This window comes from Semicossyphus pulcher, unplaced genomic scaffold, assembly GCF_022749685.1.
Source record: "Semicossyphus pulcher isolate SPU_LCO1_2020_fin unplaced genomic scaffold, fSemPul1.0.p SCAF_10, whole genome shotgun sequence".
Classification (NCBI taxonomy): Eukaryota; Metazoa; Chordata; class Actinopteri; order Labriformes; family Labridae; genus Semicossyphus; species Semicossyphus pulcher.
The window spans coordinates 22,581,442-22,715,170 of record NW_027211604.1 but is presented as its reverse complement, the minus strand read 5'-3'; the positions used below and the strand labels follow the sequence as shown (position 1 = coordinate 22,715,170).

The window sequence follows — 133,729 nt, the reverse complement described above, 5'->3', positions numbered from 1 at the left end:
TTAAAGTATGTGGATAAAAATGCAGACATGAGTGCGAGTTAAGCTCCTGCTCAGCAGCTCATTACAATCAAAGCACCTTTGGGACTTGTGACTTTGTGTAGGTAATGTGTGGAAGAGGGAGAGAGAGGGATTGAAGTTTTGACGCATGGAAAATGAAAGGGGTAAAATAGTGGATGGCACAGTGGGTACCTCTTGAGGAGATTAGCGGCCTGAGCCTGTTATAATGAAAAACTGTGCGCTATAAAGACTGCGGGAAGGAAATAAAAAGTAGGACAGGCCTTTTCAGTTCTCTTACTATTCCTACTAAGAAACTAACTGTGTACTGTTTTCTGAGTCGTGTTGAGAAATGATGTTTGCCTTCATAATAAAAGCTGCTAAATATGATGATTTTAATTGTGACCATTCTGCAGTTTGTAGATCCTAATGTGTAACAATGAAACTTGTTCTCAGGGAAATTAATATCTTTAGTCGAATAAACCTGTTTTACCACAATTTATTGACTTATTCTTCATGTTTCTAACTTCAAATTGAGTGTTTCTTAAATAGTGTCGAGTTGACATCCACATGGTTTTCTGCATGTATCTGCTCTTCGTCAGCTAGCATAGTTTTCACATGTCATGCATGCTGGTCACTAATTAACGTCAAAGCGTGGGCACCACCAGCGGCTTATTTGCCAACATGTTACGTCGTTTAATTCCTGAATTGCGAGGGTTCATTTCCTCCTCGGTTTGCATGTGCCGTATTGGCTAAAACTCTGTGTTTAATCGGATGTCACTTCAATAATTTTAAATCTGATTAAGGTTGTAAAGTATTTCAGCAGTTTAAATCAATGAAATTGGCTAACAATGAAGGAATCTGCCGGCAAGGAAGAAAACAAATGAATGAATCTCATTATGTTTTATACATTATCGGATCCCAGAATAGTCATTAAATCAATGTTAAACTGGACTGAAATACTGGTGATTCACCGCGAAACTATTTAAAGCTATTATTTACAAAAAATTTACATTATTACAAAAAACAGCGATCATCTTCTATTTAAAAAATAGGTGGTTTATGATTGCAGATACATACTGTATATTACAGAGATTACAAGTAGCTTATACTGATGCTATGAGGATTCTGCTTAAGCGACCAAGATAGTGTAGTGCGAGTGAAATGTTTGTGACTGCTCGAGTCCATACTTTTCAAGCTGTTTCACAAAATCTTAAGTATACATTTATTTGCTGGCTTGATGCCTCAGAGATTGTTATCATCTTGGTGTTGTAAAACATCAGATGCAGTACTACGCGCTACCACTCCCAGCTCTGCAGACACTGGTACAGATGCCTCCTGATAAGATGTTCATTTTTGTATAGATTTTGTATTTTGAACCATGAACTTAGTTTTTTATAATAATAAATTTGGTTGTTTGCCTGGAAATATTAAATACGCAAGAAAAATATCTCTGACAAAAAGAGTAAAAAGTTAAAAAAACATGCTGTGATGACTCTCCTCTCTTGCTGCCCTTGACATACTTGATATAGCTAATCCACAACATCTCAGAGGTTAATACTGTACCTTTCACCTAACAGCATTAGTTATTATGTGCAATTAACAAAACCATATCTTTTCAGGTGGAAACTGTGCATCAGCAAATTTTATGACTGTGATTTTACCTCCTTATAAAGTGGATTAATACTGGAAGTGTTTCTTTTTTAGATTGAGAAAATACTCCCTAAGACTATTAAACTATTTCTAAACTCCTTTGGATTAGTGAGAAAATGCAGCCCTAAAAAGGCCTTTTTAATGAGCTCATGAAAGGTGGACTTACTAGAGCTACACAACCTTAAACATCTACAGCAGTAATATTCAACATAGAAATTAATGCATAAGAGATAAGAAGCCAAAAACATCATATATAAAACATTGATATGGACCATTTCACTGCAAGAGAACTTTAACTTGTGACATTTCAAGTCCCTCTTGTGGATAGTACTTACATACTTTTACTTCAGTGTGACTTGACGGTTGGATAACTCTTGTAGAGAAGAAACAGCAGGATGGAGAACTTTGTTGTTCTCCACACTTCACAGCAACCACACTTCCTGGTTGTGAACGCACATGTGACTAAACTAACCAATCAGAGGCTACGATGACTGAAGTCTGTGGTCAAGGTGAGGAAAACCACAGAGGTAGATTCATCACATTATTGTCACAGTTTTAAAGATATTGATGACATTTTTTCAACATGTAAATATATATAAAACAACTAAGTATAGAGGCTTTATATCTTTATAGCGATATTAAAGCGTGTTTACATTTCTCGCTAAGATGTATTTATGACCAGAACAGAAACTTGTTTATTCTCAAAACTAAGCAGGAAAAGAGGGCGAAGGTCAAGTTAAACAAGCATTTAAGAGGCTTTAAATGCAAACACACTGCATACATTGTTCACGACTGTACATTGCAGCTACTGTATGAGCAGTGTAGGAATGTCACTCCAGTACTGTACTTTGAAATCGTAATAGAACCTGTGACATTTGGACTGACCACTAGAGGGCATCAGAGAGCTGCTATGATTTTATAAACAATTAATGCTACAATATAAATGTTTTTTTTCCTTCCAAACTGTCCTAGTTCTGCCAGCCGACTCTCTTTCATATGCTCACTGATCTTTGAAAAATGTTCAGCGAAAAACTCCGAACTCTTGATGTTCACACTTTTCCCCAAACGCCCTGCAGTGAAACAAAACCGAACCTGATAACAGTCACCTTCTGCTTCATGTTGCAGTGACGGACCTTTAATATGGCAGCAGTGTGTCCCTAACAGGGAGGCAGGCTTTAAGAAACGGCTCCACTATTTTCTGTCAGTGAGGCAGATTCCTTCATCCCATTTGGATTTATGGAGGCGAGCTAACTGGGCTTCATCTGCATAACAATGAAAAGAAAGCTGTTGAGAGGGATTGGCACAGCGAGTTTGAAGCAGCTGAGGAGGAAAATGAAAAAAAAAAGAAAGGAAGGAAGATGGAGATGAGAAGGCTGAGTGAAAAGTACAGAAATTCAAGTTAATCTGATGGAGCCAAGTGCTGGACCGATAACAGTCACACTTTATCCCCCATGTGATGAAGATATTGAAAACATACAGTGAGGGAAGAACTACTGAAATCTTGTACGTATCTAAAAGTAGCAACACTAATGTGTAGGAATACAGTTAGTTAGTAAAGGTCATATGTTAAAATTACGTAAAAGTACAACAATATAAGCATCAAAATATATTTAAACTAGCAAAAGCATTTCAGAGTAATGTATAAGTAAGCAATATCACACGAGAGGGAGTGCTGTTCTGCTGAATATCTGTGCTGTGAATCAGTCAAAAGCACAAGGTCACAGGCCGTGTGCCGAAGATACTCACAGCCGAGGTGATATTCAGTACAACAGCACGGCCTCAAGTGTGATATATCACTTTTATTGAACAATTCTACAAGCGGAATATGGTAGTAAACAATGATAGGAAACAGACAATTGTTATTTGTTTATTTAATCATTAATTCAGCTCCGCCTACACAACCGTATTTTAGCTGTGCTGATATTCAGTATAACAGCACAACTCCAAGTGTGATATCGCTTTTATTCAACACTTCTACAAGCGGCATAAAGTAGTAAACAGTATTAAGCAACAAAAGATAACTTTTTATTTAATTATTAATTTAGCTTTGCCTACACAACTTTATGACAACTGTGCTGATATTCAGTACAACAGCACGGCCTTGAGTGCGATATTGCTTTTATACAACAGTTCTACAAACAGAATATAGTTATAAAAGGTAATTTGCAGCTCCAGATAATTATTCTGTAGTTTTATTCAGCTCTGCCTGCACAACTAGTTCCACAATTTGACTCGACCTGGACGTTTAGCTACTTTGTGTGTCTACATGTTTCAACAGACCAGTTATTTTGTATTGTGAACATTTATCTGTATGTTTCCATTATTATACAACCAGTACAATAAGACTGAGTTGCTTTGGTGGCCTGTGTGATTAATAGATCGAGACAAAGGCCGTTTGCTGTAACATTTATTAACAGTATTCAGAACACCAGTTAAAAGTCACAGTGCTGTTATACTTTATATCAGCACTCATGGAATACCTCTTGTCCAATCAAATTATGTGGTTAACTAACATGCATATCATCATTGCAGGATAATTCACAGAACGTTCAAAGTATTACCTAAAAAATGTATCGAACTACTTCACATTAACTTTTGAAAAACAGAAGGACACTTTCAGTCAGAGTGGTAAATGTATTTTATTGATAACTCCTGGATCCACATGAAGCGAATGGAAATCTCTTCACATGTAAACACGTTGTTTAAGGTCACTTGAATGTTTCTGAGAGATGGCAGGACACACACTGTAGCGAGAAGAGATGATATCCCTCTGAAAGTCTTCTTCAATAATATGTCAACATGATCAATTTAGTTTGCTTAAAGCTGAGCATGCAGAAGAACTTTCCCAGCAGCCTTCGTTTACCCACCAACAATGATGAATACGGTCCAAGGGAATACATCAATGGCAGAATATTTTTCAAGAAATTTCCATCACCTCCTCGATATCAATCACGTCTAACACATCAGAGGCCTCACAGATAAACAGGGTTTATTCTCTGAAATATGTATGAGCTCTTTCCAGATGATTTTGGATTAAAGTAGACACTCTTGAATTAAGAAACTGCTCCCAACCCATTGATTACGAGACCATTAAAAGGACACACCAAGATTTTGGGGCATATATTTGGCAATAATTAGATTAGATGCAAGAAAGCAAACAATAAGTCTTTCACACCTTCCAACCTTTAAATCAATAGACACTGATGGAGTAAAGCAGAAAATAGTAGAACACATTGAGAATTTTCACTTAGGATTCTTTAAAGGCCTGCTTGCTGCAGGGTAACACAGCTAACCACTGAGCACCTGTGCGGTCTTTTAATTAACTTTTGAATGATTAATTAATTAGTGTAATGATCTACTGCTAATTGAAGACCTTATTTACTGGAGTGTAATTACTGCAGTGCCTTCATTTTTAGATGCTCTTTTTGCCTGCACACAAGCAGACACCAATAAAACTGAAAGGAGGTCCTGCCTGTTCAAAGTGAGTTCATGATTCTTCTTGTGTACATTTTTCATTTAGATTTGACTGCATATAATTACGGCTTAGTTTGCAAATGTGAACCTTATGTACAGTATGCTAACTTTAATATAATGTACATTATGCTAACATAAAAGTACAATTTGTCAACCCTTTGATACATTGCTTTGGATTTTATCTGTAATGTACATGTAATTTATGGTATGCTAATGTAAACTCAGTATGCAGTATGCTTAAGTAAACCTAATCTCTATTTACGTGGATTTAGGGACGTGGATTTCCGGGATGGCCAATGTTCTGGTTTCTGTTTGTACTACGCTCGTAGTCCGAGTAATATTGACCAATCACGCATCAGCAGGCTGCGGAGTATGCAGGAAAAAACTGTCCGTGTAGAGAGCAAAAGCAGGCGGAACGTAATGCGCAGTAATGACATCCCGGCTCCCATCAGCGTGATCTGACGATAATTTAGCTTCTTATTAATCTCTATAAACAGACATCTGCATGCTAACAGCTAACACTCTGTTCTAGATTCAACCTGAGATAGATTCTTTTGACACAGCTTCATTTTTACTTTTAATAATCTGCATCATGATATTGAAATTTCGGCAAACCTAAGACCCGTTAATTAAAGTCAGTCACAAGAACAACGGGTTCTTTTTCTGTAAACAATGCAGCTCGTGGAAAAGGAAGTCGTTTATCGCTACATGCATGTTCACCGTTGTGCCCAGAGGCTATATCGTCGTCACACTATAGCCAACGGGATCCGAGATTTAAGTAAACCTAAAGTACAGTATGCTAACGTAAACTTAATGTATTCTTACTTACATGTCTACTTATGTAAACAATGTACAGTATGATTATGTTAAAGAAATTTACATTTTGCAAAAGTACATCTAATTTTCATTAAGCTGATGTAAACTTAATTATGTATGCTAACGTAAACAATGTACAGTACAGTACAGTACGTTAATATATAGCTTATGTACATTATTATGTTAATGTTCTTTGAATTTACAGCTAGCGTGTTTGCAAATAGCTGCGTCTATATAAAGTCAGCAGATAAAGAGCAATATTAGCATTTATTCCACACATTTAAATTCAGTATTCACTCTCACTTTAGCTTTAGTTCAGTCTGCACCCACTCCTGAAAAGTTATTTATTAGTTTGTAGATGTTTAAATTTGTTAAACAGCTAGTCACAAACTGCCAACCACTGGGTTAAAAAAAGCATTTTAGCTGAGACAACCGCTGCCGTCTGAAACAAGATTGAGAGAAGTGACTGAGTAAATGTTTTGTAAAAGTAAAAAATAAAAAAAGTGCTGTGTGTAAAACAAACGAGCAAAACAAAAGCTAGACATTTCTGTGGCCCTATTAATTAGATGGGTTTTTTGGAGTTTTTTTTTACAATTAAATGTTAATAAAAAGCAAACTAACAGTGGGTGCCACTTCTTGTCCACCATACTTGCACCTCGCTTGAAACAGGGAAAACACAAGCAAGCAAAGGAAAGGACCATTATTTCAAAATTGTATTTAAGTAAAGTAAGCTAGCAGCTAGCAGATATTTTGACAGGCAATAATCCTGAAGAAGAAATGGTCAAAGTTTGCAATCGTCATTTCTGGTCAGGGCACAAAGGGATGATTTACCCACTACACAAGTGAGTACATAGTGTTCTCAGCGTACTAACGGACATATCTGTAATGAGTCACACTGTGATAGCCTACAGCCATGCTAGCTGCTCTCACTACAATGCAACTATAAGCTAAATGCTAATACATGTAAATGTTTAGCAAGTACAATATTTCTCTTGTTTACCATCTTAATTTTGCATGCATAACTTTTGAGAATAACATAAATTACAACTTAGAAGTCTACTTGGAAATTAATTAGCTAAGCAGGTATTCATAGTCATAAAACTCTAGAAATCCATCCAATTGCTAATTAATGGAGCTTTAAAGGCTAAGACATCCCATGTGACGTTAAAAATAGACACGAGATTCAAGTTAGCAAAGCAGCTGTTTCTGTGTTGATGGCTATTCTCGAGTGTAACCGTGCTAAATCCCAGCTGTATAACTGTGATGAAAGGAGTTTATCTTTAGTGGAAGCTTTCTTCTGACAGAAAATGATGCACGGCGCGTTTTACGCTGTTGTTCTTGAAATGATGTCTCCACTGAACAGTTTCATCAGTAAATCAGATGTTCAGACAGAGTCTCAGTAGACCAGCTGGTCAGCTGCCAGGGAAAATATTCATCACATTTATGGTTTAGCAGCTTCTCAAACCACACAGAGAGGAGCTGAAAGTGGCCTAATGTACTCGATATAAATATTTCAGGGTGATTTTTCCTGAGAAGCTTCATAAAGAGCGGTTTCAAAATGCCCTGTAGGAAAGGCCCAGGGCTGCGTGTAATTCACTTTGTCACATTATGTTCTTAAATTATCAATCAAACATAATTTTCCCCTGAAATTTCATGACTTATTGAGCCCATATCTGTAATATATTCTTCTGAATTAAGCATTTTAATAGGTTTTTGCCCACTTTAGAAGACAGATTAGACTACCATGCTAAGAGTCACCTCTCTGTCAGTTAATGGACAGACTTGTGACTGGTCATGGTTTTCTCTCCCAGCTGGACCAGTGATATATTCCACTGACCTTCCAGTCACACCCCTGTCGTCATTAAGATTAGTGCTTTAATTCTTCTGCCTGTTAAACACTTATTGCTTCAGTAAATCTGTGCTAATGCAACGTCAAGTCCCTAGAGTTACGTTTATAGTTTGTGAGCAGGTTTACTAGCAACAGATTTCTTCCTATCCGTACCTCTACCCCAAAGACAGTTAAATAGCTTTTTGTTCAATAAAGAGCTAATTTCTCCTCTGATTTAAACCGGCATTACCTTTTCACTTTGGACCGTTTTTTGCGAACACAAGCTTTGGACACTATTTTGAAACATTTATCATGTATAATGTCAATGTGGTGAAAATGCTAGGAACTTGTTTATTTACAAATCCTGTTTTTAGCAACATTTATTATGATTATAGCTTTTTTCATGGCCACCAAATAAATGTCCAATATTCATTCTTTGTGCTCTGTTTTTGGTCTCCATGAGTTAGTTTATCTGAGCTTTTGCTGGAAAAGGTCGTCCAAGCCTGACCTGAAAGAGTTGATGTCTGTAAAAGCAAACAAAGACCTTAAAGAGGGGGTATGATGCTGGTTCACATTTTCAGATATATATGTAATTGTACAATGTTGGATGTCCAGACTAAACGTGGGTGAAGGTTCAAATCTGAAGGTAAAAAGCATGTTGGAGTGATCCCCATGCTTCTCAGCTCAGTCTGCAAGCTGCTGTGAACGCCAGGTTTCACACAGTTTTTTTTTTCCACACGCTGCACTTTGTGACATTTCAACAGGCTTCGGAGAGCTGGCCAATCAGAAGAAAGCGGGCTTTTAGGGGCGGGGTTTCTTAAAGGGACGGAGCTGACTGAGTTGCTCCATGCAGAGGCTGTATGAGGGCCTGCACAGAGCACCAGTGTGAGAAAAATGAGTTTTACTGTTTAACTGTAAGTTATGCTAAGCTACTCCACAGGTATCACAGAGTGAAATATGAAGCTTGAAATGAGCATATTACCCCCCCTTTAAACAAGATTCTTATTTTTGATATAAACTGCTGCCTATGAAGTTTGACATTTAAACCAGTAAAGATGATGATTAGGGTTCCAAAAAAATGAGCCACAAGCTGTTGTCATGTTTTATACACATGACTTTGCTCATGTTTTAGCTTAGCACATGTGTTTGTTTTGCTAACGTCCTTGCCTGGCATGCTGCAGTGGATAAAACACATGTCAGCATTGACCCTAGTTGACTCTAAGCTACGGTTCTCTACAGATTTTTTCCATCTTTGGTACTTCCTGTGATGCTCCTTTCAGTAGTGTAAGCTTTTAAGTCTCTTAATATCTTAAAATATGTTATTTATTACAGTTTCTTCACTAAAATACCCAAGGGAAATGTAATATTTGGATTTATCTGAAGCAAAGAGTTGAAGTTAAGATATCCGATGGGTTATATATAGATGTAGAAGTTCCTCTAACATGGCTTCATTTGTGCATTTTATAAAAACTGTGAAAGTATAAAATATGAAAGCTTGTTGCCGAACGGCAATGAGCTGAACAAGTAATCAAGACACCTGTGAGGTTTTTGTTGGAACTGATATGAGCTTATAACAGCCTCAATAATAAAGGTACGGTCCACAATCAGTACTTCTCTTTAACAGAAATAGGGTATGTTTTTGTGTTGATGGTCTCTTGGGCCCTCAAATTTTGTAACCACTTCACAGTTTTAAAGCTGAATTTACTTTGTTTACTTTATTTTCTTCATCTTTCCGGATGTCTATTCTGGTGCCTCTGTTCAGCTCTCAGGTATATTTCTCTTCTCCTGTGTATTTCTAACCTACTTAACTTATTGTGAAGCACTTTTCAGTGTTAGTTTGGATGTTGACAGTTTGTATCCACACTGAAGTTGCTGTTTTGTTACCCTGATCATTTGATTCTTACAGACTGAACGTCTCTGTGACAGAAACTACTTGACTGTGTCTCAAAGCTTCATTGTGGCCGTTTGGTTTAAAGAGACTGGAAAATATAAAAGCTGTGTTTTTGGATCATTTAGCCGAGTGATTCTGGCTCGGAAAGTATCCGTCACAGCAGATTATGGTCACCCAGCAAGCAGCCCTCTCTGGAGATTTTATGATACACGAACAGGCTCGAGTGACGAAATGTCTTCAAAATCACAGCGTTGATGTTTTCGGTTCGAGACGTTTGCAACATTTTTCTCGTTCTAAACATCTGGATACAAGCAACATTTTCACAGACACACAGAGCTCTTTGTGTGTTTCCTTTTTGCCATGTTGTGCTTTAGCATGAATTAATGATAGGAGCTGTGTGCATAACAAGCGTTTAAATCACAAACTGTGACTTATTGTGGAAGCTGGCAGGCTCTTTCTCATGCAAATCATTTACACTGCAAAAAGTGAAACCTAAGTGAGATGAAAATCTAAAATGAAGGCAATAAATGTTTTCAGTCGCACAAATTAGTCTTCATAGCAGGCAGTTTTCATGTTAGAAGATTCGGCTTATTTCTTCACTGACATGATTTTATTTCTGGTTCTGGGTTATTTAACTTGAAACTACAATTGCCAGAATTATAAAGCTGTTTGATCAACACAGAAGTACAAAACTGCAAGGTCAAAGTCTGAATGTCTTATTTCAAACATCTAATCCTTTTCATCTCTATAAATGTTAAAGTCAGATCATGCACAAATGGAATCCACAGTTTAATTCTTAACTCATGTGCACTTCATTGAAGTCCTGAAGATGGTATTTTGTTTGGCTGGTTAATATGTTGGAGATTTATTTCTTACGCTAAGGGTGCCAATCTCTTTTATACCACAAGTAAATTTATCTTAGTGAAGCAGAACTGATTTAAAGATATATTTCTTGAATGTGTAACTTTATATTTTGAGAATGGCCCAAGAATTTGCTCAATTTCAGCACATTTTTTCAGATTCTTAAAGATCCCTCCAGTGAAAATCAAGTGTTTAACCTTGTAAACATCTCCATGTGGTGTTGTTCATGTGCTACAAGACATATCAGGGACAACATCAGCAGTCATCTCCATGGCTGGGCCTGTCTGCTTTTAAACTGCAGTGTACCAAGGACAGGCTGAACAACACGTTTTCAGATTGGCAGGTTTGAGACGTCACAAACCTAAGAAGCCAATCCCGTTAATGGACGGGGTGTTGCTATGGATATCATTATGTGTAACCTATGGCAACCACTTCAGCGATGCGTGAGCAAGCAGTAACCGCCATCATCATTTTTGCAAACTCACTACTCACAACTAACGTTAACGTTACTACTACTAATTACTAGCTAGCTAAGTTGCCACTAAATGATGGCAGAGACGTGTTTTGTTTTCGCGACGGAGGGGGTGGTTGGGAGTTTGCATAGAGGGCGGGGTCTGTGTAGATTCAGGTTTTTTTTATGAGGGAGAAGGTGGAGTTTTACAAGGTAATTAAACGTATTTTGCAGAAAAACATATCAGACACAATTTATTATTTCAAGCAGAGCATTTTATGTCTTAAAACATGACTGGAGCTGCTCTTTAAATCTTTGCATTGTACAAAAAACAAAGTAAATGTACTTGTGTTTAGTCTAGAAGCACTAGTTGGAAGATGTTTTAGGTTCTTTGATCCTCGTTATTTTTTTACAAATCCTGGCAGTTTAGATTTTCTTGTTTGTTGGAAGATAATTTGGCTTCTTCTAAGTAATATTTCCCCCATTTGATTGCTTTTTCCCTGCTGCTGACTTTTGCCGTGTAAGAGGATTTTAACAATTTATAACAGTTGATATGAAACTACCGCAGATTAGTTGACAGTTAAGACAGTTAAACAGAGAAAACCCGCCACTCATAACATGACCAAAAGGAAGAGTAAGTCAGTGATGCGTTCAAAGGCAGGGGCGTGTTAAAGCTTGTTCTAATGTAGCAGTTGGCTGGTTTGTTTTTCCCCTCCGTGTGTAATCAGGTCAGAGATCAGAATTACGAACAAGTTGACATTTTCTCCCTTCAACTGTGTGTTTTTAGTCCGAGGGGGTTTGACAGCCACGTGCGTCCAGTCACACATACTGTACTGCAGCTGCTGAGCTGATGCAGCTCTGCTCAGAGACACAGGGATGGAAATGACTTGACTTGGATATTATTAGCTCATCTTCACTCAGTGCGGCGCTGATCGGCTTTGACATCGCTCAGAATCATCTGGTTTGAGCGCCCGCAGCCGCAGCTCCTTCATCCCTGATGCTGCGATGCAAATCATCACAAACGCTTGATGCAGTTTGGCTCAGAGAGTGGACGCAGTTTATTTAAATTTAAACTCCAAAGCATCATTCATTCATCTGTTTCATGACTCTGTTTTTTTCCTCCAAAGGCTGCTGGGATAAATCCTTGAATAGAAACGGACACACAATATAAAAGACGAGACAAAAAGAACCACAGTCGCACAAACAAGCACTTTACATTTTGAGAATATTTCAACACATAACCACATAAGCTTCCAATCTTACATGAATCATCTGGCCTGAATAAAATCCCACAGAATTTGTAGAGGGTGCATTCTTCAGACAACACTGTTACAAAAAAATCACTCTCATGACTCGAGCAAAAACTCGTACAACCTTCAGTCGGTCAAACATCACTGAAACAGAAGAATATGGAGGTGATCTGGTGTCACATTATGGTTCGAGTCTCTCTCTGGCATGCACCTGCAAAAGGGGGCGGCAACACCAGATCCATGAGTCTGGATTCACCATCACCCTCTATCCATCTGTGCTTTAGGTTAGGAAGCGACGCTGCATTCTGTTTCTTTACGACCCTGAGTGGACACTGAACTGTATGTTTGGTTGAAGCCAGTGCCCAGTTACACCCTTCATGTTAATGTTTCCTTTACATCAGATTTGTTACAGTAATAGTTTGACATTTTGGGAAATATCTCTTGAGCTTTCTTTCTGAGAGTCAGGTCAGAAAACTGAGACCACTCTCGTGTCTGTGCTCTAAATATGAAGCTAAGGGCAGGAGGCGTTTAGATTAGCTTAGCATAAAGACTGGAAACAGGAGGAAACAGCTAGCCTGAAGAAAAAGCCTGAGAATTTCCTGTTTGCGTCACCAGCTGTTCCCGCCCTTAACCTTGTGTCACCAAACGCGGCTCCTGTCCCCTCGCAACAGATACCTGGCGGGCTAACTAGCTATCATAATTTAACCTCGTGAAACTTAACCTATTTGCGTTTAAAGATAATTTGTTTAAAGGCCCCTTTCGTTATCTTTAACATTTGTATCGCTAGCTATTCGATTGAGTTGAAACCACATTTAAAGTGTATTGCTCGGCCGTTTAAAGAGTCTGCCATCTCGTTTGAATTTGGCGCACAATGAATCTCAGGGCCGGGATGGATGTGCTTGATGGATCCTTTGTGGGCCGGAAAAAGGAGGACGCATTTGAAGGAGCCTTCAAAATGGGACAGCCTTCGAAGCACCGCTGTGATGCAATCGGCCTTCAAATACGTCCTCCGAATACGTCCTCCGAAGGATGCAGCCGCTGAATTGGGACACAGCTCGGGAAGTCACTACACACGGCCGAGAAATAGTCCTGCATGTAAGCTCCTGTTATAACCACAGTGCGTTTTTTTGTACTGATCAAACAAACATGCAATACATCATGTTAGATATTGTGCTTTAGAGGCGCTGGAAGGTGAATTTGACGTTTGGACAGATGTTGGCTAGCTTTGTCCCTCTGCTTCCAGTTGTTGTGCTAAGTAAAGCTAAGCTAACCGTCTCCTGGTTCCAGCTCCACACTTACCTTACAGACACAAGAGCGCTATCAACCTACTCAACTAAATCTTGTGAAGAAAGCCATAAGTGAATTTCCCTAAATGTTTCACAACTATTACTTGGGAAGAAATATCTCACAGATATGTGAAGCAAGTCAAAATATGGAGTGACTTCTCTGATCGTAATAACAAATCAAACTGTTTTCTGATGTGTGCATATTTAAAAGGCATGGTGTCCTTTTATTTAAAAACAGATTGTTAGTAAAACTCTGTGGGAAAAGGCAATAAAATAAAAGCAATTATACAAAAAGATATCCAGCCTGGAGAGAAAAATATCCTTGGCACAGAATGAATTTAGTTCATGAATAAAAACAAGCTTCATTGTTAAGGATTTAACAATTTCTGTGTACCAGAGCATGTTGGCCAAAATTCCATAAAAAGACACAGACTAACCCTTTAAAGGAACCCTCAAGGCCTCAGAACGCATGAACTAATCTTACTGTTTTAGAATTTCCTGCTTTCTTTACAATGTAAATCTTTACATCTTCATGTAACTGGGCACTGGCCTGCAAAAGGCATTTTCATGTATACTTTGTCAAGCTGTAGTAAGCATGCACTTATGAGTTATCAATGAGCAAAATGTTTGTTCAAGAGCAGAACCAAAGAAATCAACAATCCACACAGTTCCCCTTTGAATGCTGAGGGTGGATAATGAGAAAAAAGGAGTGAAATGAGAAGGGAAACCTCCTAAACCGCATTTTATTCGACTGTGGGCTTGCAGAGCGCCGGCATTCTCATAGAGATTAAATTCCCCTCACTCTGCATCTCGGTTCTGGGGTTGGTGGGAAATAAAAACACTGGCTGCTTTGAAAGGAGAAGCAGCTCTTCATTTAGCACGGTAAACAAGAAGCTTTGAAGTCAGCCATTTAAAATAGGATTTACATGAATAAATAAATCGTTTGAGCTTCAATACTGTTCATGAAATCGCACAAGAAGGCAGACGGCTCGGGGGATAATCGTCTGTGAAGCCGACACACGTGACACTGCAAGTAATATTGAGACGTTATAAGTCTGGGAATCCACAATCAATACCATCAGCTCTGTTTGGTTTGTTTAGACTTTGCTCTGAAGCATTTATAAACTTAGTATGAATGTTTGATATGATGAGATGAAAAAACCAATGAGAGTTCATATTAAACACTTTATTGATGCCTTCTTTCATTTCATCTGCATGGCTCTTGGCATCTCACAAAGCTTCTCTCTGATGTACGAATGGACAATGACATCTGTTTTTTTGCAGCTGAAGATGTGCTTCACCAACCTGTGCTTCACATACCTCCATTTAAACACAATAAAAATAAAATAAAACTTGCATGTCCTCCTTCGGGATGGAGTTCAATTGCATTTTATCCAACGCAAAAACAGCATTAAATCCACTGAACAAATCAAGTAATTAAAGGCCAAAATAAGTAAAAGTCACAGATGTTTAGTCACCTTTTGTTGGCTGAGATGGCCAAAACACAAGTTTTTAATGGCAGCTTGTAGCTACAGTCTGAAAATGAGACGAGCAGCAGTTTTGACGCTACAGAATGCAGCTGATCAAATCTGCAACCAGCGTTGGCAACAGAAGCTGCAAATGTATAGATGAGTGGAAGAAGACAAGCTGCAATTACTGCAGTGGCACCTCACTTGTTGGATTTTGTTTATCAAGATTCTTTACTAAGAAATCTGTCGAGGATATCCTGCAGAAGCTTTTACATGTTGACAATATCATCTAGGGCTGGGCGATATGGCCAAAATCCTCTATCACGATATATCTCGATTACGATATGTATCACGATATATCATGTCTTCTGGTAATTTAACAAATGATTAGTACATATAAAATAACCACATGGTAAAGCCTATTTTTGGATGATCCTGTGTGAATTAAATACTTGACAAATAAAAAGTACTGAGTTTCCGTTTTCCCTTGGGCTGAGCCTGGGTCCTTTTCTGCACGTTAATAAACAGAGCCTCCCTCTGTGGTTCGCTGCAGGTTCACTGAAATATCATTGAATTAGCACCTCTATGACAGCTTAGAAAAAGGCCTGTACATTACAGGCAACATAAAGCAAATCTTATGGCTGAGCTGGTGTATTGGATTACATGAGATTTGTACCTAATGAAGTGGCCGGTGGGTGTATATTGTCATATTGCCCAGCCCTATTGTCATCAAATGCCGTTTGAATAAAGTTAAAATCTTAACGATGCTTTCCCTGGTTTCACTACACATCTCATCTGCTGTCACAACCTTCTTCTCCATAAAATCTATTTCACTCTCTCAAATGTCCTCATGATTGCAGCCTATAAAGGACGGACCATGAAACAATACACTGCCTACACAGGACTTACAGTGAGTCACAAACAGCCTCTCATATCTCTTGTTGCTCCGTGCTACACATCCAGACAGGAATTCCACTTTAACAGCATCAAGTGTTTCTGATTTCTAAATTTAGTGATGCATTTCATCTGATTAAAAAGCAATAAAATCATGGTGTTTTAGATTAAGATTTGCCTTTAGTACTTCTCCACAAATCACTTCCACAAGCAGCGAAAGTCAAAAGCGGTGCATTAATGTTTTATTTATAGCTCGCATATTAACACAGAGTACCTTTATCTGATAGAGGCGGCGACTGTCGTCCTGGATTAACCTGAACACCTCAGCCTCCATGGTCAGTGTCACCACAGTAATGGCAGTGGCAGTAAATCAGCCAAGATTTCGTTTACATTTTCGTCATTATTAATGAAAAAGAAAGAGGTGAGATAAAGGTGTGTTTAGAGATTTGTTAGCTTCAAAGCTATCTGAGCCCACCCCTGGTCCTCCCCATCTCTCTTTACCTGCTGCCTTATCTCATACTTCTCTGCTCTGCTTACATTTGTGTGTCATGGATGGAGAACAGAAACGGACGTCTGCAGCGCTGCCTGTCTCTGGATCAGTCTTTGCTTACATGATTGTGACAGCCACTGTATGGTTCCACGTCTTGGAAGCCCTCTCACACCGGCTTTTCATCTTCCTCCCCCTCCTCCTCCTCCAGCTTATCGGTACGGCGGCTCCGGCTGCTGAGGGTTCGGCCTGTAAAGCTGCTGCACTCTCACCGGCCGCCCGTTAGCCGGCCAGCCGCCTGGTAACTGTCCGATGACCCTGAGGCCGACAGGCTGGCCGTGTCCTGGGAGCTGGGTGCTCGGGCTGAGGATGTGGGTCTGTCCATGTTGTGGTTCGGGTGGGGGGGTACTACTCTGAAAGCCTGGAGCTGAGGCAGGCGGAGAAACGGGGTAATGCGGTAGAAGGATGGCTGGCGTGAGGCCGTAGCGTACCTGGAACACCCTAAGTGGTCCCTGCGCTACAAATCCGTTGTGCCGCTGAGGCTCCTGCGGTTGCTCCGAGTCCTTCCTCACCTCAGGGACTTTGCTCTCTTCCGCCCTTTTGCTTTTGCACGGCTGCCTCTTGGCCTGAGCGACCTCCTGCATCTTCTCCGCTTGAGCCCGGCGGATGTGATACGTCTTCCTGGAGCTTTGGAAGGAGTCCAGAAAATCATCCAGGCTTACGTTTCCCTCCATGAACTTCTCCAGCAGCTCCTGTGAAGCAGGGCAGACAAATAAACCGGCATCAACAGGCAGGACGACACACAAAGGGAGGTCCCACGGCGGGGAGTCCTGCAAACAAACTCCTCTAAGTATAAAGAGGATTTAATAAGCTGGGGGATGTTTACCCATGAACTTTGGCATAGTTTGTGGGCTGCAATATCTCACTGTAACTACATTTTACACAGCTAACAATGGGCCATGTGCTGCAACTGTTACATTTGGCAACGCTTGAAAGGCCTTAGATCTGTGTCTGTATGTGTTCCCAGGACGTGAGAGCCGAGTGTGAGCCTCGTCTGGTTTAGGACAAAACTTACATTGATGAAGTAATCTCTACATGAACCACAGCGGTTGTTGAAAAGATGATACAGATATTTTTGAGCTTTACAGGCCTGAGACTTAAAAAGGAGGGCTTTAGTCAAGTTTTGGTCATTTAATCGCATTCTCCTTGTTCTCACAGGGAAACATTGGGACGTTTGTAGCCAAAATATATGCTTAATGTGTGTTTACGTGCACTTAAGTCGCCACGATACTGTTGGCTTTCTGCAATAATCTGATTTCTTTGATGCAATGTTTCCATAATCAGGGTAAACGATTAGGGAAACACGGTTAACACGGCTACATTTCTGCTGCTGGAACATGATTTCATGGTCATGTAGATGCATAAAAAGGTTTCTAACGAGGGAGAAAAGCACAACAAAATATGACTAAACTATATTTCACCTTTAAAAACAAGACTTCATTAAGTACCTTGACAAACAAAGCAAGAGAGGACACTCAGAGGGCAATACAACAACAAAAACCCAAACAACACAGCCAGACAAAACAAGATAATATCAAGGTACATTCAATTTAAATCTAAAGCAAGAACACAAAAGACGTAAGAATCAAGCAGAGAGAAAATAGGACAGGGAGAGAATCGCTGTTAGATTTGTGTGGTGGCATCAAAAGAAAGATGCTAAGTTAGACACTGAATGTTAATTCTCCCTCTGTGCTCGTGACTGGTCACCCCTGTCATCTTATTGGTGGGATTCTGGTTTATTACGTCTCCTCCCACTAAGTCTTCCCCCACTGTGGCTCGAGAGCTTCTCCATCTGGCGTGGACGGTGTTAAATAACCCCAGGTCGCAGTGAATTAAATTGGCCTAACTGCCAATATACAACAGCTGTTACATGTAAAGCTCATTTAATTTTTATCTGGAGTGTGCAAACAGAAAGTGTTATATTCATACATTGCAACACAGCACAGAAAAATATTTCCTTTGCTCAGTCTTTAGTCAAATTCAGGATCCAAGAAGATGCTCTTCTTCGTATTTGTCGCTGCCTGATTTTGTCAATTTCACTATTACTATATTTACTTTTGAGGATGAGAATAAATGGCTGATTAAACTGGATGCAAAAGATTACCCAATTATCAGACAGGAAACGCAGAAATTAAATGCCAAATATTTTGATAACACCTTAATCGTTCCATAATTAATCACATTTTGAGCTAAATGTCAAATATTATCTAGTTTGAGCTTCTTTAATGTGAGTTATTGCTGATTTTGTTTGTCGCCAAATATGTTTGGGTTTTTGGAAGGAGACAAAATCTCAATGTCAGCTTTTGCATTTTTCTCAACGTACAAATATTTTAGAAGCAAAACAATCATTCTAGAAAATAATCTATAGATGAGTTGATGATAAAAACTATTTAAAGTGCTAATCTCAAAGGTCTCAGTTTCGTTCTCTTTGGCAGCACCTATGGCGATAAACAGAAATTGGGGGAGCACACTTCCCAGATATCCAGACAGTGTTGCATGTGTGACGTCCACGGTTGGCTCCGGTTGTAACTCTTGATTTTCCTCGCTGACGGTCGCTTTCCTTTTTAGACTGTTTGCTTCATCTGAGCGTCGAGTTTGTTTGTTTTTCTTTGGATTTTCACTTCTTGTTGAAGTTGTATCTGTAGTCGTCCATCTTTTCTTTGTTTGTTCAGCCATAGTAGATTACTGTTTACTCGCAACACTTGCAGAGACTGGAAAAGCAGCCGCTTAGCTCCGCCTACCCTCTCTGGCAGACCAACCACTGCTGGGTGATGGAAATCGCGTCACTAACTGGGTGCCGCTTTTTCCGCGGAATTCACACCAGACACTCAGTCTGTAATTCTGCAAATGCAAAGGCTTTCATCAGTGGGCCATCGGCTCAATCACCATTGTGTTACCTCATTCGGCGATAGATAGAGACTTAACAGACATTTACTTCAATGAAAATCTTCGGGATTATTACTTTTTTTCCATCCATTTATGTACATCCAAAATGTACCCACTATTACTTGTTTTGTATTTCACCTTCTCATTTTTTACCTAAAAAATGTACTGAAAGTAACTTGATCTTTGACACATATTAGAAACAAAAAATACTGGTTTCCTTTAATCAGGTTAAGAAAAACAGAGAAGCCTTTGAATGGAGAAAGATCTCTGCTGGGGAATCCTTCATCATAAAGCCATTTATGCAAATTTTAAAGGGTTTCTTGTTCTTGTTTGCACGATTAAGACCACCACAGGGGAATACACCACTTTGGCAGCAGTGCAATTCCTAACAACATCAGCTCAGACCATTTGGCTGCAGTCCGACAGCTTTAACATATAATGAGCAGATCCTTTGAGGAGCTGTGAACTCAAGTAAAAACCTCAAACCAGTCCGCTGTGTGTGCACTCGCTTCAGCACAAAACAAGCTTAGTTTGGAGGCTGAGGGGTCGTTCAAACCAGAGCAAACCCTCCTGGGAGTGTTTTTTACAAGCACTCAGGACAAAAGCAAGTTGACGTTTTGTTTCCTGTGACATCAGACTTCTATTTTCATGTTGGTACCTGACGAGGAATTTTCAAAATAGGGAAGGGTGTATGACTTTAGGCGACAGAGGAAGAGGCTGCTGGCCGGAGTCTTCAAAGGCCGACACACAAAAGGAAAGACACACTCTTCCACATTTTATGGTCTGTGCCACGGCTGTGAATACATCTACATTCAATGTTTTTGAAACTGCTCTATTTGATGTGGAACTATCACAAAAATCAAGAGAGCGTTTTATTACTGAGGCAGTGACCCTCTGAGGGTTTAATCTCAAACCAGTGAGATCAGAGGAGATAGTCACAGAACAGGAGGCATAAAAGAGATAAGGTTCATATTGATTCAGGTCTGCTAAAGCACAGTACACCTACACTCACAGGAGTGCAATTTTAAAGACTATTTCATCAGTAAATTCAAAATATGTGGCAGCATGAATTAGTAAGTATGTCAATCTTTAATATGCTGTCATTGGAAACTAGGTTACTTTCATTTCTACCTTGTATTTAAAGAAAAATAACAGTCGTGTTCCTTCTGATGAATTCGACTCATTAACAAATGTACTGAGGTGTTTCTCAGTATTGCTTCAGGGAGGCTGTTCAGCATGTGCCTGCTGTTGCTTAATCAATCAGCGGACAGCCAGTTTAATGACTGAGTCATGGGGGTATTGATCGGAGCCGGTGTGAGGTGGGGGAGGTGCGCTGGGAGGATCAATGCGAGCCTGAAGCAGCAGTGTGGGTTTCATGTGTGAATAAGACTCATTTACCATCTTACTGAGACAGAAATAAGATCCGGGATTTTATAAGAACTGAGTGTTAATGCATCATGTTAACTGAAGAGATTGTTACTATTATTTTATCTAATAACAGATAATGTTTTATCCTAATATATCAGGTTTTTTGGGGAGGTTTTGGATGAAGGACAAACATTTTAATTTGCCATCTTTTGGTATTTTTCACTCTTATATTTATTGATATAGTTTGTTTTGATGAGTAAATAAAAATGCTATTAATTTTGGTTTTAGACTTTTTGAGAAGAAGCATATTTATGTGGTTATCGCTGAGATATCAACAAAACGAAATACAAATATCTTACTACAATTCTTCTTCTCTAAAGCTTTTTTCACTGTTTACCTGCAATCTATTCTTACTAATGCAGGAGTAATATATACGTTTATATATATTTACACAGTTAAAATCTGGAATATGCCAAATGACACATGATACATGAGCTTTCATGTGATTTGTTTTTTAAAGTCCAACTGGAGCCACATAAATCATCAATTTGGAGCCCATGCACTCCATATGTAGGAGTGATTTTCAAGATTAATTGTGAATATGTTTTAATTTTATTGATTTAATATTAATTCAACATTTATCTGATGAAAGAAAAGTTCTGTGGAGAAACATCAGAAATTCTTCTTAGGTGGCCAAGCCTAAAGACCTTACAGAAGTTTGATTGACAGCTGAGCCGGCAGGGTCATGTGACAGGGTGTAAACAACTGCTGGATGAACTGATGGAGAGACAAGCATTTAGCATCAGAACTGACCAGTGTTGGCACCTGCTGGGAGTTTTAAAGCCTTATTATTTATAATCCTGAGGATATTTTTCATGGCCAGTTTTTGGCATTTAGTCTGTAATAGACCTTAAACGCCTCTCCACTCACGAGTGAAGATCAAATATGAAAGGATAACACTCTTCACATGAGCTATTGTCCGTTAACATGGAAGTTCGTCTTTCACCACATGCTACAGCAATTATCACAACATAATGCAGCATGAAAGAACATCTGCAATTTAACTTTCTATGTGGTGGTTAACACTGTCTGTGGGAGAGTCTGCCATGCTCCAATGTACGTGCAAAAGGGATTCACAGGAAATGATGCATGCACACACTGGAGGAAATTTGGAAAACTAAAGCGGGCTCATGACTTAATCCAGAGGAGCTGAAACAGGCGGGTCCAGGGTGATTTGAATGAGAAGAAACTTGTTTGTCTCTGTACAAGTTAAAAAGGATAGGAAAGACATTTATAAAGTGGTACTTTGATCATGCAGTGAAAACAAATGCACGACCTGGTTTTCTATTTCAGCTGTAATTTGAAATGTTGCCGCTCAAAGTGATTTCCTTTAACAAGGGTCTCTGTGACTTGTATTAATATAGTAATGTTTGTTGTGTTACTACCATAACTACAGGTCTCAACTGAAGGTAATGACTTAAAGCCTCTGTAGATTTGAAATAGTAAAAATGCATGTGTAATAAATTAAGTTAGGAGTCACATAAATAAACTGTTAGAAAACCTAGTAAGAAAAGCAGCTTATTTAGTTGTTCAGACCCATGGTTCTCAAGTGGTGGGTCGGGACCCAAAGGTGGGTTGCAGAGCTGTTTTTAGTAGGTTGCAGATGTGTGCTTGGAAAAAAAAGTTGTGGCTAAAAGTTTATGCTGCGCTTTTATTTTGAAGGACATGGGTTTCCTATGAAGTGTGTGCAGTAGTAGTTTAGTTTATCAACACTTCATGTATCCACTGATTGGATAATCCCAGCTACAGTTACATTCTTGAAACTTAATGAGCTCTACAGCAGTTGCATTTATGTTGCACTTTTTTGTTTATTTCTGTGGGAAAAAGCCTGCTAATTAAATGAATTGTAGAGGGAATGTTTTCCTCGCACTGCTACCTGCTGGTCAGGAAGCGGTCTCAGGTCCAAACTGCACCATTTTTTATTAAATAAATTTGAGTGGTTGAGAAATCCGGGTCGCAATTTGTCATTAAGGAGGTGGTGATGGGTCCTGAGGCTAGACCAGTTGAGAACCACTGGTTTTAGATAATTTCTCAGGACTGTGTGGGCGGCGCCGCACTCGTATTCGATCGATATTTAAGCTTAACAATGACCAATTTTAAAGTCAATATCAGAAAGGCTCACAGAAACTTAAATGACAATATCTTAAACCAATCGAAACTTGCTTGTTCAACAAGCCGAGGAGCAACACAAAACATGTCCATGCTTAAAGACAGGAGGGAGGCATCAGGTAGAAAGTTTTGGGTCAACGTCTCTGTCTGTTTTTGTTATATACTTGTTTCTTTTACTTCTTCTTACAAATGGTGCAGGGTAATTTATCTTGTTGGGTATCTTTCAACATGCAGCATTACTAAGCGCGACGATGACACCCTGTTTGAAAACACAGCCTGAAAAATCCACCTATAATCCACCGTGAGCTGACAGAGCAGGCAGAGACAAGACAGTATTAAGATTGTTGTTATCTCAGTCCAATAATCTCTTTAGCGCACGCAGAATAAGGTCCACTGAACCGCTATTCATCATTATTTAGACAGACTCATGAAATATGGGTTGTGTGTGCTGCCTGAGTCGTGTGCACACGCTTGTCGTGTCAGTACATGCATGTCAAAGAGTCAGTGTGTAGTTTAGTAAAGGGAGTGAGCACGTGCAGGTAAACATGAGAATATATACACACAGCTTTTGTACTGCAGGAATGCTGCAGTCCTCTTTCACAGAGTATTTGTCAGACAGCATTGAATGCTTCAAGGCCGGCAGATAATTAATTTAGTATTGGTGTAGTCATGTTTTTATTCTGCTCTCCTCTCGAGTGAAAAACAGAAAACTGTTCAACGTGAGGTTTATGGATTATCCTGAGTAACAAGGGTTGTGTTTCGCCAGAAAGTACATTGTTTTGAGCTCTTCAAAGGTCATTTTTAAAGACCGCGAGAGCAACAAACAAAACACAATTTGCCTCTTCTGCATGGTGGTAGGGGCAGACATCACAGGCCTCTACAAATAAAAGCAGACCTAAAGTATCTGCATGACAGATAGCACTGTGAGTAAATGGGAGAATATGTCGCTTGGCTTTTGAAGTAAATCAAACATTTGCCATTTCCTTTAATCATGAACCAGCATAAATCTGGTTTATATTCAATGTGAAATTGAATCGATTAATACTGAATTTCAAAACAACGAATTTCAATCACTGCAACCTCATTGCCCCAAGTTGTTTTATATATGGCCAAGAATAAGATACAACAGGCTACTTGTTTTCAGATTGAATGAGCTCTATAAACATTTATGCACGAGACATTCAAACCACTAATTAAAGTTAGCAAGTATTACGTCTTTCTGCTGCTCAAGAAGACCAACAAAGTAAAGAGATCTGTCAACAATAAACCTTCTAGTGGAAGCTTATTATGTCCTTCTTATGTTGTAGCCAGCTAGCAGTTAAGAGCAGACAAAAAGCAGTAGCTATAGCTTAATAAATATTAAATACCAGTCATTAAAATCCATTAAATTCATGTTTAATCATCTTAATTAAGATATCAAGACATTTAGGACTGGGTGTGCAGATTGTCCTATCAGTCTGTGAAATCATAACAATAGCTAACTTTACTTCTGCTGACATTAAGCTAACCAAGGCTAGCATAACACTAGCTAACACAACACTATAGCTCTGCATCCGTAAGGAAAGATGTCGAGCTGTAAGCAGAACCAATTTGCATGATACCTGTTTAATTCAGCTTTAATGGTCAGATATGACTTAAATATAATCTTGTATGTGTGTTTAAGATATTTATCATTATGTCACAGCAATGTAGCTAACATTGCTATATGTGAGCTACAGTAAGTGTTTTTTCTACATCCAGATAAACGATCCTGTTCTGCAAAGTCTGCCTAAAGCAAAATACTGAACTAATTGACACACATTTTTCATCCATATGATTTTATAAGTTCCTTTATTTTGTGTTATGGAGAAATTAAATTAGTTGTTGTAAGCATAGCTCTTCTATTATTGTTGTGTATTATATTATTCTAAATATTTGTCTGATGTTATTAGCCGCAGTGCATTCCTGGATTTTTAAAAATCTGGTTCAACCATGTAGAGCACTTTGTAGCTGTTTCAAAACGTGCTGCAAAAATAATTGTATAATTACTATTATTTTAATCCAAAATGTCTATCGTTTGAATATGAATTTATAACACTCACTGGGTGTACAGTAGAGTTTATTTTCACCTTAATGAGATGAAGCAGCGCCTACAAGGATGAGATTTGGTTTGTTGATTTATGCAGCGACACAGGAGCCCTTAGTCACCCACAATATGCTAATATCCTTCTCAAACGCGCCCACGGTTTCACTTTGTATCTTCCCACAGTTTTTTTTGTTAGTCAGAAAAATTAACTTTTTTTTCATTTAAACAAAAACATAGACTCCTCTTCAATATTTAGTTATGCAGGGTCACTTATCTAACTAAGACTGTTTCATCCCCAAGAGGAATCAGTTGGAAAGTAAGGAGAAATGTGTTCCTTAAAACTGTAAAATCCGACTGCAGGATGGGCGGAAAACAAATACAGTATATAAAGAGATTTTTGCAGAGCCATTTCACCATGGTGGAAGTGGGTTTAGTTGCTCTCAGATTTTGGCAGATTGCTCACTGTATGTATATTTCTCGTGCCTTTGGAGATCAGATTGCACAGAAGTGGGTGGGCTGTCAGATACACTGCAGCCTGCTTTTCAAGAATCACCCACAAATATGCTGTCAAAGTGATGCAAGACTGTGAGCAAGAACAAGCAGAAAGAGTTCAATTTCATGAGCATTTTGTTCCTTTTTTCTCTCTTTTACCTCTGAATGCTCCTCAGCACGTGCCACCTCTTCTTGCAGGAGATTCTGCGCTGTCTGCAGGCTGTGCTTCTGGCCGTGAGCTTCTGCAAAGACAAAGAAACATCACTGATGCATGCAGACATTTGGAAAAAAAGGGAAGAAAGCTGTAACCAAGAAACCACAGATTACGGAATTATTTTCCAAATCACAAAAAGCCTTCGGGGTATGTGCTGACGAGGAGATGGTGGTGGACGGTTGTTGGCTAGTAAAAAGGGGAAACAGGGGCAGTAAATATTCAGCTTTGAGCTATTTTGAGAAGCGGGTCTTAGTTTGGTTTGACCACGAAACTGAGATCGTTTTCTGTTTCTCATTTTCACCAACCACTCATATTACTTTCTCAGATGCACCACTCAGATTTAATGCAGCTAATAAATCTATAAAACTTCAACAAATACATGTTTTTATTATTTTTTCTCTTTAACGTCGTGCCTCATCAATAATGCCTGGGTACTCACAGTGTTCATGTGTGCACACAGATACCATATTTGAATTATTTATGTTAATGTCAATACTATAAAAAATGTAGGGAGCCTTAACAAAAAGATTGAGGCAGCTGTCTTCAAAACCGTATCAAATATGATCTGCCACAGATAAATCAAACATGATCATATCAGCATTACATCAGGAGGAGGAAGCGGTGACATGACGACCCAGTATTATTTTGTCATGTGACACATTCGGTCAGCAAAGTGTGAGGAGACATTGATAGAAACTGAATGCTCCTTATTTGTCTTGAAAGGTTATACCAGTTTATTACGACCTGGGTCTCTCTTTCAATCAGTTATGATATATTTTTTTAAATAAGTAAGATTTATACATGCATTGTACTATGGCTTTAAGGTGGCTTTTTTTATTTATTTTGCTTATTAAAACTTAAAGTCATAATCTTGAGGATCTCAGTTCCGTTCTCTTTGGCAGCACCTATGAAGATAAACGGTAATTGTCGGCGCACACTTCCCACATATCCAGACATGTGTGACGTCCATGGTTGGCTCCCTTTGTTACGTTAGTAACTCTTGATTTTCCTCGCTGACGGTCGCTTTCCTTTTTAGACTGTTTGCCTTCATCTGAGCGTCAATTTGTTTCTTTTTCTTTGGATTTTCACTTATTTTTGAAGTTGTATCTGTAGTTATCGATCTTTTCTCTGTTTGTTCAGCCATAGTAGATTACTGTTTACTCGCAACACTTGCAGAGACCAGAATAGCAGCCCCTTTATGTTGCATTAGCTCCGCCTACCCTCTCTGGCAGACCAACCACTGCTGGCTGATGGAAAACGCGTCACTAACTAGGCGCCGCTTGTGATTTTTTCCAAGAAAGTTGCCATAGACACCCAGTCCATAATAATGCAAATGCAAAGGCTTTCATCAGTGGGTCATAGGCTCAATCACCATTATGTTATCTATTCAGTGATAGATAGTGACTTAACAAACATTTATTTACATGAAAATCTTCCAGATTATTACTGTCTCATTGGCATCAAGTCGAAAAAATTTTAGGTAAATGTTGAAATTACCAAGGTAATTTTGAGATTTGGGATGGCCACAACAAATATAGTCAAACAGGGCAAGAAGCACAGACAGTCATAATCAGACATGTAACACGTCAACAGTTAACGTGTTAAAAATGTGTCCGCCAGTATCAACTACAATAATGCCACGTTGATGCAATGTGGGGTGTAAGTGATGGCAAAAATTCCCATGTTCATGATGCTGAAGTCTTCAGACAACTCAAGCTGGTGGAATATTTGCAGAGTTTGTCCCACAAGGGGAAAAAAACTCTCTGAATTGCCTTGAACAACAAACACAACAAATGTTACTCATTTAAGGATATTTCCTGAGGACATGACTTCAATTAAATAAGAACAACTTTTTTGCTGACAATGGAAATTTTAAAAAGATCAAAGACTTGTGATTGTGGCACTGACCCCAAACTGTATTTGTTCATGTTGTTTTCCATCCTTTATCTTCCCTCACTTCCTGTCATCTCTCCACAGCTAATAAAACTAATAAAGCAGAGATTTTCAAATTGTGTTCGAGGGGTCAATGGGGGATCATAAAGGGAGAAAGAAAGGTAAAGGCGAGAGATGCACGTGTTCAAGGAAGTTAGTTATAATAACTGGTCCTGTTGATTTGACGACATATCAACATTCAAGGTTCCCTAAATTGCTGCAATTTTAAAATCTAAAATCTCACTCCTTCTTGGAGCCATAACCCAGTGGAATCTGAAAAAACTGACATGATAAAGATATTTTTAGATTCAGTGTTGGATCTATAAATCCTCTTAGCAAGTCACAGACAAAGAGATACTTCTTAAAAGCTCTGAGAATCAAAATCAACACATGTTTTAGGTTCTCTTCAGTATCCTAATCCAGAGATAGACATCTGTACAAATGAGTATACTGCAAACAGGAACTGCTAATAGCCAATTCTGCATACTTTTATAGTGCCAGTTTGCCCCAATGCAGACGAAAACAAGACAAAAACACAGCTAAAATTGTAGCCCAACACTAAAGACAAATGATGACCTACAGACACAAGCAGAAACACAGCCTGCCTTATAAATATGTATAAATGCAGGATTCTCACGCACATACACGCAGCATGTGTTCCCCTCCTGGGGTTCATGGTTGGTCATCATTATGTACAGGCCTGACCCAGCTGACTGAAAAGTGTGTCTTGTCCCTCCGAGAGACGCTGTGACAACCACGCTAACCCCCCCGAGTCGGACCGGGTTGAGCAGAGACTGGGGGGCAAATAAAGGTCACAGTAATGACTCTAATAACTCTGAGCCCTGAGGGAGATCTCAACCCCCCATCAGGACGCATAGACAGGAAAAGGACAACGTGTGCAGACAGTTGCATTTACAGGGACAATGTTCCTTTTAAATGTTTGGCAGTCAAATAATTCAGCCGGATCTTTACAGGCGATAAACTCCCTTTAAAAAGAAGAAGGTTTCTGAGCAGGAAACATTCAACAGACCTCTTCTTTGACACTAATCTGTGTGATGCCGTCAGCTCAGTATTAATAATTCATCCCTAAACGTTACATTTGAGTGTTTTGGCCATATTCGACTCTTCTGTAGTAAAAAGCATGCATGCATTAAGTGATGGCCTTGTTTATGACCCCTAACTGCAGATGTTGAGGGGATGGGGGTGTAATAGGAGGTGACAGCCAGGCAAACAAACACTCCTATAGCAGCTGTGTGTGACCTACATTTGGGGAGGTGCAGGGCAACTGGGGATGGGGGAGTGGACCTGGAGGCCATAGCCTCATAGTGCAGCTTAGTGAAAGTCAATGGTGTCGGTGATGAGGTAACTCAATGTGTCTGGGAGCAGACATGACACGATGAGGAGGATAGTCACGCTCCTGCTACTGTAAAATGAAAACACCGCTCGAACACTGTGTATGCTGCACGAGACATTTTCCTGTTTCTCCAACAAGCCCTCAACAAAGCTGCTCTTGGATGCATGCTTCAAACCAGCAATAATGTAAACATGATTAAAATGCTGAGACTGCAATGATTTGTAGATTAATAGATGGATAAACAGAAAAATAATCATCATGGAATCCTGTGGACATTCATGTTGTCAGGCAACATCTGTGTATTGATGATAAAGCACTGTAACTGTTACAGCTGGATTAAATTACTTTGGCTGACTGCAGACACTCATGATTGTGAAGTGAACAGCAAAGACATATTTTCATTCCTGTCTGTCTCGAACACGTCATCAAGGAATGCTGCTAATCACTTGTGTAAAAACTAAGTTAATGTCTCCTGCACTTCTGCTAGAAGGTCATAGTGTGTCCAAAGTGTGTCCACCCAAGCACCAGATTTGGTTTTTCATAGGCAAGCCAAGAAAACAAACACTTTCCAAGAACTTGAATGTTGCTGTCCTCAAAACAATCCCCACTTCCTGCATTGATGATGTATTTTCCTGTTATTTTCCTGACTGCTGGAGTTGCCCCCACTGGACTTCTTTTTAGAAACCGTATCTCGCATATTAACCTGGCAGCTACAATGAGAAGGATTGTCTAATATCAGCAACTCTATTATAATTTTGAGTCATTATTGTTATCAAAATGCTAATACTTCTTCAACATTATAATTTGCTGCTTTTTTGGATTTATGTTAATACAAGTTAAATATCTTAAGCAATTTAATAACATCCCCTTTGATCCTTCTGAATAGTCCTCTTTCACTCTTTTTTGTAAAAGAAATGTATAAATTAATAAAGAAAATAATTGTTAGCTGGGCTTTTAAATATGGAGTTGAGGGACCACTTATTTTTTTTGTTATATTATTTCATCATTTATATGGACGAGACAACTCACTGAGGGATTTCTCCACTGGGGACTGTGATATCTGCAGCTAATTTCATGCAAAAATGGAGCTACCTTGCCAAGCAGCAGAGTGCTCTGTGGGGACATCTCTGACTGGATGGAGACTTTCAGTTAAAAGGAAAATTTCACGCGATCGCAAAAACTATTCTGAATGATCCTCTGAGAACAGACAGATGAACAGAGGGATGGACAGATGGACAAACTGACATCGCATCCCTTTGGCTCAAGCTGTTAAAGGGTCAGTTCACAAAGCTTAGGATAAACATATTTTTCCATTTACCCCGAGTGGCATCTATCCAGGCGGATACTTTTACTCTTGGTTTTTATTTGTCTCGTATATATATATTTATTTGTTTTGAGATATCTGCCTCTGACATTTCTGTGTGCAAACAGTTTAAAAGGAACAAGTCTGTAAAGAATCTGCTGACAGAGTGCTTTGAGGATTACCAGCAATTATAATGACTAGACTGCTACTGAGAGTACGACAAATTAAATCCCATTTATCTCCGTTGCACTGGGGGGAGGTGACAAATAAATAAATAAGTTGGGTGTGAACAACAGTGTATTTTAATGTGACATTACTAAATAAAAACTACCTATACTGAATATTTGTTATGTAAAATTGCTGTAAAAGGTTTAGCATACTGACTAGTCCTGGAAAAGATTGGTTAATTTATGTACATTTATTAAATTAATCAATGAGATGATCAACTAAAAAATAGCTGCTACTTTTTGTTTTCAGTGAGTTTTATTGTAAATTTTAGTTGTTGAAAGCAATACGTGGTTCTTTTCCTTTCTTTCTCATCAGATGTGCACTGTGTCACAATCCAGACTAGACACACCAAATCAAGCATGTTTTAACAATCATGCTGTTGGGCTGCAACAGTTCTGGCAGCATTAAAATCTGAAGAGCTTGTTCCCAAAACAAAATAAACGATCGTCAGGCACCACTTCTCCTTCAAACCTTGACTGTCAAAACGTCCGCTCATGTTTAAGAGTCAGCACTAAAATCCTCTGCAGTGATCTGAATCTAAACCTACATGTTCGTGTACACTGATGTGACAGTTACTGTCACTGTGCGGGCTGAGAAGCAGCCTCTTGGCAAACAGCTGATGTCAACATGTTAATGGACCTGGCTGAGGCTACCGGAGAGCTGCCGTAAACACTGAGATAGAGGACACGAGTAATCCAGAGGGGCTGCGGGAGCTCTTCTACTCCTTCAAATCACTCGTGTTTCAGCTGATATTTGGTCCAACCATGATGCTGTTTTCTAAAAAATACTATCAACATTAAGGGTTAGTTTTATGTGACAATGCTGAGGTTAACTCTAGGACTTTGTATCCTTAAATTCAAGACGCACACCCACCTTAGGTAAGGATTCATCAGTAGAGCAGATGTGTGAAAGCAAACAGGGATTAAACTTCTTTCTCTAACTCAGTTTTATTTCATTTTTCATTTTCACCACAACAACTTCTGTCACTTTTCACGTGTCAAAGTGAGTAAAACACCATGAAGGCCATGAATGCCTTCCAGGAGAGACTGTGAAAGGGTGCGCTGTTATCAAAATTTGTCTGATTCATCACGCTGAGACAACTACACGAGACATGGGGTCACATTTTACTCACGCAAACGCGACGACAGGCATAGGTGTTGGGTCACGTGGGCTCAGTGGACGTCCCCGTGAGCAACTGCTATTTTGGTTAATGTAGGTGAAAGGGGATATAGAGCAGAGGGTGTCAGGGAAAGAGGCTACAATATTGAGGCACTGGTCCCGGAGCCACCAAGTCCAGATGGATCAAATGTAAATTGCAAATATAAAAACAAACCAAAAAGAGGCAATTTAACAAAATGTATACAGCCTGTCTTAACTAGTAGTCTTTAATAAATTAATATTAGCAAATTAAATATATTTTTATATTTCGATTAAAGTGTCAAGTTCTTAATAAACATACAGTGTACTGTACAGTCACTTTTTTATTTGACTGTAGCCACAGCAGGCCACCTTAAATGGGCCCTGGAAAGCCTCCACCAGACTACATAAAATGCGCCATCTGGTAGAGGCCAGGGAGCTCGCTTAACTACGCTTCCTCAATCTAGGACGTCCGCCTTCAATGTAATGTCTCATTCAAAAGTGTCAGGTTTGAAATGTAGACTGCAGATCTGAAGAATGTTTAGACGATCCACTGGTATATTCGCATTCCTATTTCGGATTCTGTACCGCTTTGAGCCATCGCCTGCAGCGAAAACAGTAGTTTTTCACTCCAGCATCTCTCGCTGGGCCGTTTCTTTCAGAGGGAGGGGCGCAATGCACGCTGGGTGTTGTAGGAATGTAGAATGGCCGAAACCACGAGTTTGTACAACTTTCTCACATCACTGGTCTCATTGCCCTGAAGCAGCTGTGCAAATCACAGCAGGGTGTGACAACAACAGCTCAACAAATGAAGAATTGTCTTTTAAGATTTTTTTGGCCTTTGGCTTTATATACAGGACAGCTGAAGATAGACAGGAAATGTTGGGAGCAGAGAGCGGGGGATGACATGCACCAAATGATCAGCAGACCGGGAGTCGAACCTGCGATCAGTGCGACGAGGACTGTAGCCTCTGTACATGGGGCGCCTGCTCTGCCAACTGAGCTAAACAGCGCCCCAAATGAAGAATTGTCTTCTGGAGGAAATCATTTTGATATCTGGAAGGTGGAGATTCATCAGAGGGGTGGAAAGGCAGATGGTTTCTGTTTTAAAAATTTAGTAGCATGACAAAATAAAGAAACAAATACAATAGTTTGTTATGCTTGTTTATCTAATCCTATGCTTTATCAGCCATGCTATTTCATGCAGTAAATAGAGACACAACCCAATGTGCTGTACTCTGAATCTACCAAGCCCAGCAGGGGGAAAACAATCAGCATCACAATATTCAACCAAGGGCTACAACACTAACAAAATATCTGAAGCTAGCCAGCTTTCTTACATTTACAAATACTTCATCAAATAAATATTCTTAGCTTAGCTTGAACCTCTCCTCTCTTTGTGTGACCAAATTAGCAACAGTAGCTTGTGTAATAATCGCCACACAGCCACAGCTCTATGAATTTTACATTCCCTATGTTAACAAAGATCCTATCTGGCATGAAGAGAGTGTTTAACATTTGCCGCACATGTAATATTAGGCACACTGAGAGTCAGGATGCCATTGTTCCTATTTCTTCCTGCTGATGCCTCACATCTTTCTGCCTGTCCCGATGTTTGTCTTCTTAAAGGCTCCGTTTTTCGGTTCACTAGCCTACAAAAACTTTGTTCTGTGTTCTTCACCCTTTGGTAGTGCGTCCCACCACACAGCAGCTTAAGGCTTTCTCTGTTGTGCGCTAGCAGATGGAAGTGACAAGGCAGCACCTTCACACAAAACAGAGTCAACAATGGAGAGTGAAGGAATTGTTTTCCCCCTCCGGCTGTGGGTGGAACTTAATTGTGCTGTGTCTCTATGGTTACATCATCTCATAACTGATGTGATACAACAGTATTTGCACTGTAATGCTTTTCAAGAATTAAACACAGCCTAGATGAGCTCCAGAAGTCTTGCCATCTCACGCATAAACAGCATGACACTGAGTTATAACAGAGCAGTGTGATGTGTGGAGAGGTATGCGTGTTTATTTTAAAGCAGCTTGGTGTTATTTACACGTGATTTAATGAAGATAAACAAGGTGGACAGCGTGTGCGATGGAACTAAGCTCTGATGCAACACTTCAGAGGCTGCAGATTTATTTTAACATGTGTGTCGTGATGCCTTTGGATGGCTGCAGAGATTTAATGAAGCGGAAGATAAACTTTCATAATGTATAAAGCAGCTGTGGAGATACTACAAGAATCATAACAGTTTACACATCAGTGCACCGGCGTTCCTCCTTCATCCACGTTAACATTATTTCTTTATGCTGTTTTTCACATATCTCTTCTTGGAAGTTGGATGTAATTTACATTTTATGCTTCACTACATTATTGCTGCACATTCAGTCATATAGTGTTTTCCATACAGCGTGGAAATCGATCAAAGAAAGTGAAGCTTCAAATGGTACCCATTTATCAAAGAGACAATTTTTAAATGAGGGAGACGCTTCTGCAAGTTTGTGTAGAAATGTATAAAGGTCTTCTAAAATGCATATAAGGAAGTGTGGTGATTTACCGCACATGTCAAATGAATAGAAGAGTCAGTGGAAATAACAGCACATCGTGGCTTTTCTTCCAGCATCCTCTCTCGCCTTAAAGCTCAACAGATTTCCACGTTACACGCCTGACATGTCGGTATCTTTGTCTCTGGTCAGAGCCTGCAAGATATCAATGCATCCGATTGATGGGGCGCCAGCTGGAAACAACACAAACATGGAGACGCAATGGGTCGAGGATAATGAAATGAATACAATTCTTTCACCACAACAAGCTGCTAACTCTGCTGCGATGAATGGCCATGAGAAATCAAGTGAAGAAATGCAGTTCAACATGCCGGGCAAGCGATCTGCAGCTGATTATACACAAATAGGTCATGGTATTACAGATGGGGCCTTGAAGGGCATGGATGTATCCCAGGCTTGAAAATTAGCCAACCAATCAGGAGTGAATAACGACCCCGCAGCTCTCCAGCCTAATGTTTGTCCTCTTTCACACAACGCAGCAAGGCAACCTGAGAGGAGTCCTTTTATATCCAACACAAGTGTGATAACAGCTTCACAGCTTCTGCACACTGAGATAACACTTTGCTATTTAAAGTTTGTTCAGGAATCCCTGCTGAATTATGCCACGCTCAGCTGGGAGGAATAATATTTGCTATCAAAATGTTAGAAAAAAGCCACATTTTCTATCAATTGTTCCTCGTAAGTGCTCACCACTGTGATGTCTCCTGTCAATCATCTTTTTACATTATGTTGTTGGAGTTTTTGAGTGTTGATGATCTTTTCTCAGCCTGTTCAGTCACGGTCAACGCAGCTCACAGGATTAATGTTGGCTTTAAGGCAGCTGTGTTATGCCAGAGTCTGTGTTTCTACAACTGGAAGAGCTCATCTGTCAGCTTTACATTAAATCTATTTGAAGAATTTTTCCTGCTTTCCTCCCATTTTGAATAGCCAAGTTCCTGTGCACTTTTATCCATGCCTCTACTAATGTAATGTTGCTTATGGGGAGGCTGGGTAGGAGTTTCAAACTATGTGCAGGTGCCCTGACAACCAGCAGGAATGGCATTAGTGCAGCAGCACAGGCTTAATGATTGTCGCAATATTTAAATTGTGATCTGAAAGAGCAGAATGTTCCAGTTGCAAGTGCCAGGATTTTAATTACATTTGACGTGATTAGTAGAGTCCTAACAAGCGGTAGCAAGTGACAGTTAAAGCTAAGAACTCAGGATTTCATTATAATTTGTTGTGCTTGGTAAAGAAACCTACAGACAGAGTAGACTAACTCAGTACTTTCTAGCCTTACAAATTTGGCCCAGCAGGTTCACTCAGCTGTAGCTAATCGACATGTTTTATGTGAGATGTGAGCCTAGATGCCAAGCTTTGTCTGTTGCCTGGTTAATTAGTTGTCAGTGTGCTGGTGCTTAACGAATTACACTCAGCCAAAGATGGTTTTGTTGAAGATGAAGCACTAGTCTGAAAGATTTTAGATGTTTGATTAAGTAAGGAGTGGGCTGTGTCATTCTTAGACAGAATTAGTGTTTTAACTATGTAAGCAAGCTATGTGATACCCCCCTCTGTCTTGCAGAGGGGTAAGCTAGCAGGTATATTGTCCTGTTTTCAAACCTAAATGCTGCACCCTGGGCTTACCTCTGCCCAAACTGATTGTGATTAGATTAAAGAAATGCTAAACAACCCAGAGTGCTTTTTCCTCTTAGTGTTGATGTGTTTAGCCGGGCCTTTTACAAACTTTATTTTACAAACTAAGAGCAAACTATGATATTACAAAGATATGAAGAAATTACACATAATCCAGACTGTTACCACTCAGCTGTAGCTGCTGAATGCAGGAAGGACAAATAGAAAAAAAACTGTGTAAATGTGCTAATATAATAATACCACTGGTCCATCATCAGAGCACGATATATTTATTATAACATATATCCGTATCAAGCGGATCCATGGAGCAAATAAAAAATAGGCTATAAAACCACAATCCACAAGTCCAACATGTACAAGGCTTCATTGTTTTTAACAGTCTCTGTTGTACATGTATATGTCAGTAAAGCACGATGAATATGTTTTTATACAATCATCTGCTCCAGAGCAGATAAGGTGATCAGCATAAGTTACTGTGGTGATCTTCCCTGGTAAGAAGAACCTTTGTAGTACTGAAAACTCGGAGTTGACCCTGAAGTTACCTTGATAACAGTAAATCCTGCTTCGTAGTACACCCCGCTGCTCTGCTACAGAGCAGTGATGAGTTAGGTTTAGCTATCAGACTACCATAAGTGAGACTGCTACTGACTAATATGACTGTACTGCTGTTGTAATATCTTAATAGATATGACCTAAATGGATAATTAATGCATAATGTCTCACCAACAAGCAACTGCAGTATTTTCATCTGATTCAGATGAAAGAGAAAAACCAGATAAAGATGTTGGTTGGTTCTATGTTGCCCCCAAATACACGCCTGCAGTTTGATTTTAATTGCGTCTTCTACTATGAATTACAGTCACTACATTGCTCTAAAAAATGCCAGTTAGATATTTCCCTCACATCTTCCATCCCTAACAGTAACAACAGGGAGAAACCTCTCTGCCTCTGCAAAAAAAAAAAGTAGGTTTTAAGGCACAAGTAAGCTGAGAATGCCTCAACTGAGAATGTAGCCTACAGGGTTTCTGAGGTAGACCTGATCTTTACCCCAGTGCTTTGTCTGACACCTTAACCTACAAACTGCTACAAACCGTGAGTAACACCTTCAGCATCTTAACACTCTGAGTCCCTGAAAAATGTATCAGACGCTGAGCTTACTCACAGATTCAAAACGCGAATGTGACCTGACAGCAAAATACACCTCATAAATGTCTAAACCTACAACACGATTCGTATCAGACGCTGAGAAACACGAGGAAACATTCAGATCTTTTACATCCTCAAAACCCACAAGAGGCTAGTTTACTTTCAGTCAAAGAGTACAATTCTTTTATTCAACTGTGAATGTGGAAACTCCCAAACAGAAAGCATAAAAAAGGTTACGAGACACCATATGCACTTTGTTCTCCACCAACAGTCAGCTGTGTTCCCAGAGGAAGTGAATATAAAAACCTCGTCTCAGAGTTCACATTCGCTCAGATCTGCTACAGTAACAACAAACAAGCCCATAATCCCATTTTGATGACCACACCCAGCATCACAAATGCAAGAGTATGAAAAGAAGACTTAACATGTAGAGTCCTGCAGCAGGCTGACCTCGACTTCTCCCAAACTCGTGGGTGTGTGGAGAATTTACTGTGTGGTTGATGGGAAGAGGATCAACTCGATATTTTTTAATATATTTGTTGTTACAAAAATGTAATTTCTGCATTTCACGCTCTTTAGATGTAAAACATGGATTGGCACATGGATTACAGGACATGAAAGGAGAATTATAATACACAAAAGGTGCAGTCTAGCCGTTGTCAGTAGACTGCAACATTCACACAGCTGTAAGCTTTCAGTGGCATCAAATGATCCGCCACAGTCGACATACAAAGGTTTGACTAAACTGATGCCAGGAGTCAAATATCAGGCAGCTCACATAGATGATAAATGCTGGTGCCGAAACAAAGCTGTCAGAATCAAGCTTTATTTCACGTTTTCAGCAACGGTAACCGATTGATATCTCATTAAACTGACGTGAGATTCAACATCTTATTTCTTCAACAATGGGGTTCTGTCTGTGGTTCTTTGTCGCAGTGGGAAAGAGCTTTATTACAGTGATTAATATCATCCGCTCGCATTGTTTAACAACTCCCGGGAGGCAGTCTACCTTGATAACAGCAAGCAGATTTGCATCTAAATTCTGAGTAACTTAGTAAACAGTGGGTCCTTGATTTCAAACAGAGGCAGATAAAAGCCTCTCATTTTCTGGCTGGATGAAACAGCAACCCTCACAAACAAATCCTTTTAATGGTAGATAACCAGCTAATGTAGCTAACGTTAGCAGGAGTATTTTCAACCAATTTATTGAGCCAGAGTTTTGATTATTTCCAGCCAAGTTATTTTCAAACGAGTCAAAATAGTGTATAACATGACAGAGTGTATGTTGTCTGAAGGTTCTCCAGGGTTCTCCAGGTTCTCCAGGTTATGGTAATTCTAAGCTTAATCCAAAGGGCAATTGGACTTGGTTGCCTCTTGTGGGTTTTAAGGATGTAATAGATCTGAATGTTTCCTCGTGTTTCTCAGCGTCTGATACAAACATCGTGTCAAAGGTTTAGACATTTATGAGGTGTATTTTGCTGTCAGGTCACATTCACTTTTTGAATCTGTGAGTAAGCTCAGCGTCTGATACATTTTTCAGGGATTCAGAGTGTTAAGATGCTGAAGGTGTTAGTCAGTTTGTAGCGGTTAGGTTAAGGTGTCCAGTTGCCTTCTGGATTAAGCGTAGAATCAGCATGTATGTTCAGTTGCTAGTGAAGGTCGCAAGCTTTTGACATGCTAACGTTTACAGCTAATGCTGGAGCAGACAAGAGGAGAAATAAAACTAGCAGATCTAAACTACTGTGTATGACTTACAGCAGCTTCATACAAACCACTTGAACAAGCAGAGAAATGCAAAGTTAGGCTACTGGTTTTGGTTGTTTAGCTATGACTGGACAATTCCTTTCTAGGGTAGGCTTAAGTGATTGCTCAATTTACCTCAACCTGCCTCAGCTCAGCCACTTCTGCCTCAGTAGTGATTTCAGTAAAGTGCCCCAGGATGCTTTTCAACACCCACTGGGGAAGCAAAAGTGCCCTCATGGTGATATAAATACAGCAAACTCGAAACTTGTTACGTGAACGCTGAAATATCTGTAATTTAAAACAGCTTACTGTATGTTCTTTCTAAAGTGTGCAAATGTAAAAAGCAAAATGCAGGAAGAAGCTCTTCCTCTTTGAGACATGGTAAATGACACGATATCTGACTGTGTGCTGATGTTTTAAATAGCAACATAGATGTGCTGAAAATATCTCAAAGTGACCTGATGCTGTCAACATTTTGCCTCTTATCCATTTAAATTAAAAAAACTCTCAAGATGTAATAAACACATATAAAATATTGCTTATCAGTTTCTGTCTCAGGATGAATTTTCCTTCACACTATCCTGTCTCTTGGATCTTGACAGAACCTGAAGTAGGTTTTGTCACCAACATAAGCAAGTGTTTGGCAAGTTAACTTTGTACAAGCCTGAAAATGCCTCAACTGTCCTCTCTGGTTGAACGTTTCAGTACTGTTGCTCATGTAGCCGCACCCAGCATCACTGTTATGAGTGCTCAGAAGTATGCTTTGTACCACTTGTAACTACACCCAACAACAATGATGTCAAGTGGTGCTGGATTAAACGTTTATATCACTGCCGCAGGGTGAGAAATTAAACCACTGGAGGTCAGCAAAAAACTGATTTTCAGGACTTGTTTAGTTCTCTAAAAATAAAGTTGTCTGCACAAAGTTTACCCTCAGCATGCTTCCCTGTTTACCCTACAATATCCTCCCTTGCAACTAAAACAATTGAGTGGAGTGACTTGGTGAGAATCTCGCTCCTCACTCACAGAGCAGCTCCTTCCCTTCGCTCCACCGCTGACATGAAATCGTTTAGTATTGCCCACTGCTCGAATCAAGGAAAAAAAAACATGATTTCTAAATGTGTTAAACATGAGTTTTAAAAGAATCATGTAAAGTGTTGTTGAGTTTGCAGCTGCCAACTTTAGATAGAAACTTGTGTGTGCATGCTGGGTCAAACATACTTCAAACTGATGTAGCGTGTAGTATAAGAGTCAAATTAAATGAGGATGGAGCTGCAACAAAAGGCAATGCTAAAAAAAAAAATCAGTCCTGCGCTTCATCATGAGTCCTTCCGCTCGCTCTGCCGACTCGCTTTGGCCCCCTTCCACTCACATGCTCTGTTTGCAAAACAATATCTCATTGTCCACAGCAACAGAAGCAGTATTTCAGCATTTTTAAGGTTACATTTCTGCAATTAAAAGCCTTGGTTAAGGTTAGAGAAAGAAAATGGTCTTGGTTCTGAGTCTGAGAGCATGCAAACCACCAAAAACCTTCTATTGCTTAACCACACTAAGGCTAAGGCATAAGTGCAACAGAGCGTTTGATGTAGTTTCCCTCATGATCCTGCAGAGGGGAAAACTGACAGCCTTAAAAACACCTGGGACTCATTGTGTGAGCGTGGTCACTAAATATAATCCTGGCATGAATTACCCGGATGTGGGATTTGGCAAAACAAAAGAATAGCATGAACTGCATAGACAGGTGGGCTTTAAAAGAAAAGGGTCACCTGTGTGTGAAGGTGTGTTTGAAAGGGTTCATCTTTTATCTCAAACTCGTAAAAGTCAGTGCCAGTGATTTGAAACTGGGAGCAGAAGGAAGCACTGGGAAACAAACAGATGCCAATAATAGTTGTGAGAAAGTTGAATTTACAAAACACTCAAGGTTTCTGGTCCACCTGGGGACCACGACCACAACACACTCTGCCAGCTTTCTCTGGTCCAGAGAGCAGCAGGATGTATTAAACAATACAGCTGTCCGCCTCGATCCACGCCACAGTTTGTCTCTGCTATGATCACTCTGCTAAAGAAAAACCCTCCTCATTCATCTCTCTCACCCCGTTCCCTTGTTGCAGCAAATGAGAGTCAGATGTTTTGCAGAGGAAGGACGGACCCCCACCCATCCTGCTTCGCTGGGGAGGTGGGATCGCATCTGTGTAATGCGCACACATTGAGAGGAAGTTTAACATTCCTCCCAACTTCCATCACTGGCCGGCAGCTGAGGTTGTAGCACAAATCTGGCATTGCAGTTTCATTAGGGTGAACCGAGCACTTGGCCTGCTCACTAAAAGCCTCCACACAGGAGTTATAAATAAGCAGCGGTTGACATTACCTCTGGAAATTAATGCAGCGGGATTTATTTTATCACCTGCTCTTGGCATGGCTCTGACACAGGAGGAATTTCTAAAGCCTGCCCATGAGGCTTAAAATTTAGGGGCTTGAGGCTTAAAAAGACATCCTCTGGTGCTGCCCCGTCATAAGCATGACTTGCCTAAACAAAGACAAGGCCCCTTTCACCCCCGAAAATTCCTTGACAACTGCTGCAAGCTTCCTGCTGGCATTTGATATGCTCCATTTCGTTCCCATGACCAAACTGCAGTCATGCCGAGGCTTTCGCTGAGCGGTTGAAGGCTCGTCTCGCTGACACTCTGACGCCTTTTTCTCTACTCTGATGTGAAACTTCCCTCACTCTCAGAAGCCGCGAGACAGTCACAGCGAGTCAAAAGAGATTCATTCTGCTTTCTATGTCTCAAAGCGAGCGGTAAACGCTGCAGATCTTGCTGCAATTACAAGGTGAGACAAAGAGGAGCCACCGTGGGATATCACGTATAATTAGTTCTAACCTTAAGTGGTTAGGAAGCAACCTTTTGTTCTGCGATTGCTTCTTTTGGTTTGTTTTGCTTAAATCTACATAAATCTTCATGACGGCTCTGTGGATGTTTTAGTGAATGAAGCCTACAACAAACTTTAGCTGTTTAAGGTCATATACAAAGCTGTCCATCAGAAAAATGGCAGCAGTGTCGACCTTTTCAGGGCCTCACTTCCACTTAGCAAGTCCATATTTACCATCTAGTCCTGGAATCTGAACCCGCGACCTTGTCATCACAACCACACTCCTCCTGACTTATGACTCGACGGTGATTGTCCCCTGGCGTCCAATGTGAAATAAGAAACAGCCCCCCCCTTCCTCCACCCTGTCCGTCAGACTCATTGTCTCTCAATGTAGGGGTAGACTCACCAAGCTGACTCTGTTTTTCCCAGCATGTGGTTGCCAGGTTGGAGAGTTCCCGGTATTTCTCTGCCAGTTGGAGTTTGCCGTTACAGAGACGGGGTCGTCGGGCGAGGCTCTCCTCGGCTAGGCTCCGGTTGGAGGTCAGCAGCATCTCCCTCTCCACCTGAAGGTCCTGAAACTGAACATAAGTTCAAAGTAAACACATGTTGTATAGTTGTTGACTGCTGTGATTCTGAGGCACTTGTTTATGGTACTTGGACTTGGCCAAGGATTAGTTTACTTTACTTTACTATACGTATCACATACACTTGTTAGGAAAGAGCAAACTCAAACCAAACACAAGAGTGAAATCTCGAAGGACAATGAGATGGATGACATGCATGCCAACAAGGAACGTTTTTCTATCTCTCAACAGGCTCAATATAAACGCCTTTGGTGCTAACATATATTAATAATAACGTTATGCCTTTAGCGGACCCGGCGCCACATCTCTTCTCCTGAAACCTTTATAGTCCTTTCAGAATGTCCAAATCAGTCTGGTGATGCCAGAAGACGAGGAAAAGCTCAGCGCTACCTCCTCCACACACGCTTGCTTCTCCTCAGGGAGATTCCTGCTCGAGCACTGCAGGCCAAAAACTCCACCTCAAGACCAACCCCAAACTCTCCATCATGCGCACTCACTCTCTCTAATACACGCAGAAACACAAGCACTAACACACTCACGGAAAAAAAAAGCTAGATTTATTTTAATCCTTAAACATAACTACCTGTGCCACCGACATTCATGACCACAGATATTAACACAACTGACATAAATGTCCAGTGTCCTTTACGCACGCAATAGCCTTGAAATTTTCAACCATATGTGTTGATAATTGTAAAATACAGACTTTCCTTATCCCATGCAAATGCTCCGCACGAAACACAGTGAGGGGGCCATTTCTAAATCACATGAGGTCCCCAGGTAAGACTAGTCCTGTGCGAATAAGGCTTCAGTCTATCATGTGTGTGGTACACCTGGTTGTATGCTGTTGCCTTAACAGAATGGACACAGGACATTAAACATTCCCACAATATACATCAACATAAGGAGGAGACTTTTATTTTGAAGGGTTTACGTGGACTCTTTCTTCATAATTTTTCGTACTTTCTAATGTATTGTTTATATAATTAAAAGGAATCAAATATCATTTATGTAGAATTTGATTACTTTTCCACTGAAGGTAATGTTCGCTGCTTTAAGAGGACACAATGGGCTTGTATTATTGTTCAAACTGGATGCTTTCCTATTTTGGCATTTTTCTCACTGTGAACTTGTGAACTTGAGTATTTTTCTCTGTACTAGAGTTTGCAGAAAATTAATATTCATCTATTTTGAAATTGAGGTCATCCTTCAAAAAACATCTCCAAACCGTCTGTGGTCCCTGACTTTTAATGTGACTATTTATTTAGTATCATTGTAAGGGGTATCATTGTATTGTATTGTATTGTATCATTGTATGTGGGTTTCAAGTGTTGATCGGACAAAGAAAGACATTAAAAAAACGTCAACTTTAGTCATATAATATATGTGACATGAAGCTACTTTGACAAGTGTCTTACGATGTCTCCTTTAAAGTTTTGGAGCTAAAGTTTCCTTTACTTTCATGCAATCTCTTAATTAGAAGACAGTTTATCAAACGTGTGGTAAGGCTGCTGTGTAGCTGTCAACACTACAGTGTACTTTAGGGACCATGTTGATTTTCATGACTTTCTGTTCATGCAAGACAGACCCTGTGAATGCTCTGTTGTCTTCACTTGTAGAAAAGTTGTGTTGGTGCCTCGCAAATAAACTGTTGAAATAAAGTCCCAGTGGTTCTTGTGTTGGACAGCTACATAAGTCTATGTTGCCCTGAATGAACCCAGAGTTTGGAGGGGATATCTGGGCTCAGCTGAGAGAGCTTTCAGTGTATTTGAAAGCCACAGGGAGCGGCATGATACAATCGCTTTATCTTCTACTGCTAATGGAGGCTGCACAAGACACTGAATCACCTGAAGGTGAGGTGTCCTGCTCAGGGGCACCTCGACAGCACCTGCTGATGGAGGGAAGGGGCTCTATCAGTCACCTGTCTCCATCAAATCCAGATCTAGGAACAGCACTGGTGTCCTATCAGTCACGGGCCTGCTTCTAAAACAACCATCACCATCCATAAGTCAAACTACACTTTGACTTCTACAGAGCCCAAACAGACAAACAGCGTGGAATAAAAGCTGTGATAAGGGCACAAGTCTCAGGCACAATATTTCAAACCCACATGGCCACCTTGTCAGACAATATACAAGTGTTTTGCTTTTGGTATCATTACAGAGTGACCGGTGATAAGACAATGTAATGGCTATTGAAAAATGATACCCTTTCAATTTTCAATGAAAAATATTTATTGTTGCAGGAATGGTGGGACGGTGGAAAAACCGAAGGACAAAGTATTTTGGGCGAAGAAAACGGAGCTCCCTTGATGGAGGTGGCAAAGAAGGCCAAAACAGAGAGTTATAAAAACCAAAAGTGAACCTTGGATGGGAATTCACTCGATGATGAGCGCTCTAGATCCAAGTTCACACTCGGTTGCCATTTTTTAGGTTAGTAAGTAACAATTTTACAACTTAACTTTATATTTCTTGGGTTCAAATTGGTATTGTGGTGTCTTGCTTTGGTAGTTGCTAGGCTTTGTGGAAAACTGAAAGTGGTGTTGTGTAAGTGTATTTGGACCAGCAGCGCCAATATTAATACTAATTTGAAAGGCTTGGACATACAAGATGAAAATGTGTCTTTTTCCAATTTAAAGTAGTCTGTAAGAGATACACTTTCATTTTCAAAGGAGACACCAATCATTATAAACACTCAACTGCTTCATACGATTTAATGACTTAAAAAGTAGGTTATTCTTTGAAACAGAATTATTTATGTCTGAAAAACAGCAATCATTTTTTTTAAAAGTCAAAGCCTTTTGGGACAAAAAGCAGCTGTTTTCAAGTTTAAGTAGGATGCCTTTAAAAAAATGGATTTGACAGTGAGTGTTCAAAGCCAGAAAAAATCCAACGCAAACAATCCTTGAGTCTTTTAGATGGATTACTGGTCTTTAATAATCACTCTGTTTATGCATAATTCAACTCAATGGCTACCAATTCCTATTGACAATGTGTGCCTTCACAACTTTTGTCCTATATCATGAATTGATTTCAATGGCTTGGCTGGCTTTCTTTTGCCTTCACTCAGGCTTGTATTGTTGTTTCCAACATTATAACATGCTGCTGTGATCACTCACCTGCTGAGCTGAATGTGCGTGAAATGTTTTTTAATTAAGTGCTATTTGAAGGTACATGTACTTAACCAGTTTATAGCAATTAAATACCAGCTAATTCTTTTATCGCTGTAGTAAACCAAATTGCAGCTTGGTAGTTACAGTGAAACTGTCACTCACAGGAGGCAGATGGACAGGCGCTCCATCTGAGAAATTCTAGTACAGAGCCAAGAGTCGTCAAACTGGGCAATGGTTGGCCTCAAATAGCTGGAAGCGGTGGTTTATAAGGTCTATTCAGACACTGTGCCTTGGGAAGGCGGTTAATTTAATCGAGTTGTGTGTGCCTCCAGATGATGTTATGAACCAGTTTTCCATCATAGTTTTAATGGCCAATATTTGCAGGTCTTGCCTTACTAACAGTAAGAAACACAAATACTACTGAGGTCAAATTCGTAAGAGAAACACTATCCAAAATTTTGCTTTGCTTTGGTCTGAACACACCATAAGAAAGTATGTATGGTAAAAGGTCATAATTCTGCATGTTTATGGTTTCAGCGAGGATGTTTAATGCAGTTGTCATGCTGCGGGGGGTTGAGAGACTGTGGTGGGGTTTGTGTAGAGGGGGAAGGGTGGGAAATCACTGTCACAGACCAAAGGAAAACCATGAATTATTAAAATAAAAGCCACTCCCTTTAAGTCCTGCCGAACAAGACTATCACAGCACTGTTGTAAGGAAACGGTCGGTGTCTGAGACACTGACACAATGCCACTTTGTGAGATTCACACTGCAAAAAATCTGAATGCTCTCTGACTCTTATATCCGTCCCTACTTTCCTGTGACTCTGCCCAGCCGGATACTTTTCTTGCTCGATTGCTTTCTTTCAACAGACACTCACTTCAAGCCTGAAGGCCGAATCATTCAGTCCGGTGTTGTACGCCGCATCTGTCTCACATTTTACGGGTCATCAAAAGGATGTAAGAGTCCCGAGTTCAGAGGAATGTTCAGAATGTGCCTTGTAGTAAAAAGAAGGTTTGTGTGAGTGCAGAAAGAGATACCACAGAACTGCTATTCATTGTGAAAAAATGTCCTGCGAGAATAAAGATAACACAGCTCCATTCAGACTTAACAGCCCAATCATACGCCCCGCTTTCTTTAAACAGGAATCATAGTGGACAATCCATTTCCTGCTTAGATTAGTCCGCCCCGTTTATCAAACAATTGCTGCAGACTTCAGGGAGGGAGTGTTTTTTGTGATTTGATATATGGACTGTAAAACTGCCCTGACAGTGTTTACCCTCCCAGACAAATGACACTCGGGGAGCACTTAAGAGTCAGAAATTCTGCTCTGTATAAAACAAGGAGCAGCACTGTTGTTTTCTGTGGTTCAACATGTCTGACCACTTGAAATGCAGTAAATAGGTGTTGCTCTTTTATCTTAAATGAGGCCCAAGCTTAATTAGGCTTTTGCAGTCCAAAGCCACCAATTTAAGATTCAGTCTGTGATGAAATTGATGGGGTGCAAAGTCTCTTTTCTGAGCAATACAATTCTTCATGTAACACCAGGCCTGTATGCAACTGAGAGAAAACAAGAGATATGAACTGCGAGTGTCCTTTGGAAAGCGAGCTTCATAACTCTTTTTGGACCATTTGAAGTAAGTGTACGCTGAAATGACTGAAATATTTTCTAAAAATAATGGATCATGTGTAATATAAAAGCTGTGTCTCTTAGGGCCCATAATTCCTTTTAGCTTGACAGAGCTTTATAGCTTGATTCCATATGTTGTTGATTTCCAAACCTGTTCCAGATTTGGTTCATTATGGCCGCTTTCCCACTGGTCAAAAAACCTGCTAACATGCGGCTTTTTTGCTTAATGGGAAAGGTTCCAATCGGCATGCAGACCCGGGTCAAATGACTCTGCAGTAGACCGGGGTAATTATCGCCTCGGCTCCGATCGGCATTGACGGGAACACAAAACCCGGTTTGACGCGCTAATCTCCTACCCCTTTCCGGCGTGATGCTATGCTCCGTCAGTAACTACTGCGACTCCTTGTCATCTCAGCTACAAATTCCACCCGTCTTCGTCATAGCAGCGCTCGAACATCGTTCCAAATTCGTCTGCGCCGAGTTTGATACGTAGACTGAATGAGGAATAGATACTATAAAGACCAAAAGCAGGACACTTCACTGGCAATGGGAACCGAGACAATTGGCATCTATACGCAGGTCTTCCCGGGTCTGAAAAACCTGCGTCTGCGCGCTAAGTTCGGTGGGAAAAGGGTATAGCTCATAAAACATTTTTACATTTGACCTCCGTAAAAGTCCTGAGACTCAAGTCAAGACATTGTTCAAACAAAACCTTTCACACATGTAGCACAAAGTGTTCTCAACTACCGGAAATATTCACTTTGGTTTAGATGAAAGGTGGCACCTGGGTACAGCAAGACACATCCGTCTGATGTTTTTGCGCTGATATCACTACAACATGTACATGGACATATCTGAAATTTCAATGAAAGAGTGAAAAGCAAAATAGAGGCGTGCAGTATAGACGTAAAACGTAAACGTCATCAACTTGCCCACTCGCTCGTTGTGGATGCTCTGAACAATACCATTCTGTGTGCACACATTGGCTCACTCAGACAATATACAGATTCAGGCATCAGTGTTCACCCATGCAGACCCTCTGGGTAATGTCTGGACATGTTGAGGAGTGCAGTGCTTGTGTGAAAAGGGGCTACAGTGAGGTTTCAGGATGCAGTACGCAGCTGTTTACAGCATAGAAACAAAATTTGGCCCCAGCAATTTTCTTCTGGATCAGCCTGATAGCACCATCAGGAATTACAGCGCACATACACATAGTTAACTCCAACATGTGCTGTGACAGCAATTCAACTCTATAACCTGATCGCAACAACACAGTAACTGAGACAAACATTCAACTGCATCTCAACAGCATTCAGGATCTACAGTAACCTAAAGAACACTGGCCAAGAGCACCACAACAAACTATTACAAGTAAATTCACCTGCATCTCATCAACACAGGACTTACCGCACAGGTAAATAAATAAATAAACCAATATGATAGCTCCACGCTGCATTAACACTACTACATGCATCACCTATTGGGAGGTCCTTGGCAGCGGCTTCCTCTTGACTTAGCCTGATGCTGTTTATCAATCCAGAGTCAAATTACCCTTTCATCCTCCTTTTCATTTGATGCCAGCAGATTGATGTTTCACTATTTTAGCTAGCAGGGTTTGGCGTGGCATGATAATGGTTCTGCAGCTGCAGAGCATCTAAGGCTACAAAGGTCTCCTATTTTTCCGTCACTGTAGATTTGAGCTCGGTGTAAGGTTTGTTCTTAATGAGAAGATGAAAAAAGTGCACCAATGATTATGCTTATGAATCTGTATGAATTAACCACAGTGGTTTACATAACATCCATCATTAACATGAGATTAATGAAGCGTAGTGCTCCCAGAGCTCATATGGAGATGAGAGATGGGAAACCAGTCGGCCATGATGAAAATACAGTACATGTTTTTATATATACACCATCAAGAGAAAATCAGACTACTTTATAGGATTAATGTCCTCTGGAAACACATGGTCTGTATTATTAGTTAATGACAGATAAATGCTAAAAAACACCCCCAAGCTGTCTGGATTGTGGATTTGCGTAATCTGCTCTGCTCCCAGAGGGGGAATTGTATGACCTCTTGGTGAGATTCAACCACTTTAGCTCCATCATCCCATTTTGTTCAGAGAGCCAGGTTTCAAATGTCACATCCTTTCGCCCACAACAGGTCAAAATAAGTATGATGTATTCTTTGTTTCTAAGCAAAATTACAAAACATTCCGCTTTTTTTTGGCACATTAATAAAATCAAGGAGGAAGAGTGTAGCAGAAAGCTGCAATATGATCCAGCCCTGGGGTTCTCAAAGTGGGGGTCCAATAACAAAAACAGTTGAATTTTTTGAATATTAAACTCCTTGGGTGTTAGCACAATCACAATGAGAACATGACTATCCCACCCTGGTTATGTTTCACTGCACACACTGTTGTTATCACTCCACCCGTGGCTGTGAGGGCAATGCAATTCTATAGCCTGCTGAATCCTGACTGAGAGTCTTTTCTGTTTGAACACCCCCCAAGGCAAACCTCATCAAAATGGGGCCCATGAAAAAGTTTGGGAAGTACTGGACCACCTTGTTTCTGTGCGTGTGCGTGTGAGAGAGTTATAGAGAGTGTGATGTGGTATTGCTTTACGTCAGAAAGGTCACACTGTAGCCCCGAAACGTGCCTGTGTGTCTTGAAGAATGAGGCACGTGGAATTCCCTTTAAAAATCCAAACTTATTATTTTGCCATGTTTACACGCCAAGCTACAATCATGACAGAATGCTCATAATGATATGTCTGATCGTTATAGACGACTGCTAAATTCGGCATAAATACACTACATTTAGGCGCAACTTACTGCAGTGAAAGTACACTTTTATACCGAATGAACTCTGCTCTCCAAGGGGGACAGGACTGAGGATGACCAGCTGTAAAAGTTGTATTTTAATTCAAATAAGTGTTGCTATATATGCTAAAATAACGCCGAATTAATGAGAATGTAATGATAACTGTAATCTTTCCAACAGTAGTCTTCTACATCTGTGTAGGACCTCTGACGGATGAAGAAATACTACATTTCAAGGTTTTAAAAAGGAGGTTCGGCGTGAGGACTGAAGCCACATAACGGCGCGTTTGGGGTCTCAACACCTCAAGATGATGTTTCTGCGCGATAGGAACGCTTCTGAGATAAAATAATTACTTGAACAGTATATTTCTTTGTGTTTTGTCTTGGCTTCAGCAACTAATTATTCAACGCAGATATTAGGAGACCGGGGTTTACGGACACACATTGGAAATCCGACCACTCGCCACGCAGACAATCGATGAGCCATGTAAAGCGGATTTGCGTTACACATTAAATGTGAATGACAATAAAACCCCAAAACGTTAATTTTCAGATACGAAAAAAAATACAGCGGGAAAACGACGAAACCACATCGTTAAAGACAACAGAAGAGGTTTAACAAAGCGTTAATATGGCGAAAATTCCTTACGGCACTTTGGTTTCCTTGGGGAAACAGAGGATACCTACCTTCTCATTGAGCCGAATGATTTGGTCCATTTTGTCGTCGTTTTGTAAAAGCTCGCTCAGCTCACTGGCGCTTAAAGCCCTGTAACCGTCCGGACAAGTGTTCGGCTCCATCATGTTGGACATTTTATTCCTTCAAATTGCGGCTGAAGACGGTTTGGAGACATACAAAGTCCGCACAGCGGTTACATCTCGCTCACATCGGAATGCGATGCGATCAGCTCCGCATGCAGCGTCAACGCACACACACCAACCGTCAACCGTAACACTTCCTGCCAACACCTTCAAAATAAAACAAACTTCCCTTCTCTGTTCGAAACAGTATTTGATAAGGTGGAAAGTTACCATGTACATGTACGCAAATACTGCACTTGATCACTATTTTAAGATCATTAAGTGACGTAAGGGAATACCAAGTAGCACCAAGTAGCTGGTCATGAAACAAACTGAAATTTATTCTGATTAGTCTATATGAGCTACAAAAGTAAACCAGACCATCAGCGACAAGATTGATTATTTCTATATAGTTATTTTAAATGCCTGAAACTGCTGACTGGGTTGGGTGTCAGATGAAGCGATTAACTGCATGGTGCCTTTGTTTACATTTTCCAGGGCAAAATTTAAAGGGAGTGATACATGTGACTGTTAAAGAAAGCAGGATACGATGTTTTGTCAAAAACCACCACTTAAGCATGTAGAGGACAAAATCCTCAAAGAGATAAGTACTGCTTTGTCCACAGGGGGCACCAAAATCAACACAAAGTGAAAGTTCCTCACAGGATCTTTAACATAAAGACATTAAAATTAATTAATAAAATTATAAAAAGAGGGTCTGTGAGGCATTCAGTTACTAATATGTTGGCCAAGTTGTAGCATAAACTTCGTCAAATCTTCAAAGGCTCATTACCCCATATCAGATTTGTCACAACAGGAAACAAGTATTTTTTTAATGATAGAAAAAGATCTATACCCCAATATTATTTTTCTGACAGTACTTTTGGTCTGTTTCAAGCACCTTCAACAATTAAGTACTCACAAGCCAATCATTAATAAGTAATGGTCACGACCAGCTGTGGAGGAAGTATTCAGATCCTTTACTTGAGAAAAATAGCATACCAAGACCACAATATAAAAAAGCTCTATTACAAATAAAGTTGTTGCATCAATAATGTTACTTAAATAAATGTAAATAAATAGAAATGTGAAAATTTGTCAAAACTTAATTGCCTGGGTTTTGTTTTTGTTTTTACTTTGAATTATATTAATTTTTTTTCAGTTGTTTTATTCAGTTTTAATTTTACTTGCAACATTATTAAAAATGAGAGCATGCCAAGCTGCCGGATAAATGCCATGGAGTAAAAAGCACAATACAACTCTCTTAAAGGTGCACTGACATGGTTTAACTTCATGTGTTTTGGCAGTTTTGAGCCCAAATTTCTGAAAGACTTTCACCTACTTCTTATGCCTTTTTTGGCCTTCATTGAAGAGTACCATGAGTTCACTAAACCCAAAACAGCTTTTTGGCAGTCCAAGAATCCAAACCCACTTTTATCCATTAAACCTGTCAGGACAAAGTTAGGCTGTGACTGATTACTGACAAGATATTATTATGTGGTTTGTGTGTGGGATTATTAGATGTATGTAGGTCAGCAAACTATCGGGCTCAGGGCATTTTTCATAAACAAAGTGCAAAGGATTTTTTTGGAGTTTTTTTGCACAGTCTGCAGTCTAATATCTGGACTCAGCATGGTTGGCCTGAGGCATAAACAAGACTAAGCTGACTGAAAGGCTGCTCAGGGCCCTGCTGCCACCAGGGGGACACCAAGACAACCAGTGTGGAAAAAAGATGTAGGTTACTAAGGCAAATTTAATCTTGGGGGATCACATTCTGCTCAGGGCCTCCGGAAATGTTATGGAAACACAGATTTATTTTAAGAAGGAAAATGGGGGGCTAACTGAGCAGTTTACTCAAGAACTGTACTCAAGTATTATTTGAGAGATACAAATATTGTACTTTGTACTATTTATTTGTAATTTAAGATGATTTTTTATCAATTTTTCTGAGAGTAAAATGCTCATTACTACCCATGCATCATTATTAACAATCAAATAATGTCATTTTTACAATCAATGAGTCACAACAGCCATTCATTCAGCCATGTCAGTTTGACACTGTAGTATTGGTACTTTTACTTTTTGCAGTCAGGAAACGAGCTCAGGTTTGGTTTCTTACTGTACAGTCTGCAGCAGGAGACTCGCATCACCACTTCTGCAGACTGTTGCTGCAGTTTGTTGCCAAAGTGTGGTAAGATACATAAACTCCGGTTTCACTGGACAAGGCGCTTGCTCTATTTTGTGGATTGGGAAAAATGTGTCGGTTAGAGCAGACCCAGTGGACTTTAACACAAAGGCTACATTCAGACTGCAGGCAAACGTTGGCAAAATCTGATATTTTTACTCACATTGGCAGTGGCAGATATGGTTAGAAGTAAACTTTGACATACTTAAATTTAGGAGGAAGCCATTCACATTACAATCTTTCCCCTTCTGACTCATGTATGACAAAAGGTCACAATTAAAAATGGGTCTCTTTGTCATGCGTGGCTGGACAGACTGGGGAGGAGGGCTGGCTCTGTAGTGGGCACAGAGCTGGACTCACTGGTGACCGTGGCGGAGAGAAGGACCCTGGATAAACTATTATCCATCCTGGACAACGCCCACCACCCTCTGCACAGCACCAGACAGACTCAGGAACTCTGTCGTCCCCCTGGACATAAGACTGTACATCTCTCTTGATGATGGCAAGTGGGAAGCAATCAACACACAGACTAAAAAGTGAATTTACACCAGGACTTAAAGCATTATGACTCACATTTTAATGGTTATAAATCCTTATGCACATTTTCACTGTACTGTGTTTGCACTAATGCTACACATCATGTTTATATTTGCACTACCTCCATACGGCCTCTTCTCAATGTTCCAGTGTATAGTTGTAATTTTAATAGCCTTTATTTTAATTTTATTTTGTCTGTAATTTTATTATTTTCCTACGGGCTTAAGGGGTGTGTCTGACAGATGTGTGATGTCATATGTCTTGTAAGCTACTGAATGCCTAAATTCCCCAGATTGTGATTTTATTTTGTGTATGTGTACAGCCAAACTAAAAAAATCTACATATGGCTCAGCGGTTAAATCAGCAACCATGTACAGAGGTATGGATAGGTCATGGATAATTTCTGTGTGACTAGGACTAGCTTCATACTCTGAGATTCATCTGAGGGCAGGCCCAAATCTGACAGTGCAGTTTCCTCTCTTATGATCTGTGCAATAACCAGAGATACCCATACCCCCTTTGCATAATTTAAAAGCTTTAATATCTTACAGCACAAGCAATTCTGATAAGTAAACTCACAGGGCCTAAAGGATCTTGAGTACTGCTACAAAATTCTAAATCATTTTAACCAACTTAAGAGAACAAGAGGCTAAAGAAACAGGACAAGCCTCAGGGGGAAATTACATCCAATAAGAGAGCATACATTATTCATTGTTAACTAAAGATTATATTAAAATGTTGTTTTGAGCACTGACATATTGCCCTGGCTTTATGTTTTTTAAAAGAAAGAAATAAGCTATTTTTCTTAAAAATACCACTTTTGTTGACAATGGCTCGGTCCAAGCATGCACAATGAGAGGACCCTGTAACTACCAGTTACACATGTGCTTTTCCTGCTATGACAAACCAAAATGTCGGCTTTTTAAAAGTGGTACAGAGTCAATCAGAAACCCACATGAGGAGATAACACCATTCTCCAAACATGAGTCGGGCTGAATGTCATCAGATACAAAGCAGACCACAGGAGGCGGTTTGGTTGAAGGAGAAGCTCTCGGGGGCGTTCATTATGCAAAATCAAGGCTAATTCTATGCTAATGCAATCTATATGCTAACTCAAAGTACATCTTTGTAAAAACAAATGTAGATAATCAGTCTGTAAGCTGACATTTTAAATTGCACAATGTGTTCTTTCCTCACTGGATTTATCTTACAGGATATGTAAATAGAGATTATTACCAAACTTCCACCACCAGGTAGAAAAAGAACAATTTCTTTACAGTTTTTTTTGCAAGCGGTGACAGACATTTCACAAAACCATGTTCAAATCTTAGCTGTACTACTCTCTGTTGAATGTGCAGGCAGGTAACGAGAGTTTGGGTGTTGGAAGCGCTCTGGTTTCAGTTGCAGTCCGAGTCATATCGTCCAACCGCATTTAAACTACAATAGGCTTTATGCAGGAAACTAGTCTGTGTGGAGAGCAACTGAGGCAGAACACATCAGCCGTATTGCCATCCAGGAACCCATCTGTGTTTATCTGATGACAATTTAACTTTTTTAAAATCTCTATAAATAGATAAAAGTGCAGCTAACAAACCGCTCACAGAGATTGTATCTCAGCTCCAACTACATTCTTTCTTCTCAAGTTGCTCGTCAGCTGGATGTCCCTTATCGCTAACTGCCAGTGTTGTGACCAAGTAATCTTTGCTCAAATCCCAAGTAAGTCTCAAGGTATTAGTGGTCTGTCTAGTAATTATATTATTGGCCAATTTATATAACCTGTTCAAAAAGTATGACAATGAATTGTATCTGTATTATCTTGGCACAGACACAGCCATGATGATGGTCTGCTCTGAGACCTTATTGAGTAGTAACGAGTACGACTGATGAGGCTTTGATGTTGCGTGTTGCCATAGCGAGGAGGAACTTGACAACATTGAATTGTATCATTTTATATTTAACAGCGAACATTTAAACTTATGAACACATGCAACCCATCCGAGTCATCCTGCCTCAAGTCCAAGTCGAGTCTCAAGTCATCTATTTTTTGTCAAGTCAAGTCGCAAGTCATGAAAACAGTGACTCGAGTCGACTCGAGTCCAAGTCTCCAAGTCTCAAGTACACATCTCTGCTAACCGCTAGCTACAATGGAAGTAAAATAAAATTCACAAACAGTTAAGAAAGTCCAAAATGTTTTTAAGAATCATCTCCCTCCTGTTCCCTCGCAGTCTTATCCCACATCGTCGTAGTCCTCTTCATCCTGGGTTTCCGCACCTCCGATGTCATCGTAGTCCTCTGTGGAGCTGTCGTCTGCAGCTGGATCTGGATCCTGGTATGTTTGAGGAGGAGGAGGGACCATTTCCTCCTCCAACTTCAGATAATCAGACGGTTCGTCCAGGCTCTGCTCATAATCATGCGTGCTCTGCTCGTAGTCTGCCGTGCTCTGCTCGTAGTTTGGTGTGCTCTCCTCGCAGTCGGGTACCTCAGCCAGATTTTCATAACTTTGGGCGTCTGGCATGCTCTGCACATAGTCTGGCTTGCTCTGCTCGTAGTCTGCCGTGCTCTGCTCGTAGTCTACCGTGCTCTGCTCGTATTCGGGTACCTCAGCCAGATTTTCATAACTTTGGGCGTCTTGCATGCTCTGCACATAGCCTGGCTTGCTCTGCTCGTAGTCTGGTGTGCACTGCACATAGTCCGGTATGCTCTGCACGTAGTCCGGCGTGCTCTGCTCACAGTCTGCCGTGCACTCCTCATAGTCTGCCACGCTCTGCTCGGGGTCGGGTACCTCAGCCAGATTTTCATAGCTTTGGGTGTCTGAAAACATGTCATATTCAATATTCGATTTATATCACATTATAGATTTGCACGGACGTATAAATTAAATAGATAGTGTTTTGGTGGTAGATTTGATCAATAGTAGATGGTGTGACAGCAGTTTGTTTTATTGTGTGAATACTTGTTGAGCATGAGAACGTATGTACGCTATTGTATTTGATTTCATGAGAAAATGCTTTATGTTTATACGTGTGTTACCTAAAATGCTAGCTATTCTCCTAGGACCCCAAAGGACTGTAGTCTATTTAAGCTATTTAATTTTTATAGTGTCTGTAGATATTAGGCCTGTCTCTCATCTCTGCAGCAGTCGTTAGCTTTGATTAGCTTAGCACAAAGACAGAAGAGTGTGGTAAAACAGCTAACCTGGCTATGTCCAAGGAGGTTCAAGGTTTAGAGGAATATGAGATCGCTAATGTTAAAAGGCTAATGGTGTATATTGTGATAGTTTAAAAATGTAGCTATTTTACAGAATCTGTCTCTTACTTTTGAAGAGTAACTGAATAAAGGGTTTTTATTTTGTTGGTGTGGTTTTAGCCGATGAGTGAGTGCCCAGCTACAAATGTTTTGTTCTAAGAACGTTCTGCGAATGTTATGTGTGATGTTCTGGTAATGTTTTGAGCAGGAAGATTTTATCTGGTTCCCAGAATGTTCCTTTTAATAGCAGGAGAACGTTCTCTGAAAACATTTTCAGAACGTTGCAGTGAGAATGTTCAAATCACATTTCAGGAATATTTTATAAATCGCTTTCTGATAGTTCAGGCCGGACTAACATCCTGAAAAGATCCTCAGAATGCTGCAGTAAGCGTGTTCTACCTTTCTTTTTATGTAAATTGAGCAAATGTTTTATAAAAAGCCATTCTGGCACCCCAGGCCTCAATAACATCCTGAAAATATCTTCAGAATGTTGCAGTTAAAACGTTTTGTTTAAGTTTTGACAACAAGAACTTTATTTGAAATCATAAACATCCTTCAGACGTTCTTTGAATATTAGATTAAAATGCTTTCTTTCAAATGTAATTAGAACTTGTAGGTAATGTTAAGCCCAGTTCAGATCAATGATTCGCAACGCAACAAAACAGATTAGAATGTCGCAGAGAAAATTGCAGCGGTGTGAACTGGTTAGTTACAGAGTGTATGAAGCCGTTGCCTGGAGTTGCAAAAGATTTGACTTGTCAAATCTCCGAATGCAGTTTAAGAACAGAATGATGTAGCTATTTCACTTCAACCAATCAGGAAACAGCATAAATTGGCGTAAGCACTCAGTCTCTGGCGCTGCAGTAGCCTAAGACGGCTCCAGATCCTCTCTTTCCAGACGTCTATTAATCAGTGTCACAACTAACATTGCGAGCATGTCACTGTCATCCATTTCTTTTTATAGAACAGAAATCCAGCTAGTTAATACATGTAACCTAGGCCTAATATTAACGTTATAGTATTAACACAGAAGTAGTGGGGTATGTCGTTGCTATGGAGACGGTCAGCTGTGTCTGTGTGCTTTGCGTTGCGTTGATGGGAAAGTCCCAGTTATATAACGTTTACAATCACATGTCAAGGGATTCTTTTGGCAGTTGCATCGAGTCTCATTGCAAATCATTGATCTGAACTGGGCTTTAGCCAATGTTATGGGAACGTTCCCTGCTAGCTGGGGAACAATAGCTATATACGACATCTTTTTATTTTGAAAAGTTTTAAGATGGCAGGAAAGCAGGTCTACTCTTCTTTTTTAAAACTGCTGCGACAGCTTTTGGTATTTGGAGTTGCTTCAGTTACATGGACACATCACTGTGCCAGAAAAAAAGTGTATTTATTTTGGTCTGATTTGTAAAAATACTGGCACGTTTCACGTTTGGCTTAACTATGTATGTAGTGTTTGGTAATATATGGAGGAATTTTGGTGTAGAAACCACAGCTTGGATAAGAATATGTGGTTCTGTCCTGGATCTGAGTCCAGGTTTTTGGGTTTTACAGAGAAAAACAGGCACATAGGGTGGTTTTCGCTGCCCTTCATATTGCCTAATTTTGCTGTCATTAGTGGTCACGTTTTTCTTTTTTACAAACTCATGTGAGCCACAGATATAATCCTCTTGCTAAGGCCTTTAGATTTTGGCTTATTGTCAAATGGCAGATAGATTTAGGTTTTGTATGCAGTTCTCCACTTTGGTGAATGTGAGAGGACGATATGTGGTGTACGAGTAGTACGAGTAGTAATGCGTCATATAATCCAGTCAGAGATCCTCAAAGTCTTACCTGCTGTGAGAAACTGTGTCCGAGGAGGTAAAGGTGGGATGTCAGCTTTTAACGTCCTTTCTTGGTATTTGTTGCTGCTGTGAGGTGAAGAAGACAAATGAAAATCTTTTTTAAAGGGACAGTCCACAATTTGAGAAAAAGGCTTATTAGCTATCTTGCCCAGAGTTAGATGAGAAGATTGATACCACACACATATGTGTCTGTCAAATATAAAGCTACAACCATTTGCTGGTAAGCTTAGCTTAGCATAAAGCCTTGAAACAATGGGAAACAGCTAGCTTGGCTCTGTCCAAAAGTAACAATACTCCCCTTTTTCCACGTCAAGAGCTCCCTTCTCAAAGAGCAGCTCCAGTCATGTTTTAAGTCATATAAAATGCTCTGCTTGAAATAATAAATTGTGTCTGATATGTTTTTTCTGCAAAATACATTTAATCCCGCCCACTATGCGAATTTCCAACCACTCCCTCCGTCGTGACAACGTAACACGTCTCTGCCAACTTGTTGAAACTTAACATTAACAACAACATAACATTAACTTTAACATGTTACAACTTTTTCATCTTTGAGTGTTTACTCAATATGTTTTATGGGAGGGTTATGTCTCTGAATTTTTCTTGTGAGGACCCCTAACTTAAAAAAAAAAATATATATATATATATGTATTATTTATTCTCGCTTGCTTGTTCGCATTGCTTTCATTTAAAAATGAAAAGGAGAAATCTTGTCTTATCTTGGTGGGTCTTGAGCCTTTATGTGATTAACAACGTGACCTATAGAAGTCTACAACAGGTGCTGATGAGCATCTATAAAGCTTATTTATCAACATGTGATTCCTTAATTGTTTCATCTGCACAAAAAAAAATTAAAAGGACAAAAATGTGTTTTTTAGTGGTGAAAACAGGGTTTTATTTGCCACTTTAATCACTGACAAAGTCAGGCAAATAGTCCCTGTATAGCCACTACATGATGTTTTCACACTTATATTTTCAAAGGATTAAAGGAACAAGTGATATATCATGGTAATTTGCTTTTGCTTTTTTAGGACAGAAACAAGTTTTCACATGTTTATAGCATGCTAAGCTAAGCTAAGCTAAGCTAACTGTTTTCTGTAGCTTCATTTTTAACGGACAGACGTGAGTTTGGTATCAATCTTTTCATCATCTCAGGAAGAAACTAATAAGACCGCCTCCTTAAATATGGTAGGATCAAATTAGAGAAAAATCCAGAATAAGTTGATAAATTACTTGATGTTGAAGTCAGGTCTTTTCTGAAGATGTGGCATTGACATTCTGTGTTTGCCTGTAGGAAAACAACACAAAGAAGTTAAATTTAAGCTACAGGAAAAAGAAAACTCAGCGTGGTTGAATTCATTATCAGCTCAGCAGGAGAATGATGCAAGATCATGTTGTTACAAATGAGGATGAAAATAAATACAGAAGGATTTATTTATGACCACATAATAATAAAGCAGTAAGTAGGACATAATGCAGAGTGAATCAGAGAAAAATAACACATTTACACATTGGCTGCCTCCATGTACAAAATACAATATTGATGTTTTTATATGTACGATCTAAATATTTTACCTCTATGTATCATTATGAATTGTGTTCCCTCTATTTGCTCTGTATTTATCAATACACTTAACCATCACTGAGCCCCTCTCCGTGCTGCTGCAGCCCAGTTTACCCACAGGGATCATTAAAGTTTCATCTAAGCCAATCAAATCCAGAGGGTGCCTCTAATAATAGCAAATCATACAATTATAATTATACTTTGCAATGAAAGAATCACAGTAATACTTGCAACACTTGTCACACTGACTGTCTGTTTGGTTTCTCTTCCTGTTTAAGATGTGAGGTAACAGTGGAGTTTCTTGGTTTTCTGGGTTAAAAACAAAGAACCAGGAATTGAAAATGAAAGTTATATGTACTGCTCACTTCATTTTATTGAACACAGAGAGCACACACCCAAGTATAACTTTGCGGTACTTTGAAAAGAGTATTTCCATTTTAGGCAACTTTTGATTTAGGTATGTAGGTTTTTAAATAGATCGATTTTTAAACATGATATATTTTTTTTATAAGACCCTGGCTAGCTGTTTCCCCTTGTTTCCAGTCTTTATGCTATAAGGTTACTGTTATCTGTCCTCATATTTAACAGATGTGAGATTTTATTTTTCCCCAAATAAATAAATAAATTTCCTACTTTTCATACAGCGCAATAAATTCTAACTTGTACTAATCCTGAGAAAATCAATGTATTGTTTATCAAATGTAAGCAAAATATTGTTACAACAGTTAGTTCCGACCAAGTAATCTGATTGGACAAGAGGCATTCCGTGAGTGCTGATACAGAGAACAACATCACTGGGACTTTTCACTCTGTGTATCACTCCGCCTCAGCCAGGTGTTCTGAATACTGTTAATGAACATCACAGCAGACCGTGTATGTCTACAGTGATCAAGCTGGTACCGCTGAAACACACAGCAGACTCTTGTTTCACTGGTTGATGATAAATTAAAACATACAGATAAATGTACATGATAAAAAACTGATCTGTGGTAACGTGTAGACACAGAGTGCAGGAGACTGTTTGGACAAAAGTCCATTTTCAGTTAAGTTGGTGGAGCAAAAAAGAATGTTTACTACTATTTGCCGCTTGTTTAAGTGTTGTATAAAAGCAATATCAAGTTTAAGTCCTTAAGTATACTCAAGCTCCAGTTTCATTTTGATTTTAGTCACGTCTGAAAATGTGTGACTGTACAGTCGTTTTTTCCTTGGAACTCCTTTTGACCAAAGACGCAGTTTCAATGAAGAACTGTTCACACCCAAGTCTGTGACTTTCTCACAGTGCTGGGGTCAGATCATGTGACAAATTTTGTTTATACACAGAAGACAAAATCAAAAATGTTCCTCTAAAGGCATTATAATCTGTAAAGCTTGCAATATTTTGTATCTTGTAATAGAAAATAAAATAGAAGAAGAGGAAGTAACCCCAGGATAGAGGAGGGATTTCTAAAGATTAAAGAAGGAACATCTGGCTGTCTGATCAAGACAGGAGAGAACGAAGTCAGTAAGTGCCAATAAACTGCTTCAAGTGCGATCGGACACAGGTGCCAACAGGGCGTAAAGAAGTACTTTTTTTTTTAAAGCACCATCATCAAGAACATCAACAAGGTCAATATCATCATCGCCATGAATATCCTAATCAACACCAACAACATTCTCAATATCATCATCGTCAATACCATTAATATCATTAAGTGCAGAGGTGTTCATGAAAGAGCTGGGTGGAAAGGGACTGCGGAGTTAGGTAGCTCGTTCCACCACCTGGGGACTACTGAGGAGAAGAGTCTAGCTAGCGAGTTAGGGCCTTGTTGTGATCGGAGCACCAGGCGCCTTTCATCGGCAGAGCCATTCATTCTGCCATTTTGAATTTGTCCAAATCAGCTTTTTTCTCTATCAAGCCAGAAAAAAATAACTCTTTCAACATTTTAATAAACAATACTGTATTGTTAAAGTGATAATCTCAAGTTCTCATTTTCGTTCTATTTGGTAGTATCTTAAGGCAATAAAAAGCGATTGCGGGCGCATACGTCCCACATAACCGGACATCCACAGTTGGCTCTGGTCTTAACTCTTGATTTTCCTGGCTGACGGTCACTTTCCTTGTTAGACTGTTTGCCTTCATCTGAGCGTCAAATTTGTTTCTTATTCACTTTTGAAGTTGTATCTTTAGTCATTGATCTTTTCTATATTTGTTTAGCCATAGTAGATAACTGTTTACTCACAACACTTTTGTACAACACGTTTTCTGATTGGCAGGTTTGAGACATCACAAACCTAAAGAGCCAATCACGTTAATGGATGGGATGCATATCATCATGTGCAACCTGTTGCAACCACTTTGGAAGACGTGAAGATAAGATCTCTGAGTGACAATGACAAATTTGATGACATTTGGGGGCCCTGTATCAACATCTCTTTCTGCGTGTCGGACTGTCCGTCACATATCGTGACAGCCGTTTATCCGAATGACGTCACACTCTGGAGCTGTATAGCAGATGACCCAAGAGAGTGCAGCGTCGAGTGTGAAGTTGATCGCATGAGCGGTTCTCAATAACACTGCCAGCAACACATCCAGAGGTTAGGCAGTCCCAGAAACAGCAACACCCACAATCACCCACATTTTATCAGAGGTGATGGTTGGATATCTCAAAACCAAGGTTATATCCATTCATCCATAGTTTCAAAATTTTCTTCAGTTTTTATTTTTATTTAGTTTTGACTTTTTGTTTTCAATTTCACTTTAGTTTGCAATGCTAGTTTGTTTGTTTAGTTTAGTTTCTATTTTTTTTATTTTTTAAATGCTTAGTTTTAGTTGAGTTTTTATTAGTTTTGTGTTAGTTTTAGTTTTTTTGTAATATGGAATACTTGTCAGGGGCGAGACCCAAAAGGGCCAGAAAAAGTACTGTGAAATAAGAACTCAAAACATCATAAATCATTGCTAATATTTATAATAACTTTTTCCCTCTTCAGCCTGCCATGACTGTCACTGTAAATCTTAACTACACAAGAATTCTGTGCAGATCACGGGCATATATATAAAATTAATTGATAAAGATGAGGACATTTTCGCTATAATTTTATTTCATTTTAGTTTTGTAAACTCACAATACAGTTTCAGTTAGTTATCATTTTTTTTGTAAAGACTTATTTTTATTTTTATTTCAGTTAACAAAAATGTTTTTGACAATTTAGGTTTCGTTATTTCGTTAGTTTTCATTAACTATAATAACCTTGCTCAAAACTAAATAAACCAATACTATTTATTTTATCAACTGAGTTCTGTACTTTTGCCGTTTTTTGTAATTTACTTCAACTATTAGGTTTAATAAACCTCAGGCTCATCTTATCTAATAATCTGGTAATACTGGCCCTAGTGAGGCTGAACTGGTAGGTAATTATGAGCAACATAACAACAACATTGGCAAAAGAACAGGTAAAGAGGGACACATTTTTTGGTAATTTTATGCAAATAAAACCACTTCCAGTAACTCTCATAAGCAGAGATTCAACCTACCTGTTCTGGATATGCAATTGTTGATGAAACAGAAGATGATGGTGATCACCACACTCACAAAAATCATCCCAAATATCACCCACAACCACATGAAGTCACGCCAAAGATCCATGGGCACCCTGTTTGATGTGACAGAAGATTAAACAGGAGAAAAAAAGGCATTAAAGCTGTCATGAACGCTTCACGGACAACATGAGAGACAACAAGGGCTGCTGCTTTTCAGTATACAGCACTGTGGACGGAAAGAGGACCATTCACCACTTCCCTTTTTTATGCGTTGACTAAGTGTTAAGGTTATTTTGGGATTAACATTAGCATTCTGAGAATCAAGCAAGCTTCGTCTTGACAACCACAAGGGACTTTTGTCTTGTGAGGAAGTCTAACTCCTTCGCTGGTATCAATCATAAAAATATTGACACGTTTGTGCCTGTACTTGACATGAACATAAAAGAGGGCAGTTTCAAATTAATAGTTTTTTTTATGTTCTTGTATGTCAATAAACAGAATGATATAAATGCTCTTCTTTCTGTTTATCTGCATGACCCATGCATCCTGCCTTTGCAACAACTTCCTGCCAACTTCTAGCAAAAGTCAACAAAAAATGGCGAGTCGAACAAACACTGCTGATTCAGAATAAGGACTTAGATGAACATGAAAGTGTTTAATACTGTTTAATTGAGTATCAAGTGACTTTTACCGTTAAAATGATGCCCCAAAATTACATTTTATACTAATTTCTCTTTTATTTTGTTATATTAAATGACAAAAATATCAATATATTCAAAATACAATGACGTTTTAATAAATATTTCATAATACACCCTGATTTTATGATTCAATTAAGTGCAGAATGTTATTTTACAATAAAACAACTTCTATTTTAAAATGTTTATAATATGCCTTACCTTTAGAGAGCAGCTGATGGCTTTACGATGGGTTAAGTAGTGTGTAGGTCTCAGAGAAAGGATGGTAAAAGTGGATGTGGCGATAAGACAGCACTCATCCTGTGTTGTATTTGCATGAAAGTTGCTCATTTTCTTTGCAAACCAAAGAAACATTAAGGCTGAGACTGCACTCTCCCCTCCCAACCCTCTGCCATGCTTCAGTGACCACAGCATATGTGTGTACGTGTGTGTGTGTGTGTGTGTGTGTGTGTGTGTGTGTGTGTGTGTGTGTGCGTGTGTGTCTTGCAGAGTCAAATAAGTACAAGACATCAAACATCTGTTTGAAGACTTGGTTATATTTTTTTGGTGGAGATGATACTCTCCGGTCAGTCTTTGTGATGTTTAAAATTTCAAGATCCATATTTTGTGCATACATTTTTCATTGAGTCTAGCCAATGATGTCAATCTTGACAGTTCCTGTTAAAGCTGGAACAGAACATTACATTCATTTTCGATCACTGTCTCTTACTCTATTTCTATCTCTTTCAGTTCCTATTATATAAGCACAGATGTTACCATTGGTTTCTTTAGCTCATAGTCTTAAGGGATTTATATAAATAAATAAATGAAAATATTATTTTATGATGATTATTATTGTTGTTGTTGTCATTATTATTGTAGCTGATTTTTGAAAACAATTGCTTTGTTTGCCGTTTCAGTATGAGAAAGAGACGACTTAATTTGATTGTCGAACTTGATACTCTATCTCTCTAAAAAAAAAGTGATTTATTTTATTTTGAAAGGTGACACCGGAATCATACAAGTGAGCTGAATTTAGTAACCTGTTACAGGAAATTGGCCTTTGCCTTCAAAATATACGCATAAAATGGTAAATAAAATAAAAAAAGTATTATGATGTGGCGATAAAACCTTTGCAGTGACTCAAAATTGGTGACCAAGGTTAAATGTTTTGTATTTCTCTCTGTTTATGTACTGATAAACGTTACCTCTACAATCAGGCGTCCCGGAGCAGTTGCAATGTCGATTTGTTTTGAAACTTCAACCGGAAAGCGCACTCTTTCCCCCTCGCTAGCTTAACAGTTGTGATGTTAGCCTGTTTTCTTGGACACTCCTAGCGCTTATCCCACTTCCCTGGTAATAGTCTCAAGCCCCCCTCAGGAAACCATGGCCGAGCAGGCCTCGGGACCCCCTCTGTCGTCCCAACATGACGGTAAATTTCTCGTGTTTGTGGGGTTTTATGGTGGGAGTGTTGAAGGCTGGGAGCACCGAAGCCAGCGGCCTCTGCATCCTTGACAACATTAGCTAGTTAGCATCATCAGGGCGACGTGTCACTGGCTGTCACTGGCTAATATTGAACATATAACACTACGCAGTTAGTGCATTTACGAATATCGGCTTGAGCCAATTTGTGTGAAGTTGCTAAAGTTATTTATTGCTGAATAGGACCGATATGCTGTTACATCCCAATATAACCAAGCTAACGTTGTTGTCTCTTTAGCTGAGTAGTCGTATTACAGAATAGCTTGTTAGCTCGTAGCTTCAGCTAGTCTGACCAAATTGATCTAAAGGTCGGCACTGGCCTCAGTGAGCCTGGCTCAGCCTTGTCATTCTTTAACATGGATCATATGGACCTTATCAGTCCTTTACAATGTGATGTGTATGGCATGCAACACTCGGGGGCTGGACCATAATACAGGAGGTTGATCCTGTAGGTTTCTCCCTCTGGTTCTCAAGCAGGGGTCCGTGGACCAAGCTGGGTCCTGCAGGGAATCTGTGTTATGGCTTTAAGTGGGCGTACATGTAATCTACTAGGATTTTATGTTGCAGAAGAATCACACCTACAACATAATATTGTCTGGTTAGTCATCATTCACTGCTACATTTTGCACTCACAAATCTAGTTGTTATAGCAAATTTTGAAGTTTTGTTGGCAGTAAGCAGATGTCTATACTGTATGTATAACATTTATAAGTTTGTTGTTAGATTTCACTTGGCACACTGATAGCTAGCTTTTCAGCCTTTTTCTACAGCAGTCAAAATCTTACCACAATTAACGATTTATAACCGGTTAACCGATGCTCTTAACGGTTAATAACCGGTTAACCGACAAGATTGAAATGTAATTTTTGGATTGGATATAGATCTGGAACTCATGCAGACACTTTCCTGGAAAGTCCCCAGGTCTCCACCACAGTAACTAGTGTACACACTAGGTTGTCATCTGTGTGTGGCTGGCTGCCATGCTCTGTGTTAAGGTGGCTGCACACTTTCCAGACAATGCCCAACTCACCTCAACATTCTAAAGTTGGCAGTTGCTGGTTCCAGTCTTTGTAATGTTCCGAAAAACAAACTGCTAGCTCCACACTGAGCAGACATTAGCTGACAGGACAGACTTTTGTTGCCTACTTTTTCTTGTTTAAGTTGTTGCTTTATTTTACATGGACGAAGGTCTTGTGTACTGATGTTCTGCACGCAAGTATAGGCTAGTTGTCAAGGGAATGCACTCTCAGAATGTTAAGGTTTGTTGTAAAAAGGCGTATATTGGTCCGACTTTCCATAACTCCACCAAATCCGACTGCACATGTCAAACTCGAACAACTCCATCCAACCAACTCCAACCAACATCAACTGTTGGGTCGGTGTGCGCCGACAGTTGGTGTTGGTTGGGGTTAGTCTGGGCAGTGTGCAGCCACCATTAGGAGGACGGCAGATTTAACCTCCCAGGCCTCATCAATATAGTGGCACTTAATTGTAGCTCTCCGTAGTGAGCGCATTGCACTTTCTCCCCGCATTTTTGAGAAACTTGCGGTGGACCCGCCGGTTGGGATGCTTGTGGATGTTTGCTTTGCATGTGGTATTGCATTGTGCTTGTTCCACCGCTGTATTCAAGTACGGCATTGCATAATTTACAACATTGTCATTGTCGTCCTTTTTTGGCTCGTTTCATTTTGCATTTTTTACGACAACAAAACATGTGCTTCCCAAATATATATGATATATATATATATATAATACAAACTCCAGCACTTAACTTTGTTTAAATGCCCAGCCGATAATCGGTCTATCCCTAATGTATATTAAAAAAATACTTTCATTTTATTTTCATTTTTGTTTAACCGTTTAACTGGTAGTATTAAGTTAAAATTGTTAACAGTCAGTTAACGGTTAACCAGTTAAAGTGTACATCCCTAATTGGCACTACAGTAACGTCCCTTTTTTCTGCGATTTCACTGCTGCAGAAACATGACTAAACCACAAAATAATGTGATTTACTGGTGGCTTTTCAAGACTGCTACAAGAGCACCCTCAGGCAATCAGTGTTTGTAAAACATTTTCAGGCTATTTACAATCCCCCATTGGTGCAAGAGCTATCCAATGGAGTGTCAATGACTGCATGATTTCGTGCAGAGTGGTTTAATCACAAAAACCTCTTTGAAACATTAAAGCAACAGACCCCAAACATGTCTTGCAAACTCTCACTCTAGGTTGTGGTTCAGGCATAGTGTAATACAGGTTTTGAGGATGCTTATGATTATTGATTGTGCTCTAAGATGCACATTTGCTACGTGCATAAGCGCTCTATAGGACGATGCAAGAGCTGCTTTTAAGACAGCTGCTGATATTCTTAACCCTTTGTATCAAGATCACTGTGCTTGAACACTACATGTAATTATTTGACAGATCTGTCCATCTTTCATGAGGGATTCTATATGTTGTACTCTTATAGTGGACAAAGTAGCTCTTTTTAACAGGTGAAAAAGCAGTAATTTCACACTTTTCAGGCAGTTTTTATTGCACATAAATTATACTACAAATGCCCAGAGATAAAGTCTGTTTTTATTTAACCCTTGTCAGAAATGAAACACTATCTACACTTTACCTGTCTTATATTCCATTTAATGAGTTTTAAGCATAAGGTGTCGAGAGGTTGAAACATTTCTGTGACTTTTTGAGCTCCATCCATATTTTTTCATAGGTGAATTTGTCCTGAATGTTTGTAAAAAACTGGCTTTGTTTCAATATTGATTCATGTGATATTTGCAGATGTCTAAACTGAGTGACTGAATGAGTCTTTCAGACCAAGATAGATAGTGTGAGAGGTCAACAAAAGCTTGTGTGGATAGTGTAGCCTTTATCTTGAAACCACAGAAGTAAAGCTTGGCTGTGTATTGAGTTTAAGTAAGTTGCTATAGTGCAAAAGAGATTAACACACTGAATGCTAAAAATCACCAAGAACCCATGTGAATTTATGTTAAGATTATGTGCTGTTGGAATTTGTGCTTTAGAGTGTGTTGAGCTATCACATGACAGTGGGGAGCTGTGCTGCTGCTGTGCTAGTAAATGTTTCCATTCGTCTGTCTGAGTTTGAGGATATCGTCGTCTCTCTCCTCGCTCTGCTGGTTTTGAATAAGAAAGGAAATAAATACGATACAAGCAGCTGGGCTGGATGCTGGAAAAACCTGTGACTTTTAAGTTATAATAAGACAGATAGCCTATAGGTTTGACATAGAATAAACATCAATGCCAAATGCTCAGTGACATTATAGTTTTATCTTAACTTAAAGTGTTTGTTTAGTAATACTCATAAGTAACCTGATTTGCATTAATATAACAATGATATTGTTCCATCAGCTTTGCTTCCAAGGTCAAGACTGTGCTCCCAAATCACAAAAGTATGGACTTAAAACCAGTGCTTCATAAAGCACCAAATCACAATAAAAGTAATGTCATGACATTGAGCAGTTATCGACCGTACTCTTTGTTATATTATTTACAGAGAACTGATTTATCCAACCTGAGCAAGCACTCGGCAACAAAGTCAAAGAAAACCTTCCTTTAACAGGCAAAAACCTCGAGCTGAACCAGACTCATTGGTGGTTAGCCATCTGCAGCGGAGGGATGTTTATGTAGGTACAGTAAATCAGTACTAGTGGACATGTTGGCCTAGCGTCTGGATGGTTACACTCTTTATTTAATTTGGCTAGTACAGTCTATGTTGTGGTTTCCAACCTGGGAGGTCGGGAATCCTGCAAGGGGTCACAAGTCATGGCTGTTAAATAAAAGAGAGAAAGCAGAAAAAATCTACATCATAAAAATAAATAATAATTTCCATGCCTTTAAAATTCCATCCATACATCCATCTATCCATGCATCCATGCATCCATCCATGCATCCATCCACGATCCTTCCATCCATCCATCCATCCATCTATCCATCTATCCATGCATCCATCCATGCATCCATCCACGATCCTTCCATCCATCCATCCATCCATCTATCCATCTATCCATGCATCCATCCATGCATCCATCCACGATCCATCCATCTATCCATGCATGCATCCATACACCCATCTATTCATCATTCCATGCATCCATCCACGATCCATCCATCTATGCATGCATGCGTCCATCCATGCATGCATCCGTCTATCCATCCATGCATCCATGCAAGCATGCATCCATGCATCCATAATAATTACATAAAAACAACTTTTTCATTAAATAAAAGGACAGTCCAAGACAATATCTAATCTCATGTAACAGTATTGATATTATTATATGAAACACTGAAATAGAAGCGTTGTCCAAGCTTTCATCTTGAGAAGTTTTGATTTATCCAAAGAAATATAAAGTTTATTTATTTATTTAGTTTAGTTTCTATCATACAATACATAGAACAGCTGTTAATCCTTACATATGAAAAGCTGGAACCGCAACATATGTGGCATTTTAACTGAATTGTGAATGACTGAATTGTCTTTTCTGACTTTTTGTTATTACATTTTATTTGACTCCTTGTTAATTATCAACATCAGCTGTGTTCTGCCTTTTTTGCATTCTTAATTATGATACAATTCCACAGAAATTATGCCGTGAGTTAAAGCTGAATTTGCATCAGTTTTTAAGGTTTTTAACAACATGTAATGTTCAGTTGATTAATTTTAGCCCTGTGTTTTGTGTCTCTTTTCTTTCTCCATCATGCAGAGGTGCTGCAGCAGCGAGTGGCCGCTCTGGAGCAGGAGAGGGCAGAGTTCATCAAACTCAAGCAGCAGCTGGAGGCCGAGTTCAACCAGAAAAGAGCCAAGTTCAAAGAGCTCTACATTTCCAGGGAAGGTAAGGATCCACTCGTGTACTGCAGCTTACCTTTGGTAGATGAATAATTATCGGGAGGGCTCAGATAAGTTGTAAGACTTTGATTAGAAAGGAAGTATCTGTGTGAGATGCTCGTAATGCACATCAAAAAAACCAAATATAACGATACACTCAACTCATGATTCAGTACAACTTACGATGCTGGTTCTATGATGTCATGTTATCACAATTGTTATTCTTTGTAAAGAGTGAAACAGGAAATATCTTCTGAAATGTCTTTTAAGTTTGGAAAAATAGAATTGGATTTTCAAACAAATCCCAAATCAAATCATTGATCCCCCTTCGTCCCTCCCCAGAGGATCTGAAGAGGCAGACCGTGGCCCTGGAGGGCGCCCAGTTAGAGCTGAGCTCCTTTCAGGACCAGCTGGTTCAGGCCCAGGCGGAGATAGAGACCATCAAAGCCGTGGCCACTGTGTCGGAAAACACCAAGCAGGAAGCCATCGACCAGGTCCGCAGCCAGTGGCAGGAAGAGGTGGCGTCGCTGCAGGCTATCATGAAAGGTAAACAAGCTGCTCTTACAGGAATTGTGCGTGGAAAACATCATCTTATGGTGTCATTTTGAAGTTAAAATCTTGAAGATTTTTAGTTATATTAATGTAAGTTAAATCACTATTTTGCAGAATGACGCAAACACAATTATGATTCAGCCTGTTGCCCACAGATGAAAGCCGTTGAATTGCAGTATTCTTCGGTTTTATGAACTTCATCTGGTCTCTGCTGAGTTAGGAGAACGTGGTTACTATGTTGGCAATCTTGGATTCCCATCGGCTATTGTCTAATGACGATACAGCCTCTGGGTACAACGGCCAACATGTCGGGCGTGTAGCCAGCGGTTAGCGATAAACAACTTCCAGTCAAGACTTCCTTTTCTGCCTTGTTTACAGAAAAATAAAAAGTTTTTCTTGTGATTGACTTTCATTAACAGATCTTAACTTTGCCGAAATCATGATGCAGATTTGTAAAAAGTCAAAATAAAGCTCTGTCAGGTCTGTCCTCAAGAGGAGATGAAAACAAGTTTTAAAATGCTCGTTTGTTGAATGGAGATTGGATCGATCATTTATGATGCATTCGAGGAAGTTGGGAAATCTGAATGCTGAACGGCTTTCGTGACACAGCATCAAGGGAATGTTTCTCAAGTTTTCTCTCAAATTTTGGATCTAGAACGGATTGTTACTTGTAAGCATGCAGATGTCTGTTTGTAGAGATTAAGAAGAAACTAAATCATCGTCAGATCACGCTGAAGGGAGCCGGGATGTCATTATGGCGCATTACGTTCCGCCTGCTTTTGCTCTCCACACGGACTGTTTTTCCTGCACACGCCGCGGCCTGCTGATACGTGATTGGTCAATATTACTCGGACTATAAGCGTAGTACAAACGGAAACCAGAACACTTGCTGTCCCTAAAATCTATGTCCCTGTAAATAGAGAATACTATGTTGGGGGAAAAAAAAAATATTAATGACTACAGACTGTGAAACTTGACAAAAACAAGTGCAAATCCAAAGAAAACAGAAGCAAATATGACGTTTAAGATAAAGACAAACTGACTGTGAGGAAGCTGCTTGGCTCTCTGTTAGAGCTGAAATTCACACTGTTGTTACTAAATACACCAAATATTTTAATGGTACAGATGAAATTTAAACCAAATATTATTGTTAGAATCTACCCATATGATTTACTTCCTGGTATAAATACATTCATTATTCCAAGATTTTCACAAGTGCTCAGATTGCATTATTAATAAAGCGGTTCGTGGTCTGTCGAGAACGGGACCAGGCTGATTTGATTTGAGTGTTTCCGTAAGTAGTTAATAAACTAGTAGAGATGTTCTACATTTGAGTGGGTGTGACAAGAGGAGAGAGAGAGAGAAAGAGTTTTATTTAACATGCCATGAAGAGAGCAGAGAAGTGGTGAGTGTAGGAAAAAAATGGCAGGGGTAAAATATTGGAAGAGATTTCTCTGCCAGTTAAAAGAAATACTGCTCCTAATTGTTCTCCATCTTCTCTGTTATTCTTACAGCATTTTTACTATCTTCTCTTCTCTCATCTTTACAGAAACAGTGTGTGAGTATGAGGTCCAGTTCCACCAGCGTCTGGAGCAGGAGCGGGCCCAGTGGAACCAGTACAGGGAGGCAGTGGAGAGGGAACTGGGAGAGCTCAGACGCCGCCTCACTGAGGGCCAGGAGGAGGAGAACCTGGAGGACGAGATGAAAAAAGTAGGCATCGACGCGTATCTTTTCTGCTTCATATGTGTTTAGAAAGCTGTGCAGGTCGTCAATGTACTGTTCAAAAGGTTTACAAACTAAAATGCATTTTCTTTAATAATGATGTATCATCTTTTGCAGCAGTTAAAGCAGATAACACATTGTCTGGAATGCAGATGTACACATATACAGATTTATAATGATGAAGTATTAAACCTTTTAAAGGCCCAGGAGGATGCAGAGAAGCTGCGTTCGGTGGTGATGCCCATGGAGCACGAGATCGCAGCCCTGAAAGCGAAGCTGAGCACAGCTGAGGAGCGGGTGAAGGAACTGGAGGCCTCCAAGGTTAGTCACCATTAAATCAGTGATTCAGCTGGAAAAAATGAGAGGATAATATGATGTTAACCGGGCATGATATTGACCAGGCGTGGCAGCTGCCCTTTCTGAGTAAATTGAATTTGTAAAGGTTCTTTGTATTAGAAGTGGAAAGACTTTCTGCTGCTTCAGACATTCAGCACTTAGAGTACTCTTTAGGAAACATAGATGCAATATGATACCGTAAAATCCAGAATATAAGTCGCACTGGGATATAAAACATAGCCTGTTTTTGGAGGGTATCCTAGAGAGAAAAAGGTTGTCTATAGCTATTTATTAATAAAAATGTGTATACAAGTTATTTAAATTTCTTTTCATTAAAAAAAAACATTTAAAACACACACAAATTATAGCCTACCATCTGTTTTCCCCATGTCGAGTTTGCAATCTTGCTAGCTACTGGTGCGGTAGCTAGCAGCCTACGTTAAAGTTGATGGTGTGAGGGTGAGTGCGTCTTATACACCAAATTTTACAGTAATAATGTAGGCAATGTTTGAGTTGTTGCTTTGTGCTTCATTTGATAAAAATAAATCGGCATCACCCGGTCTTACAAAGTCTGAATTTCTCTTCAAAAAGAAATATTTAATTTAATTTACAAAGGAAACACTTTATTTTCCTGCTGTAGGTAATAAAAGTGCTTATAAGGTGTTTTGCTCAGTGATTTGTCGGTCGTGAAATTCACATATTAAGTTAGGATGAGTAAAATTATTTTACCATCACTGAACGGACCTCTGACCTGATTTAAAGTTCATATTAAATTTCAATTATTTTAATATTTTGTAATAAATTATAATTAAAAGTTTTCCTGTAAACAAAATGTATTAATTATATTTTTCAAAAAGTTACAGCTTGAAAGCATTGACAAACAATGATATAAATATAGTACTGGTTTAGTACTGGTTTTTCTTTGTACCTTTTTATACTTTGGCTGGTAAGATTGTGAAACAGGTGTTAAATAGAATTCTATGAGGCAGTAAAAAGGCCTTTAACAGTCTTTCAAACTTTAACTTAGCCCTGCAGGACCCCTGTGAAAGTCTGTGATTCAACCTTTGTATATCCTTGTAGGAGTTTTATGGAGCATTGCAGTGCACTATTACCACTATTACTACTTTTCATGGAACATACAGTTGTAAGTTCATGCAGAACATAAAATGTTTTTTGGTGTCATAAGCACTCACCAGATCTAGGCGTGAAAAGTGGCAGTTAAATGTTGGCAGTTGCAATTTAATGGTAGTGGTTAGATAGTGGTTGTGGTTTGACAGTGAACAGTGAATGCACTGCAGTTAGCCACATTAGTGTTACTATAATACTACAGCTGTGAGTCTACAGGTGCAGAGAAGTTTTAATGGATGTTTTAATATTTATTGCCCAGCTATAATCCATCGCAAATAAGATTAAGCGCAAAAAACGGCCTTGGTGGCAGCTGAGCTCTCAGCTGAAAGTAGTTCAACTTTTGGCAGAGGAGAAGCGTACCTTTTCGTTTTTTCGAGGGTACAGTTTCCAGGTGTAGAGCTGCTGCTAACTCCAGGTCAAGACTCATTTCCCTTGTTTGTATGTTTTCTCGATCGCAATTTAAAGACTTACTGATCATTACCGAGGGAAGCGGAAGTGCTGCCAAACAACTTTCGTAACCTAGCAACAGTAACACCGACGAGAAGCGCTCTGAAATTGAGATCGTGGGCGTTGCCAGCGCAAAAACCTTGACAATATATTGACAATAGATAATATAACTACTAGTAAATGGAAAACTTGTTGTGATATAACAAAAGGGAATTATGACCAGACTCTGCAGCTTCCCCTGCTGTTAAGAATATTTCATATTATACGATTACATAGTTGAAAGATAGATAGATGAAGTAGCCTACTTTATTTATCCCCAAGGGGAAATTAGATAATACTATATATACGAATCTTATATCTATATATCCAATCTACATATATGAATACTTGCTGATATCACAAAGTCTGCCATAATATGAGTTTGATTATACTTAATTCAGGGGCCTGTGATATATATGAAATGATACAAGGCTATTTTATACAATAATAGACATTTATACAAACTCACAAAAAACAACTGAAATATGATTAAGCAATTGTTTTACTGACCTTTTTGTTTTTTTACTGAAAAAGTTCTTCACTATTTAATACAAAGAAAAAGTAACACATTTCTGAGTTTAAGTGCAAAACGAAGGTCAATACTGTACTTTGGTTTTAGGTGCTGGGTTATTTTTTTGTGTTTCCCCTGAGTATTCTATTTCTAATTCTGTCATTGTTTCCATGTGACATGAGCTTCCTCTGCTGACTGAATATTTCAACCCTGCTAATTATTCCCAAGAAGGGGGTTAATTATCAGGCTGTTTCTTGGCTGCTTGCAAGTGACATACATACTCCGGAAAAAATTAAGAGACCACTGCAAAAATATGTTTCTCTCTGGTTCTTCTATTTAAAGGTTTGTGCAAAATTAACTTGGTTTTATTGGATAAAGTTTTAACTCAGGAAGAAGATCAATATTTGATGGAATAACCTGGTTTTAAATTACAGCTTTCATACATCTTGGCATGCTCTCCACCAGTCTTTCACACTGCTGTTTGACATTATGCCACTCTTGGTGTAAAACTTCAAGTAGCTGTGCTTTGTTCGATGGCTTGTGACCATCCATCGTCCTCTTCATCACATTCAGGAGGTTTTCAACGGGCTTCAGATCTGGACTGGGCTGGCCATGACATGTAGAGAGAGATGCTGATTTAAGGAACAGTTGGAGTGGTCTCTTAATCTTTTCCTGAGCTGTGGATGTGTGATGGGAATTTCAAAATAAAGGCGTATCTTCAATATGATTACATGGATCTGTTTTCACTTTAGTAGATGTTGTTGAATTGTTGATCTTTGCTCCAGCTTATTGTTTTGGTTATAAAGCAACTTCACAGTTTTGGCTCTAGTCTCAGCTCTCTTGACAGCTCATTTTCCAGCTGGAACAGGAAGAGAAAAAGCTCTGATATGAATGTTGTATGCACACAGACAAAGTTAGAGACTATCTGGTAAAGAAAGTGGAGCATTTAGCCGCTAAAGAGCCAGACATTTCCCTCAAGAGTTGGTGGAGACCAAAGCAGAAAATATCAAATAATACTGCTTCGTGTTGTCTCTCTTTCTCTCTCTTGTACATCACAGAGGAGCAACCTTTCACAAAGCTACTGATAGAAAAGTTTCTAAAAGAAAGATAACAGAAGATATCAGAGCTTGATGTTTCTGTTTTACAGGTGAAGGAACTCAATCACGTTCTTGAGGCTGAGAAGTCGTGTCGTACGGACCTGGAGATGTACGTGGCCGTGTTGAACACTCAGAAGTCTGTCCTGCAGGAAGATGCAGAGAAACTACGGAAAGAACTCCATGAAGGTACTTATGCTTTTTAATGAAAGTCCTTTGATAAGTAGAGGAAATTATAACAGATTGGTTGTGTTGGAGGCTTCAGAAGAATTATATTTTCTTTGCTACTGTGGATTTGAAACAGCTCCATTCTTTAGTGTCTCAGGACAGAAACACTCCCCTTTTAACTAACGCTGCTCTCTACACCAGCTCCCTTTAAATACATGCTGCTTCATCTCACTTGTTTCACCATATGTGAAGCGTCAGATTTTGTTACAACTTCCCCTACTGATGCCCCGTGTGATTCAGTAGCGAGGCAGGAGAGATGTCTTATTGTGCACTTTAGTTTCAGAACAGAACAAAGGCTCCAACCAGAGGGGCTAATCATCTTTTTTTACATGTGAACATCTACTGCTGACAGATAAATGCTCAAATTCACCAGTCACTCAACAGCTAATCAACAGCTAATCATAATTCTTTGTCTGAAAACTACCAGCCACTTAAATATATTACGAGCATGAGGCTGTTGGCTGGTGCTTATTTCCCACCCTGGGAAAAAGTTCAAGATTATTGTTGTTAATAATTAATCTGGCGTTTAGTTTCATCATAAATTGCTGATAGAAAATGTAACAAATTGTGAAAAATGCTTATCATTGTCTCCCAAAGCCAAATGTGATTCAAATTGCTTCTTTTGTCTCGCCCCCAAATGACCAAGAAAAGCAGCAAATCCTCACATTTATGGAGCAGATACCAGAAGCTGGAGATTTGTCCAGAAAAATAACTGATTCGTTTATTCCATTATCAAAATTGATGGCAATTAGCTTCTTTCAATTGCCCTTTAGATCGACTAAGTGAGTTCTGAACTGATCTAGGAGCATGATACATGTTTTATCGCTATAAATGTTATAAAACTGTTGTTTTCATTAGGGATAGACCGATTGTCGGCGCATATCGGCATCTGCCTTTTTTTTAAATTTAATTTAATTTTTTTTTATTTTAATTCTTTTTTTTTTTTTCTTAATCCGATGGCCGATAAGAGATCAATTTAAAACTGGGTTATTTTGGCTCTGATGCATATGCTTAAAGACATTCAAACAAAGTTAAGTTTTGGAGTTTGTATTATTCAAAATTTTGACGCCAATATTTTCATTACTGCAAATGAATATTGGCTTCAAATATCGGTTATGGGCCTCCTTGACTACTAATAATCGGTATCGGTATCGGCCCTGAACATATCGGTCTATCTCTAGTTTTCATATCAGAGATGATGAAAAGAAGCATATAGATGTGAGTCTTAAGTCTTAAACAGTTGGGTTAATTATGAAACCTGACATAGTGGCTATTGGAGGAGTTTAACATGGGGAAGATGCTTTGCAGGTGCGCCAGACTTTGCTATAACAGGACTAAGGTTGTCATAAAACATTACTCGTAGGCTTAGTTGATGTTTAATAAAGAAAAACATGAAAAAAAGGAAAGGACTAATAAGAGATCCCTCCTGATTCCTCTATTCATTTGATAATAGTTATAGTGTTTGTGAACATAAAGCTGTCTCTTTTTATAAACTGTAGACAAATTGAGATGAAATGTTGGTGTTTCTGGTAAAACAACCTCTTTTTTTCTATCTTTGTTTGTCTCTTGCTGCTATCTTTTGGCGTCTCAGTGTGTCACAAGCTGGAATTGGAGCGACAGCAGCACAACCAGCTGAAACACACGTGGCAGAGAGCCAACGACCAGTTCCTGGAGTCCCAACGACTCCTCATGAGGGACATGCAGAGGATAGAGAGCGTGCTGTCGTCAGAACAGCTCCGCCAGGTGGAGGAGATGAAGAAGAAAGACCAGGTACACGCACACACACACACAAGTCTCAGTGTTTTGACTTATAGGAGATCTGCTCTGGAGAGGCTATGCAGATTATGGAAATATGTGACGTTCTTATGTAAAATATTGAGTTTTCAGTGTTCAGCCAATATTTTGAGCCCCTGGTTTGACAGATAATTTATTTCCATCCTTCTTACGGAGACATATAAGCATCTTAGCAGGGATAAAATGAATACAGTTGAGCTGCTTTTTGATTAGAAGAGAGGAAAGGTCACCCAGAAGTGAGAAGAATGATGAAGCAACGGATGAAGTAAGTTTGTGATCAAAGCTGAAAGTCACAAGCGGCGCCAAGTTAGTGACGCGTTTTCCATCACCCAGCAGTGGTTGGTCTGCCAGAGAGGGTAGGCGGAGCTAAGAAGCTGTTTTTCCGGTCTCTGCCGAGTGTACGAGTAAACAGTAATCTACTATGGCTGAACAAACAAAGAAAAGATCGATGACTACAGATACAACTTCAACAAGAAGTGAAAGTCCAAAGAAAAAGAAACAAATTCGACGCTCAGTTGAAAACAAACAGTCTAAAAAGGGAACCGACCGTCAGTGAGGACAATGAATGTGGATGTGACACATGCGACACTGTCTGCATATCTGGGAAGTGTGCGGTGGGAACCGCTATTACCGTTTATTTATTTATAGGTGCCGCCAAAGAGAACGAAACTGAAATCTTCAGATTACAACTTTAACTCAAATATTTTGTGGTGTAATAAAACCAAGAAGATTTTACTCCACTATATTTCAAAAACAAATTTTGTACTGAACTACATTTATGTGACAGATTAAATAACTACAGATATTAAGATTTTTATCTACAAATCTTAGGTAGAGGTTATAAAAGTGTTTTTATATCTTTTTATATTACTTACAACCAAGAGTTAAAATAGAAAAAGAAGTACTAAGTGACATAAGTGTTTGTTTTTCTCCATCCAAGGAGGAGGATGAAATAGAGCGGCTGAGCCAAGTGAAGGATCTGCAGGAGGAGGATGGAGGAGACAACACGGAGCCTCTGGAGGATTCATTCCTCGGGCTGAGCGTCGAGGAGGTACGAGAATCACGTAATCTGATATGTCCCTCAGGGAGAACAGAGCAGGCTATTATCGTCCGGCATCATATTATTTTCCTTTTGAGTAACTCGATCTTCAAATTGGCAACATGGCACCTTCACTTTTGTCCTTGTGTATTTTGTTCTAGCAGACATCAACTGACGCTGCTGTGGTGTTACAAACCTGTGATGATGTAAAATATATCTTTTTGTGACTTTAATCTCTACCTCAAAGAGCCTTTGCCTCAAGTCTTTTGCTTTATTCTCTTTATATATTGTTAACAGTTCCTGGGACTTCATACAAAGATGTTTTTGTTGTTTAATTTTAAATTTCCTAGTGGGAAAGGCAACTCAAGGTTTGTTCCAATATCAACTGAAGCTGAGGTTTAAGTGTTGCTTAAGCTAAAGAAAATTTGTCAAAGTGCGGTACACTCGGTGTGACAAATTGTTTTAACCCAGAGCTCAATATTTAAATAACGTGTCAGATATCCTGGTGTCCTTAAAATATTTACCGGAAAAATGTAGCTTTACTGTGGCCTCTCAGAAATCCCATACATATAGTAATTGTCATGTACAAAATATGGCATTATTATATGGCTTTGATTTGCATTTAACCAAGCAGGTAATGTATATTTAACCGTAAATTGTGCCTCCAACAACATTTTGAAATCAGGTAATGATAATGATACTTAATGGATGGTTGGTTAAATTTGTGACATGTCTGACATTTTTTTTCTGCTGCCTCCAAGTTTGACGTGGTGAACGATATGCCACATGATTTGTTAAACTAAGCTGGCATTAATGTTAAAGCTCCTGTGAGGAGCGTTTAGGTTTGTGTTGATTTTGGCGCCCCCTGTGGACAAAGCCGTGCCTTTTATTTCTTTGCTGATTTTGTCCTGTGCATACTTAAGTGGTGGTTTTTAACAGAAGATCTCATCCTGCTGTCTTTAACAGTCATATGTATCACTCACTGTAAATATTTGCCCTGGCAAATGTACACAAAGGCAGCGTGCAGTTAATCGCTTCGTCTGACACCTACCCTCAGCCAGCAGGCATTAAAAATAACCATATACAAATAATCAATGTTGCTGATGGTCTGGTTTGCTTTTGTAGCTCATATAGAGTCATCAGAATAAATCTAAGTCTGTTTCATAACCTGATAAAAACTCCTCACAGGAACTAGTTTTTTTGTTTCTTGACTGAGGCTGTGCTGTGAAAGAAATCAAAGGACCTACAGAGTATCATGGGTGTGTCTTTCACACACCTGAGACTCATTTTATCTTTACTTCTGTAAATAGTGACACTGCCTCTCTCTTCATATGCATCATTATTTCGGACACAGTTGTTTATTTGAACATAGTAAAGGAGTTAGTGACTCCTTGATTGAGCCATACAATGTTAATATAGTTAATGTTGCTAGCATTCTTTTACTTAGCTGCCTTTGATGGCATACATCTGTCTTGGTTTACTTCAGCCAAAAAAAAAAAACGGGAAGTACTTTTGCTATTTCTCTCTTTTTTTGCATTATTGAAATAAGGAAGAACAATGACATTTTTTCTCTTTCAGCCCCATGCCAACCACAGCGCCCACGGTTCCATGCACTCCTTAGACACTGACGTAGTGGCAGGGAGCCCCATGGACCCCTACAAGGAAAACCTTCGCAGAGTTCAGTCCACTGACAGCCTCGACTCCACGCTGTCCCCTCAGCAGGGTCTCGGCGGCCACAACCACAAAGCCAAGTCGGCCAGCTACTTGGAAGAGTCAGACTTTGGGCCCTTGGTGGGGGCCGACTGCAGCATGACAGACAGTAGTTTTGGTGAAACCGCGTCCATCAGCTCCATAAAGCTGACGGCGAGCCACTTCTTGTTGACGAAAGACCAGGAGAAGGCTATCAAGGCCATGACGCCTGAGCAGGAGGAGACGGCGTCGCTGCTGTCCAGCATCTCCCACGCCCCTGACACTGCCTACCTACCGCCTGCAGGATACAGGCTGGTCAGCGACAGCGAGTGGAACCTGCTGCAGCAAGAGGTGCAACAACAAGGCCCTTACAAAGAACTGTTAATGGGGTTTAATATGGTCTACATCATCATGGTTATGAGAGGGCAACATTTATACAGGACTAGGAAGGGTTTAAGGTTTTAAGATGACTTTTTCAGGGATTATACCACTCTCTTTCTAGGATTGATGGGATTTGTTAATTAGAAGTTTGGCTCCAAAAGCAGATCTGCAGATAACTAAACACTAAATTTAACTTCTTCTATTCTAAGTTTTTAAACTTAATCTTCCTCAGTTGTTACATTTTGGTAATAGTTTTGGAAGAACAGCACCCACCTTTCAAATACACTATCTTTGGAGTGGAAAAAGCTAAATTCCCACCATGCAGAATTATTTGATCCTCTGTTTTACCTATGAGAAGTTCTGTGTTAGTTTTTAGCATCTTTAAAGGCCTGATCGGAGGTTACTACTGTGTGCAGTGGGAAGCAAAGACAATACCTTCCCCCACAGCCACTTCAATGTTTTATTTTGGTAGTTTGAGGAGCAGATGTATAATGTTAGGACGATTTTCTGCACTGTTTGTCTGATAATGATCATCTCTATAGTTTTCACATTTACATACTCTCTGCTTTAAGATCAAATTTTGCAACACAGCTCAACTGTAACGGATGTTTTGGCATGACGATTATTAGGAACACATTGCTGCAGGTGACAAGTTGATCAAGGTTATTGCAATAGCAGCACTATAAGGCTCGACTACAACACTTGTGTGGTAGTTGTCATGGGGTTTGGACAAGGTATCTTTAATATATGACCATATTATAAACAAACAAACACACTCATGCTATAAATCCCACAATCCAACACTTATTATTCCAAAGAAAAATGCTCTTGTAACTGTATTAAGTTCTAGTACTACTAGTACTACTTCATCCATTGATACTCTTCATAGTTAATCATCAAAATAGCACACCCAAGTTTCTATTAATTGTTTTTATTTCAGGAAACTGGACACATTTCTGTTAATGAACATGACATTTACCTGTTTTAAAAGGTGTTCTTCAACTGTAAGAGAAGGGTTGTAGTCCCACATATTCAATTTTATTATGTGTTGCGCATAATGTTTTAAAATAATTCAAATTAACTGCTTTGTTTTCTTGTTAAGGTGAAAAATGCCGGCAGGAAGCTCGGCCGTCGTTGCGATATGTGCTCTAACTACGAGAAGCAACTGCAGGTCATCCAGGGACAAGAGGCTGATACAAGAGATCAGGTTAGGTTCTTTACTGTCACTTTATTACATTTTACTGTGGGGATCTACGTTAACATTAAACCATGGGTGTTTTGTGTTTTAAAATGTTCATTATAGAGGTTGTCCTTCGTGCTGTTTTCCAGGTGAAGAAACTGCAGGTGATGCTTCGTCAGGCCAACGATCAGCTGGAGAGGACGATGACTGAGAAACAGAGTCTGGAAGATTCAGTCAAAGTGGGCAACGAGGAAACTGCTGCTAAGGTTTGGACACAGTGAATGAATTAATATCTTGTGAATGAAATAATTATGTTGACTGTATTCACATCTTTATGAACAAGTCATCTCAGTTTTACATGGAATAGAATAATGACCAGAGGGAAATGAGACCTGGCTATTGTAGTTGCTATGTCTTATCTCACTGTGCTGATTCCACATGAACTCTGCAGGACATTAGTTCCCACAATGCTTTTTGGGATGTAAACAGGAAGTTAAGTATTGGTGCCAAAGATTTTGTGAGTTAGGCTGTGCTTTGCAACTTGAGCCCCATTTTTGAACCTTTGTTGGTATAGGTTAAAAGTCCAAAAAGCTACAAATAAGCCTGTTTGTAATGTGCCTATGGTTTAACAGACAATATCACTGGATAATTTTTACTGAGGGAAATTTAAAAAGGAAATGACTCTCAGACAGTTGGAGTTATAAGAGAGCAATTATTTTCTTTCATGTCTAAGTGTATTAATGGACATTTGTAAACGACATAGCAGATAAGATATCATCTGAAAGTTCAAGTTAAGCATGCCAAACAGCAAAAACTAACACCTTACACAGGGTACTTTTCTTATTTTTCACCCTCCTCGCCCTCTTTTTAACTCTGCTACGCCTCCCCAGGTCGTCCCCTCAGTTTGAAAACCTCTGAGAAAGAAGAGTGACTCATATTTTCATATTTGATCAAAAAAATAATCAAATATAGACGCTGTTACAGTCCCTCACACCTAGCTGTTTAGTTTATATAAATGTTTATCTTTAGTCCCCGACATCAATATGCAGGGGTTTTACCTTAAGTGAAGCATTGCACCAACCAAAAGCACGAAGACTTTTTTCTGTTTGTTTATTTTGTTTTTTTTGTCATCTGAGCTGGTTTGGTGTTTTAAAGACATCACAGTGGGAGGAGAAGCACAGGAGGAGGTTTTGTGGAGTTTCTACGCAGAGGTTGTGTCAAACTAAAGTGAATCAGTATGAACATGGAGGAATTTACCTGTTTACAATAACAAATATGGGCTTAATGGGTTTCACGGCTGCGCAAGTGATCCTCAGAATATTGAAAAGGACATCCTCTCCGGGTCCTAAAAAATGGATGGGATCTATGTTGGAAATAATATCATATAAACAGATGTTAGCTAGAATCAATGTTGAAGGTGAGATCTTTATGACGTCATGGGACGTGATAAGTGATGGTTTCCTCACTTATAGCGCCCCTCAGCCACTGTTAGGATCTAGCTGATTTGCTCTAATTGCTTAATGTTTATGCAAAATTATCACAGGCCTTTGAATATTTTGTTATTCAAAGTTATGACACTGTTGGTTTGTATATCTTTAAAGTAATAATCTCGAAGATTTTCATTTCAATAAATGTCTGTTAAGTCACTATCTATCGCTGAATGAGGTAACACAATGGTGATTGAGCCTATGGCCCACTGATGAAAGCCTTTGCATTTGCAGTATTACAGACTGGGTGTCTGTGGCGACTTCCGCGGAAAAATCCCAAGCGGCGCCCAGTTAGTGACGCGTTTTCCATCACCCAGCAGTGGTTGGTCTGTCAGAGAGGGTAGGCGGAGCTAAGCGGCTGTTTTTCCGGTCTCTGCAAGTGTTGCGAGTAAACAGTAATCTACTATGGCTGAACAAACAAAGAAAAGATGGATGGCTACAGATACAACTTCAAAAATAAGTGAAAATCCAAAGAAAAAGAAACAAATTCGACGCTCAGATGAAGCAAACAGTCTAAAAAGGAAAGCGACCGTCAGCGAAGAAAATCAAGAGTTACAACTGGAGCCAACCGTGGACGTCACACATGAGACACTGTCTGGATATCTGGGAAGTGGGCTCCTGTAATTACCGTTTATCACCGTAGATGCCGCCCAAAGTGAACGAAATAGATCTTCGGGATTACTTCATTAAGGAGGTAATTTGTGAAGAAATATAGAAAAGGAGTTTCTGAAAAGAAGTGAAAATCTCTAACACACTAATTATATTTAAAACTAAATATAAAAAAATAAGTTAATTAACAAATATAATAGGTATGGACACTATTGTTTTTTTGTTGAGAATTTTGGGTATTTATATTATAAATGTAATCTAAAGGGATCTGTACAAAATAATTATGTAAAAGGAGTAGATGTAATGAGCTAAGGCTGCAGCATACACTTTTGTCATCAGAGTAAACTTGCTTTAGTTTGATTTGTCAAAGCTTCAAAACATATCTTCAAAACATATATCGTATACTGCACTATAATCTTGCAGTACGACAAAAAGCACAATTTTTTAATGAAGGCCATAGACCTTCTTTCAAAGTGTAGGAACTTCTTTTTTCATAGACCCCGGGTTCATTTGAATCAGATGTCACAGCTGTGGTTCTGCTGATACAAACACTGTGGAACAGTATAATGTCTGACACTTTTTGACTGGCAGCGGTCCTTGCAGCTGCTGATTAGTGCTGTAGAGTAGTTTCTAAACTGAAGTGTTGGCCTCTGATATCTATTTGCCAACAAAATTATGATGCATAATATAATACAAGCAGTGATTAACTTCAGTTGTATTTTAATCTCTCTTCTAACATTCAAACAGACCATCATTAGATCACTTGATGCCTCTTCACACACTTTATTCTGCAGTAGAAGTGGATGCAGCTGTTGAATTCACTTATGTGTGTTTTCAGTAAACATGGCGGTGGAAGCATTAACCAAATCATGTTTTTCTCAACACATTTTCAGGTTTTCTAATGTCTTAGTGTTTTTTTTTTTTTTTCTGTGTCGTAGGTATCCGCCCTCTTGCAAAGAGTGCAGGAGTCAGAGACGCTGCTCAGCACACTACAGCAGGCCTTCAGTGAAGCTAAGAGGAACACACAGGAGCAGATGGTGAGCAGCAGATTCTTCCGTTTGCCCTGTGCTGCTTTTTCTTGCCAGCTGTGTTTGAATCTCTGGTTCCTTCTTATGTCAGAGTCTGCTGAGGCTGGCACGACTTCAGCCCTTAAAACAAGTGTGCTAATTTTTGTTTTGACAACAGGCAGACATTCAGCCAAGCTGAGCCCACAGCTTTGGATACTGCCTGTTAGTGTTTTGGATTAGACTTTCTCTGCCTCTATGGCAATAACGTCACTGTTATTCCACACCGCAAATATATGCTGACACAGAGAAGGATGGTGAAGTTTTCACTTGAATGCATAATCTTTTAAAGTTTTCATAGTCAGAGTCACAAGTATGTTTAAATTGTAATTCAAACGTATACGAAGAGTCCCAACCAGATGACATTTATTTAAAATTATTTACAATCACACAAAAATAATAATAATAATAATAATTTTTTCACATTTTAGAATCATGGCTGTTGTTGCTTAATTTTCCTTTTATGTAACCTAGTAATTGCTTTATTGTTTCAGTCAAAGTTTAACCAAAAGCTAAACTAAATTAGCAATTTTATCATTGTTCCCACAGTCTTTAAAATTCTGGAAAAGTTGTGAATTAAAAAAATATATATTTCCAGGCTTGGAAATAGTTTGGAATTAACAGGATATTTTTGGAAACATTTTTAATTTACATTGATTGACTATTGTATAATATGTTAAAGTGGTCATATCTTCTGAATGGATATTCTCATATTTTGCATGGGTTTCACATTTGTATGTGTTTATTGTTCACAGTGTTTATTGTTCACAATGGAAAAGTGAAAAGTGAAAACTGCATAACACACACAACACAACAGACATTTTTAAAAAGGTCGCCTCTGAAATGAGCCGTTCAGAACAGCTGCAGGTTTCTACGTAGAACCTTGCTTTTGCAGAAATTGACCAATCGTCATTCACCATCATTCACCTCAGGCTGCCTTCTTGCACGAGCTTATAGTCAAGTCGTTAACCAAGTCAAGTCATAACCCCAACCATTTCTAACATTCAGCAAAAACACTGCTTGTTTTGCTTACATGAAATTTAGTGTTGCCCTGCATGACTGTTGAAACTTCTCTACTGTACGCTGCCAGTTGGCTGTAGAAATGTCTGTGGAGCCAGTAAAGTTAGCATGCAATAATCAGTTTACTTAGGCACAAATATGCCTTGGACATAAGTGTTTAAAAATGTCTAGATTTTGAACCAAAAACATAAAAAACAACCTCAAGACTCCAGCGCACTGTGTGTAGGTTTTCCACCAATACATTTAACTGTTTAACTGCAGAGTAACTTAAACAATGCATCAAGCAGCTAACTCCTGTCTACGGTATGTAAAACACAATTAATTTTCCATGCTACGTTTTTGCTACAATACCTGCCTTACAGCATAAGAGCCTGTTTTAAACTACAGAAATAAAGTCTGGCTGTGTGGGAACCCTCTCTGAAAATGAAACATACTGTTATGTAATGTCGCTGTTCCTCCCCGCTACAAGTATTTGCTGACATCATGTAGCTTTTGGCTGCAGGATTTGTACTTGTAAAAAAAGAAGTAGAATTTGTCACGGTGTTGCTCAATCACCACAGAAGAAGCACCCAGATTTATACCCTTTAAATCCCTGCAAAAGTTTCCATTTTCATTGGAAAATAATGTAAATGCTCTCACTTTTTCTTACAGATTGTCGTCCTAATTGTGAAAAAACAGAAAGAAGTGAAAGAGACAGAAACCTTCTTAATAATAAATGTGCAGCTGCAAGCTGTTGCCTTAGCGCTCACAACAAACTCCTCTGCCAGCGCAATGAGACATTCCTTCTGCTGCCTTTGGCTTTGATCTTAAGAAAAATGGGTCTTTATACTTCCATTAATTCAGTTTTAATGTTTCACAGAGCAGAATGAAAGCTCTGCAGGGAGAATCAGATGGAGCGTGCCTCCAAAAGTAGACTCTGTCCGATGAGTCACTCCTGTCACACCATGTGTCGGAGCGATGCTGGTTCCACATGACAGAAAAAAACTGCCACATGATGGGATGGAGTGCTCTATTTTGTTTGTTTGTTTTAGGCGGTGCTGGTGAAGTCGAGGGAGCAGGTGGCTGATGAGCTAAGCCGACTACAGAGAGACAACGAGAGCCTGCAGGGGAAACACAGGCTGCATGTAGAACTGCAGCAACAAGAAGACTTCCAGATGCCAAACACTGTGCAAGTAAGTGAAGCCTAAATTAACATTAGCTTCAGTAGCAGGGCTGCATAACAAACCTTGAGATTAAATATTCTGTCAAATGCGTACCTTCTTTTTGTCTAATTCTTCAAACCAATAACGGATTTCCTCCCGGATCTTTTCAGCAGTGGGGCGTATGTTTTGTTGTAGCTGCTTTGTGCGTGCTGCCGACATAAAAATCAATAAGACTTTCAAAAATATTGAATGCAACACAAACTTAAGAACATATTTATGTCAAAGTTTGCAGCGTGGCTGAGAGGACTTAATTTTTCTTCTCTTTTCTTATTAAAGTGCTAAAAGTTTAAGTCCCTCAGAGGTGGAACTGGATTGGATTGGAAAATTTTCATTGTCCCCAATTTGGTTTGCAACAGTAGCACACACAAGCAACACACATCATAAAAGACATAAATACAAGAACAGGATAAATGCATACATATAATACATAACTCCCACGGGTGTCATCATGATAGACACAAAGCCAACAGTCCTCGGTATATGTGCAATGGCAACAGTGCCTACAGCTTGTTTAAGAACCCAACTGCTGATGGAACAAATGACCTAAGATATCTGTTGGATCTGGCCCTCTGAGTGTAAGTGAACTTCCTCCCTGTTGGCAGAAGTCTAAACTCTGCATGAAGAGGGTGGTGAGGGTCTTCCAGGACGGCCTTTGCCTTCTGAGTGGCTCGTACTCGATAAACATGGCCAAGATCATTAAAGTTAAAGCCGACAATCTTTTGGCAAAGTTTGACAATGTTTCCCAGCCTGTTTTTGTTAACGATGCTGAGGTTGCCAAACCAACAGATCATCGCAAAAGTGAAAATGGAATCAGTAAAAGATGAATAAAATATCAGCGATCTGTCAAGATTAAACCCACTCAACTTTCTCAAGAAGAACATCCTCTGATTGGGCTTTTTGCAGATGGCATCAGTGTTAGCATCAAAGGTCAGTTTGTCATCAAGGATGGTACCCAATCATCTATACTGACTCACTGTCTCTACAGCAGCTGTGCCATTGATGAAAGTTGGAGTTGTGACAGGTGGCCCATTGATGCTTAGTAGCATGCAGGATGAACCTTGTCTTGTTTTCTCTCCTTTCCTCCCCCTCTCTCATCTCTTTCTGCCCTCTCTCCTGCTCCCACTCGCCTCCTGCTTGTCTACTTTCCTGATGAAGTTACATTTAAGAATGACTTTTGGGTAGATCCTCCCCTCAAATCACAAATATTTGATTGTGCAACCAGTAAGAACAAAAAATACACAAATGTTACATATTAAGGAGCTAGAAGATGTTTCTTTCCCTTCAAATCTCCGGAGCATTGCTTAAAACCTTCAGCCCATCCCTATCTTAAGCCATTTTCCCATTGGAAACCCACTAACACTCGTCTCTTTTGCTTAGTGGGAAAGGCTACAAACGGCCTTCAGACCCGGGTCAAATGACTCTGCAGTAGACCTGGGTAATTGTCGCCTCGGCTTCAATCGGCATTGATGGGAACACAAAACCCATTTCGACACGCTAATCTCCGCCCCCTTTCCGGCGCGATGCTATGCTCCGTCGGTAACTTCTGCGACTCCTCGTCATCTCAGCTACAAATTCCACCCGTCTTTGTCCGAGCAGCGCTTGAACATCGTTCCAAATTTGCCCGCGCCAAGTTTAATAAACAGTCTGAATGAGTAATACATACAATAAAGACTTAACCACCGTAACATCTTCACTGTTTACTAACCCTGTCTCCGGCGCATTTGTGACGTCAGACGGTGACGCAGCAGAAAAGAGATCGACAGGAGTATACTGCACTGGCAATGTGAGAAGAGACAATCAAGAAGAAGCTGGTCTTCCCAGGTCTGAAAAACCCGCATCAATGCGCTAACTGTGGTGGGAAAAGGTCATAAGTAGCCTTGTCCGACCTTATTCTGCATCAACATCAGGCATCTTTCTCTTCATAGAAAAAACCCAGGAGTGGACTGTGAATTTAGATGAAATTGTCGCACATAATGATCCTAATGTCAAAAATGGACTTCCATACTCAAACTTTGTGTGAGTGTAATTTGGGTTCATAAAAGAGCTGCTCCATTTGTCATTAAACAAACCCTCTGCTCTTAGTATGCAGAGTCTAAACTTCATTTAAAAACTGTCACAGCATGAGAAATGGTGTCACTATGCATGGCTCATAGAGAGTGGGGAAAGTGACACCAAATTATAGATAAATTATCTCTGCAGTGCACCGGTCACAAGCTAATAGCCTCAGTGTTGGCGCCTTTGTGGCTCATTTTCAGTGATTAATGGCGCCACAGCTCGTTTTTAAGTCTCTGACAAGGTGAGAATATTATCTTATTTTACAACTGTGATGCCTCCTCCTCCCTCAAACACACAAACATCTCCTCCCACACTGTTACTCTGCGCTGAGTTATCCCCTGACTGTGTATCTTGCAGAGTGGGCCCGTGTTTTAGTGGAGGTGGAGGAGCACCGAACATCCAGTGACATTTTTAACTTGTTGGTGGTAAAAGCAGCTGCTCACATAACATTTAAATCTCTATTTACTGCATGCAGAAACCCCCTCTAAAGAAGAACAGATGCGTTATAAATGTCAACATTTACATTTAATTTAATTTTTTTTATGTACCACTGAGCATTTTTCATCAAGACACTGTGAGAATGCCTGCTAGAATTTCAATAAGGTATTCATCACGTTGCACCAGATATTCTTACATCCTTTACTACATTTGCGTATTCAGTTATATCTAATTGTGTAGTTATTACTAGTAGTTGTCAAAGTAGATGTATTATATTATAGGGTTGCACCATTAAAACGTATTGGTAGCAAGTTTAAACCTTCGTATTGGAAACCAGTGTAAACAGGAAGTCAGTACAGCATCACCAGCTGCAATTTAACCTCCACATTTAAACAGCTTACAGAGCCAAGTGATACATTTAACTCTACTATTAATCCTGTGTAGGTTATATTTATGCATACATGGAGAAATATGCATTTTAGAGCTATTAATGTTTAACATCTGTTTATACAACTTATTAGTGTTTAAGGTCCTTAATGCATAATTACTGACTTTGAGTTGTATTTTTGTGAAATGTAATTTGACATGTTCCTAGTTTACAATTAGCTACACAAAGTTACACCTTTTTACGAACAGCTAATCTAGGTGCAAGTAATATCACATGTTTTAGCCCATATTAAAACAATTTTACTAAACAAAACTAAAACAACACAACGGCTTGTTTCTTGTACCATTGAGACATTAAATGCTGGTTGGGCCGGTTTAAGTAACAGATCTATGAGTTTAAAGGTTACTAGAAAGCAGCATAACACACTGCACAGGTCTTTAATTCTCTGAGACAGGATCTTACAAGCTGCGGCGATGTCAGGGCTTGCATCTTTGAAATTAATGTAAGGGCTGCATTTTTCCACACAGAGCTGAAGTTGGTGTGAAAGTGAAAAGAAGCATTCAGTTGTCTAAAATGTCTCAACCACTCCAAATTACTTTTATACAAATACGTTTTGAACATGCATTAGACTATTTACTAAATTGCTGCACAAAACTTTACAATAATTTCGCCAGTGTACATTTTTTTTAAATTTTTAAATTTTTTAAGATAATTTTTTTGGCCTGTTGGGAGTAGAGAGCAGGGGATGACATGCACCAAATGATTGGCAGATTGGGAGTCGAACCTGCGATCAGTGCGACGAGGACTGTAGCCTCTGAACATGGTGTGCCTGCTCTACCGACTGAGCTAAACAGCGCACCTCGCCAGTTCAAATTTAAACAATAAACAACATGAATAAATATGTCATGCTCAACTTCATTAGACCACAGGCTATATTGTTTGTAGCTGCTGTGGAAATGATTCAATCACCTGCCACATTAAAACAATGAACATTTGAGGTGTAGGCGACGAGCAACATCTTTTTTCTCGATCTAGTTCGATAAAGTATCGAATATAGTTATTGTTTAACTACCTGTTACTAGGCTATTTAGTACCTTAAAGTGAAAATCTCAAAGATTTAATTTAAATAAATGTCTGTTAAGTCACTATCTATCGCCGAATGAGGTAACACCTATGGCCCACTGATAAAAGCCTTTGCAATATTACAGACTGGGTGTCTGATGCAACTTTTGCGGAAAAAATCCCAAGCGGCGCAAGTGTTGCGTGTAAACAGTAATCTACTATGGCTGAACAAACAAAGAAAAGATGGATGACTACAGATACAACTTCAACAATAAGTGAAAATCCAAAGAAAAAGAAACAAATTCGACGCTCAGATGAAGCAAACAGTCTTAAAAGGAAAGCGACCGTCAGAGAGGAAAATCAAGAGTTACAACCGGAGCCAACCGTGGACGTGTGGTTATGTGGAACGTATGCGCCCGCAATTCCTTTTATCGCCATTAGGTGCCGCCAATTAGAACGAAACTGAGCACTTCGAGATTATGTCTTTAAGGAACCGAGTATTAATACCCCAGATAAAAATAGATATTTATATCAGTTAAGATGGTTTTATCTTATCTATACATATAGAGGGTTTATTTTTAGCATACAGCTTTACATTTTTGAATGACATTCTTTTGTAGACTTTTTTTTTAGCTTTTGCCTTTATTGGATAGCCAAAGAGAGACAGGACAGCGCCCCCCTTTTTGTAGACATTTAAAGAATAAAAGTTCTTTGCTTTGGGCTTTATTTTTTCCAAACTGTGTTACATGATGATGATTATTCCCTAAATCAATGCCTGTAATGTATTTAAATTCTTCTTCAGGAGCTACAAGGCCTGGTGTTGCGGTTGCGCGAGCACCTGGTGGCGTTACGGACGTCCGCTGATCACATGGAGGAGAAGCTGAAAGCGGAGATTCTGTTCCTGAAGGAGCAGATCCAGGCGGAGCAGTGTCAGAAGGAGAACCTCGAGGACACTCTGCAGCTGGAGATCGAGGGCTACAAGGAGGAGATCGGTGAGACTCAAACTGCTCAATTAGATCATTGACTAACCATTGATCAGCCATACAGTAGATCATCATTTTTAGTAGAACTTCATCAAACAAACTTTCCAACATGTCTGTGGGGATATTTTCAGCATTCATATATTTAATTTCCTGGACATTCTTTACATTCTCTTCTGTTTCTGCTTTCTCCATTCATCTATGTTATTCAGACATCTTGGAAGGTATGACAACCACTTTGAACGAGCCACTGTAACTGCTTGTATGTGTGTGTGTGTTTATCGTGTAGCTCCCAGATTAATAACTGCAGTTAGCTTACAACGTGCTGCTTTCCCTCACATGTTTTTAACTGTCTTGGAACGGCTCAAATGTGCATTAATAGATGATCCACCTCACTGAATGTTGTCCTGCTGCACTAAGTGTTTTACTTTACATGCAGAAATTATATATTAAGGTTATTAAGTATTTCCCAAGTAACACTGGCAGGTAGTTTAGTGAGAAAGTATGTGTGCCTAAACTAATGTGTTGTTGAAATGTTTATTAAAAGGACTAAAGGATGTTCAGTTGTCACCTTTACCCAGTGTGTAATAAGAGATTTGGTCTCCAAAACATTGCTGTTTGTTGTTAAAGGTTCTGTCTGATGGTTCTGTCCTGCTTCGAATCCCAGTTCTGACATAGTGGCCCTTTCTGTGTGGAGTTTGCATGTTGTCCCCGTGCATGCCTGGGTTTCCTCCGGGTACTCCGGCTTCCTCCCACAGTCCAAAGACATCCTCGTTAGGTTCAATGGTGACTCTTAAATTGCCCGTAGGTGTAAATGTGAGCGTGAAAGGTTTGTCTGAAAGCCTTTTTACACTGCGGTTTCGCCTCACCGTCATGCAGCCTATGCCATTTTACACTGGACTAAGCAACGCCGGTGTTTAGCTGCCCCAGTGTGTGTTTTTACAACGGGTTGCAGCGTTGCGGAAGCAAGACGTGCGCAAGGTGTAAGCAAACAACGCGTGCACACACACACACACCTATGTTCTGCCCTGCCGGCTCCCCTGCCACAGCCGTTTCACCTCTGTTACTACCTCCGATGCTGGCTCAGAGGCGGAATAACTTCGCCCAACCTTTCTGCCTCCGTGAGTCTTTACATAAGAAGACAGAACGTAACAGAGGCGTAATAATCCCGCCTTGAACTGGCAGTGTAAAAGGGGCTTATGTGTCAGCCCTGTGATTGACTGCTGATCAGTCCAGGGTGTAACCCCGCCTCTCGCCCCAATGACAGCTGGGATTGGCTCCAGCCCCCCTGTGACCCTGAACAGGATAAGCAGTGTAGATAATGGATGTATGGATGGATTTTCATGTTAATTTCCTGCTGTTTATTTTTTATCAGGACATAGATTACTTTGGTCCCTTTTCCCTCGTCCTCTGAAGATGACCAATGAGCAGAAAAAACTTCTGAATTTAAAAAGTCATATATTATTTTTTATGTTGTTTTTGTTTCATCTCATCACTATCAGCTTTTAGGGTTTGTCATTTCGATATCTCTTACTGTCTGTTTCACACACTCAGCAGCTTTGTTGTATTATTCAGGAAATGCCTGTGATCACGTCAGTTGAGGACTGTACAGTATGTTCCTCTAATGAAGTTTCCCTCCCACAGCATCTTTCTCCAGTCTGAAGACGGAGCTGGAGCGAATAAAAGCTGAGAAGGAACAGGTACTTACTCTTTGAAGTCATGCTGTATTAAACCTCACTGGGGGGACGTAAGAAGAGATTTCCCAAATGTACATGCCACTCATTATAAAAATATATTTATATTCAAACAAATTTTTTATCAGAGTCAAGTTTCAGAATCAGAATCAAGTTTATTGCGAAGTAGGTTTCACATACAAGGAACTTCATTTGGTGTTTAGGTGCAAAAAAATGAGCATAAAAGTAGAATAAAAATAAGTAAAAGCAATGAAACAGTAGTACTCAAACTGCCAGGAGACTTAAATAGAATTTTATAAATAATAGGCAATAACAATAAAGGATATAAAAAGCATTATAATACAAAATATGTACACCAGGTGTAATTAAAGAGCTGATGGTAGTGCAAATAGCTAACAGTGTTAAATTAAAGACAGCGTGCAATGTAAGCAGACGGTATATAAGGATATAGAGAATTAATTTTACAGTTAAATCAAGCAAATGAAGTCTGCTGTTTTTGGATTTTGGATACAGTTTAACAAAAGTCGAAGCTAGCTGCTCAACATCGCGGGGAATTAAGCAGCTGACGAGACAGATATATTTCTCAGGAGTCGGTAGAAACCAAACATAAAGCAGAGGAAAGAGTGAATATTTGACAGGATGGATAAATTATAAATGTTTTTTCTAACATGTTAAAGATAAAAAACTTTATATAACACTTTTAGAAGACACATTTTGTTTTACTGCCCCTCAGTGGCCAAAAATATCATTCTTTAACATTACATCCATCAGATCGATTCATCCCTCAATAAAGCAACACTTCCCTCTCTCCCTCCCTGTAGCTGTAGATGGATTGTTTGCATTATTTATCGCATATTATTGACATATAATCACATCAACTCTATTTCTGTTGTTTGTGTAGTTGCAAAGCAGTCTAGCAGAGAAGACTGAGACACTGGAAAGCATCCAGGGCCTGAAGATCAGCCTGGAGCAGCAGCTCAGAGAGCTCACCACTGCAAAGGTGAGACGTGACACTCAAAACTCTACCCAGAAGCGTTAGGTAGATATTCTGCTCTATACGACCAATAATATAAGAAAAAACATCTTATTCAACAAAAACAATGTGCAGGATTTACAAAACTACTTATTGATTCTCTAAATGTGCTTGAGAATTCATATAGATTGAATTTTTTCATTTTAATTTGAAGCTTTTTTTCAATGACTGTAAAATTATGATGTAACCACTCCAATCACTACTATTCGACACGTGTTTTGCCACGTGTAGCTAGCTAATGTTTCCTCTGATGCAGTGACACAAAATGCATCAGTTATTGAAACACTAAAGGATATGAGACGACCTGTGCCAGTAAACTCTTATAAGCGTGTGTTGACCCTGAATCCATTAATTTTCAATGTATTATGGCAGGCGGTGATGCTGAGCCAAAGCATGGTGTGTTGATTGTGGTGAGAAGCTGTTAAATGAGGCGCTGAAAACACAAATCACTCAGGATGTGTTTGCAAGCCAAAATAATATTCCCTAAAGAAACTAAAAAGCTTCAGGCACAACAGAAATGTTTTTATTTTGTTGCTCTTTTCATGAATTTAAGAAGGAAGTCTTTGGTTTTTATTTCACATCAGGAGTGAGCACAAGTTACAGTGAGTTTAGAACCCCTGCTTTAATGCTCAAGGAGTTATGATGTGTTCGTCATTTGAAGTGATTGATGTAGCATGTTAGGTTAAGCTGTGAACCTGCATATAAAGAAACTCTGCTGTGTGATGACCCGGAAGCATTAATTTAATCAGTAACACAGTGTGCATCTCTTTAATTATTTATAAACCTGTTTGGTTTCTTTTCTATGATGTTGAAGAACTTTTATCACAATTTATCAGCTCTTTAAGCATTTCTTATGAAAGTTGTGTGTCTCTCTTTCTCTCTAACTGTGTGTGTGTGTGTGTGTGTGTGTGTGTGTGTTCACTGCAGAGTGCACTAGAGAGTCAAGTCTTTGACGAGAAGGACAAAGCTCAGCGGCTGCAGACGGAGCTGGACGTCAGCGAGCAGGTTCAGAAGGACTTTGTCAAACTCTCTCAGACCCTTCAGGTAAGAAGGACCCTTCAGTTCAGGACAGTTTTATGTAATAAAAGAACATCATGAAAAGATCTAAACTAACTCTCAATTTATTGTACCAAAATATCTTATTCTTCTGTGCGACAGACATAAATTGTTCTGACTAATATATTAATAAACAAGACTACGTCAAAACCTAGTATGTGGCTGAGCGCATCAGGTCGATTTTGTGGGCAATGTGTTACAAGGACTGTCATTATGAGGCCGATGACAATGTGTTTGAAAGCAGGTGCGCGCTGCGGACGTAGTCAGGACAGCGGAGGAGCAGCCCCGCCTACTCTCCGAACAAAGTATCCAGAGCCGTATAGACAGAGAGTCGCGTCAGTGGAGGTCCAGTATGCTCCATGATCTGCCATTATGTCGCGACTGTCTTTGTCTCTACGGCTCTGAATGTACTGTCACTCACTCAGTCAGTCACATACAGACCCGTGTGTAGGGCTGACCCTGGCGAAAGTAAAAATCAACAAGCCTCAGTGTTGCATGGAGAGACATCATCCACCGTCATTCCCCATTGAGTGCAACTTCCTGTCAGGAAAAGTTATTTCTGTACCTATTATAGTAATAAAAACTATAAATAGTACATTACTGCTACTACTTTTTTTGTGTTTCTAGTTATTAGTTTGCAAGCTATGACAATGGTATACTTCGGTTCTCAAAACAGTTATTCATTATGATCGCAAAGATAGCTTTTTTTTAAGGAAAGACCACTTCATATTGCAGGTTCAAATCATGATTTCATAAACAAGATTGTTAAAAATGATGGTTAACTTGCTTGAAAGAGACGTCTGCAGCATAGAGAAGAGATGTTTTTGTTGCCAGATCTTGCTTAGGTGTGTTGCTGCGTCAGAAAGGGGTTGAACAAAGTTAAAAAGCAACATTACATGAGCTCGTCTATAGAACTTAAACTGTTTTAATTAACAGGTTGATGTTTGTCTGTGCCCACAGGTACAGCTGGAGCGAATACGACAGGCAGACTCCTTGGATCGAATCAAAGTCATCCTCAATGACACCAACTTGACTGACATCAACCAGCTTCCAGAGACATGATACCACTAAATGAAAACTTCACTTTCATTCCCCTCTTTCTCCCTCTTATCACTGGCCCAATAACATTATTGATCTGCCCCTTCCTCCTCCTCCTCCTCCTCCTCCTCCTCCTCCTCCTCCTGCCCCATAACCACCCGAGGAAGAGTTTGGAGGCACAAGGATGGACGCGGCGCGAGGATCCTTTTGTGTACATTAAGAGTCTTGGAACATGGATAGAATAATGAAGAAGAACACTACTAAAACATATGTAAATAACTAAATGTGTGACTCTGGACGGAGGGAGAGGAAGTCTGTCTGTGTCTTGTTTCTACTGTAGATATGACTGTCTGTATTAGCTCGACCAAAAAGGTTTGTCGTCCTCTAAAGCACTTTTCATCTGCAACTTCTCTTTCCAGGTTAATTTAAAACAATTGGATGCATCTCTTTTCCTTCTTCTGTTCTCTAAACGGTTGATTAACGCTTCCTTGTTCCACTTGCTTGTTCTTTCCCTGTGTTTCTCCCCCCTTTTCTGGCTATTTTTCTCTTGACATTTTCCACCTTGTACTGACCATTTCACCCTGTGACAAAGACGCACTGAAGGAAATTCATGGAAAATACTTGCACATAACTTAACTGGGATAAAAAAAAGGAACATAACCCGATTTGAGCAATATCCTCCATTTCTTAAAACATACTCTACTGTATCTTTGCTTTGTTCTTAATGTCTGACAGAAACCTTTTTTAATTTTAAAAGCTGCAAAAATACAGTGAAGAATCATTCAGTCATGTTCTAAGTTTTATTTTTCAACTGCACACTCCTTCCTTATAGTCAAGGAAAACATCGAAACACTAGCTAACCCAGTTTGTGTCAGGTAAAAAGGTTACAGGCAAGAATAGAGGAAGTGTAAGTGGGAAACAATGGATTTTAATACACACGCTGCTCCTTTAAGTTTGAATTATCCTTATTGAGACTTTCTTAACGTGACTCTAAAGCTCTTGAATATAATTTGAAATAATATCAAATAGAAGAACCAGCCATCACAACACTGTCACAAGGTGATTCTCTGGGGTTCGCCTGGTTTAAAGAGGCTTATAATTGTGTTCAGACCAAAGGCAAAGCTAATTATTTGCACTGTGGTTACATACAAAGTTGACACAAAATTGCACTTGGTGACTTGAATATAAAAGTGGGAAATTCATGTTTATGCGCAGTGAGATCCTCCTAATGTATTATAAATACTCTGTGCCAGATCCCCCTGGCCTATTCGATGGCCACGTCTGGCCCATGTATTTGCAACACAAGAACATCACAAGAACATCTGTACACCCAGTCTGTAATACTGCAAATGCAAAGGCTTTCATCAGTGGGCCATAGGCTCAGTCACCATTGTGTTACCTCATTCAGCAATAGGAAGTGACTTAACAGGCATTTATGTACAAGAAAATCTTTGAGATTATTACTTTAAATTAACAGAAATCTGTTTGGGTTCATACCACTGTAGTAAGCCATTTTATTTAGCCCACATGTGTTGGTACTGTGCCTTGTGTTAGGGTTATGTTTTTGGCCTTTTTATGCCTTTATTGAGAGATAGTGTCGGAAACAGTGGAAGGGAGAGCACGTATGACTTGCAGCAAAGGGCCAAGGGAGGGAGTCGAACCTGGGCCGCCTCATCGAGGACTGTAACCTCTGTATATGGGACGCCCAATTTAACCGCTGAGCTAAAGTGGCGCCCCTGTGCTTATGTTTTGAACCAAAATGCAACAGTGTCTGGCTCACAGTCGTATCTAAAATGGCATTTTTTTTGTGGATTTTGTTTACTGACGCCTATTAACACAAATAATCCAACAGTTACAATCTATCCTTCAGGTTGTCTCTGGTCTGAACACAGGAAAAAAACAAGCCACCATCGACTTCTCATATCAATAGTATGTCTGTGAAAAGGGCTCAGTCTTCACTGGAGCTACTAATAGATGTACTTTGAGGTCAGGCGTCCCTTTAAAGATGAAAGTGCATTGAAACCAAAGCACAAAGGATCTGGGTTTGATTTCTAAAAAACAACTTAAACAAAACATGAAGAATTTGCATCAGATGTTAAAAAAAAAAAAAAAACAGCTGAAGATTTCACAGACTCCCACACGACTAAAGCTGCCAGTATGCTTCAGCGAGATCTGCGTGTAGGATGGTTGGAAACCCCCTCGTGTCACACCTCTCTAGCGTGGGCGGGCTGTGTCCGACCGTTTCTGTAACTTTGAGGATCCCACATTCACACCTACTTCACACAGTGGTCGGTCAGCTGTTTAAGAGTCAGACTGTGAACTTTATCCTGCAGAGCTCTATATTTTTAATTCATGCAGTAACTATTTCTTTCACCTTTTATGTGAACAACCAAAAAATACTATGAATGCTTTCAAAAATGTGCATCTTTATCCCCCAATTTTAGCTATTATCACATACCACCTTCTCTATACTGTCCAGATTTTTACTCTCAGGCTGTTCAGACCAACAAACCAGGTTGTGCGACATGTCATCTGACAAAAGGCAAAAGTTTTATAGCTCTTTTGAGACTTAAAAAAAGTCACAAATATCTGTGCTCATGACACAATAAATCTCAAGAACAGAACATGTTTTAAAAAAGCCTCTCGTGCAGCCAGTTGCAGAGTTTCTCTGTAGCCTGATCACCATATAAAGAGTCAAGGACTGCAGGAAAAAATGATTCAACCAATCAGAGCAACAAAACATATCACATCCAATTCAACAAAATAAAAGCCCTCTTGGTTGATCCCCGTGCTTGAACCCTCCGAGCATAAGATAAACTGTTTTGACTGAATGGGACCAGGTGCATCTGACGGAGCGAATAAAACATGAGCTCGCAGATTGATTTGGTTCTCAGGCTGGTATCAGTCACATGAATAGTGACAGAGGGAGTTGAGCTACCCTTAACACACCTGGCCAAAGGCGGGATGCGTGCTGTCGTCTTATCTGTTTCGTAAAGTTAAAATCTGGCAGATGATGCAGATTGAAGGGAGAGTTTTAGTTGCTGCAAGATCATCTGACAAGCGCTTTATCTGAGGCATTCTGACCCCTTGAAGTTTTAATCTCGAAGATCTCAGTTTAGTTCTCTTTGGCGGCCCCCATGGCGATAAACGGCGCGGCGTGTTGCATGTGTGATGTCCACGGTTGGCTCCGGTTGTAACCCTTCATTTTCCTCACTGATGGTCGCTTTCCTTTTTAGACTGTTTGCCTTCATCTGAGCGTTTAGATTTTCACTTATTTTTGAAGTTGCATCTGTAGTCATCGATCTTTTCTTTGTTTGTTCAGACATAGTAAATTACTCTTAAACCGCAACACTTGCAGAGAGCGGAAAAGCAGCCTCTTAGCTCCGCCTACCCTCTCTGGCAGACCAACCACTGCTGGGTGATGGAAAACGCGTCACTAACTGGGCACCGCTTGTGATTTTCTCCGCTAATGTCGCCACAGACACCCAGACCGTATTACTGCAAATGCAAAGGCTTTCATCAGTGGGCCATAGGCTCAATCACCATTGTGTTACCTCATTCGGCGATAGATAGTGACTTAACAGACATTTAATTACATGAAAATCTTCGAGATTATTACTTTAAAGAAAAAATGAACTCTTACACTGTGTTTTCCTTTTAATAATCCATATTTAATCCAGACAGTTTGATTAGAAGTATTTTTTTATCCACTAGAAAACCCTTTTTTTTTTTCTCCAATCAAAGGAATAATAGACTATTCATAGAAAGTTCTCTGGTTTGGCATTAATCAGTCTAAGGAGGTTTTGGCTTCATGTCGTTTGCCAGGTTTTATTCCATATTTGACCTGTTAACTGTGGGCAAACACAAGTTATTACACAACTCAAGTACAGGGGGGGAGGTGGTGCATTATTAGCTGCTGCACACCCACAGATGTAATTTTCAGGCTGCAGAATTTGTTCAGAGGAATATCATTTGACGTATTTAGACTAATATGGAATTACAGACGACTCTAAGTAAAAGGAGTGGAAAATGATCACCAAAAAACAGGCAAAAAAAGGGCCCGAGAGATTGTAACAAGCACCTTTGAATGTGAAGAAAATATTGGACTTTTAGAACCCCAATTTAAGGAAGAGTTTCGATGGTTTCAATCTTAAAAGGATGTAAAATATGTTCCAGGAATATTCATTAATGGCCTCCTTCAAATAAAGGTTCTATCCTCTTCACTGTCTTTGAATGGTTGGACAAACAGGGCTGCAAATATGGAAAATATGAGGCTGAATGTTCAGAAAATATCCATAAAATGAAATTTCTAATTGCTGATTTAAACATACAAACATAAATATAAACGTGCACACAGCAGCTCTTAAAGGTTTCATGTTGTTCACTGTCTTGTTTTTGACTTGCATGTAACATTTCCTTATGTCTCATATGTCCATACTGTAGATATGTTGAGTTGATATTTATGACAGTGTGTTATGAGATGATGTGGATGTGTGGGCGAGCCGGCCTGCGTTGCACTGACAGGAAACTGGATATGTTTGGCGTGTATGATTGTGGGCTGAGCGTGTGTGTTCGGACACATGCTGAGGACTTTTTACAGAGTGAGATCTGGATATTATTTTCTCTGAAGGCCTTATTGCATTATATACTTGGTGTGTTTTGATTTTATTTGCTCCTCTAATTTAATTTCTTTTACAAATACTCATCGCCCATGTGGACGCAGACATTCACTAATTTGTTGTGGTCATGTTTGAGAGTTTTTATTGAATATTTTGTGATCTAACATCGCTGCATTATCTAAAAAATGTACCTCGAGTCCCAAAAAACAATTGGATTAGATGATGAAATGAGATTAATTTGTGCTCAGACGTACAGGAAGGTCTGAAAGCTCACATTGTGAACAACACACTGCTTAGATTTCACTTTAAAAAGACATTATGAGAAATAAAGCACACTCAAAACCACAAACTTGTTTGTCCAATCAAAATATTTGGAATAATAATTTACATTTTCAGGAGTATGATATGTGGAAAATGTGCTTTTTATTATTTTCATTATACTAAGTGAGAAATTATGATACCCCGTCAGTTCAACAGCTCAACAAATTACCTTAAAAAGACTTTGTTCCAATAGATCACAATGTCAAACTTTCAACCGGCAATAAGAGCATCTTTGGACCCTTTTTAAAGATGTTTTATTTGCTTTTTGTTACCACTACATACTGACTCAAGTCTGCACAGTTTGAGCTTTCAGAGTCTTTTATTCCATTTAATGATGACACATTAAAGCATTGTTCCCTTGTCAGTAAGATACTTTTGATTCTAAACTGTGATATTAAGCAAAAATTAAATGGCATCCTGTTTCAAGTAAACACTCCAGATCCATTTTATTGAGTTTGTACCTTTTTTTTGTTAAATAAAAATTTAATACGGGACTTTTCAGTCTGTTCCACCTGAAATACGTGTATGAGCATGGGTTTAATTCTGTTTCTCAACAACAAAAATAAAATCTTGGAGGCCTGAATCCTTGTAATCTTTATGGTCACACTTTCGATTCGGAAATGAGCCATAGTTTGAGTCATCATTACTGTTCCTAAATGTCCCAAAAAGGGCAAAATGTAGTGAGGAATTGTTATTTTACTGAAGAATCAGCTGAATGATTGATATAATTAAATTTAAGTAATATTTACTACATAAAGTTCTGCCCACTGAATTTATGTGGTGAGTTTTAATCATATTTATTTCAATTTAGTATCAATGAAGATCCCTGTATCTCTTCCCCTCATGCTTGTGTAGCACCACCAGACCAAGTGTAATAAGAGGCAGTTTTCTAACATACGTCCGATGGTTAACATGCAGACCTTCAAACTTGTGTTATGTTTATTTAAATATATTATGAATTCAGAGTGTTTGTGTGTTTTTACATTTTACCAAGAAGATTTACCGGCTCTTCTAGCTGCTCAATGAGTTCAATGCACATGCATCTTATAGTAACAATGCTATCATGCTGATGTTTAGCAGTTGTATAGGTCACTAGTTCACTGTCTTAGTTGAGCATGTGCGCATGCTAACAATTGCTAGCATAAAATACGACAGAGGCTGATATGAATTCTATTAGTTTTGCAAGTATTTATTAACAAACAAAAGTAAAATACTAATTTAGATACAATTTTCACCAGGTAATGGTGTTCACAGTGTTCTCTCTTATAAGTTATTTGTTGTATTTGTAACATTATCTAGCATTTGGTACAATGTATGATCAATAAGTACAGTTACAATGGTTAAATTGACTTTATTTTACAGTTTATAGTTTTTTTTTTCATTAGTTATAAAGCTATTAAACTGAATTTGAATGAGCCTCATTATACGTCTCACTCTTACCATGTCAATAATGAATGATGGAAAACTGACCCTGGATCAGACATTAATAATCCAGTCACATCTCTGCTTACATCCCTTGAGACAGCGACTGTCCCCACTCTCTAACTCTTTGTTACTCTATAACACAAGAGGTTTGTGGTTTGGTTTATTGATGCTCAAGTTTCGTTTGGTTAAACATTTTAAATCTTAACCTGTGATCTATTTGCGTACAGGCGAGCATGCAAAGTGTGTCCTGTAGCCCGCATAACAAATGATCAAGCTCTACAAAGTCTAAATTTTGAATGTACATGGATTTCCTTTTAAGTGAAACAATTGTTAAGTCTTTATATAAATAGGCCTTTAGGTCGTCTGTATCTGGCAACTGAGGGACGACCACATTATTACAATTACTGCACAGGGGGACTTTGAATGTTTGTGCCAAAGGTCATGACAATTCATTTAATAGTTCTCAAGACATTTCCACCCAAAACCCCTAAACATCTACCTAATGACGGCATAGAAGGAAAAAGTCAGGGGATAACCAAAGTCATTAGGTTTCATCCTCTGGGCACCATCCTTAAATGACAATACATCTAATAGTTGCTGAAATATTTCAGTCTGTACTGATGGCAGCTGGCATAGAGCCATATCCAAAGGTGTTTTAGTCATGTGATCATAGTGATGACGCATCGTCTTTACATCAAGACAAACCGGTCATGTTTCATTTCACCTCAGTTGGTTTGTCTGCTGTGACGCTAAACCAGACGACCTGATCTGACCCAATCATACATTTTTATTTGATAGACTATAACGCCTGCTTTGTACACATTTATTTACAGCTTGTTGTAGCACCATTTGTGTAAAATATTTGTTTTAATATGTTGGTGTTGGAATGTAAGTCCATTTATTCAAGTATAAATTTGAAGCACTGGTACTTCACTTAACCACAATTATCTGAATGATTAAAAATATATATATGATGTTTGTTCATAAATTTAACCATCCAGTAGTGTATTCAATACAGCTGAACTATTAGCTGATTTACAGGAAATTAATTGGAATCTTTTTTTAATGTTTGAGACATTTTTCATGTAAAACATTTCATGGTTCCAGTTTTGAAAAAAATGGAGGATATTATCTTTTCTCTGCACATTATTTTAGAAATATTTCCTCTACATTCCCATACCATGTCACTTTAGATTGTCACTTATGTCACTTTTGTATACCAGTTGTATGTATCTCTTATTCTTATTTTTTTATCTATTCCTATTTCTATTTGTACTTGCCTTCTTGCTACTTGTCTTTGTGCTCTTGCAACAACCAAATTTCCCCTCTGGGGATCAATAAAGTGCTAAATTATCTTATTATTTTGATGTTATGTATTTTAAATGATTTAAGAGGATAGGACACAGCAAGGGTTGTACAGGTGTTGCTTTGTCTTTGTATTTGTTTGCATACAGAAATATACTGTATCATAGTGTAGCAGTCTCAGGAGATATATAAATACAGGACTTTTAAATGTAATCAAATATTTTTTACAATATTTATCAGTACTTTTATTAAAATAAACTATCTAAGTACTTCCTCCAAACCTGGTTATTATCAGATGTTTTATTGCTGCACAATGATAGGGGCAGCTGCAGGCCGTCGGGACACCTGTAGGGGGCAGCAGTCGCAGTCAGATCAGTCCGAGGCTCTACAACTTTCCACGAAGAAGAAAGGACTTGTACGATAGAGGGTGGAGAGAAAAAAGCAGAGGGACTACTCCTGTTTACAACAACATAATGGAGCCAAAATGGGCAAATTCCATCTGCAAGCGGGCTTTATTAACTGGATTTACGTTATGTATTGTATTCGGTGAGTGTTAAAGCCCAACTGGGATTAAATTTCAAATTTCAAATGTTTGATTTTGGGCTCATTATTTGAGGTGGGATATCAGGTTAGCTTGCTAGCAGTGTTATATCGCATCTCATGTACGGGAGACACCTAACTACACCCCTAACCTCTATTCACAATCTGGCTAATTAATGTTTCTTTGTTCTCCCTCATAGCTACAGACGAGATTTAACACTGCCGAAAACATTTTTTCCCAAGGATGTTAACTACACCCTTCTTGTACACACATCGACTCAACGTTATAGATATTTTATCAAGATGTAGCTAAATTTGCTAAAATACGAATAAGATTTGGTACAGAGTTGTGGCTACCGCCCTTGTTAGAACCGTTTAGTGGAAGGTGATAGTGGCATCAACCACCAAAGTAACCAGGCTGTACACGTTAAAATAAAGCTTTAATAGGGGTTGGGGTGTGTTTGGTCAATGCCGATTAAAAAAGTGTTTGAAAAATAACACATATCATGTAAATAAGTTTGTGTTATCATGGAGGTAATGTGGCGGATAAACAAGGACACGTTAAAATGCTATTTAGTGATTAACGGTGTCGTGAGGACTACGTGTCGTTCTGGGGATACTTACTTACTAAGTTAGCCAGCACAGCTAGTTAAGAATATCTGCAGTGATTTACAGGATATTATATCGATATATTAGGTATTAACTCAAAGTAACTACATTTTATTAACACACAGTGGCTTTAAAGCTATGCCAACACGTTAGTTATTTATGTAGCACGACTTTACCTTGACTAGCTTAGCATCCCAGGATACCTACTGATTTCCTTGTTGGCTAACCTCCCTCTGACCCAGATAGTGAATTCCCCACCACGTTTTATGATACATTTAGCAACACAACTATATGATGTGCGAATTTGTTCAACGTTTGAACTTAATATTTACTATTTTATTTGGAGAGTTACCTCAATAGTGGCTTCGTTTCACAACTACGTGTTACTGCTGCCTCAACTTTGGTAATGGCTAGCTATACAAACAATACAAAACTCTTATACTGAACACCAAATACTTTGATGTTTTTGCATGACAGATTTGATTTACCCATGAGAATCACTCAGATGCTGTATTGTTAGTAGGGGTGTGAATCTTTCAATATCTCACGATTTGATTTTGATTCTTAAGGTCACAATTTGATCCAAAATCGACTCTCGATTCTAACAAATTCTTGTTCCACAATCAATTCCCTATTTGTTTCAAAGTGGTGCTTATTTCAGGATTTACTCCAGTCTGCTGGGTGCTGAGAAGAACTGCAGTGTCAAGTTATTATGACATTAAAGCACAGTTAAATGTGTTTAAGATTATGCAGCTTTTATATTTGATACAATAAGGTAAATACACAGAGGCATCCCTAAGTCAAAAGACAATGTATTTTTCCTTAACTTGCGAAAATAAAACATTGTTTAGTACTTGACTTCAACTGTAACATTTTAAGAAGGACAAGTTCAAATTATGCAAAATAAGAAATACTTTAACTTAAATAAGAACATCTACCTCTGTATTTATCAGAAAATTGCCATTTAAAATAATATTTTTACATAAATAACACTGTGTCACGAATGTGATGAAAAAGTTGTTAATTTTCTATTTAATACTGGATATGTTTTGTATTTAATCTGCAACATGACACACTTTTCAGAAACACACCTTCCTTGTACTGCTAAAATTTGACATTTAAAATAATAGGTTACAGTATCCTGAAGTTTAGAGCAGTGGACTTCTGCTTTAAATCTCAGAGTTAAAAACATCTGACCCGAGGAAATGCATGACAGACGCTTCCTTCCGTTTCATACTGCGAAAATTGTCTTCAGCTGATTATCTGACTGGCTGCAGCCATAACCGTTTCTTCTCGTTCTTAATGCACAGTGTTCCCTGGAGTCTGAATCTCTCTTGCTCTTGCATTAGGCAGACTTTGGTCTAATTGCTGTGTATAGTGCAGACGACATGAACCAATTGTGCCATTTGTGCTTTTATTTGCATCAAGTCTATTATATCATCCTTCTTTTGTGGGAGCAGATGTGAAAGTCATGTGACTGTGTTTGCCAAAGTTGTGGCTGGACTTTTCAACAATGTTTACAGTTGAACAAATCTTTGTTAACTCTGCATGAAGGGGATTGTACTATCAAACATTCCCCATTCAAAGCTGCACCTGTACAAGTTATTAATGAGTAAGCTATGCATTCACAAGCTGTGTTATTTACATTTATAAACCAGTTTCTGTAAGAGAAAGGTTTTTCACACAGTATCTGTTGTACTCAATTCAACGACACAAACATCTCAACACTCTAAAACAATCAAAAGCAACGATTCTGCAAAAATCATTACAAAAATATAACCTTGATTCAAGTCAGAGCCTATCAGGGGTCTTTTTCTTAGAATGTGGGTGCAAAAATTAGTCATTATTACCTTTTGAATAGATAACTTGCATGTACAATTTTTTAGAAAAAGGCCATTTATTACATTAAAACAATTTTAGGGAAGGTAAAGTTAACACATTGTTTTGGTTACCATCCAAATGTCCAAATATATATCCTCAATTCCTCATCAATTACTGTATAACGAACTACAGCTGTTTTATCAGCTCATTTAGATTGTTCACGATCCCTCAACTGATCTCTACTGTTTATTTTACACTGCAGTGTACACAGTGGTGTGTATGTGTTAAGCATACTTCTGGTCAGCGAAGAGTAAACAAGAAGTATAAAAGCAGCATGAAAACAATGACAAAGTTTTGAAGGGCCAATGGAATGAACATGATAAGTATTAAACATATTCTGTCTTGGGAATTATTCATTAATTTTGCAAACCCTCAACACTAAAACAAGACTGCAGAGCAACATCCACCTGTAACCTTTTTTGTTCTCCTACTCTAACGTTACTGCCGGTTAATTGAGTAATGTGAGGACACCGCCTAGACAACCAAGGGCACGTCTTAATAATTTAAAGATATGAGTTATTAACTTGTGCAGACAGATTTGATCCATGTATGCAGCTGTTTTCCCCGATTCTTGCAGGACGCCATGACACGGTGTCAGACATGATGACTCATCTTCTTGATCAGATTGGTCTGGTTCAAATATGAAAGTCAGAGTCTGCTATATTTGCAAATCGCGCACATGCAGGAAATTTGACTCCAGTTTAAGCCGCTGCCGATTCCAAGAACAACTTACACAAGATAGAAATAGACATGCGGCTGAAAACAAGGACAAAGCTAAACAAACAGGTCAAGATAAACAAATCTACTGCATACAAATAGGGTTATATTTAAATATACAGTGTAGGAAAACAACACTGACTAACAATATACAAAGTGTTTTTGTAAGTTGTAAACAAATACAAAGGATGCAAAGGAATAATATAGGATGTTACAGATTATTTGAAATAGGCCTACATGAAGTAGGTGGATTTGTACAGTATAAGAATGCATACATGTCTGTATACAGATCTACACAGCGAGCAGGATTCTATGATTGACAGTAAAGGATGATACATTTTAAAAACTGCATTTTAAACTATATGATTTGTCGTGTATGTTACAGGCAGGGCTGATACTACAGTATATGACTGATTTAAGTATTCATCATAGTTTTGGCCTGCTGCTTTGACATTGCTGTGTTTATTGTCATATTCTTATGAGACGGTATATTCTATAAATATATCCTTGTAAGATATCTTGAACCGGAAAAAGCAGCCGCTTAGCTCCGCCTACCCTCTCTGGGAGACCAACCACTGCTGGGTGATGGATACCCCTTTCCCATGGAAATTGGCGTGTTGACGCTGGTTTTTCAGACCCGGGAAGACATGCTTAAAAATTGCCAATTGTCTCTTTTCCCATTGCCAGTGAAGTATACTCCTTTCTGTCTCTTTTCTTTTCTGTCTTTATTCTATCTATTACTCATTCAGACTGTTTATCAAACTCGACGCAGACAAATTTAGAAAGATGTTCGAGCGCTGCTCGGATGGAGACGGGCAGAATTTGTAGCTGAGATGACAAGGAGTCGCTGAAGTTACAAATGGAGCATAGCATCGCGCCGTAAAGGGGGCGGAGATTAGCGTGTTGACACAGGTTTTGCGTTCCCATCAATGCTGATCGGACCCGGGTCTGAATGCCGATTGTAACCTTTCCCACTAAGCAAAAAAGCAGGGTGTTAGTGGGTTATTTGATCAGTGGGAAAGGGGCTTAACTGGGCACTGCTTGTTATTTTTTCTGCAAAAGTCACCTCCGACACCCAGTCTGTAATACTGCAAATGCAAAGGCTTACATCAGTGGGCCATAGGCTCAGTCACCATTGTGTTACCTCATTCGGCAATAGATAGTGACTTAACAGACATTTATTTAAATGAAAATCTTCAAAATTATTACTTTAAGCCCTAAGGCAGGAATTCAATGCTGTGGACCGAGGGGTAGGGTCAATGAAGGGGACTCATCCGACTCTGCGCTGCATTGGCCAATCTCATAAATGCATGAACACAATCCTGGTGGATTACTTTTTAACATGAAGTACATATTAAGTTTCTGCCTTAAGCTGTTTCTTCAGTGTATTTAATTATTTACTTTTTGTAGTTTCCTGTAGTTCCACAGCTGTTCTGAGTAGAGTTAGGGTAAGTCTTTGGAAAGTCATTACTTGTTATTGTGTACATTTGACCCCCCCGAAAAAAGTTAATTAAAACCAAACTATGTCTACCTTTTGTATTGTGACTGTGACCAAAAGATAAAACAGTTTCTGCTGTGATTTCCAGAGTTGCAACATCCTGTCTGTGTGACTTTCGAACAGTGTTTTGGCCTCTGAGAAGCCTTCAAACACTTTAATCGGTTGCTCATACTGGACTTCCTGTATAATATGTCATTGTCTCACTGGTACCTGAAACAACAAAACCCAACCAATGCAAACCCCTCTGTTGTTTTAACTGTGACAGCCTGAATCCCCTCTAATAAAGTGAGGCTCGGTTGTAGTACGTTCTGTTTTTCCCTACTGTTTTCCCATCACACAAGACCATTCAAAACATCACATAAATTAAATTTATTAGATTATTTTAACCTTAATTAATCTGTAAGTTCTTGTCTCGATCAGTCTGTTAGTTATTTGATCAGAACAAGGTTAATAAGTGTTTCCCAAAGCCCCTTCTGTGTCCTCAGATGTCTTGTTTTGTCAACAATTTGTATTTAAGAAGCTGGAATTGTAGTAATTGTGATGTATTTTCTTAGAAAGCTTCTTCTGAATTAATCGTTGCAGCTCTACAACTAATATACTAACTTTTATTTACAGTCACAAAACCTTCATCGGCGATCGACATCTACGCCGACCCTGAGGTGATCCTGCAGAACGGCACGGCGGGAACCCTTCGATGCACCTTCAAGTCGAGCGAAGTGGTCAGCAGCTCCACTTCGCTGACCTGGAGCTTTCAGTCGAGTCAGCCCGACAATCAGTTCTCCAAAGCTCCATACGTGGTGAGTCATCGGTTTTTGGGGTCGTATCCGCTCTGGGAAAGATTTCCCACAGCTCCAGGATGTTTTCCTGCGATTGTTTTTATCTGTTCTCTGACATGACATCTTGACATTAGTGTTAATTCAAACGAATTACATATCACGTTGAATTCCTTCAAACTTGATTTTTGGGAAGAGTGACAGCCCTACTCCTCAGTGCTTTAACTGTCAGTCCGCTCCAGTGAGCATAATTAACTGCGTACATGATAGTACATTTGCTCTATAAAATATATCAATGACTGTAGCTGCTCTGGAAGATTTATGTTAGCCTCACGTCACATTAAATGAATGTTTTGAATGTGGAGCAGAAAGTAAACAGAGCTAAGTTTGCTGTGTTGAAAGGAGAGCGTTTGTGGGGCTGTGCGGATAACAGATCATGTCCCATCCATAGCACCAGCTCCGCTTTGTGTACAGATCGCTGAGGCTGGGCGGGGGCCTACCTGTCTGCTCTGATATCCGGCGAACATAATGACATAGCCTTAGGGTTTCTAAATAACAGAGTATTCATGCCAGAGCAGAAGCATGCAGCTGACACTTGAAGTAAGTCTACTGTAAAGCTTGATTTCTGCTGGATGGTACAGCGCTGACCTTGACCATGTTGCCCAGATTGCTGTCCTAGCTCATGATCAGCCACTGTTACATTGATTAAGGAGGATTTTAACACTTCTTAGGAGGTGGTTTTCTTGCCTGGTTTGCTAACCCTGCTGTAGCCCCTGCTAGTAGGTACTGACTGATGTATATATGCATCATGCTCCTGACTTACTTAACAGCTCTCTTGTCCCCGCCTGAACCCGCCGTGTCTTTATCATCCCTGGAGTCAGAGACATGATCAGAGCAGCTGTAAATCCCGCTGGCATTCATCATTCCCTCTCTGATGCCCAATCTGGCCCTTCCCGACAGCAATTTTTGAGCACAAAAATAAGTTATTTGTCAAACTATATTTGGGGGAAGAGTAGCAGATAAACATTGACAGGACAAGGAAATGACTCAGAAAATGCTAAAATACTCTGGAGTGGGGCTTTGAACTTTCGTTTTTCCATGACCGGGATTCACACAGCTGTTAACCTGTATTCTAGTTTATGTTGACCAATAATGTTAACATCAATTAATAAAGTTGATAATTTGGCAAGCAAGGCTGCTGTCTGTTTCCCTACATAGAAAATGCAGGCACAGTTTCGTTTTTTGGGAACTGATCAGAAGGCAAAAAAGAGGAAATTCAATTCATGATTTTCTTTTAAAAATGCCCAATAATTTTTTTTTTTTTACAGCCACTATAAGTAATTACCTACTTCTTTTTTCTTTTGGACAAATTGTCTTTGGGCTTAATTTCTTATCCACTCAAACATCTTTTTCTGCCCTATAGTGCATTAAAACTTTGAGGTATCATATAAGGGAATATTGGACATCATGTATGTCAGTTAGGGCTGCATGATTAAAAAACGACATTGAATAAAGTTTTTGTTCTGTGAAAAAATACAGGGAATTATACCAGATAAATGCAATGTGTTTTTTATGTAATTATCCATCACACTTATTATTTGGGACTTTAAACAAAGCAGAACTTCTGCCCTACTTTTATCACTCTTGGTTCAGAGACTGTCACTCACACGGAAAAGTCGAGAGAGTTCAGGAGGAGCGACAAGTTTCTTTATATGTACAAACAGACTTGTGGGCTGCAGTTGCGTTACTTTACAGTATGTCATCTACCATTTCTAACGGTGTTCAAATGAATGTTTAATAAGCGTGATCAGGTGACTGTAACTTTTGGAGTGAAGTATACTCCTGTCGGTCTCTTTTCTGCTGCATCACAGTCTGATGACACAAACGCCGGAAACAGGGTCAGTAAACAGGGCAGATGTTACGGTGGTTAGGTCTTTATTGTATCTATTACTCATTCGGTCTGTTTATCAAACTTGGCGGCGACAAATTTGGAACAATATTCGAGCGCTGCTCAAACGGAGATGGGTGGAATATGTAGCTGAGATGACAAGGAGTCGCTGAAGTTACCGACGGGGCATAGCATTGCGGCGGAGATTAACGTGTCGACATGGGTTTTGTGTTCCCATCAATGCAGATTGGAGCTGAAGTGATAATTAGCTGGGTCTGAATGCCAGTTGTAACCTTTCCCATTAAGCAAAGAGCCAGCTGTTAGTGGGTGTAAGTGGGTTTTTTGACCAGTGGGAAAGCAGCTTCAGACACCTAAATTGAGCAGATTATTATTAACACCTGTGCTTTTCTTCCTGTTAAAAGTCAAAATATCCGCTGTGAAAAAAAGCCCATTACTGGCCCGTATATGTGACCGTATACATGTATGGAGACGAGGCTAATTTTGGTTGATTAGACTATATGGATCTAAATATTGTGCATCCTATTTTAAATTGCTTGAGGGTTTAATTGTGAAAACAAGAGGTCTCTACAAAGTCAGAATTAATAATGTGGTGTAAATGCAACTCAGTTGTTAAGTAAGGTAATGTAAACAATATAGACAAAGTTGCCAGAATTAATTAATTCATATTATTAAGACCAATTCCCTCTTAGTATTCTTCCTGTTATTGTAACATGAAAGTGATAACTGACCAGATTGCTGAGAAAGGTTCTCCACGGACAGCAGGACACAATTCATCAGTTTCTAAATTGTTCTTCTTTTGGAGCTCCATTCACTCCGCTGACACTGCTAAAAGCAAATCGGCTGTGGCATCACAAAAAACCTGGCGTCTTGTCTCCGCGTGTGAGCCAGAGCCAGATTAGTGTTGAGACATCTTCAATCGGATGTTGTTATTTTTATCGATGGCGCCCTCAGCGGTGGCAGCCGTGTGAACAAAGTGTTTAAAGAAGAAAGAAGACACCCTGATGTTCAGAGAGGATTATACTCGGTTATTTCATGGAAGTGTCCTCGCTGAATATTCTTGATTTTGCACTTTGTTGTTGCCTCATTATGACACATATTACAGTCATTATCAATGTGTATTGAATTGTGGGAAAGTGGCCACAAATGTGGAGGAAGCAGGAAACCAATGCTCATAGATGAGTTTGAACCGGCTCTGATGATTCAGAGTTGCTCATAAAGAGATGTTTGTTGCTGTAGTCATTTTTCATGAGACATTTTGACATGTGAAACTAGTAAAACACGCAGGTTTGGATTATTATAACTACCTGCTACAGTTTCAGGGTCCTGGTTTTGTTCACTGTCAAACTGTCATGACTAACTGAGATGCTTAGATAAAAAACAGAGGCAGTGCAATATCATTAGTAACACCTGTGCTTCTCTTACTATGACAAGTCAAAATGTTTAGACTACATTTGTGACCGAATGAGAGAATATTTTCATCCATCTGTCAGTTTGCTTCATGGAGATTTCTTTGTACGATCCAAATTTGATTTATGTATTTGTATGCCTTAACAAAAATGTAAACACTCTGTCGCACTTGTCGATCTGCAAGTTTAGCATGCTTAACATCCTACTACAAATATGACGTTCCCAGGTGCTTCCCAATTTGCTCTTTTACACACTGATACCTGTGTTGTTAAGTGAACAACAGTGAAATACAGTTCCATGTTTTCTTTGCTCTACATCCCTGGTTCTCAACTGGTGGGTTGGGACCCAAAAGTGTGTCGCGGAGCTGTTTTCAGTGGGTCGCAGATGTGTGTTTGAAAAAAAAAAAAGAAAAGAGTTGTGACCAAAAGTCTGTGCTGCGCTTTTATTTTGAAGAACATGGGTTTCCTTGTAGCGTAGTTTATTCACACTCCAAGGGGTTAATCCTAGCTACAGTTACATTCTTGAAGCTTGACGAGCCCGACCGTACTTGCATTTATGTTGTGCTTTTTCAGTTTATTTCAGTTGAAAAAGGGCTGCTGATTGAATGAATTGTAGAGGGAATATGTTCTTCTTATGCACTGCCGTCTGCTTGTCATGTTGGCTGACTATTATACTGTTGTGTTTTGTGAACTGCACATATTTGAATTATATCAATTTTAGTGGTTAAGAAATTTGGGTCGCGATTCATCATTGAGGAGGTACTGTTAGGTCCTGAGGCCAGTTGAGAACCACTGCTCTAGATGTTACTGTACGTCTAAATTAGTGTTTGGCGTATGGAGTAATAAAACTCTTTGCATTTTGTCGGCAACACATTCAGACTGGGCCCCTCCTCCTGGGCTCTTCATCACCAGAAGCTCGCTCACTGTCTCGTGCGAGAACACGCCCACCCTGCTGAGCTAACACAGACAGCATCACGGTTACCTTTGCGCTAGCATGCTAACTGCCGGTTAGCTTGTCCTGGTTTGAGGAACCTACCTGTCCAACAGAAAGAAGGCCAACCTGCATCGCTCTTTCAACATGTTCGGCGGTCTGTATGGGGCCCAGTCGCTAATTTGAACCACTCCCACACTCACCTATATGCTGTGATTGGCTCAGGGAACCACGACAGTGCCCCTCCTGAAAACGTCCCGTGTAAAGCAGAACAACAGAATAGATGCAGAGGGAATGGTCCCACAAGGGTCTGCACACACACTCACCAATACACGTGCAGGAGTCTCAAATTATTCTTCAATGTTTGTTGTTCATGTTTTTGTACCTGAGTCAGTGTGTCTGTGTTTAATGTGTTTCTAGTTTTAACCTAGCTGCAAAACAAATTTTACCTTGGGGACAATAGATTTGAAGTTTAAGTTTTTTTGGATACATTTCTCAGCAATGGAATTAATACCGTTAGAAACACTAAATAAAGCAGTTTCCTTTTTAATACCATAGTTTCTCCGGGGGACACAGGACGTCGGTAGGGGCTGCTGCTAGCTCGTCTCTAGGTGCTAAGCTTGTTTTTAGGTCAGGATTCTTTTAATGTTCATCCCTGACAAGGTTTTTACCTGGAGCAGAATCATCTGTAGACTCCTCCTCGCAAAAACTAAACAGACATGGTGATTAAATACACTGAAAACCCTGACTAAAGCAGCTCCGTGTTGATAATCAGTGTCTCTCTGATGCTCATTGTTGAGCTTAAGGCGCTGTGAGCCGAGCAGAAGTTTACGGTAACACAGCTTGTTTCTCTGATAACTGAAGATCCAGACAGTAAATCCTTCTACCAGTTGAAAGATACAATGGTGACATGACTTGAAATACTAAGAAAGTAGTATGCATGGAATGTTTTGATGTTCCGCTGTCAACCTGTGCTTGTGGAAAGCTTACATAATCGTGCGACACGAGATGGTAGGCTGATATAAAAGTTTTGGCAGCGCTGATCTGAAAACAGGAATGAGAAGTTTAATCTTTGATTTAATTGACTGTACTTATATATCATCCTGTTTTCAATTCTTTAAGGGGGGTATTATGCTAATTTCAAGCTTCATATTTCACTCTGTGATAGTTGTGGAGTAGCTTAGCAAAAATAACTTTTTCTCACACTGGTGCTCTGTGCAGGCCCTCATACAGCCTCTGCCTGAAACGACTCAGTCAGCTCTGTCCCTTTAAGAAACCCCGCCCCTACAAGCCCACTTTCTTCTAATTGGCCAGCTCTCCGACGCCTGCTGAGGCTGCACTTTGTGACGTCAAAAAATGCAGTGTGCAGAATAAACTGTGTGAAACCTGGCGTTCACAGCAGATTGCAGACTGAGCTGAGAAGTCTGGGGATTACTCCAACATACTTTCACCTACAGATTTGAAACTTCACCCACGTTTAGTATGAATATCCAACATTGTAAGATTTTATATTTTATATATATATGTGTCTTAAAATGTGAAACATCTTAATACCCCCTCTTAAAGAAGAAAAAGAAGGAAGTGCTTTTGATGTTAATGCTGTACAAACGCGACAGAACAAGGCATTCTGCCCTGTTCTGTACTAACCGGAGTTTTTGCTGCGTTCGGACATATTATCTGGCAGTCATCAAGGTTAAAAGGAAAAAGATAAGACATGGACTAAATATACATACACACTAAAACGTAATAGGCCTCGGTTTGTCCTTGTCTCAGCCAGAAGCTTGCTTTTTGATACGGCCACATATAATATTTATCAGCCAAATGGTAACTGGATAGCCTAATACATTTAAACTTTGCTTTATTTCTAGTGTACACAGTGTAACCTGTTTTTCCTTCTCTCCTGTAGATCTTCTACTTCTCCAATGGGAAAGGATTCCCGGGACAGGATGAGTTCAAAGACAGGGTGCAGTTTATTGGAGATATAAACAAGAGGGACGTCTCAATACAGCTGAGTCCGGCTCAGTTCAGCGACAACGGCACCTTCTTCTGCGACGTGAAGAACCCACCAGACGTGACGGGAACACCGGCTCGAACAGAGCTCAGGGTCGTTCTGAAAGGTGATAAACACTGACATTTCTTTTCCAAATAAGATGCTCAATTAATTGTATTTATTATATAAGGACTTCTATGGAAGTTGATTCAGTTAAAGCTTCAGGCAGAAATTCTTGGATTACACAAGAGCCTCTTCTAGGTATACCTTCGGCCTTGGCCAGACGCTTGTGAGTTGTGTTCACCCACTCACTGATTCTCTGCACGCACACGCGCTGATTGGACGCTCTGCTGCAGTCTGAGCTTGCAGTCTGCCATGTCTCCAGGCAAAGATATGTTTTAAACCAATCACGGAGGCTTTTACTCCCAAGATTTATAATTTGGTTACTTATGAACACATATAATTGAGCAGACAGGTGCCATTTTTGTGCAGCAGGTGGGTTAAATAACCTAACTAAAATAAATGATTGTTTAGCTTATCTGCCTCTGCTCAAAGCTCTAAATGTAGTTTCAGATCTTGTAGGATTAACTTAAAACTTTCTTTAAATCTCAGTTTAGTCATCTTTAAACCTAGATTATCAGGTGGGTAAAATATAAGACCCTTATATCCTCCAGAAAACAAATGTTTAATGCCACAAAACAAAAGCATCTTTGGCAATATGTCAATAAGTTCATTATATTTTTTTTTTATTCTGGGTTGGGACACTTCATGCCTCGTCATGAGCAATGCACACGCACAGCATGAGTGACTTTCCATTCACTGGTAGCTAAAAGCAGCTGTTTTCTTTGGTAACCGTGGCGTTGCAGGCGTGCTCGTTCCCACGAGTGGCCGTAGAACCGGTTGTCTGTCTGCTAAGATTCATCTCATCAGCATTTTGTGTCTGTTTCCTCATGTCCTGTTCCTGCTTGTCATATGAAAATTCATCCACAGCAAAATAAATTGCAACACTTGTTAAATAGACGATAAGATGAAGATCCAAATCAGTTTTATTGGCCGAGTGTGTTTACACAGAAATGGGATAACAATAAAGCTGAACTAATAAAGGTTAAGAGTAGACAGGAGTGTGAACACAAGCATGTGAAAAACAAATACACGAGTGTACATTTACAAGAGCAACAATAACCAACAGTATAAATACAAAATAATGTCTATATACACCTCAAGTGTTTAACTGTAGTTGTAAAGAAAACAAATACTGCAAAGAAAAGATAAAAGTTTGTTAATCCCAAAGAGAAATTGATGTACAATAGTTGCAGTACAAAATTGGACTTAGTGCATATATAAAGAGTGCATGAAAATATTAATGAACAAAATAAAAATGCATGAAATCTAAACTACACAATGCCAAAAACAATGCTGTTGGCAAATGTAACACACTTCCTGTTTGACACACCCTGGAGGAAAGACTGAAACACTGTGGTTCTTCCGTTACTGATGTATTTAATCATCTTAGTTGCTCCTCCAGTCAGCATCAGCCTCATCGAATCATCAGGTGTGAACTGCTCACATACACCAGAACATAATCATGCTTTTGTAAGTAAAAGAAAAGATGCATGACCAAATATAAATATATAAATATGAACAAAAATAGCATCTTTAAGGTGAAATGCAATATCACCTTTTAAAACTGTTCCCACTTCATGTGTCTTTCTGGAGAAGATTGCAACAGCTAAATGTGTCTGTGAACATATTGACAAACAATGTAGTCGATATAGCTGATTAACGGTTGCCTTACTAAAGAAGCATCTTTCTGTTTTGACTGTTGGAGGCTTTTAATGTGAAACAGGGGCAGCAGGAAGTGGTGGTTTAGTGGTGTAGAAGAGCAGAGTGATGTTTTTAACAGATTAGGAATGACATAATTGTTAAATATAAATAGGCATGTGAAAGCTAAAAATGTGTTTCCCTCCTTTGTGTAGTATTATAGTCGACATAATGTGTCTCTTCACTCCTCCATAGGGTAGTTAATTTGGAAGTCCAAAATTGCAGAAATATAATTGAATTTGAAATTAAATGGTTTTGGGACACAACTCATTCTGATTCTGTGATTTCTGTTTGTCTTTTAGGTTAATTTTTCTCTCTTAAACTGTTTTTTTTTTTTAAAGTTAATTCATACCAACTAGCCATTCAGACTTGTGACTTCCCCATGGTCACAGTTAAACTGTGTTAGATTTATCATCTATTCACTCGGTGTACCGGCACTGTGAGGTCTGAATACCTGACCTACCAAAGCTGTTCCAGCAAGTGCACTCTTGTTTTTTGTTTTCAGTTACATGCAGCCCACATGTGCATGTGGCGGCTTGTTATCTTTTGGCTCTGCAGTGTTTGCCCCACCCTCCTGGTGGGAGCTTTTTCCATATTATCTATTTGTATCTAGGAAGCAATGCCATGCCAGAGAACAATATGTAGAATATGTTGTCTGTTTGGTTTTTTTTAAAGCTCTTACAAAGATTAAATTTTTCCTAAATACACACGACTTTGATTACAGGTGGATAGACAGGAATCAGAGAGGCCTGACTGTGATGTTAAAGTTTCTTTACAGCCATGTTTTTGTTTTTTTATAGTTACACAACTTTATTTACACAGCATGTTGAGACTAGCAGAGAACATCAAGTGAAAATAATCATAGTGGGCTTTCTTACAATATTTTTATTTGTCTGTAGACTTTAAAACATTAAATAGTTGACAAAGTATCAATGACAAAGGCACAAAGTGAGTTTGGATAGAAGCATTTAACATGTAAATATCTTTATTTATTCCTTTTTATTTGTGTGTGTTAATAGTGAAAAGTTATTGTTTTCAAATTTTTGAACCTTTTGAAAATCACTTAAGATTTTTACACTTTTGAAGCCTCCTTTGCGAGTAGTGTTAAGCATAGACAAATATGCTAAACATCAACAGAAATGCAAGACTGCACGAAATGGAATGTTACAGATATTATGATTGGATGTGATCATTTTTATATTGCAAATTTTATTATATTTTAACCGGACAAACTATTAAATCATGATGTTTTGACTTTTGTTAAATCATCTATGATTGTTAAAACAAGTCACCTCCCCAGCACTTAAGTATTAATTAAGTAAACACTGTGACTGCAGTGCTTTGGAAATTGCAATTAGAAATACTGCAATCGTGTTGATATTTTTATAGATATTGCAGATCTGACATGAAGCAAAAGAAACAAAAAACTATAGACTCCACATGAGCACAAATGCAGCTTAAAAAGCAGCCTTTATATTTCAAAACTAACCTGTGTGTTTGTTTCTGCTGCTTTTATCTCTTCCAGAATCTCTTCCTCAGAGCAACACGGCCGTTATAGTCGGAGCAGTTTGTGGTGCTTTATTTCTGCTCGTCGTCGTCGCTGTAGCCGCCTGCATTGTCATGAGGATGCTTCACAACCGCCATGAATATGAAGGGTGAGTCTGCTGTCTGACCTGCTGAAATGCACCTGATTTGAATGCCTGAGTCATCTTGCTGTCTGTAGCGTTGACTGCTAACATTCATGAAGTTACTGCAGAAAAGAAGGTTGTTAAAATGTAAGGTAAGTTTGTGATGTGGATTATATGCCTCATGTGAAGCTTTGTGTTTTTACTTCCAGTAACATTTTGACTCCTTCAGATTTTTAATCATCAGACTGTAACACCTCGCTAACTCTTTCTGCATGGGAGCAGGGTTCACTTTCTCTTTGTGTGGAGAATTATCTGTGTGTTTTGGGCTGTTTGGATGATCCAATGTTGTTACTAATTATTAATATGTTTGTTGAAGACGTGATCAAAAACTACGCTTAGTCTAATTTTGTGTGTTTGAGGTAGTTTGACCGTGTCAGCCTCGCATGATCCAGCTGCACTGCCGTCTCTCTAAACAGTAGAGATGTTAAATTAGATTTATTCTGCAGTGAGGCTGTGTCATGGTTTGAGCCTGTGAGCTGAAGTAGCAGGGATCTTTGGGGTTGCTGTTTCCACTGGTGCCAGTCACTTTCCTCCATCACTGTGTGTTAACACGACTTCTTTCACAGCAACACTTTCTATTAACATCATTGATTGGCATCTTGTCAGCATGTTGTCTGGTCATTGTTCATCATCTCTTGCCACTAACACTCCAAACTAACAACTGTGTTCCTCATCTGTGCTCCTGCATCGCCAGCTTTTCTTTAGGAAACATGTAACAGCAACAAAAATGTTCAGTCACGTTAATATGTTTGGACCTAAAGCCCATTATTAAGCTCAGGTGAAATGCCTTTCTTACTGTGCATATTATAATACAGTGTCTTTACTAGAGGTGCACTGACGACCTGATTGATCTTTTCAGCAGTCTGATGCAAAAATGGATCCAAGTACAAATCATTTGAGAGTAGGGCTGCAACTAAAAATCCTTTTTCAACAATTAATTGATTTGTTGTTTGGTCAGTAATCCATGAAATCATCATAACATAATTTTCCAGAGTCCAGTCTGATCAGGAAGCTGTTGTAGTTTGACCAAAAGACAAAACCCCAATTTATTCAGTTAACTATGACGTTAACTAGGGGTGGGAATCACAGGGTAATTCATGATACGATGCGATAGGATGCGCGATATGTGGCCCACGATAATGATAATATTACGATACAGTGATTTTGCATTAATTGATATATTGCAAGACAATCATAGAATGATACATCACGATATCTGCTTAACTAAAAAGGTGAAGCACAGGATTAATGTGTTTATTCTCTGCAGTGTGGTGTCAGTTTCACCGAATTTGCCACAAACTGAGATGAAACAATGTTCGTGTTTTCAGTCTGTAAATAAATTTTACAGAGCTATAGACCAACTGTAAAAACAAATTAGCGCCTGGCTCATCTCTTAACTTCTTTTCATCGCTGCCCGACATTATCCTGCTGTCTTCGCCTTCTTCTTTTATGCACTAGTAGTGATGCGGTGAGTCAAAATCACAGGGAAATCTGTATTGAGCGCAGAGTATTTGTAAATTAAAATATCAATATTTGACACCAGTCTATTGATAATTGTATTGCACAAGTCAGGACGACGATATACTGCCGTATTACTTAACTAGACATGTGGCTGTCTGAATCAGGTTTTTAGCCGATCCCAGATAGATTTCCAAAGACTTAGCGATTCAATCAGAGTTATCAGATCAAGCATCTGACACTGCTATAGCGGACAAAATTCAGTAAGCCTTATTTTTTTATTAATTTTTTGTATCTATAAACTTAGTTTTTAATAAAAAGTATTAACTTCATGAAGTGCTGGGGGGCAAATCGAACATTCCATGTACAATTCCAACCCTCCCTTTGCTGCATGTCATCCCCCCTCTCGTCCCACATATCCAACTCTATTCACTGTCCTCTCAAATAAAGGCCTGAAATATAATCTTTAAAAAAACAGGATGATGTTTATAAACTTGTATTATTGATCAGAAATGCATTCAATTTTATGAGGCCAACAAAAAGTCTAGCAGTTGGACAAGAAGTTGAGTCTAAATAGAAAAAATTATGAGCATAATTAGCCCTAGGAAAACCAACATGTTCTACAATATATGTACATATTTTCACTCCTCCATGCACGTTTACTGTGTGCCAAAGTGTTAATTAACAAGGCAAAGTCCTCATTGCTGCCGTTGGCCGCTGGTTCGACTCCAGCCTCGGCCCTTTGGCGCGTGTCATCCCCACTCTTTCCTCCAGTAACTTCCTGTCTTCACTGTCCTATCAATAAAGGTGAAAGGCCAAAAGCATAATCTTAAAAAAAAGTACTTGGAAGCTGCATCAGCATCTGTCTTACTATTGCTCTAAATCCCTTCAGTGCACCTCTAGTCTCCTCCCAGTGTCTCCCTGCTTCAGTATCTGCCAAACCACTGGGAGCCTCCATGCCCTTTGTTTGCAGTGTTTCATGTGCTCATCTCTCATTGTTTGATTTTTGTCTTGTTTCCATTATTTGTTGTCTGTCTCCATTTGACTGTGCACCAATGGTTTCTCGACACCATGGCAAATCGTAACCCTAAAATAGATGTACGTCCTTGGACAGCGTGAGCTCTCAGGCTCCGCAGCCACGAAAGAAGGTGGAGTCCAGCCTGGAGGGTTCCAGGTGTACCAGTCCCTCGGGTCCATTACAGGTAGGAACTGGGGGACAGAAAAAAATCCACTGGCTGCCACCTTTTCTCTGGGAAAGTGCTGCATTTATGTTGTTTATCCAAACTGGGCTGGTCTTTTTGTGTAACCTTGACTTCTTTCCATCTGTGGAAAAAGAATTAAAATGTCACAATCAGTGTGTTTGACAGCTTACAGAGACTGCTTTCCAAACTTAAAGGAACAATTCAACATTTTGGTAAATGCACTTGGTTTCTGGGGTTTAGTTGGAAGGACAGATTGATACCTCTCTTAACAGTCAGCAGCCTTTTAGCTTAGCTTAGCACAGCAGTCAGCCTAGTATTGTCAAATGGTAAAAAAAAAATCTACCCACCCACCTCCTCTTAAACTTACCACTTAGTTTATATTTTAAGCTTAATCCAAAAAGCAACTGGACTTGGTTGAAGTGCTAAAGAACTGATGAAACCTATCAGATTAGAGGTAAAACGTCTTCATGTCTAGTTGCCTTTTGGATTAGCTTAGAATTACCGTGACCTGGATGACTGAGAGCCTGAGAGCAGGGAGAGGAGGGGGCAGCTCTTTTAACAGTTTATTGTCATGTCCAGACTCAACAGCTTCACGTTTTTTAAATGAGTGCGCAACAGCAACTCGACCAGATAATAATCCCTGTCATACATAACAGCTCCAGACCTTCTGCCCGTGTCTGTGCCCGTGTGCCAGGGTTGAGCCTCGCACAGCCCCAGACTGATTGGTCTCCCGATTATAATAATAATGACAATATATTATTAACAGATTCTATTTACAGACAAGTACATTTTTTGATCACAACAAAACGTTGAGTTGTCGTCATGATCAGTGGAAACTCAGAGCGTGACAGCTTGGGTGCACTGCAGTTACCACCAGCTCTCTGCAGATGGTAATTTTTTCACTCTAACTGTGCGGTGTTGTTAGCGCTGGCGTTAGGTGCTTTTTGCCACGAGGCTCATTTACATAGAAAGGGGCTAAATTTGCCCCGAATGTCTGCATAATGACTCATTTAAATACAAGCAAACGGCACCGGAGCACAGAGACGCTGTTTGCTCTGCAGCACACTTTAGGGTGCATTCAACCTTCTGCGTGTGCTTGGAGAATGAGGCGGAGTCTTTTTGTATCATTTGCACAGGTGTAGTGGGCACAAAAGCTGCGCAATCCTTTAGTGAATTCCCCCCTTAGTTTAAATTCTAGTTAAGTCTGTCCAAAATCAAAAGTAGAGAGACAATAATTGTCTGTTTTTGGTGGTATGGTGTGCCGGACTATAACATCAATGTAATATATATTTTATCGCCTTCTTACTCTTACGTTTCAAATGAAGTCCCATTAAAAACAAATCAAATATTATGTATAAGTATGATTTAAATAGAACTTTTTATGTAGAAGTTTATTTTAAGTTAAATATTAAAAGTATTTTGATTCTATTACAAAAACTTTAACTGTAAAACTGTGAAACCTGATGAATCAGAGCCAAGAGGCGAACATTTGGTAACATTCTCAGAAAGACAGCTGCATCGACATGCAAAACTATTGCAGTGTTTGCTTTGAATGAACGCGATATATAAGTGTGTAAAGATGGTGCATCTCTTCAGTAGCAAAACAACACAATGAAAGTCAAGCTGTTTTAAAATACAATTTATTTTGAAGAAGGGAGAGAAAGTCTGCTTTTTACTGACACAATGTTATTATCAATTTAGTGCACGTTCATATTTATGCACAATGACTAATGATTAATTGATTAATCAACTAATGGTTTGAGCTGTAATTTTTACATTACTGGCTGTGTGCATGAGACAGTATTCTGCCTTTTAATTTTATAGCTAATTAAGCCATTCATATTATATTCATAAATGATGTAGTCTTCTGTATAAATGTAGGTTGTTCTCTTCTCTTTGCTTCTTTCTCCGTTGTATCTGGACATATTTTTACTGACTTCTCTTCTGCCTGTTCTCGTTATGTTTTAGGGCCCGGTGATATACGCCCAGTTGGATCACTCGGGCAGCAAAAACTCGTTCCATAAGATGGAGCCTGTGGTCTACGCTGACATTCGTAAAAACTGAAGAGGGACCGGGGACCAAAAGAAAAATAAATAAAACACAGTAAAGTATCAGACCTCTCTATCAGCTGCTCTGGGGAAGGGGTGGGAATATTTCAACAGGGACAGAAATTGGTGCAGTTTCCTTTTTATTTTAACTCTTTTGTCCTCTGAAAGCATGATACTGTTACATGATGAAGTGATGTCTCCATGTGCTTTATTGTAAAGACGAAAAAAAGCAAAGAAACACTCTAGTGGACTCAATAATACTCCATCATATCAGCCTTGAAAATTGCTCTTAAACACAGGGTTCAAAGTGAAAATAATGCCTTCATAGAATCATTCCAAGTGTAAAAAAAATCTTATTTGAATAATTTTTTTCTTTGTGCCTAAAGAGGCCGTCTGCAGGCTGTTGCACCGGCTTAACATGAGTGAACCGCTTCACTTCAACCTTTGTTTGAAACTAAACGTTGACACATCTCTACATTAGTTACTGAAATAGGATGACACTAAAATACTGCAGAAATGTAATGTTACTTAAATAGTAAGCATGGAGTGGGTAAAAGAAGTGGACGTAGTGGTGTGAAAAGTGAAGCCAATTCGGAAGTGCCTTAAACCTGGATTTTCTAAAACGGCCAGCAGGGGGAGACTCCACCAGTTGCAAATAAAGGTCAGACTGTGTGGTAATCTTTATGAAAATGACCCACCGATAATTTGATTTATTGCCTTTCTAATGAGTTAAGGGTCTCAATCGCTATTGTCCATTCTGTCTGACTACGCCATGATGTTCATTTTGTAAATTAGGTCCCATGTAGAGAAAAATGTATGCTAAAGCAGGCTAAACTTAAGGTCGTGGCAATTTTGTAATTGACAAGGCACTACAACTACTACTACTACATTTTTTGTTCAGTGTTCAGCTGTACAAAAATAAGAAACAAATTGTTTATGTCCTGTTTTTTCACCAGCCAAAATTAGCATCTCAATTATTATTACAGTTATGGAATGATGGCTATACCTTGCTAATCAAGGTCAAGCTAGCATTAGCTGACTCCTCTCCAGCTCCTCCATCTCGTCCAGATATGGTCACTTATGACTCCACAAACAGAGATTCCTGTAAAATTTGGTGTGTAAGTACTTTTAATACATTTTTTTCAATCTAAAAACTGGGCTGCATCCTATTTTAACACCAGTATACCAGTATAAAATGCAGAGAGAGCTATTTTATTGTGTTACGGTATTTAACCCAGACGATTGTGCTATAATCTAGCTAAAGCTTCATGACAGACATGCACCGTTATGATCCCCTGTGCAGCTGCCACCCTTACAACAATCAATGTTACTGTAGGCTGAGCTCAACGACCACTCCGGTAGTTAGCAGGATTGTATAGATGTTTTTGTTAAAAAATAGCTGTAGAAAATATTTCTTTCCTTTGGGATACCTCCAAAAACAGTCTGCGTCTTATATTCCGGTGCAACTTATATTCCAGATTTTACGGTAGGTGATGACAAAAATGCAAACGCTAAAGTCACGGTGGCTACATCCACTTCTTTACACAGGCTATTGACTAAAAGAGAGAGGTTTAAACTAGCTAACATTTCCTACTAAATGTGTTTTCTGCCTCATGATTAATCATTTACTTCTGGGGTGCTTTGATAAAGAGGGCTGCAAGACTTAATAACATCTTTAAAAGTCTGCCTAAATCACAGACCTTCTCTTCTGTGACCAACGTTTCTGATTCTTTTAAGAAACTCTCAATTGTGATTTTTGAAATGTTATAAAATACGGTTCTTCTAATCTGTACAGCGTCTGTCCAGCATTACACTATATTACACTAATTGTACAGCTGTAAGTATCTTAAAAAAACATTCCAAATAAGCTATGCTTGAATTTACACACAGCCGGTGCAACAGCCTACTAAAGCTGCAGTTTATCTCCACATCCGGGGACTTCCATAGTGATCTTGTTTTGTAGGGGCGTCTAATGTAGAGTTAGATTTTACATTGCCTTTAGTAACTTTGCATGCAGCTATAATGACATCTACAAACTAAAGTTGGTACTCTGCAACTAGTCTGACATTGTATTACTGTGAATGCTTCAGTTTTCTGTAGAGTTCTGGCATGTCGTTGTGGTACCTTTTCAAAAAAGAACCCCCCCCCCCCTGTTTGATTTTCACCTCAGTGTAACATCTTTAATCAGACTTTATTTCTTAATGAATTTTGGTTGCTCTAAATGTCGGTGTTTGTTTCATTCTGTTGAAAAAGAAATGCAACCCAGGTGGATTTTTGTGTTCTGCATCACACTACAAGAAGTATTCCTGCCTGTTTGTGGATGTGAATTGAAAGCATTAAAAAAAGTTAGCTGCTAGTGGTAATCACCTGGGCAGTTTGAGTAATTTTGAAATATGCATGTGCAACTGAGGTGAAATATTCTGCGGAAACTGGGAGCTGTCACTTGTTGGACAGAGCAAATGCTAAATACACTGTTTGCATGCAATTTACTAACATAACAATCATAATAACAAACATATCCATCCTTTTTTTCACCTATGTATCATGTAAAGCTCTTTTTTTTCCAAAACTAATGGGCCAAATATATTTGATACGTTCTTTTCAGCTTTAAAATGCATTCCAAAATTTGTTACTTCTGTTGTCTTGAAGCATTTAAAAGCCAAATTTATGTTAGTTTTGTTTGTCGATGGCTCGGTAACCTATGAGAATGATATTTGTGTTGCAACCAGTCTAAACGCCTAAAGCTTCAGCTTGTGATTCCGAATGCAGTAAATCTCCACGTTGACCAGTATTTGTATATATTTCCTGCTCATGTAAGATATAGTGCTGTTTACTGTAACTCATTCCAGTGTGGTGTGGATGTGGATGTCTTTCCAGAGAGGGAAAGTAGTTTGCTGTAGAGGTCTAGAGAGAGTTGGTGGCATTCTTTGTGATTTCTCTTTTCAGTCTGAATTATTTCTCACCAAAAACACTCAAACGTACAGTTTACAGTGCCTGCAGGAAGTGTCGAGCCTGTCGATTCAAAATGGCTTTATTTAGTCAACATTGTAAAAACGATCCAATGAGGTACGGCTCACATGATAATTATGTTAAATTTGCAATGAGTGATATTTTATTTGGCCACTGGGGGGCAGTCAAAACAAGTAATGCACACATCAGGATGTATCATCACATTTTAAGTTCATATTTATAAATCCAGCTGTTACAGCCAACATTATAATTTATTTGCAGTTGTGTTTGTGTTCACCTGATGAATGTAAGTCCAACATTTACTCCAACTTATTAGCTCTGTTTTTGGTCTCCACCAACTCCTGAGGGAAGTATCTGGCTCTTTAGCTGCAGCAATGTTCACCAGCTCGTCTCTTCAAAAGCCATAAAAGTTCAACCAAAATAGCCAAACAGCTAAACCATTTTTGTCATTACATCCAAGATGGAGAATATTATGTTGGTGTCAAGTTAATTTAGCATAAACATCTGCTAGCAAGTACTAGCTTGTACTAATTAATCTTTTAGCTGCTAACATTTAGCTAGCTAGTTAGAATGCTAACTATATAGAAAAAATAATGTTTAGTTTGTAAGTTTGCTAAAAATCTAACATCAGCATGTTAAAGAGTAACTTAGTTCAGGTTGTCACAGGTATTCTCTGCTGCTTTTAACCACACCCACAATGATGTCGCAGTGTACATACCCTGGAGTACACCCTTACACCACTGCAGCAAGCAGAGAAGTCAAAGCAATGGGATCAGCTGCTAAGTTGCTTTTTAACATGCAACATATGTACGTTATATCATTTGGTGTCTTAGTACGACACGCTAGCAAAAACTTATTAGCATTTTTGTTAGCTATAACCTTGAAATATAGTGTGAGCTATTAGGGATGCAGTCTCCTTTTTTTTCTAGTGGAAAATAAGTTAGAAGTCAGGAATCATGAATGTTTGTTCCAGATGTCGCAGCAAAAAATCCAAAATGTGGGAATCTTTCGTGTTATTTATAAATAGCTCAAATAAATTGACAGTTCTTGCCAAAATCATCCTGAACGTTGAACTCGTAGAGCTATTTCAGTTCAGTCATGCTTTAACTTATGTCAAACTGCCTCTGCATGGGGGTTACATACTTTCTTACTTAGATCACTCCATTATTCATGTTAACAAACCACCTTCTTACAGGAATCTTCTAAACTTCAATCCATTTTGAGTCGACTGTAGCTCTGACACTGAACAATGTAGGCACTGTAGTCCTCCACATTTGTTTATCCTCCATGTTCTTCTCTGTTGTTTGTTTTTCCTAGCTAGCATGTCCTTCCATGTATTCACCAAATCAAAAAGAAAACAACCTGTATGATACTGCCAAAACTGAACTGCTGGTCGCTTTGCTCCTACATGTGACTTGTTGCAGTGTTTAGTGCTGTTGTAGAAATTGTGATGTAAACTATAAATTATGAAAGATTTCCAGTTGGACCGAGCTCACGCAGCGTTTGATGTCTTAAAGTGTGGAGTGAACGCAGGTTGCAGCGTTCACTCTGCTCACTGCGAGTCTTAAAGTGCGTGCTTAGTGTTTTTCGATGGTAAATAGTTGTGTGTTTATGAGAATTGTTTGGTATGTTATGTTGTAAAATCTGCACTATGTCTTGCATATCAAAGACAACAAATTCCCTGTGATTTCTTTGTTTTTGTTTTGGTTCATCTCGGAATGACCTTTGGCCTCTGTTTGACGTCTCTAAAACTGGAATGTTGTACATTTAGTGCCTTTTACATTTCATCAGCTAACTTGAACATCTGCTCCAAATAGAAAAGATAAGATTCATTTATTTTCCTTTTATTGTATGTATTTTTTTATACACATAATATCGCCTCTGTATCCACTGTTCAAATTTTATATAAAACCTATTTCTGGCCAACTATATGTGTGTTTGCTCTGATTATTCTCACTAAACTGAAAGATCAAGCTATTTAAACATTATTTATGATATTACAAAGATGCTAGCAATAACTTTATACGGATATTATAGAAGAGGAGAAGTCATTGTTATCTATTAGCCTTAGTGTTAGCATTTGCTAATCTTCCTTGAATCACCAGGCAGATCTACTTACGCATCAAACATCAAAATCCAACTATAAAACTTTATTTAAAAATTGGTAATGAGGACTTTAACATTTGTTACTTTAAACACATTTCAAAACTGATAAATGTGTACTTTCATTGCAGGAATTCTACGTATGGCTGAATATTTTTACTCTGTGGCACTGCTGCTTAAGTAAATCTTACTACAACACTGAATATATTTACTTATTATTGAGGGATATATGTATAGCAGGGGTTCCCAAACTTTTCAGTCCGCGACCTCCCAAATAACTGATGTAGCTAATCTGTTGTGATCACCTCAGGGGTCATGTGGCAACAAATACAAGCAGTTATTTGCATGTTTTTTTTTTAGATTTACCTACTATTTTTGTATGTATTTTTACAATAGTGAATAAAATATGCAATTCTAAATCATTACAATTGTATTTAAATTTTTTTTGGGGAGGCTTCTCGTGACCCCCGACCCCCACTTTTGGAACCCCTTATCTATAGTATAATGTACCACATTGACACTTACCAGTGCAGACATAAATATGCACTGAAATGTAAAGACTTACTGTATTTAAATGCTGTAATATCAGAGGCCATATATCTGCTACATCTTAATAATATAATTCACCTTTCTTTTTTCAGTATTCTTGTCTTTACTCATAGAGACGGACAGAAAACCTGGAGTGAAAAGACGTCATCAACCAGGGTACTTTGTCGGTACATGGCACTCTAGTGAAGTTAGTCCTAAACAAGCCACCCAGACTGTTTATATACATGTTTAGCACATACGTGTCATAAACTGTCACTTCCTGTTTGCTGTCTTTCTTGTTTTTACGTCCGTGGTTCCCAGAGGTTTATTGTCAGACGTTACCCACTGATCTGTCAGATGAAGTACATCTACACTAAGGTACAAAAACGTCTTTGCTGAAATTGCGTCATTAAAATGATTTTAAACTAATTATTAAGATATATATTTTCTATAAAGTATGAACTGTAATCGATGTCGATGTTAAGTTTGTATTTGCATTCTATTACGCATCATGTTTAGCAATACCACAGTGTAGAAACATACACGTCAAAATCATGCATAGTCTCTCTTGTGTAAAGTACACACTTATTATCACCGATTTATACTTAAAGGGGGCGTGGGTTTAGCTCAGTTTGTAGAGCAGGCGCCCCATATACAGAGGCTACAATCCTTGATGCAATGATCCTGGTCTTCCGATCATTTGGTGCATGTCATAACCCAACTCTCTACTCCCCACGTTTCCTGTCTCTCTTCAACTGTCCTATTTTTATTTTATTTAACCAGGGAATAAAGCTCTTGAGATTAACCAAGGCAAGCAGCAACACAAAGTTTCAGAGAAACAATGAGCAGCCATACATACAAACATAACACAGAATATGAGAATATAACACAATAAAAGACGAGAAAGAAGTGAAACCAGTCAAACTTCAAACTATAAATAAAAGTAAAAATTAAAATGAAATATACTTAAAGTACGAAAGTAAAAGTGCCTATACCAAATGGTAAAAAGACATTGTTTTAAGTAAATGTCCTGAATTTAAAATGTAATTGGTTGAAGAGGAGCTCTTTTTTTCAAAGGACTCTAAACAATGATTATTTTCATTATGGATCAACTGGTTAAGTTTCTCCATTTACTGTTTTATTGTTAGGTTTGAAAAGTTCTAGAAATATGCTGAACGGCCTTCTTCATTACCAAGAGCTTAAAGCACCTTCATAATGTGTGTTGTGTCCAAGCAACAGTCCAAACCTCAACATCACCACATGTACATTAAAATAATTAACAGGGAAAGCAGCAACTCTTCACATTTGAGACGCTGGAACTATGATACATTTCTCAAAAGATCAAAATAGTATCAAATGAATTGTCTTTCAGACTGCTAATTGATTAATTCAATAATGATTCAGCTAGAGACTACTTGAATTCAAACATCGGTATTTGTAAAGTAACTTAAGGCTTCAGATAAATGTAGATAAGATAAATGCTGCAGTGTGTGAGTGTGACCAGCAGGGGGCCTAGTTGATCTGACTGAGCATTTAACAGAGTTAAAACTGTACTCCAGTCATTGTATCAACACCCCTCCCCTCGTCCGTCATTGAATTACTGATTAATGCGTTGGAATAACATCCAGCTGATCTCACTGCCTCCCTCCAGGAAACAAAAAAAACACACCTCACACACCCTCCGTGAAGGTGTCACTCAGCTGCATGGAAAGGGAAACAAAAATTCTGGGAATCCCGGTAAATAAAAGAGGGACAATCCCCCTGGGGAGGCTGTCAGCATCATGTGTGTGTGTACTTTATTTGTAATATGAAGCCGCGTGTGTGTGTGGCTGTGTGTGTGTGTTGCTGTATGGCTGTGTGACTGTGTGTACACATGACACCGCTGATAAAACATGAGAGATGAGGATGAAGAGGATGAATGTGAAACTGAACCTGCAGCGCATAAACAACACACTGCAGGAGAAGAGACGAGGTAAGACTTCTTCTCCTTCTCCGATGGATGTTGATTATTATTCTCCTGTTTTAATATGCATGTTATTAGTTTGCAAAGTAATTAAGTACATTTACTCAGTTTACTCTTTAGTTATGTACAATTTTGAGCTACTTTGTCTTCCACCTCCATTAATTATGAAAGTAAATATTATACTTTTTGTATATTTGACAGCTAAACTCAGTTGTTATTGTCCTGATTTTATGAACAATCCACTAATTTAGATAACATAATGGATTATAAGTTATGTTATTATTTACATTTCTGCTACTTCACTTGAACTTCACTTAATGTCTCTGTGCTAACATGCTCATAGCCGCATTCGTTTTTCTGGCATGTCTTCACATCTGTCTGTCAATTACTGTGAACATTAT

At 39.1% G+C, this 133,729-nt stretch overlaps 4 protein-coding genes across 4 annotated transcripts; 2 read left to right on the top strand and 2 right to left on the bottom strand.

The window, feature by feature from the left end:
- Nucleotides 1-15,492: 15,492 nt before the first annotated feature.
- vps37d (VPS37D subunit of ESCRT-I) lies at nt 15,493-50,528 on the bottom strand. Its single transcript, XM_069675945.1, has 4 exons — nt 50,346-50,528; nt 41,917-42,088; nt 25,554-25,636; nt 15,493-17,106 (listed from the first exon to the last, which is right to left on the bottom strand). The coding sequence occupies exons 1-4, from the start codon at nt 50,466-50,468 to the stop codon at nt 16,567-16,569; spliced, it is 918 nt and encodes a 305-aa protein (XP_069532046.1). The 5' UTR covers nt 50,469-50,528; the 3' UTR covers nt 15,493-16,566.
- A 2,693-nt stretch (nt 50,529-53,221) lies between these two features.
- On the bottom strand, nt 53,222-64,302 carry LOC138602976 (DNA-directed RNA polymerase II subunit RPB1). Its single transcript, XM_069674620.1, has 5 exons — nt 64,249-64,302; nt 63,344-63,462; nt 59,502-59,556; nt 58,258-58,334; nt 53,222-55,989 (listed from the first exon to the last, which is right to left on the bottom strand). Exons 2-5 carry the CDS (start codon nt 63,453-63,455, stop codon nt 55,406-55,408), a joined length of 828 nt encoding a protein of 275 aa, XP_069530721.1. The 5' UTR covers nt 63,456-63,462; nt 64,249-64,302; the 3' UTR covers nt 53,222-55,405.
- A 1,039-nt stretch (nt 64,303-65,341) lies between these two features.
- rabep1 (rabaptin, RAB GTPase binding effector protein 1) lies at nt 65,342-98,408 on the top strand. Its single transcript, XM_069669362.1, has 18 exons — nt 65,342-65,458; nt 70,236-70,364; nt 70,700-70,903; nt 72,459-72,619; nt 72,833-72,952; nt 76,240-76,375; nt 78,006-78,184; nt 79,149-79,259; nt 80,826-81,287; nt 82,420-82,524; nt 82,647-82,763; nt 85,532-85,630; nt 87,709-87,849; nt 92,625-92,814; nt 94,447-94,502; nt 95,398-95,496; nt 96,457-96,573; nt 97,546-98,408. Exons 1-18 carry the CDS (start codon nt 65,413-65,415, stop codon nt 97,645-97,647), a joined length of 2,574 nt encoding a protein of 857 aa, XP_069525463.1. The 5' UTR covers nt 65,342-65,412; the 3' UTR covers nt 97,648-98,408.
- Nucleotides 98,409-105,707: 7,299 nt separating this feature from the next.
- On the top strand, nt 105,708-130,657 carry mpzl1l (myelin protein zero-like 1 like). Its single transcript, XM_069675075.1, has 6 exons — nt 105,708-105,839; nt 111,154-111,335; nt 117,464-117,674; nt 120,894-121,023; nt 123,611-123,716; nt 125,685-130,657. The coding sequence occupies exons 1-6, from the start codon at nt 105,767-105,769 to the stop codon at nt 125,778-125,780; spliced, it is 798 nt and encodes a 265-aa protein (XP_069531176.1). The 5' UTR covers nt 105,708-105,766; the 3' UTR covers nt 125,781-130,657.
- Nucleotides 130,658-133,729: the final 3,072 nt, after the last annotated feature.

Bases quoted from the DNA above. Each gene is read 5' to 3' on its own strand.
- LOC138602976 (XM_069674620.1), bottom strand. From the start codon at position 63,455: ATGGATCTTTGGCGTGACTTCATGTGGTTGTGGGTGATATTTGGGATG. The intron at 59,557-63,343 runs GTAGGTTGAATC...GTTTTCCTACAG, and splicing joins CAATTGCATATCCAGAACAG to GCAAACACAGAATGTCAATG. The intron at 58,335-59,501 runs GTAATTTATCAA...TTCACCTCACAG, and splicing joins AGACCTGACTTCAACATCAA to CAGCAACAAATACCAAGAAA.
- mpzl1l (XM_069675075.1), top strand. From the start codon at position 105,767: ATGGAGCCAAAATGGGCAAATTCCATCTGCAAGCGGGCTTTATTAACT. The intron at 105,840-111,153 runs GTGAGTGTTAAA...TTTTATTTACAG, and splicing joins TACGTTATGTATTGTATTCG to TCACAAAACCTTCATCGGCG. The intron at 117,675-120,893 runs GTGATAAACACT...TATCTCTTCCAG, and splicing joins GCTCAGGGTCGTTCTGAAAG to AATCTCTTCCTCAGAGCAAC.
- rabep1 (XM_069669362.1), top strand. From the start codon at position 65,413: ATGGCCGAGCAGGCCTCGGGACCCCCTCTGTCGTCCCAACATGACG. The intron at 70,365-70,699 runs GTAAGGATCCAC...GTCCCTCCCCAG, and splicing joins GCTCTACATTTCCAGGGAAG to AGGATCTGAAGAGGCAGACC. The intron at 87,850-92,624 runs GTAAGTGAAGCC...ATTCTTCTTCAG, and splicing joins AGATGCCAAACACTGTGCAA to GAGCTACAAGGCCTGGTGTT.
- vps37d (XM_069675945.1), bottom strand. From the start codon at position 50,468: ATGTCCAACATGATGGAGCCGAACACTTGTCCGGACGGTTACAGGGCT. The intron at 25,637-41,916 runs GTGAGTCTACCC...TTGTCTTTGCAG, and splicing joins GGAAAAACAGAGTCAGCTTG to AAGCTCACGGCCAGAAGCAC. The intron at 17,107-25,553 runs GTAAAAGAGAGA...CCTGCTTCACAG, and splicing joins GTGCTGAGGAGCATTCAGAG to GAGCTGCTGGAGAAGTTCAT.